The sequence below is a fragment of the Chelonia mydas genome, chromosome 1 (genome assembly GCF_015237465.2).
Source record: "Chelonia mydas isolate rCheMyd1 chromosome 1, rCheMyd1.pri.v2, whole genome shotgun sequence".
Taxonomy (NCBI): domain Eukaryota; kingdom Metazoa; phylum Chordata; order Testudines; family Cheloniidae; genus Chelonia; species Chelonia mydas.
This window is the reverse complement of record NC_057849.1, coordinates 206,369,697-206,512,637: the sequence shown is the minus strand read 5'-3', so window position 1 is coordinate 206,512,637 and position 142,941 is coordinate 206,369,697. Positions and strand designations below refer to the sequence as shown.

Here is a 142,941-nt window from a genome sequence, read left to right as displayed (position 1 = left end):
AAATAAACTCAAAACCTGTGTTTGTTGTACAGCCTGAAATGGATTATTTTGTTTTAAAGCTATGACTTTTTTAAATAGAAAAAACACCCTAATGGATATTTTTTATTTTATTTTAAAGTTTACTAGACAGTTTCATGTGTTTTATTAGAAAAGGTGTTTGCTTTACAGCACGGTCAAAACATGAGCGGGTAAAAATGCTCAAAAGGAAAAGGAAAGAGACAACTGAAAGAAAAATTCACAAGTATCAGTGACAGATGGATGGATGAAGCCGGATAAATATATTTTGCTTATTAGTCTGGTTAATTTATGAGGTTTTGTATTTTAAGTACATACATAGGTGTGGGTGAGAAAGCTGGCAAAGTTACGTTTTTGTAAAATGCTTTTTTTTCCCCCCCTGCCCCAATCAGGCATATGCAGCCCTTCTGACAAGGCTGTAGTGGGAGCTACAAGGACCCCTCCCCGAGAACCACCAAAGAACCAGGAATCTGCTTTGAGACCTTTAACAACGCAAAACAGCACAAGAGTGCAGATGAAGCATCAGCCCAGTCCAAACCTCATTTACATCACACCCAAGGACAAAACAAAATACTCTGGTAAAAAAACATCCATGCAAACACAACTCCAGTTCCTCAGCGGCCACTGCCACGCCACATTCACAAACCCGGAGCAGGCGCTCTAGGGGTTGTGAATAAAAAACCAAGGATTGAAAACACCTGCGATGCCAAGGTATTGCAACCATGCAAACACAACTCCAGTTCCTCAGCGGCCACCGCCGCACCAAGCCCTGAGAAAACTGTGAGCGAAAACGTCCACATTCGCAAACCCGGAGTAGGCACTCTAGGGGCTCTGAATGTGTGCAGAAACACACACATTCACAAACCCAGAGCAGGGCGCTCTAGGGGTTGTGAATAAAAAACTAAGGACTGACAAGCCATTCTCCCAAAACCATAAGCTTGCCACAGATCCCCCATATTCTAGTATTTGGGAAGAGTTTGATGCTTCATTCAGAAAACTGATGGACACTGTATCCTTGGGGGGTCTAAAACTACAGCATTCTAAAAAGATTTGGAAAAAATATGATGCTTTGTTCAGAAAACTGATGGACGCTGAATCTTCAGGGGGCCTAAAAGAAAGGGGGGCTGGAAAGGGTGGCTCTGATCAGGCATGACTACGTGTGGAAAGGGGTACCCTCAAGGGTGCACATCAGCTCATGTGTAAACAAAAGGGCGGACGGCGCTTGGGGGATAAACAGATGGCTGCCAATAAATTCCAGGCCAGGGTCACTGTAAAATTTTAAAAAGGGCTAAAGAGGTAATGAGGGAAAAAAAACAAAAAGAGATGCCCCCTACCAGAGGCTCTCAAACTGGCATGTCTGAAAATGGGGAGGTGAAATCAGACTCTGGTTTAGAAAATTCCCCAGAGGGCTCTCTAGACGGGGTCCTATCTACTCCCAATGACCCTCACGGAGGCGTCTCAGAGTCTGACTCTCAATTAGTATCTGATGTAGAAGATGCCATTGATGGTTCCGTAGAGGAACTCCCAAGTAACCCTGAAAATGCAGAGGTGTATATGGAGAGAGTGAGAAGTTGGCAACGTGAATTACCTAGATTTGGGGGGTCGGTGTATTGTGAGGAGTTTTGTTTTGTCCATCTTGAGCAAATAAATTCAGCTCAACAGGCTGTTGAAGCCATATACAGAGGGATACAGCTAGTTCTTGATGACGTTAATGGTAGGGTAGGCCCTGATGATTACGTACAGTTACGTTTAGAGAGCCGTCGTTTAACTAACCCTTTGTTTTCGGTCAGAAGAACTAGGGATTTCTTAAATCAGACCTCAAAGCTGCTTCAGAGCAATAGAGAATTGCATCTCGATGGTACGTTGCGCCTCGTTGTGACAGTTGTAAAAAATAGGGGTGGGGGCGCTCGAAGAGTTTTAAATTCTATCCTTAGTAGTCAGATTATCCATAAAAAGAGACAATGTTTAGTAGACCTGACTTACACCGGTACCAATCTATGTTTTGCGGGAGGGCTCTTGGCCGTCATGGCCGGTCATAAACCTACGGATGCGGAATTGTTAGCAGAGGCGAGAAAGTTGCACGAGAAACTGGGATGGTCAGATCAAAAAAAGGTTATGCTCAGTGACGTAGCAAAGTTTGAACAGCATTTAGGAGTTAACATACAAGTGGTGTTGTATGCAGTGAAAGGTGGCTGGGGTTTTTTAAAACGGGGGGCCCTGTGTACCCTAAGACTTATTTTATCCTGTTGCACGATGAACATTACTATGGGGTTCTGGATGTGAAAAAGTGTTCGGAGCAAAAAATTACTGTGAGTTTTGCCACACGGTGTACAGTCACGACCATTCTTGCAAGTATCTTTGCCTCCTCTGCTTGAGCACAACATGCTCTGACAACGTGGGGTGTGCAGCGGGGGTGTCCTAGATGTAAACTGTATTGTCGGTCCAAAGAGTGTTTAGACAGACATGTCAACTGTGCGTCAAAAAACCAAGTTGAATGCCTGTCTAAAACTTTGTGCGATAAGTGTCAGGCGTATGTGGACAAGCGGCACAGGTGTAAAGGGAGGCGCTGTAAGCAGTGTCAGGGTTTGATCGTTGGAGATGTAGACGTTCACCTCTGTTTTATGGGCAGCCTTAGAAAGCCCGAATCATCAGAAAAGTATATTTTTATGATTTTGAATGCATGCAGGAGACTGGGTTGCACACTCCCAATTACATTTTTGCGATGTCCCTAAAGCCGGAAAAATCCTCGGAATTTAAGGGTGACGAATGTCTTTCTATGCTTGTTAAGACCTTTATTGGCAAAGAGTTCCAGGACTACACGTTCCTAGCGTACAATTCCAAAGGTTATGATGTGTATTTCTGCCTTAGACAGTTACTGAAGGAAAAGATGTGCATAGAATTGATCGCTCAGGGTAGTAAATTAATTTGCATGGAAGTTAAGGCCCTTGGCATTCGTTTTTATAGACTCTTTAAACTTCTTGCCCATGAAGCTTAGGAAGCTCCCGCAGGCGATGGGGTTTGAAGGTTGCAAAGGGTATTTTCCACAATTTTTTTAACACTTTAGAAAATCAAAATTATGTGGGGCCTATGTCTGGTGTGGAGCACTACGGTGTAGAAAGCATGATGCCCAGTGAAAAAGCAGAGTTTCTCGACTGGTATCAAGACCACAGCTCTGAGACTTTTGACCTGCAGAAAGAGCTTGCGTATTGCTGCCAGCCGGATGTAAAAATTTTGAGACAGGCTTGTATCCTATACAGAAAAGAAATTATGAATGTGACAGAGAAGGTCGATCTAGTAGAGAGAGAACCCGGTAAATTCACCGAGATAAAACTGTGTATAGATCCATTCCGGTACATAATGCTGGCATCCGTCTGCATGGCTATGTACAGGTTTATGTCTTTGGAGCCTAATATGGTAGCTCTTCTCCCTCCAGACAACTATCACAGACAGAAAAAGAGATATTCGACACCATCTATCCAGTGGCTGTTGTATATCTCTCCAAAAAGAAAATATACAAATACGGCACGCTTTACAGGGTGGGGAACTACAGGTAGGCCCCTACTTTTTAGACGGCTATGCCAATATTGACGGGGTACACACAGCCTTTGAGTTTAATGGGTGTTTTTTTCATGGCTGTGTCGCCTGTCATTGTGAAAAAGCACAAAATCCTATGATGGGTACAACTTTTGGATTTCTTGATGTAAGCAGAGTCAGGATGGGCTCCACCCTGACATCTGGTGGTGAGGTGTGGCAAGTTGTGGAAAAGAACTTCAGGGGCTGATCTCAATTTGCATAGGCACACCCACCCAGCCTAGAAATGAGGCCATAACTGCCCAAATGGTCACTTTGGCTGTTGTGGGATCCCCAGTGTCTTTGTTATTGGGGAGGGAAGAGTAAATTGTTATTACCCTGATTATGGGAACTGTGCTTGGAACTGTACTTGGCCTTTTGTTATGATGAGGGACTCACCATCAACTGAGTAGCACTCGCTAGGTAAGGGACATGGGTTCCAAAACTCTGTGAAGGGAGAGAGACTTGAGACAGGTATTAGTACCTGGTGGTGTGGGCCCCTTTGTGAGAGCCTGAAGCACCAATTGCACCTCTGTCTCTCTCCACTGTGGAATGTCAGAGCTAATTTTGGGTCTATTAAGAGTCCTTGCTACAGGTACTGTGCTGCATTCACTTTGGCCTTATGGTGCACCAGCACTAAGGCTCCCACTACTATGAGCTGTGACCAGTAGTGGGGAGCTGGAAGAGCTAGAGTGCAGTGGTGCTGTTCGTGAGACGGTGAGCTGTGCAGAGTGGAGCCGGTCGTGAGACAGTGGTGTATTCGTGAGACGGCGAGCTGAGCAGAGCTGTTCGTGAGACAGCGGTGTGTTCGTGAAACGGCGAGCTGAGCAGAGCTGTTCGTGAGACGGCGAGCTGTGCAGAGCGGAGCCGGCTTGTGGTGGAGCAGAGCCGTTCATGAGACAGCATAGCAGAGCAGAGCCCTGTGGGGCAGTCAGCTTCAGGACACGTAAGGTGCTCCTTACCCCTTTCCCCCCACACACAGGCACATTTTACTCCCCAGGACTGGGGAGTAAAGCTCCGCAGATAAACTTTCGAACTCTGGGGCTGCCCTGACCGGGGACAGAGACTTTTGGGTCATTGGACTTTTGGGACTTTGGGTGATTTGGGGTTGCTGGACTCAAGAACCCAAGGGAAAGGGCATGCCCCAATTTGCTTTGGGTGGGTTTTTTTTTGCTCATGGGTTGTGTTATGAATCCTGTTGGTGGTGTTTCCCCAACATAATGTCCCATTGTTTCTCTCTGTTATTAAAAGGGTTTTTTTTGCTACACTCAGACTATGTGCTTGCGAGAGGGGAAGTATTGCCTCTTGGAGGCGCCCAGCGGGGGTGGTATATATTTGTCCCAGGTCACTGGGTGGGGGCTCGAGCCGGTTTGCATTGTGTTATTGGAATGGATCCCCTAGATACTGAACCCGGCCCTTGTTGCTGCCAACTCTGACGGGCAGAGAATTACATTTATTACAAGACGCAGCTCAAGACCGACAATCTAAAACAGCTTGGTTTTGTAGTGAGGACTCTTTGGGAGCACGAGTGGGTGATGATGAAAGAAACAGACAGGGAGCTTGAGAGCTTTTTAAACCGAGCCCAGTTACCCCAGCCTCTCATGCCTAGGAATGCTCTTTTTGGGGGGAGGATGAACGCCATCCGTCTATATTATAAACCTAAGCCCGGCGAAGAAATCCACTATTATGATTTTACCAGCTTGTACCCTTTTGTAAACAAAACCAAAGACTTACCCTATTGGGCACCCCGATATAGTTTATGACAAATTTGGACCCCTTGCAAATTATTTTGGAATTGCAAAAGTTAAAGTGTACCCCCCCCCACGAGGCCTCTTTTTCCCATTGTTACCTATCAGAGTGGGCGGCAAGCTTATGTTCCCACTATGCCAAACCTACGTGAAAACCGAGCAGTGGGAGATGTGCACTCACACTGACGAGGAGCGGGCCATCCTGGGGACTTGGTGCATGGTGGAATTGAACGCAGCCATAGCGAAGGGGTACATGGTGGCTAAAATCTATGAAATCTGGCATTTTAATGAAAAATCTGATGAACTCTTTTCGGAGTACATAAAATTACACCTCCGCCAGAAACAAGAGGCTTCAGGGTATCCCAGCTGGTGCACAGACGAAGACAAACAAAATAAGTATGTTAACGATTTCTACCAGAAAGAAGGTGTGCTTTTACGCCGACACGAGATCAGGCTAAACCCCGCTAAACGCCAAATTGCTAAACTGTTTTTAAATTCTCTGTGGGGGTAAATTCGGCCAAAGAACCAACCTACCCAATACCAGCATCGTGAGAGACCCCGACGAACTCTTTCAGTACCTATTTTCCCCCAACTACGAGGTTTCATCCTGTGAGTTTATCGACAATGAAACAGCGTGCGTATCTTGGAAGCACGCAAAAGACCGTTATTCTGTCTCTGGCAATACCAATGTTTTCATAGCCTGTTTCACCACCGCTTATGCCCGCTTAAAACTATACAGCCTCCTAGATGGATTGCAAAAGCGGTGCCTGTACCACGACACTGACTCGGTGATATTTGTGAAAGTGAGGGGGCCTGGAATCCCCCTCTGGGGGATTATTTAGGGGACCTCACGAGCGAGATCCCACCAGATCAACACATCACCGAGTTTGTGTCGGCAGGTCCAAAAAACATACGGGTATAAACTGTCGGGAGGAAAGGCCTGTATGAAAGGTCAAAGGTATTACCCTGAATGTAGCAAACTGTGAAAAGATCAACTTTGACAGTTTGAAAGATCTAGTCCTGGACTATTGCACGGGTCTGTGAGAAAACCCCTCAAAAAAAGATAGAGGTGCAGCAACACTCTATTGTAAGAAACAAAAATCAGTGGCAAATAGAGACAAAAACCCTTAAAAAAAACACAGAAAGTCATTTACAACAAGAGGGTCCTAGGAGAAGGGTTTAAAACCCTGCCCTACGGCTTTTGAAAAGTGGATATGAGGTGGAAACACCCCTTTTCTGCAATTCTTGCAGGGCCTAGCAACTGCGGGAAAAGTTACTTTATAAAAAATGTATTGGATAATGCCAAACAAACATTGTCTGTTACGCCTGAGAATACTGTGTGGTGTTACAGTTGTTGGCAACCTCTGTATAAAGAACTGCTCTGTAAATACCCCTTTATCAATTTTGTGGAGGGTCTGCCTGATGCTTTTGACGATGACTGTTTGTTTCCTACCAATAAGTGAACATGATTATCATAGACGATCTGATGAACTCCGCTTGTAAAAGCGATGAAATCGAGAAAGCCAATCATAGAATCATAGAATATCAGGATTGGAAGGGACCTCAGGAGGTCATCTAGTCCAACCCCTGCTCAAAGCAGGACCAATCCCCAACCAAATCATCCCAGCCAGGGCTTTGTCAAGCCTGACCTTAAAAACTTCCAAGAAGGAGATTCCACCACCTCCCTAGGTAACGCATTCCAGTGTTTCACACACCCTCCTAGTGAAAAAGTTTTTCCTAATATCCAACCTAAACTCCCCCACTGCAACTTGAGACCATTACTCCTTGTCTGTCCTCTTTTACCACTGAGAATAGTCTAGAACCATCCTCTCTGGAACCACATCTCAGGTAGTTGAAAGCAGCTATCAAATCCCCCCTCATTCTTCTCTTCTGCAGACTAAACAATCCCAGTTCCCTCAGCCTCTCCTCATAAGTCATGTGTTCCAGACCCTGATCATTTTGTTGCCCTTCGCTGGACTCTCTCCAATTTATCCATATCCTTCTTGTAGTGTGGGGCCCAAAACTGGACACAGTACTCCAGATGAGGCCTTACCAATGTCGAATAGAGGGGGGAACGATCACATCCTCGATCTGCTCGCTATGCCCCTACTTATACATCCCAAAATGCCATTGGCCTTCTTGGCAACAAGGGCACACTGCTGACTCATATCCAGCTTCTCGTCCACTGTAACCCCTAGGTCCCTTTTCCGCAGAAACTGCTGCCTAGCCATTTGGTCCCTAGTCCTGTAGCTGTGCATTGGGTTCTTCCGTCCTAAGTGCAGGACCCTGCACTTATCCTTATTGAACCTCATCAGGTTTCTTTTGGCCCAATCCTCCAATTTGTCTAGGTCGCTCTGTATCCTATCCCTGCCCTCCAGCGTATCTACCACTCCTCCCAGTTTAGTATCATCCGCAAATTTGCTGAGAGTGCAATCCACACCATCCTCCAGATCATTTATGAAGATATTGAACAAAACCAGCCTTAGGACCGACCCTTGGGGCACTCCGCTAGATACCGGCTGCCAACTAGACACGCCTTTTACCAACTAGGGCCTTTACCAAGTACGTGCACCACAGGAACCTGAGGCATTATGTATATAGTTCAGAACGTATTTTGCCAGGGAAAAAAGAGTCGCACTATTAACCTAAACAACAAAGTACATGGTTCTGTTCAAAACCCCAGGGACAGATTACAAATTGCTACACTCGCTCGGCAAATGTACCCCGGCAAAGCTCAGTTCTTTCTAGAAGCTTTTAAGGATGCTACCAAAAGGCCTTATGGCTACCTGGTGGTGGATTAAATGCTTCCACACCAGAAGCTTATAGGCTAAGAACTGGTCTTTTCCCTCCAGACTGGCCAGCAGTTTATGCTTTAAAAAGAACAACAGCCCGGTATAAAAAGAGATGAATTATTGGCAGGCCCCTTTTTAACAGCCGGGGTTGCTGACTGAAAACATGTCTAGCTGCGTGAAAAGAAACCTGGGCCTTTTAAAATTACTTAGCAAATAATCCCCGCAGCAAAGGAGGGCTATACTGTGCTCGGCCTCTGACGATCTAGTAGCAGCCATCTCAGAAATAGCGCTCAACACCTTAAAAGGAAACGTACCTTTAACACAGAAGCAAGTGCGTGTGCTGAAAAAGAAACACACGCTTATAAAAACTTTGTGTAATAAAAGGGTTTCACTTAAAAGAAAGAAAGCGTCTGGTGAAGCAGTCTGGGGGGTTTATTCGGACCCCTGTTAAGTTTTGCTATCCCTCTGATAACAGGGCTTTTAACTAATCGATAATGGAGTATGCAGAAAAAAATTTACCTGGTGCCCAGCCGGCAGTTGGAGCAATTAAGCGCTCCCTCTCCGGCAGAGGAAAATATCAGAACGACCGCAACACGCTTACTGGATGCTGAAATGAAATTTGTTCTTCAAAGAAACTGACTTAGGTGAATATGAAAAGGCTAAACTTTACAGCACCGTGCTTCAAAGGTACCTAACGTACGTGAAGCAGAGCGATGTGGACAAAGGAAAAATAAGTCTGTTTCTACCAGAACAGGAACAGAGTGTGACTGCCAAACCCTCCGAAACACCAAAGACCTCAGACTCTGTTGCTCAGAGGTGTTGGATAACGTGAATAAGCGTTATAAGAAAAATGCATCAGTATTGCTAAATAAGCTGGGCCAAGATAAAAACATTTCTTCATGGACTGATAAAGGGTCTTTTGTGTACAAAGGCTCTGTGGTTAATGGTTCTAACATGCTCGACTTAGTCAGGGCCGTCACCCAGACGCGCTCTGTTCCTAGCAGACATGTACCTAAAGGATGGGATGTGTTTATGAATGCCATGGCGGAACTGAACATACCATCTTCTGTCATGGGCAACGCAACCAACAGAGATCTTTTGGAACGCCTCAAGGCCTCGGTCACCGACACCGGTGTGGACCAAGAAAACAGTGACCCCTTTTTTGCCATCTAAAAAACGAAAATTGGCTAAAAGAGCTGAATGGCTCAGTTTGTGATCTTTTTCACGTTCTATTTTTTTTTAAACTGGTAATGTTTTGCTTTAAATAAAACATTTCTGAATTGGGTCATTGTGTTTTGTTTTTTTAAAAAAAACCACGCCAAACATCGATTGTCTTTAAACCCCTCACGTGGGGTGCTTTACTGGGTAACATGACTATGAAAAGCGTTGCAAGATACGCATGTCTGGGCTTGTTGAAACATGCTTTGAGCAAGGCTAGGCATGGCCAAGTATTTAAATTTATTTTTTACAAAATTCATCACCATCCGGTCGTTTGCACTAAGTCATTAGAATACAATTTTAAAATCCGTTCAAAAGATAAACCCTTGCTACGATGGTGTAAGAAAAACACGCAGTGATAGCCGCAGGCGACGGAGCTGGGATCTTGTAATTGTCTGTTGTGAAACACAATGTCTGTGGCATTTTTGTTTAAAAATTTCATAATGCTTTTAGGAAAGAACACACTGTTTGGGGGATGCCCGTATGAGTCAAAAACTCTCCAAGGTTACGCTCCACCAGATACACGGCAAGCCAGTGTTCACCCGGTTGGTTGTGTGGATGCGTGTTGACCACCAAATCTAGGGGTCTCTGAGACAGCTTGCCGCCAGGGAGCCAATCGCAGGGAAACACATCTAAGAAATTCTTTTTCGTGTAAGGGTCCATTGATAAGACACGTGAGAGCTGCATGGTGTCCATGTTCACATGTAGTCAGACAGAACATTTCTCCTCTGATTTATCTCTATGACGTTGTCAAAAACCCCATACACGATCATATTGACGGTAATGGTTAAAGCTTCCCAAAACGAATTTCTGCTCTCAGGTTCCCGGTTTTTAATCAGGGAATAGTCATTGGCGCATTCCTGGTCGGGGGACAGGTCAAAGGCAAATGTGGTGTAACCCTGTGCAAACTCCTCATGGTCGATTAACAGAGAACGATCTTTCATGTGTTTACCGGCCGTCTGTACCAGATTCATGTATTCTCTCATGCAGCGTCCTGCCTCGAAGTCTGTTGCAGAGGCTTGGTCAGTATCTGCTCACCGTCCACATACAAGGCCACAAAATTAATATCGTAATGCTTAAAATGAAAGGGATTTTTAGCGTAACTTCCGCTAAAGGCATCGTTATCCACGAACCCTAGGACAAGCATTTGCTGTAACTGTCCCAAGAACAGGTTCTCCTGGTTACTGACCCTGCTGCCCGCAGGGATGCGAAATACTTTTCATTCCTACACGGTCCATGGGGTATTTGGCATTAGCGGTAAGCAGGGCCTCGGCGTGCCCCAGATGAACGCTCGGGGCCACCCATACTTCTTCACAAAAAGGGATGCTGATAGACTGCGCAGTTTAAAGCCTTCCGTTCCGCTGCCCATTAAACAGAAAGGATCTTTACTGAGCGTCAGTTTAATTTTCACATCCACTCCGTTCAACAATAGTTTTTCTTGAAAAACAGGTCGCTGTGTAGATGACCCAGAAGCTCTACTGTTCTGCTTTGAGCGGTCAGCTTTGCAAGCCTCACAAACCCTAGATTCTCGCCATCCAAGTCTGTGTCTTCCTGTTGTCTGGCAGTGTCTTTGTAAAAGAGGCCAGCGGAAAATTGCGTGGCGAGGGTGTCGTTGCTGTAATTGAGCACCGATTCTATAAAGGCCCTGTAAGGGTAACAGTTGTTGCTTTGGCTTACAAGGCAGTCTCCGAGCGTGACATCCAGCTGACTAAAAATAGAGGCCACTGGATAATTCACCAGGCCCACCTCCGTGTCCGCATCGAGTTCAGTTCCGTCTCCTTTTACAATCTTGCAACACAGGTACAACAATGTGTTGTTTAAATCCATATAATCTATGCCATTCCCTGCTAGAAAAAAGTCAATGGGGCAGACTCCGTAACGGCCGACAGAGGTGGCACCTCAATGTAGATGCTTTTCTCAATGCTGGTCTGCGTAGGGGCTATTTTGGAACAAGTCTAGTTCGGATTTGGTGCATTCTTCAGACCCGCAGTGAACGAAAGCCAGTTGATTAAAATATATCTCTCGTATCAGCCGGCGAGTGTTTCCTCTTTCGCCCAGGCTTCCTCTTGGACTTTCGCTTATGGCCGACCCTGCGGGTCAAAGCCCTTCTTTTAAAGGGTTTTGGGGGACCTGCGCGTCGTGGGTATGATGCATTTCTCTTTCTCTTCTTCCTCCTTTTAATGTACATCAGCCCCGATCCTTCCTGTGAAGCTGTGTTCCCCACCTTCTCCAGAACAGCGCAGGAGGCGTGACCTACCACATCTTTAGCTATGTTTTGAGCGGCGGTTTTTTACGTGGGGTTTAATAATCTCTAGCCCCCTCCTCAAAAGCGGTACGGCTTTTCGAAAGAGGCTACGGAATATTCCACCCACGCCTGCCCCATACATCATGGGGGCCCCATGATATCCGGGAAGGGCGTATCCCGCCTGGGCTTTGTAATAGTTTCTGTAGACGTTGGGGTCGCCATAATTTTTTAGGATCGCCATAATACTGTTTTGCTTTTTAGAAAACTCGCTCTCTCCGGGGGCGCAGGTGTAGCTTGATGATCACCTTGCCAAAGCGAAATGAGACGCTTTTGTTTCTGATCTGTCTTTATTTCAATGCTAATGGTGTCGATGTGGTGTTTACTGATAGGGACGTAATGAGGTTTATTGTAGGTGATGGTGACAAAACTCGTTGTTCCTTCCTTGGACGGGGACACAACGTAACAGGGGAACAGAAAAGTCCCCCACAAACTGATGTTCTATGATATCCATGTACAGATACAAGGAATTAAACCCCCTGTAATGTCTGCCGAGAAAGGGAATTTTTGGACGCTGTGTTTGGGGCCCAAGCCCAGAATGTTAGCTAGCTCCCCGCTGGTAGAAAACATATAAGTAAAAGCGGCGGATTTAAGTCTAATTTTTCTACCCACAGGGTCGTAGTTCATGACCATCTCAGGCGTCCAGGGTGATGAGCTATGATACTGTTCATATGATCCAGTAATTTGGCTATGGACGCGTAATAACCTCGTCATAGGATGAAACTCCATGCCATATCTCCAAAGGTGACTTCAAAAGGGGTGTCTTCCTTGATAGTGTTCCAGCTGTGCGGGTATTGTATTTCCACTAACCCCACCTCCCAGGCACCCCGGAGATCCAAGAGCTTAATTAAGCCGTATTGTAAAGTTCGAGCTGGTGTTTTGGGGAAAAACTGCAGAGCTGATGTTGCTGGGCAAAGTAATGTAAAACCCGCCGTCGCTCATCTTCTCTGTCTTTGCGGGGAGGAATAACTTCTGTTTGTTTGCGTCTAAATGTCACAGAGTTGAGAAGCTTTCACCCAGCTGTTAAACTTATCAGGCCACCCCAACCATTTTACCAGTAGTTGCTTTTTTTCTCCCTTTTCCTTTCTCCGCTAGAACTTTTTCAATGCTGTAAATCCTGTCTCGTTTGGGGTTTACTTTTTGTAATTCTTCAGGGTAAAAAGATCCAGTAACTGTCTCACCCTCGTAGTATTTTAATCGGTATACAGGTCTCTGACCCCTGGTTAAGGCTTCATCCACTATGAATATCTCATCGGTAAACATCTGTTCATAACCTTTTTCAAATACTCCTTTGGTTTTAGATAGTCTCACGTGGTCGCCTTTTCGAAAAGGAGCAACAACCAGTTTTATTTTAAAAACCATCTCCATAAACCATTTTTCCATACCTTCAGAGAATTTGAAGGGTTACATCAGCGGGTCTGGTACGTATAGTTCTGTGAAAGCTCCGGTTGTAACTCTTTATAAAGTCAGGTAACACATCGATGTAGCGAAAGGTGTTATTGGCTGTAAAATATCTCCACATCCTAGTTTTTTAAAGTTCTGTTAAATCGCTCCACCCCTGCTTTGACTTCAATTATTAGTAACAAAATGGTGACGCCGTGCCGCTTTAACAATCTGCTTAAGGGTTTGTTTAAAAATTCTTTCCCCCGATTGGTTTGTAATTTTTGAGGCACGCGCCCTTCGCTAAAAATAGCTTTAAAGGCCTTGGTTACCTCCCCACTCGTCTTGTCCCTTAGGCCTAAGGCCAGGCATATTTGGATAGAATGTCTACCACTGTTAAGATGTACTTAAAACTGCTGTTGTGTTTGGAGAACCGGTGCATATCCACCAAATCTGCTGCCATTGCGCATCCACATCCGAAACAATGGTCTTGTTTCTTTTAAAACGTATTCGAGGCTGGTTTGTGTAAAGTATAAGCATCCTGGTCTGAAAGCCAAGCTGTTACTTGTCTTCTATTTAAAATTTTACTATGCTTTTTGGCCACTTGAAAAACAGGGTTCACCCCACCAAAGCCCCAAACTTCCCTGGGGGTGTAATATATTTTCTTTAACAGAGCCACCTGTGGAGACATGACTGTTACTGGTACCATCTTTTACTACACAAGTGTGGGTGGGGGACAACATTCATATTAACACATTTAAATAAGTTTTATTAATCGCCTGGTTTAACGCAACCTTTTACAACCGCCTGTAAAAATGGACGCCATGACTCCTACATGAGGGTGTCTGTGCTGGTTCATTCTTCCATTTTGTCGTTTTCTCTTGAGATCTGCGTCTCAAACTTGAGCAAAAACAGCTGATGCATGATACATTTACTCCCACAGGGCTACCGATGTGTATGTTCTCAAAGGCCTCTAGAAAGGCATCATCGATCTGTCGAGAGATTTTTTCAAAAAAAAACAGCGTAAGCACCCCACTGCTTGGTTTTTGATTTACACAATCCCTGGTTCCTAGCCCCATTACACCCTCAACCTCGACCGTCACTTCTTAAACATTCATTTACCTGAGCCATGTCTTTTTCATTCACCTTGTCCGCCCACAGCTCCCCCAAGCCATGATCACCTTCCACCTCTAAGGGGGTGGACAACAAGAGACCATCACGCTCATCGCGGTGCCTCACAAGCAGCCGGGTTTCGGGGTCAGTTTCCAGTGTGTCCATCAACGGCTGGGCCAAAGGTCCTCCTCAGAACTCTCGCTGATGTAGCGCTTTCTTCACACAAGTCCAAAGGCCCTCCGGGCTAAAACAAAAGTCTGAAGTTCTCACAGGGATGGTGAAGGAGTCCCTGTTTCCACGATTTTCTAAAACACGTGCTCTTGGTAAAAGACAGCCTCTTCTGCCCGACGCTGGGACTTATGGGGTGATGGTGCTGCGCTCTGATTGGCAGAGGGGTCACACGCCCCTCTTCTGGGCAGTTCACCTCATCCCAGAACCTGCCCTATTTGGTCAAATCTGCTCTCGGGGCGGGCCTGATTGGTAGAGGTTGGTGGGAGGAGTTGTTAGAGGGGTCACACGAATCATTTCCGGACGGGTCACCCCTGCCCCGGAACTCATCCTGAATTCGTCAAATCTCCTCTTGGGGGAGGTCCTACAGGGGCGAAACCCCTGTTGATTGGTAGAGGGTTGGGGGCAGAGTCGTTAGAGGGGTCACAAGACCCACTTCCGGATGGGTCACCCCTGCCCTGGAACTCATCCTGATTGGTTAAATCTCCTCTCTGGGTGGTCCTACAGGGACGAAACCCATCCTGATTGGTAAAGGAAGTGGGAGGAGTTGTTAGAGGGGTCACATGACACACCTTGCTTCCGGTCATGTGGCAGCCTTGACCCTGGGAAGTAATACCCCCATGGGACGGACTTCCGGTGAAGGGGGGCAGGGGTCAAGGGGTGGGGCTAAGGGGCGGGGTTGGGGGGTCACATGACACACCTTGCTTCCAGTCATGTGTCAGCTTGACCCAGAAGTAATACCCCAGATGGGGGCAGGACTTCCGGTCAAGGGATGGGGTTAGGGTTTGATTGATGGTAGGGCCCCCTTGAGCTGGGGCGGGGCTAAGGGGTCAAGGGGCGGGGTCAACGGGGTCGGGTTATGGTTTTGATTGACTGTAGGGCCCCTTATACTACTGGTGGTTGAGCATTCCGAGTCTGGTAGCATGATCTGATGCAGTCAAAGATCCACTTGGAGAGTCGTTGCTAGATATAGCATCACCCTTTGATCTCTCAGTAGAGGAGACAAATAGCCTAGGGGATTATGAAATGGCTTAGTTCTGTTAAGGACAGAAATGTAATTGCCCTTCGGACATGGAGGGTATGTAATGCCGCTTCTTGTGGAGTCTTATGAGGTTTGGGATAGATGTAGTTAAGGGTATTGGCTGGTTAAGGTGGAAGGTAGACCACCACCTAAGGGAGGAATTTGGGGTGGGGCCGCATTGTAACCTTGTCTTTAGAGAAATCGTGTAGGCAGGGTAGGCCATCAGGGTGCTTATTCACCGACCCTTGTCGCTGACATTATGGCGAACAAGAAAGCTACTTTCATAGACATGTGGAGCAGGGATGAGGTAGCTAGGGGCTCGAAGGGAGGTTTCATGAGACCTCGGAGAACTAGGTTGAGGTTCCAGGAGGGTGCTGGTGGATGAATCTCAGGGTAGAGATTTGCAAGCCCGTGAGGAAGCGTTTTATGGTGGGGTGGTCAAAAGGTGAATATCTGTCCAGCCGGTCATGGAAAGTGGTGAGGGCCATGAAGTGTACTCTGATAGAACTGAGTGAGAGCCCATCCTATTTAGTTTCAAAGGTAGTCTAAGACTACCTTTGAAGGTAGGAGGGTTGTGGTCTGGGGTGTCAAGCCTCTCTGGAAGCACCATACGGAGAAGCGTTTCCCTTTTGCAGGTAAGTCTTACGAGTGGCGTCCCCTTCTACTGTGCAGGAGGATGTGCTGGACCTGCTCCGAACAGGCTAATTCATGGGTTTGAAACCATGAAGGAATCACACTGTCAGATGGAGTTTTCTGCAGCTGCAGATGGAGAAGCTGACTGTTGTCCTGGGAGAACAGATTGGTCTGTTGGAGAGAGTCCTTGGAGGACGGATGGACATGCGCAAACAGGTAAGGGTACCATGTTTGTCTGGGCCAAGCTGGGGCAATAAGTATGACCCTGGCCTTGTGTGACATTATTGACATGAACTGGGATTGTATAGACAAAGTCCTGTAGTGGCACCAAATCTTATATAAAGAGGGTCAAATAAGGTGTCTAAGACAAGGTTATGGTTTTGCTGTTATGATTATGCTATCTGTATGCATGTATCATTTTTGTATTTATAGATTTAAGTATTGGCTCCATACTGTCTGTATTTCAGACTTGTGCTATGCTTCTGGTGACACCCCAGACAAGTTGGTGTCCAGCTCTGCCTAGCCTGCTGGATGGCCATTAAGGACCATCAGCTATACAATTGACCCACTGATAGAAGGCAGATACACCTTGTGACTCAGCAAGGCACATGCCTATGGACAGAACTCTGAGGTTTTTCCATGCCATGTGATGGACAGCTTGTCTTTGGGACAAAGAAAGCAGAGACCACATGGCCAGAGACTATAAAAAGCTGCTGCAGCTCCTCCATCTTGTCTTCAGTCCTGCTTCTTATGTATGAAGGGATTTTGCTATAAAAGGAAGCTCTCTACACAAAGGGCTGATGACCCATCCCAGCTAGTGGATGTACTCCAGAGACTTGATTTGAACCTGCAGTTTATTCCATCACTGCTACAAGCCTGAACCAAGAACTTTGCCATGACTGTATGTAATTGATTCCATTTAACCAATTCTTGCTCTCATCTATATCTTTTTCCTTTTATGAATAAACCTTTAGATTTTAGATTCTAAAGGGATTGGCAACAGCGTGATTTGTGGGTAAGATCTAACTTGTAAATTGACCTGGGTCTGGGCTTCGTCCCTTTGGGATCGAGAGAACCTTTTTTCTTTTACTGGGGTATTGGTTTTCATAAACCATTTGTCCCCATAACAAGTGGCACTGGTGGTGATACTGGGAAACTGGAGTGTCTAAGTGAAATGCTTGTGTGACCTGTGGTTAGCCAGTGGGGTAAAACCAAAGTCCTCTCTGTCTGGCTGGTTTGGTTTGCCTTAGAGGTGGAAAAACCCCAGCCTTGGGCTGTAATTGCCCTGCTTTAAGCAATTTGTCCTGCATTGGCACTCTCATTTGGGTCCCGCCAGAACCAGCATCATTACACCTTGTCCTCTCTGATCTTGCGTAGAACCCTGTGTATCAGTGGGATTGGTGGAAAAGCGTACATGAGGGATTTGTTCCACGGAATGAGGAACGCATCCCCTAGAGATGCAGTCCTGAGACCTGCTCTGGAGCAAACTAGATGGCATTTGCGGTTCTGAGATGTGGCAAACAGGTCTATCGCTGGGGTGCCCCAGTGGGAGAAGAGCTGTTGGACTATAGTGGGGATGCAATTCCCATTCGTATTCCTCAGAGAAGTGTCTGCTGAGTGTGTTGGCGGTAGTGTTGTGACATCCAGGCAGGTAGGAAGCGGTGATTTGTATGTGATGTTATATGCACCAGTTCCATAACCGGATGGCTTCTGTGCATAGGGAGTGCGATCGTGCTCCCCCTGCCTGTTGATGTAGAACTACATGCTATATTATCCGTCAGGACCCAAATGGATTTGTTCCTTATGATGGGAGAAAGTGAAGGCAGGCGTACCTGACTGCTCTGAGCTCTAGAATATTTATGTGCAGATGCGTCTCTGATAGGGACCAGTGGCACTGTGCTGTGTGCTCCCCCTAGGTGTGCTCCCCAACCTATGAGGGAAGTGTCCGTGGTGAGCATGAGAACTGGGGAGTGTGGACGGAAGGGGATGCCCGTGCATAGGATCTCTGGTTTTGTCCACCATTGTAGGGAGGCCAATACGTTCGCTGGAGGAGTAAGCGTCATGCAGAAGCTGTGTCTGCTGGGTTTGTAGTTGGAGTTGAGCAAACCCGGAAGGCATCTCATGTGCAGCCTGGCATATTTGACCACGAAGGTGGTGGCTGCCATGTGACCAAGAAGCTGTAGGCAGGTCCATGCCTATGTTCTGGGGCGAATGGAGAGCCTGCGTATGAGATGTGTAATAGTGAGGAATCTGTTGTATGGGAGTGAGGCTGTGGTCCAAATTGAGTCTAGGTGAGTGCCGATGAACTCTATCTGCTGTGTGGGTATCAAGGTGGATTTTTGGAAGTTTATTTGCAGGCCTAGACTGTGGAAGAGGGAGATGGTAAAACGCGTCGCTTTTAATGTCTCGTCATATGAGCCGCCTTTGATAAGGCAGTCATCTAAGTAGGGGAAAAGTATAATTCCGTGTTTGTGGAGGTGGGCCACAACTACGGCTATGATCTTGGAGAATACTCTTGGTGCTGTGGAGAGTCCGAATATACTGAAGCACTCTATATTGGAAGTGGCAATGTCCGAGTGTGAATGGCAGGAAGAGTCTGTGTGCTGGATGAATGGATATGTGAAAACAGGCATCTTGTAGGTTGAGGGCTCTGAACCAGGACCCTTGTTCCAGCGCAGGTATTATTGTGCCCAATGTGACCATCTTAAATTTCTGTACATGCACAAACTTGTTCAGTTGGCGTAGGTCCAGTATAGGCCTCCATCCCCTGCCTTTCTTTTGGGTGAAAAAGTAGTGGGAGTAGAACCCTTTTCCTCAATGTTGTGTTGGTACGGGTTCCACTGCACCTAACTGTAGAAGATGAGCCACTTCTATGCGAAGTAGGTGCTCGTGAGAGGGGTCCCTGAAGAGGGACGGGAAAGGGGGAAGTGTGGGCGAGCAGGATATGAAAGGGATGGAGTAACCTGCGTGAACTATTTCCAGGACACAGACATGGTGGAAAACCTGGAGGCGGTGGCCAAATGGGCAAATAGGCGGTGGAGTCAAGGGGGGGGTCGAGCAGACTCCAGACCAGCACTTCAAAATTGTTGTTTGTTTCCCAATGGATGGGAGGTAGCTGGTTGTGCATGTCTGTGCCTAGGAGGTCTGTTGCGATTTCTCGCAATATCATACGGTCTGGGCTGGGGCTGGTGATATTGTTGTGCGCAGGGCCTCTGATAAGGTTGATACCATTGTCTCCTGGGAAGGGACAGGTATTTGCCCAGTGTGCACAGGGTGGCCCTAGAGTCTTTCATAGTCGATTTTTAGAAAAAAGTTGATCTTTGTCAAAGGGAAGGTCTTTGACTTTAGTCTGCAGATCTTTGGGGATACCGGATGCAGACAGCCAGGAGGAGAGCAGTTGCCCGCCATGTCCTGGACACCAATTGACCTTTGACAAGGACTGACTTAAAGTCTGCTCTCCTGTCCTCTGGGATATCGGAGGCAAAATCAAAGCACTTGTTGTAGTTGTCCTAGTTATAGTTTGCGAGGAGGGTGGAATAATTTGCAATTTGCAATTCTAAATTGTAGAGTGGAGGACGAATAAACCTTGTGGCCCAGGAGGTCAAGGTGTTTGAGGTCCTTGTCTTGTGGAGTGGGCCGGTATTGTGGCTGTTTTGTTCTGTGCGTCGTTGCATCCACCACAATAGAGTTGGGCTGTGGGTGGAAAAATAAGAAATCTATGTCCTTAGCGGGAACATAATATTTATGTTCAGCCTTCTTGCATGTTGGTAGGATGGAGGCAGGGGTCTGCCAGAAGGTATCAGCTGGTTCTAGGAGGGCTTCGTTGATGGGTAGCATGATCTTTGAGGGCACAGAGGGTTGGAGGATTTTGAGGAGTCTGTATTGTGTCTCCTGGACTTCCTCCAAAGGGATGTCCTGGCTGAGTGCCACCCTCTTGAAAAGGTCCTGGAATTGCTTAATGTTGTCCACATTTTGCGGAGGCATGAGGGCTTCATCTGCGGCTGATGGAGAGGCAGGAGCTGGTAAATCTGGGAAGGGTTCATAGCCCACATCTTCAAGAGGGGGCTCAGGAGCTCTAGATCAGTGGTCACCAAAGTGGGGTGTGCAGCAGGAGGAGTGCCGCCGAAGAAGCACTGCCGGCACAGCAGCAGCAGCGCTCCTGGACCTTTGATTCTTTGGCAGCAGCTCAGCTCTCCCAGCTCCATCTTCGGCAGCACACCAGCAGCAGCTCGGCTCTCCCAGCTCCATTTTCTTTGCTTCCCTAGAGCTGGCCCTGGGGGTGCGCGACCCAAAAAGTTTGGAGACCACTGCTCTAGATGTTGATGGAGCTGGAGATAGAGGCGCAGAGCGGGTTTGTGGTCTGGTGGAAGGGGCACAAGGAGGAGTGGTGGCAGGAGCCGACCAAGAGTACCACTGAGCCCAGGGCACAGGGTAGGAAAAGTGGGGCCCCGCCCATGCGGGGACAAAGTAGGGAAACTGAGGCTGGTTCTTGTGTGATGCTGTGCCTTGAGGCACATATGGCTCCGGTGGAGGAGGAGAATCAGGCGGGGAGAACTCCGCCTGCTGCTGCATATTGTTCTTGCTGTCATTGAAGGTAGCCAGGTCGGGTGGCGAGAGCGGTTGTTCAAACAGTTAGCGCTCTGTGTCGAGGAGCGGAGAGTCAGGCTCAGGGGCCACGGAGATATCATCCTGATGCAGAAATTGTTGCTGGTCCCTGGGCTGCGGCGCTGAAGAGCGCTGAGTGTGAGCAGCAGCCTGCAGCGACTTTTGTTTAGCTTTAGCAGGAGCCGCAGGACATTTGTAGGCGCCCTGCAGGGGTTCCACGTCTGCTGCGGGGGTAATGAGCAGGCTCGGTACCGATGTTCTTGTTGGCACCAGGATGGAATGTGCTCCTGGCACCGGGTCCATCGTGGTGCCGGCGGGACTGGTGCCGAGGAGAGCTTCTTTGCTGCGGGAAGTTCATGTCCTGCTTTTGCACCCTGCATGAACCACGGCTGAGGTGCTGGGGCGGTCAGAGGTGCCTGCTCTTGGTGCTGTCAACACTGAGGGTAAAGATCTTGCAGGAGGACACTTTACCCTTTCGAAGGTCTTCTGCGTGGAGACATTGGGGCTTCCTGTCTCTTCGCCTGAGAGGGTGAAGCCGTGCTCCCGGTTGGTTCCGACTGGCACGGGGAGCGTGAGGGAAGAGAGTTTTACTGCCCATCTCCAAAGGGCAGCTGCAGAGCTTTTTCCATTCGGATCATTTTTAGCGCAAGTCTCTGTCATGACGAGCCCTAGTTTTCAAGTTGGTGCAGTGGAGACACTTGGCAGGGACGTGTGTCTCGCCGAGGCATTTCACACAAAGTGAGTGCCCATCGGACCGTGGCATAGGATCCTTGCAGCAGCCGCATTTCTTAAAGCCCGGGGATCTCAGCATCATGGAAGTAGGATTGCCCTGGGGGAAGTTTCAAAGGGAGACGAACGTGAAAGAAAAGGTTTTTTTGTTTTAAACTAACGACTATTCTGAAGGAAGGGAGAGAACAGGGATATATCTAGCTAACTATTTCTATTTCTTTCTACTTATTTCCTTCAATGACCAGGGAGGTTAGCACTGCCCCTAGTCCCATCTTCAGCTGAGGACGGTTGAGAAGGAACGGAGGGGGATGTGGGGTGCGCGCACCCGCTTAGGCAGACTTTAACAATGGGTGCATGTGTCCCAACCAGGCACTGCTACCGAAGATCTCCGATCAACGGTGCCGGGACACACCATCACCTGGAGTGGAGCACCCATAGAGACAGCACTTGAAGAAGTAAACTTCTGTTTCACCAAACTGGCTAACAACAAGGTCATAAAAGCAGTTTCCTTAGGCATTCCAGTTCTATGTCACCACCAAAAACACTGGATTTAGAGATGAGTGGTTCTTTAAAATCAGTTTCTTCAAATAAAATGTTCTTCTGATCCCAAAGACCAGCACACACCCAGGTCAATGTATAACTTAGATCTTACCCAAATCACGCTGATGCCCATCCTTAGTATCTAAAATCTAAAAAGTTTATTTATAAAAAGAATGAAAGGTGAGAGTTAAAATTGGTTAAAGGAATTAAATACATACAACAAATGCAAAGTTCTTGGAGTGATGGAGTAAACTGCTGGCTTAAATCAAAGTGTCTGGCTGCTTCCAAATAATTGGAAGGTCCTCAGTCCATTGGTTTAAATGCTCCCATTAGTATAGTCCCATTAGTATAAGGTTTGGGGCAGGAAAGAGGCTGGAGCAGGATAGAGGCAAAATGGAGGTGTTTCCAGGGCCTTTTATATCTTCTGCCACATGGAGAGAATCCCACTGTTCTTAATGTGGAAATGTACAGTAACAAGATGGTGGTTGGAGTCACATGGACAAGTTACATGTCCGATTTTGCGTAGTCATTGCAAGAAACCATTATCTATACTTCAGACAGCATGTTTGCAGGACAGTCCATTCAGTGTAAATGGGTGTCTTCCATGGTCCATTGTGAGTTAAGTGTCCTTTTTGATGGGCCACTCAATTTGAAATAGTCCCTCAAAGATGTGCTGGCTAACTACCTTGTGGGTGTTACCCCAGGAGCAAACATATTTGAAATACAGATATGGAGCCAATGCTCATAACTTCAAATACAAAAATGATGCATGCACACAAATAGCATAATCATATTCAGCAAATCATAACCTTTTCAGACATCTTACATGCCATGTTTTGTACAAGATTTGTTGCAAATATATTGTAATGGTTGCAACAATGATCTATGTGGTCATATTTTAATCAGATAACATCACACCATGTTTGTGGTCCTGCTCCAGAAATGGCTGTCAGCAGAGAGGGTTCCACAACTTAGCAGTATAGAATCTCTTTTCCTGGTTGTCTAATCTGGGTTCCCACACCTGGGCGCCTGGACCTTTAGAAACTCTGTAGTGAAACCTTGATGTCTTAAGAGCCTATGTAGTAGTCCTTAAACCTGTGCACCAACCTAAGATCATGAGTTCAAGTGCTTTTTATTGGCAGAATTCTGAGAACAGTTGGTGTACGCATTCTTATTCCAGGTGGAGGGGCTGTTTTTGTATGTTTTTCACCAAGTAAAGGTAGTATTATTGTTCTTATTCAGTGGTGTGCAAACTACAGCCCGGGGGCCACATCCGGCCCTTGAGCTCCCGCTGGGAAGTGGGGTCCGGGGCTTGCCCTGCTGTGGCGCTCCAGCTGGGGAGCATGGTCGGGATCTTGCCCCACTCCACATGGGCTCCCGGAAGCAGCGGCATGTCCCCCTCGGCTCCTATGCATAGGGGCAGCCAGAAGGCTCCACACGCTGCCCCTGCCCCAAGCGCTGCCTCCACAGCTCCCATTGGCCGGGAACTGCAAATAATGGGAGCAGGGAGGGGCGACGACCTGTGGGGCAGGGCAGCACGCAGAGCCACCTGGCCGCACCTTCATGAGGAGCCAGAGGGGGGGCACGCCGCTGTTTCTGGGAGCTGCTTGAGGTAAGCGCCGCCTGGAGCCTGCCCCCCTGAACTCCTCCCACACTCCAACCCCCTGCCCCAGCCCTGATTCTCCTCCTGCCCTCTGAACCCTTCGGTCCCAGCCTGGAGCACCCTCCTGCACCTCCAACCCCTCGTCAGCCCCACCCCCGAGCCCGCACCCACCAGCAGGAGCCCTTCTGCCTCCAAACCCCCAATTTCATGAGCATTTATGGCCCACCAATACAATTTTCCATACCCAGATGTGGCCCTCGCGCCAAAAAGGTTGCCCACCCCATTCTTATTAGTGAACCATTTTAAATGTTGAGCAGAGCTTTTTGTTTAAGAGCTGAAATTCAAATACTCTCTAAATTCTACACACTTATTCAGATTGTTTTGAAAATTGCTTTGCTCACCAGGGTTAGGTGCAGAGTTAGTGATGCAAATTTGAAGTCAATCGGTCCAGGGAGGGTCCTGAGATTCAGGTCTCCAAAAAGAAACTGCTTTTAATAATCAAATTGCTTTAAAAACCCACATGCATAAGGAATTGTCTTGAAGCATGTGCATCACAACAGGGGTGAGGCAAACTTTGTGGTGCATGTGTAATGTCATTTGGTCAAGGTTTCAGAGAATCACAGGACTGGAAGGGGACTTCAAGAGGTATTCTAGTCAGTCCCCTGCACTCATAGGCAGGACTAACTGTTATCCAGACCATCCCTGACAGGTACTTGTCTAACCTGCTCTTAAAAATCTACAATGACAGAGATTCCACAACCTCCCTAAGTGATTTATTCCAGTGCTTAACCACCATGACAGTTAGGAATTTGTTCCTAATGTCCAGCCTAAACCTCCCTTGCTGCAATTTAAGCCCATTGCTTCTTGTCCTATCATCAGAGGTTAAAGAGAACCAATTTTCTCCCTCCTCCATTTAATAACCTTTATATACTTGAAAACTGTTATGTCCCCCCTCAGTCTTCTCTTCTCCAGCCTAAACAAACCCAATTTTCTCAATCTTCCCTCACAGGTCATGTTTTCTAGACCTTTAATCTTTTTTGTTGCTCTTCTCTGGACTTTCTCTGAAATGTGGCATCCAGAATTGGACACACTACTCCATTTGAGGCCGAATCAGTATGGAGTAGCGCAGAAGAGTTACTTCTTGCATCTTGCTTACAACACTCCTGCTAATACATCCCAGAATGATTTTCCCTTTTTTTGCAACAGTGTTACACTGTTGACTCATATTTAGCTGTGATCCACTATGACCCCCTAAGATCCCTTTCTGCAGTACTCCTTCCTAGACAGTCATTTACCATTTTGTACGTGTGCAACTGATTGTTCCTTCCTAAGTGGAGGACTTTGCATTTGTACTTATTGAATTCCATCCTATTTACTTCAGACCATTGCTCCAGTTTCTTATATATCCCCAGATTGAGATGCTTTTCAATTTTCACATTCTTATAACTCTTTTGCACAGAGCAAAGGAAAAGTGTGGCTCTGGACCCTCATAAAATTTATATCACTGGACGGCCTGGAGCTCAGCTATTCAGTGGTACCAAGCTCAAGTTTGGAAACCCAGTATTTCAATATTTTTTTGCACTACAAATGATTTAGCACCTCTTCCCAGTTCTACAGACAACTCCCAAACTCCTTTATGTATGACACATCAAGGAGTTGGCTATGCAAGGTAATTCACCGGCATAGCTATTCTGGAATCCATGTGGATAGTCTATTCTGAAATAAAAGTGATTTGGGGAAGTGGAGTAGTTATTCCAGAATAAAATCATATTCTTCCAGAATAGTGTCCCCACACAAGGGAGTTATTCTTGGATAGTTAATTTATACTGTAAGAGCTTCAATGGAATAGTTTATTTCAGAAAAGCTATATCAGTCAATTTTCCCCCATTCCCCCTACTGTGCATTACTGTAGACAAGGCCTCAGTAATGCACTTGCCTGGTGGTTTAGGGGAGCAGGCATCCCAAGTCTAAGGACCAGGAATTTGAATTATTTTCTTGGGAGATTTCTGTGCTATGCCTCATGTTTGGTATTCAGGGCGACCAAGGAGTTCTTCTGGGAATGTGATGTGGGTGGGTACAATTTTGAGAAAGTTTGGCACCCCACAAGGTTACCCTTAATGCCACCTACTTGTCTGCCAGAGTCCCTTCCTGCAACAATTTGGTACATAGTATTGTGACCAGAACATCTGGTACAGTGGTGTGGGGCTAGGCTGATATGGACTTGACTTATTGCTATACTGAAAATGACACAGGAGAGGCTAGTGCATGAGTCCCAGGAAGGACAAATCAGTTCTGTGCTAGGGCAGATTCACTGAACTGCTGGACAGCACTAGGCATGACAGACTGGGTCTGAGCAAACATGCTGCGTGCATCCAACAAGCATACCGCAGTGTGGGGGAGTGGAGAGGTGAACACCCATTGAGATGAATGGGGTAGTTCACTCCTCTTAGGGTACGCTTGCCTGCAGAGATGGCCAGAGTGATTAGCACCTGGTTAGCCTGTCCTGGGTATGAGAAGCCACACTGCAAATCCCTACCTGAATTACTGCATCCTGACTGGTGCTGCACTCACTTGCGTGGGACAAGGGACATAATAGCCCAAGGCTCTTTGTGTTGAGATGCTCTCAGAGGTGCCGACTCCATGAGTGCTCCAGGGCTGGAGCACCCATGGGGAAAAAATTGGTGAGTGCTCTGCACCCACCGGCAGCCAAGCTCCCTGCCCTGCCTCCCCCACCCCAGCTCACCTCTGCCTCTGAGCACGCCACATCCGCACTTCTTCTTCCAGAGCTTGCTGCCGCGAAACAGCTGTTTCACAGCTTAACAAGCTGTAGGAGGAGGTGGGGAGGAGGCGGGGCCAGGGTGGGGATTTGGGGAAGAAGTCCAATAGGGGCAGGGAGAGGGCAGAGTTGGGGCGGGGATTTTGGGGGTGGTTGGAATGGGGTCAGTGCAGGGGTGGAGTCAGGGCAGGGCCAGGGTGGAGTCGAGCACCCACCGGCGCCAGGAAAAGTTGGCACCTATGTATGCTCTATGACTCCTTCCCCGTTAATTGGAGGCTGATTTGTTTGTCCTTAGGAAGAATTAGATTCAAGTCAGTTAACCTGTGTATTCTCACTGCAATGTGGGTGGGTTCCAGCCCAAATTAAATCAGAGTCCGGGCACTAATTCCAACCCCAGCTAAAGCAGCGAGCTCAGACTTAAAGCACCTCCAAATCTGTGAAAAAGGTTTTTGGTATAGGGCAGTAGAGGATTAAAACCAGGGTAAGAGCCCAGCTTAACTTGTCAGCATAGATATACCCTCAGAGAAGGTGTTGGTGAATTCTTCATCACTTATCTTGAAATCACAAGATGGGATGGCTTTCTAAAAGATTATTGGGGAGCCGCATTGCTACAGTTTTAAGCTTACAAGTCATGTAACCATTTGAAAGAGGACTTTTCTAAGTACTGTAAAATTGACACATTGAATCAGATTACAAGGGTGCAGGATAAGGCTAGCTGTCCTAATTTGGGGACATCTGAGAAAAGGGTTCCTGTAATACAGCCCCCCCCGCCCCAACTGTGTTTACAAAAATCACCTGGTTCTTCTAACTTTTTTTGTACACAACTCTGGCTCAAGCTGTATCTCTAATCCTTTTTCTCAAAACTGATAAATCCCCAGCAGGTGCGATCTCAGCTAGTGCATGGTCCCTGTTGCTCCTTTGGGGAAGTAACGTTGAAAAAGTTATTGAGGATTAACTTGGGAGCTTCAGGTTGGCTTGAGCTAAATTGGCATGCAGTTTGTGCAGCAAGACGTGGGTTGAGTGGAAGTCAGAAGGTTTGTACAGAGATTGTTTTCATACTAACTGGGGGGCATAAGGTGATGTGCTGTGGCTGTTGAATCTGAACTACATCCAGGTACTATGACTTCAGGCTTTCAAAGAATGTGTTCTGTACATGTTCCTTGCTGCCTGCCTGTCTTCTGCAGGGGCTCCTAGTGGAAGATTTGCTCCAAGACCAACATTTTTGGTTTAAGAGAAATATTTCGAAGTGCTCTACTGCACATATGCATATTTTACTTGGGAAGTATTGTCATTAACAACAAGGAAGAAGGAACTGGTTAGGGTAAAGTAATCATGACTCATCTTCTGAACAAGGGAACTCAGTGTGATCAAAAGGATGCAAGTTGGTGGGTCATTTGGTCAAGGAGTTCCTGATACAGAGACCTCCACTTCAATGAGCTGCTCATATTTTCAGACTCTTATAGCTTCCTTTGGTGCAGCACTAGGGTACACGAAGGGAAACAGGTGATGGAAAGGTGAGGGAATGGATGAGCTTTGCCCCCTTTCCATGCTAGAGTACAGCCATAGTGCAGGGCCAGCATACTCCTTTTAGCAAAAAGGATCAAAATCCCACAACTGAGAAAATATGCTTTAGCCAAACGTAAGTTATTTGACTAACTAGAGGGGTAACTGGGTAAAATCCTATGGCCTGTGATCTACAGGTCAGACTAGATGATCCAAGGGTCCCCGCTGGCCTTGGAATCTATAAATCATCCACACACAACAATCAAAATCCAGTTTGATGATGACTGGTTAGATGAAGAACTGAGTTTCTTAGTTCTTTCCTAAGATCTCACCAAATAAGAGATCATCTTCAAAAGGGACCTTTGCTCCCTGAGAGCTCAGAAGTGCTGACAGAGCAAAACTGTGGGAGGAAAGGGGGAAGCAGTTGAGTACCTTCCCCTGCAGTGACCAGTGAAGGAACCCAGCCCTGCTCTCCACACCAGGCTCACCCTTCCCCTTGCTGCTGCTGCTTCTAGGGGGAAAGGGGAGGTCAGAACAGTGCAGGTGGGATCATGTGTGGGTGGGGGGGTTCAGTGCCCCCCCCCATCCATATCTCCCTGTTTCTGTCCCTCTTCAAAACATGCTCCCCCTGACTCCATGTTAATCCCTGCATCCTCTGTCTGGCTCCCCAAACTTTGGGGAGGAAGGCTGAGCCAGGAGGACCAGGTTGTGCTGAACACGCAGAGATGGGAGACTAGGATACGATGCTGGGGCAGTGACAAGACTAATGTGCACCCAGTACTTTCTACAGCTGGATTACTCATTACTAGGGAGCCAGAAGCAGTGGAGGGGGAGAGCAGAGTTGTGGTACACAGGGTGCTGACAAATTAAGCAAACTAAAACCAAAGGAAATTCACTGCTGTACAACTTCATTAATGCAGAGTTAAGATTGCCTGCTTATGTCTCGCACACTTCCAAAACATGGAGTTCGGCTACACTCAAACCTCTGAAAGCCAGGAAACCCACAATCTTAACTGTGCTGTCCTTGTTGCATGTTGGGGCATCCTTCAATGCACATACTACCACACTGTCCTAGTTTTCTGTAAAGGCATTTTGAGAACAGAGCATGTGGCACTGTAGGAAAACGTCTAACATCTTCTGTTTGCTAAGGCAAAGCTCAGGTTTAGGCCAGGCAGAGCAAAGAGGAGCTACCTACCCCTGGCCTACACTCAAACATTGAGCCTATTCCACACAAACCACCCAAGACTTGATAAAAGTTACCAGCTCTTCACCCTTATCCCAAGGACTCCTGAGACATTGCCTTCACTTTCCCCTGTCTAAGGCCTGGAGACCACAGTCATGTAGGCCATCAGGCCACTGACAATCCCCATGGCAAGTAGGTCCCTGCACATCACTGCTGACAACCCTGCAGAACTCAGTGCTGAAATGAGAAATACCTGACCTCTCAAGCCTCATGTAGCACCTCTCCTCATATCACAGTGACAGCTTCTGCCAATTGTGCTCCAACTAATCCCTCTGTTATTCAATATGGCTACACCTGGCACAGTAAAGTCAGTTTGTGTACATACAGCTAAATGCTGGAGTTCAGGCCATTAGAACACAACATAAACAATGGCACCTTCTCATAGTCCTTCATGGCTGTTTATTATGATACAGGCACGCACGCACACGCACACACCCTTTCTGAAATATTCCCAGTGGCTATTGCCAGCTCTGGCGGCGGGGATAGATATCAGGGACGGTTGCGGAGATGAAGAGTTAAGGTACACACTATTTCCTGGTTTTCAAAGGTACTTAATGACTCGACTAGACATTCGGGAAGGACATATGAGACTGCTGGGAAACTTCAACTGTATGTTAAAGTTCGGTGCAGTTAATATGGTTTTAGCTCCACCAGAAGTTACCGACTTGATGCAGGAATCGCATGCAGAAATTCCTATTTCTTGTTATGCAGGTGAGAATAAATTACTAATCTATTAATCCTTCCCTGTTTCCAAGGTCAGTCTATGGCATCCATGAAAGAGAATGTTCTCTTCCTCATCCTCAGTTATATCTGCAGAAACAGGAGCACTGCTGATTTTACAGCATGGATGAGTGTGACTCACACACCCTGCTGAATAAGTGCACTGCACCCTCAGCTGGGGAACGAGAGGCAAGGGCCTCTCTGACACCCTATCTCCACCGCATATCCCCCAAGGCTTTCTAGCCTCTCTCCTTTTCTTGCACTGGATGGAAAACAAATTCCAGCTGGGTCCCTTGACCACCTCCTATTGGCAGAAATGGGGTCTCTCCACTACCATTGGCTGCTTTGGGATTTCAGGCATCCGCATCAAACTTCCCCCAACATCGTGAGACAACACCTCAGGAGGAAAAGTTTATATAGATATGTGCACAGATCTACCTTTTATTGTTTTTTTTATATATATTTTGTATTTTATATATAAGATTTATATTTTTAAACAATCCCCCACAAAAACACCGATCCCCACCCAGCAAAACAAAGAACAAAATCAGGATGGCAGCTAAACTTTGGAGCAAAATTGTTTCCAGGATCCCACAGAGCCAAAATGCTGCTGAGCACCAGTGCAAGTTCCTTCCAGGCTTCCATGATATTCTGGCGCTAAGGTGACTGAAACGGAGTTAGTCCTATGGCTCTTTAAATTTACCTGTCAAAGGACAGGGCAAGAGAGACGAGAAACAGAAGAGCTGAGGTGGTAAGAGATGGCAATGGAGGAGTGGGAGCGATTGCTAGGGGATGGAGGAGAGAGAGATGCACAGAGCAGATGGGAAAGAACAACGTGCAGAAGAACTAGCTGGACAGACAGATGCTGGGGGATGAGCAGAGAAGTGTCACACTCAGGACACCTGCTTTTAACCCTGCTTTCTCCCTCTCACCCTCCCAGGAGTTCAGAGATCCAGCTAGTTTGATTTAGACCAGATCTTTGCGCTGCCCCGGAGCCTGCAGAGAAAGAAACAAAGTCTCAGAACGGAGCAAGAGGCCCATGGACTCACCCCCACCTCCTTGCCCAAGGCACATGAGAAGAAGTGGCTGTGATTCTCAGCTGGGATGGGTGCCACCACAAAGGAGGTGTATTGCCTCAAATCGAGAATCTCAGAGATTCACTTCCGGATGACTGGGGTGCAGAGCTCCGCTGGCACTAAGCCTGCCATAGTATGCGTGTGAAGGAAGAGTTATCGCCCTGAAACAAAGGCCCCAGAGACTCCCCCCCCAAATAACATGGAGAGGGGGTCATGCTCAGCTGCGGCTGCTCCTCACCCTTTGGCCTTATAAGCTTTCTTGCTGGCCTGGCGCTGGTTGGTGCCAGGAGCTGGCTCCCTGAGCTCTGTCAGATGCTGCTCTGGATCCTGGGATGTGGCTGCTGCAGCTGCTGCTGTCGTCACTTTAATTGTCTTCTTCAGATTTGCCACCTGCCAGGGTTGGAAAGCAAGAACAAAGGACATTCTCAAGGAAAAAGCCATGTTAACTAGAGTTAAGTTTGCAATACAGGTCAATCTAAAGAGAAATATATAGCATCCCTTGAGAGCTTTGTATTATGGGGTGGCGTCTCGCTGCACAATGACCCTCCTCAGGCCTGAACTTCCAGAGGTCCTGATGAAGTGTAAGACTATGTTTTAGTCACTGGTATTTTTAGTAAAAAAGTCACGGACAGATCACAGGCAGTAAACAAAATTCATGGCCTGTGACCTGTCCATAACTTTACTATATACCCAGGACTAAAACTTGGGGGGTGGGGGTGAGGGGGGGTGCCCAGGGGCACCGTGGGAGGGCGGCCCAGGTGCTAGGAGGTGGGTGGCAGCGAGTGGACCAGGACCCCCGCTGGCCAATGGGAGCTGCGGGGGCAGTGCCTGCAGGAGGAGGTAGCACGCAGAGCTGCCTGGCCACTCCTCCACCTAGCAGTAGAGTGAGGGGGATGTCGCTGCTTCCAGGAAGCCCAGCAGGTAAGCGCCACCCAGAGCCTGCCTCACCCTGTCCTGTGCCCCAACCCCCTGCCTCCTCCCACACCCAAACTCTGCTACTGCTTGGGTGGGGTGGGGAAACGGGGAAGGATGCAGTGGCCTGAGACTGCCCCAGCAGCGGCCGATGTGACTGCCTGAGCTGCCCCCTGAGCCAGGCACACTGGCCACTGCAGAAGTCACGGAGGTCACAGAAACCGTGACTTCCATGACAAACTTGCAGCCTTAATGAAGCGGTATGGCAGATCAGGGCTGGCTCAGATATGGAATATAAGGCCTTTCATCTGTGAGGCACTGACTCCAATCCAGCCCCAGATCAGGGGAACTGTCTGTTCTGCATCGGCACACTCACCTCACTCTCTATCTGCTGCTTTAGGCCCAGCTGTTGCTCTTTGTGTTGGTTGGCTCGGCTAACCTGCTCCTCAATCCCTGATAGGACAACCTCACAGCCCAGGCACCTGTGGAGGAGAGACCAAGCTGAGCAGGCTGGACAGTTGCACACAAAGGCACTGCAGTGGGGAAATAGGGGGCGGCACAGGTACTCTGCCCCCATGTAACTACACCTTGGGGGCGTCAACAAGTGTCTAGGAAGAGATGAATGCATCCAATAAGGAAGGGCATAGGAGCAGTAAGCCCCCGGTAAGGAAAACTGGAGGGAGGAAGGCAGGCTGCAGTGGGAATGATGGCAGGGCTAGAAGGGTTGACAGAATCATTGAAGGGATGTGGGGAGCTCAGGGTTGGAGGGCAGATTTAGCCCAGTAAATTTCAAAATAAACTGGGAGGAACCTCTTGTCACCAACAGGGGCTTTGAGAAGGTTACAGCCCCCCTGCGCTCTTCCAGCAGCACACAGGAGAACCTAGAAGATTCTCCCCCATATCTGGAGAGGTCTCCTCACTACCTGCGGAAATCAGGGGATTTTGTGGGCTGCCTGAGGCTGGGGTTGTCAGAATTCCTGCAGCATGTGGGCAATTAGGGGTGTTGCAGTGACTCCAGGGGTTTGAAATCTCTTCACTCCTGCAACATCGGGAGGTGTGAGCATCTCATCTGTAACATGTGCGGGGGTTAGAAGATGTTTCCTCATCACTCCTTCAGTGTGTCAGGGTGTGCACCTGCTCACCACTCTGACATCATGCAGAGGGCTTAGGAGAGGCTCATCACCACTCCTATAGTCAGGGGGGATAGAGGGGGCTGGCCTTGGGGGCTTCCTCCTCACCACTCCTGCAATGTGCGGGTGATGGTGCTTAGCTCCTCCCTGCGGATGTCTCGCCCGATGCTGTAATCGACCTCAAGACGCTGATTACGCTGGTCCAGGCTCCCACGCAGCACGTCTGCATACACGGCCTCAATCACCAAGTCCTCCAGCTGCCGCACATTCTTCAGCTGCAACTGTTCCAGGAGCACTGCATAGGGGATGCACTGTGGGGAAAGCACAGGTAGTTAGTATGGGGTGATCCCAACAGGAAGGGGTGTGTATGGGGGAACGAAGCCATTACCTTGATCTTGGCAGCCAGAGTGACCACTGACAGGTGCCTCAGCTTGTTCTTCTGAGCCTTGCTCAATGGAGGGAGGTTTCCAGCTTCGGCTGCTCTCAGGGAAAAGAGCATGATGTTAGAGCTGGAGATGTCCCATCTCACCCTGGCCCAAGGTCCTTTGCCCGACATCCATTCCTCAAAGCTTCTAATGTACCCTTTTCTTGGGAAGGCATCTCCTAAAGCGCTCACACCCCTCAGCATGGAGGAAGTGTTCTTGAGCTCCTTCCCCTTGCCTTAGTCCTGCTCCTTACTCCTCTGGTGATCCCTAAATAATCCCCTCTCCTCCACAAGGTCCACACCCCAAACCACCGCAGATGGTTCTCATAACCACCCCACACACACCCCCGCCGCTCCTCACCTCACCACAGCCAGGAAGTCAAATGCAAGAATTGAACTCTTGGAATCTCTGCCTAGAACTCAACCCTGTGTTATTTGTATTCCAGTAGCATCTAGAACCCCAAACAAGATCAGGCTCGCATTGTGCGAGCCACTACACACAAACATAGTAAGAGACAGTTCCTGTCACAATGAACTTCCAGTCTAGATAGACAAGATAAATAAAGAGTAGGAAGGGACACAACACTGGAAGAGTGACTTGCCTGAGGTCACACAGCAAGTCCAGTAGCACAGCCTAGAACAGAATCCCAATCTTCAGAGTTCTAGGCCAATGCTCTATCTACCAGCCCATGGTGCCTGCAGGACCCCTTCTGCCCTCTGAGCATTTCTGTAACTCTTTGAGCTCCCTCCAATATGTCACTATCTTTCTGGGATTGAAGGGTCCAGTACTGAGGAGTATCCTATGTGGGGTCTCCCCAGAGCTGTAGAGAGAAAAACTATTCCCTCCCTGCTCTGGAATGTGAGGTCTCTGCATATGCATACCCAAAATTGCCCTGACCTGTTTTGCGTTTCTAGCCCACCTGAAGCCCCTGTGCTATTTGCTCCCCCTTTTCCTCTTAGTCTCCAGTCAAGAAGTCTGGCAGCTCCAGTCAAAAAGTCCGGTTGGTGGCGTTGGCAGGCTCCCAGGAAGTGACCAGCATGTCCCTCTGGCTCGTAGAGGGAGGGTGGCCATAGGTGCTCCGTGCGCTGCCTCAGCCCTGAGCGCCAGCTCCGCAGCTCCCACTGGCTGGGAACTATGCCCAAAGGAGCTGTGGGGATGGCACTGAGGGGCGGGGACAGCACGCAGAGGCCCCCCGGCCACCTCTCCCCATAGGAGCCGGAGTGACATGTTGCCGCTTGCTGGGAGCCACCTGAGCAGCCTGCATGCCAAACCTCCTCCTGCACCTCAGTTCCCTGCCCCAGCCTGGAACTCCCTCCCACACCAAAACTCCCTCCCAGAGGCCACATCCCACATCCCCTCCCGCACTCCAACCCCCTGCCCCAGCCCAGAGCTAACTCCTATACCCCAAGGCTCTCAGCCCCAGCTCAGAGCCCCCTCCTGCACCCCAAACCGCTCATCCCCAGCCCCACCCCTGAGCCCACACCCCCTCCTGCACCCCAACCCCCTGAGCCAGCCCAGTGAAAATGAGCAAGTGAGCAAGGGTGGGGGAGAGCAAGTGACGGAGGTGGGGGATGGAATGAAGGGGGTGGGTCCTCAAAGAAGGGGCAGGGGTGTAAAGTTTTCTGCAATTAGAAAGCTGGCAATCCTATCCACCTTTCCTGCTTCCTAGGAGACAACTGCAGGTGTTGGCCCACATCCTGGAGCACTAGGCTATGGGGGTTATAAGAGAATGACAGACGTACACAAATAATCAGCATACGTCCCGTATGCGAAGAGGGTGAGCAGACGGAAGACGGAGGAGAACTCGTTTTCAGCCAGCTGCAGGGGAGAAAAAGCACTCAATACAAACAGCATGAAACTTTGCACACTACAACCTAACCCCTATCCCCAGTTCCAGGGCACAGTGGGGCACGTCTAACACAACTCCCATTTCCCTGCTTTTTTCCCACCCAACAGGCCCCAAGTGTTTTTCAATCTAGGTAACGGTGACTGATTCAGCTACCCACCAAAACACAGCTGCACGAGGGGTGGAATAGCAGATGCTTAACATGCTCCACAGCCCCAAGCACAGAGTTTAGGGAAACTAAACAAACCCCACTGAAGTGGCAGGAGCAGATTTCGGGAAGCAGCTAGGGGTGCTGGAACCATTTGCACCGGTAGGGTGCTGAGAGCTATTGAACCAAACCCTGTGTAGGATGGAAACCACTTTCAGCCAGGAGTTCGGCAGGTCCCCCAGCATCCCTAGCTCCAGCACCTATGGCAGCAGGCTGAGCTGCAGTTTCCCGGGATAACACCAGGGATTCTGACCAACCAGCGGCTCACAGTTGTGCTGGGCTGGCAAGAAGCGACCTGACCCAGCTCCGCCTGCACCACTCGAGCCCTGGGGGCCCTCCTCCCGCAGGGCAGCGCACCATGCCCTCGCCAGCCCATGCAGCACAGCCCCCGCAGAGCCCGCCGGGCCGGCGCTCACCTCTCGGACGTTGGGCAGATCCAGCAGCTCCCCGAAGACGTAGATGCCGGGCGCCTCCAGCACCTGGTGGATGAGGCTGACCAGGGCCGCCCCGCGAGCCGACCGGGCCAGCAACAGGAGCTGCTCCTGGCTCTGCCCGTCACCTTCACCTCGGCTGCCATGCCGCCCGGCCCCGGCCCCACCAGCGCTGTGGGGACAAGCGGGGCAGGGGAGGAGAAAGGGCCGGGGCAGGGCCTTAGCTCGGGGCGGGAGGGCTCGGGACAGAGCAGACGCTCCCAGGCCCCCGCGCTGCACGGCCCGGCCCCTGCGCCGCCTGTGGGCCCGCCCCCGGGCTGCAGAGCAGCGCGTGAGCACCACCCCAGTCGGGCTCCTACCTGCCGGCGAGGAGCTCAGGCCTCCCCGCACCTAGGGCTGTTTTTCTCCTCTAGGGTAACTCCCCCTCCCAAGAGAGGCCACGTCCCGGGTTTCTGACGTCATAGAGCCCCAAGCCACGCCCACAACACATTTCTCTTCTCCCTCCCCCCTGCATTGGTTCTGTCCACTGGGGGAGAGGAGGAATCGGTTCCCTCTCTGGTCCCGCCTCCACCGCTCTGCCATTGGTCGAGTGTCTGTGGCTGGTTGAGTGACACTGGTGCTGTACGGCCGCTGTGGGATGGTGCTCCAGCCCGCGGAAGCAGCGCGAGGAGAGACGCGAAGCGCAGTGTGAGCTCAGAACCCCTGTTGCAGGGACACGTTCCGCCACCCAAAAAGGCTGACGTGCAGGGAGAGCTTTGGCTCTGACAGTCCCCAAAGCGCCGCTGTAGAACGCTACAGAGTAACAAAATGGAGGGAAATGTATATGATCTTAGAGCACCTGATTCCTCCAGGACTCAGACAAAACACTGCTGTACCCAGAGGTGCTGGAACTAGGGGTGTTGGCTTGAAGTGGTTTCCATCCTGTACAGGGTTTACAGTTTGGTTCAATGGTTCTCAGCACCTGCACTAGCACCTACATTGAACCAGAGCTGGAGGGCATAGCCTGGGACGGGTGACAATATGACCACATGGAAGCTGAGGAAAGGCCTCACATGTGAATGTGGGGAGCCTAGACAAACATTTAAATGCTGCCTAATGCAGTGCCCTCTGTCAACAGCCTGTACTCCTGAGGAACTATTTGAGATAAGTGATAACACCAGCTCTGGGCTGTGGTTTGGGGAGCGAATAGCTATGATGATGATGGCATTAGCTTACTTTCTATATTATTGGTATCAGGAAAAACTTCTATAGACAAGGCTGCTTCTCAGGTAGAAAACACCAGGACATCAGGGATGATCCTGAGCCCACAAACTGGCCAGCTGGCAGTGTTTACTGAGCACCTTACTGATTTCCCAGGCCACCTACTTCAAAAAAGGGACGATCCTGTGAAAACCTGGGCAGGTGGCAACCTTACCCACAGAGCCAAGATCTTTAATCTAAACTAAACCAATGTAATGAACCCCCATTCACCAAAACTCCTCTCCCGAACAACAGAGACAGATATCAACCCACTCCCAGAGTAGGAAAATAGAACTCAGGCATCCTGACACCTAGTCATGGAGTCATAAGGTTAGGGCCAGAAGGGCCCATCAGATCATCTTCTGTATATCACGAGGTCACCAACACCACCCAGCACCTGCAGCTAAACTAAATAACCAAAATTAGACAAAAATATTACAGCCCACAGGAGAACAGACTTTTTTGCCACAGGCAGAGATTAGGAGGGTGTGGGACCAGGGTGCACAACTGCCTGGTTCCCCTGCAGTGTCAGGGAAATGATTAAATGGGACATGCCCAGGTAATTCTGGCAAGTGACCTGCACACAGGGCCGTCTTTAGGCATACGCAGAATATGCAGCTGCGTAGGGCACCACGTAATTTGGGGCACCAAATTTCATGGTGCCCTAGGCAGCTGCATACTGCATATACAGCGCTGGCTCCAGCGACCAGCCTCATCCCCCAGCCAGCCCCCCTGCTCCGCACCCGCCCAAGTCCCCATTCGACCTCTTCCTCCAAGCCCCCTCCCCCGAGCGATGCAGCCGGCTGGATTAGCGGGTACTGGAACCGGTAGGAGGGGTCAGACCCCGCCCCTGCACTCGGCGGCGGGTGGCAGGAAGCAGAGCGACCCGGTTCCAGCCCGCACCGCTGTGCCAGGTCCCAGTCGCATTGCTCCGCTTCCCGCCGCCGGTGAGTGTGGGGGCGGGTCTCTGACCCCTTCCTCCAAGCTCCCTCCTCTAGCGACAGGGGTGAGAGCTGGGGGAGCGAAGCAGGCTGGGTCTGGGTCCCTCTGCTTCCCGCTGCCACCGGTGAGTGGGGGCCGGGTCCAACTCTTGCTGCTAGCGCTAGGCCCCCCTCTAATCCCCCGCGCTGCCCTGGGCCTCCCTGCCCCCCCCCCCCCAACTCCTGCTGCCGGTGCCCTGCAGCCCTTAAACGCAGCCTCCCCGCCCCGCGGAGGGGACGGCCCCCCAGCAGAGCGGCTGGTCCGTCCACGGGGGGGTGCAGGTGCTGGGGCTGCGGTAGGGCACCACCGTTGGTAGGGACAGCCCTGCCTGAACTGCACACACGCCACAGAAGAAGGCAAAAACAAAAAACCCCAAGGTCACTGCCAATCTGACCTGGGGGAAAATTCCTTCCTGTGTAAGGCTGAGGTCTTTTCCTGCAGCCATATTAGGAGAGCAGTAGCCATGAGCCAAGAAGCAGAAAGTCACATCCTCACATTCCATCTAAATTACATTAAAACAATGTAATATTGGGCTGTTAAGAAGGCGGTCCTGTCCTAACAGCAACCACCATCATCAAATAAAGAAACAGATCTTAAGAAGAAAAGGAGTACTTGGTGGTGCCTTAGAGACTAACAAATTTTTTTGAGCATAAGCTTTCGTGAGCTACAGCTCAGTTCGTCGGATATAGCTCACGAAATCTTATGCTCAAATAAATTTGTTAGTCTCTAAGGTGCCACAAGTACTCCTTTTCTTTCTGCGGATACAGATTAACACGGCTGCTACTCTGAAACAGATCTTAAGAAGGTTAATTCTATGATTCTAAGGAAAACTTTGATAGCATTCTGTGGCAAGAAATCACTTATCATAGAATATCAGGGTTGGAAGGGACCTCAGGAGGTCATCTGGTCCAACCCCCTGCTCAAAGCAGGACCAATCCCCAACTAAATCATCATCAACAGTGGTGGTTGCAAAATCCCTACTTCTTTATTGTTTTGTCTTTATGGTCCCCACTTCTCTATTGTCTGTATGATCTCTGTCTGGTTCTTTGATTGTTTCTTTCTGTTACATAACTAATTTTGCTAGGTATAAATCAACTATGGCGGTGGGGTATGATTGGTTAAAGAATTGTTTTACAATATGTTAGGATTGTTTAGAAATTTGTTTAGTAATATTTAATAAAATGATTGGTTAAGGTATAGCTAAGCAGGACTCAAGTTTCACTGTATAAACTGAGGTCCAAAAGGAAGTTCTTTGGAACCAACTCCAGGGCACAGCCCCAGGATCAGAGCTGCCAGACCTCAACACCCTGCCAATCACACTATGCAGAAGCTGGATTCCCCGGATGACCTGATCCTGACTGGCCAGCAGGAAAAGTTCATCCGCCTTATTGGGAGTGGTGAGCATTGTATGCTTAGCATGTGTGTTCTGCTTTGGTGACTGTTAAATAAATAGAGCTTAAGGATATTCCTGTGTAAGGCTCTTTCACTGGTAAAAGACCCCGTATACTCGTAGAGCCCTAAGTCCGCAGGGAATTGGTGTTATACCCTGAACCCATGGAGGGGTAGATCCCGGAGCCCATGGAGGGGTAAAGTTGGGTGCCTTATACCGGGAGCCCTAGGAATTGGGAAAAGGTTAGGGTGCCTAAATTAACTGGGTTATGCCTTGAGACCACGGAAGGGTAAAGGTGGGTGCCCTAGAGTGTGTGTAACAGAGAATTTTGTGCGGGTAACACCTGACCCCACAATATGATGATCATTTAGACCCTGAGCATGTGAGGAAGAACCAGGGAATCAAGCATTTGAGAGAGAGAATGCTTGGTACCACTCAAAGGCCCTGACCACCTGGCAAATGTCCCATCTTAGCCATGACTATCCCTGATGCTTTGGAAGAAGGAGATTAAAAAAAAATCCCTCCCAGAAAACATGAGGGAGGGGGAATCTCTTCCTGACCCTGCCAGCAGCCAGTTAAAATTCTGAAGCAGGAGTTTTAGGGCGATAAGAGAGAAACCAGACGTGAGCCCCAGGGCTGTTGAGACTCCTTCCCTCCCCCCATTACAAGCAACGCCATCATATGATCACATTCTTAATTTGTCCATCTCTCTCTTAAACTAATTAAGTTGTTTGCCCCTAAAACTCCTGTTGGGAGGCTACATTTGTAACGGTTAGACCCCTCCATCCACAAGGTCATAGAATTGTAGAATACCAGGATTGGAAAGGACCTCAGAAGATCATCTAGTTCAACCCCCTGCTCAAAGCAGGACCAATCCCCAATTTTTGCCCCCAGATCCCTAAATGGCCTCTTCAAGGATTGAACTTGCAACCCTGGGTTTAGCAGGCCAATGCTCAAACCACTGAGCTATCCCTCTCATAACATCAGGAACACATTACTGGCTCCCAGTCATAGGTATAACTATTTAGGTTTAGGTTTGGTTTATAAAAGCCATAGTGTGAACACAGTTACACTGGTATAAAGATGATTTATATCTGTAATAGTTATTTCCCTTTTTGTATAGTATAAAGCAACTCTATACTAAGGGTATGTCTACACTGCCCTCATTACAGCAAGGCAGCGCTATGACGTGGGGAGTGTAGACACGCTTTATCGCTGGGGGACAGCTCTCCTGTGATAAAAAAACCCTCACGCCGAACAAATCACTGTCTATACTGGTGCTTTTCAGCACTAAAACTTTGTCGCTTGGGGGGTGTTTTTTCACACCCCTGAACGACTAAAGTTTTAGCGCTGAAAGTGGCAATGTAGACACAGCCTAATGTAACTGCATGCACAGTAAAGGGCTTGTACAACTTTAGCAATACTGGTACGTAGTTAAATTGGTACAACTTTCTAATGTTGAAAGGCCCAAGTTCCCTCTGATCTCGCTCACTAGATCCTACTCCCTATAGTAAAATATATTTACTTGCAGTATATTATTCAGCCACTAGATGTCTCTGTGTGCTGTGTACAGTTCCAGAAAGGGAGCAGCTCTGGTAAATAAGGGAGACAAAGTTGGGACTCAAATTAATATACAAGCCCGTTTGTGTCTGTAGTTGTTTTCTTTACAAAATACCTCCTTTTGAAGAAGGATTGTGATATATATATATCATATATATATATTATGATACACCCTGCCCACAGGTGGGAACGGAACTCACTTGGAGCTCCTCACCCCCAGGGAATGCCTACACTAGATTTTTACATCAAATTAATTGATTGCCAGTTATATTGAGGTAATTAACACATTTGTAAGGGCTAATCTGGACACTCTACAAAATGTACGTTTCAAGGACAAAAATATTTGCAGTTTAATTTAGGATATGGGCAAAAATAGTGTGTTTCTATTGTGTTAGCTCAATTGAGTTAGCTTAACATGATTAACATGTTGCATCCGGTGAAGTGAGCAGTAGCTCATGAAAGCTTACGCTCAAATAAATTGGTTAGTCTCTAAGGTGCCACTAGGACTCCTTTTCTTTTTGCGAATACAGAATAACACGGCTGCTACTCTGAAACTTAACATGATTAGAAAGCCCAGTTAAGGGTATATCTTCACTAGGCCATGTCTGTGATAGAAAAAAGGTGTGTTTTTACAATGAACAAGCTAATGGACATAGCTATCTCACTGTAAACTCCTAATGTAGACAAGGCAAGTGGGTGAGGCTCTTTTGACCATCACACTGGACTCATGCTGGGCCAGTTTATTGGGGAAAGGCTGTGAATCTGTGGTACTGGAGTTAACAGTTTCCTGACACTCTCCCCACAGTAGTGTGGAATATAGAGGGAACAGGGTTTCTAGGAAGACAGAAAGGGATGGGGAGAGCTGTCAGTGGTCAGATTACAAGGCAGAATTAACAAAAGATCTCTGTCTCTTATCTCTGTTTCTGTATTTGGGCCTAATTCACCATTGCTTTACATCTTGTGCAGTCCCTTCCACCAACACAAAGTGAATACATAGCGGGTATAGAATGTAGGATTTGCAGCATTTTATAACTCTCTCCCCTACCCCATCTCCTGCTCCTTCCATCTCAGGTTTTATCTCTCTATTGATCCGTTTCTCTCACACTCTCTGATATGCTTGCTGCCTTTCATTATTAGTCAGATAAAGCCAGGAAGCTCCATCATCCTAGCTACGTGATCCTGTCTCTATCCTAGCTCTGCATCTCTACCCCTCACCCATCTCATCTGCTATATTGTACTGCTGCCTTTCTGCTTCGATTTCATGCAGCTGTGGGCCTAAAACAAGGATAAGGCCTGTGGAAGTCTCCTGTGTAATCCAGACTCTGAGATGCCCTCGAGCTGAGGTTCCCACTGTCTCCCCAAAAACACTCATTCTAATCTCTCACAAAAACTCTCCCATAACCTCACCATAGCACAGTAAAGCATAGCCTTCCTCTACCTTTAGGCCCTAATCTAGTGTGGTCAAGTTTTGTGATATTTGGTGTTTTTCTTAAAGCCCCAGCTCCTGGAGCGGTGAGAAATTCAGCTTTCATTTTCTGAAAAAGTAAGTTTCTACCCTCATGGCTACTGAGGAAAGCTGGAAATATGATTCCAGTGTAATCTAAAACTGGAAGGCAAAGAAAAGGAATCCAAAATTTATTATTTTAAAAAATCGCTCATATTATAGGTCATATTCTAGGCCAATCTCATTATTTTGGGTCCTGACTCATGATTTTTGAATGCTGGGGGCTGACAAATGCTTCCAGCCCTAGCTCTAAAACCCATCCCCTCACTGTGCCCTAACCATAGCCCCCCACCCAGGAAACCCCACTCCCCCTCCCCCTAACTTCATCCTGTCTTATGCTAAACCCATTAGGGCGTATCTATATTATTACAACGTGTTACTCTGTTTGAATGCAGTTGTGAAGAAATGAGATAGCTGGCATGGTATTCATCATGATTTGCCTTGCTCCATACTGACTGGTCACAGTATCATGTAATTCTTCACAATTGTATTCAAGCATGGAAGTATTCATAGATTCATACATTTTAAGGCCAGAGAAGACCATTATGATCATTCATTCTGACCTCCTTTATATCATAGGCTATCGAATTTCAGCTAGTTGCCCCTGTGTTAAGCCCAATAATTTGTATATTACTAAAGCATATCTTCCATGCAGGCATCCACTCCTGATATGAATACTCCAAGAGATAGAAAATCCACCACTTCCCTTAGTAGTTGTTCCACCCTCATTGTTAAACATGTGTGCCTTATTTCTAATTTGAATTTGTCTGGCTTCAGCTTCCAGCCATTGGTTCTTGTTATGTCTTTCTCTGTATATTGAAGATCCCTTTAGTACCCAGTATTTTCTCCCATGAAGGTACTTATACATTGTAATCAAGTCATCTCTCAGTCTTCTTTTAGATCAGCTAAACAGATGGAGCTCTTTAAGTCTCTCACTGTAAGGAATTTGTTCCAGTTTTCAAATAATTTGTGTGGCTCTCCTCTGCACATTCTCCAATTTTCCAACATCCTTTTAAAGATGTGGACACTAGAACTGGATGCAGAATTCAGATATTGGTCCCATCAGTGCTGTAATCAGCTGTAAAATCAGCTTCCTGTTTCTACACCCCTGTTTATACATCCAAGGATCACAGTCATCCTTTTCGCCACAGTGGGAGTTCATATTGTTTACCCAGTATGACCCCTAAATCCTTTTCAGAGTCAGTGCTTACCAGGATACAGTCCCTCATTCTTTAGGTGTAGCCCAGCATTCCTTTTTCCTCGATATATAACTTTGCATTTGCCTGTATTAAAACACATATTGTTTGAATGGGCCCAGTTTACCAACCAATCCAGATCACTCTTTATGACTGCCCTGGTCTCATCACTGTTCACCCCTCTGCTAATCTTTGTATCACATGCAAAGTTTATCAAGAGCGATTGAATATTTACTTCCAGATCATTGATGAAAATGTTGAATAGTTGTGCATTTAGTACTGCTCCATGCAGAACAACACTAGAGACACTCCCATTTGATGATGAATCCCCATTGCCGCTACTTTTGGGGGAATGGTAAGTAATGAAGTGACAAGTCACTGATACAGAGTGATCTGGATGACTTGGTAAACTGGGGGCAAGCAAACAATATGTGTTTTAATATGGCTAAATGTAAATGTATACATCTAGGAACAAAGAATGTAGGCCATACTTATATGATAGGGGACTCTATCCTGGGAAGTAGTGACTCTGAAAAAGACCTCAGGGTCATGGTGGATAATTAGCTGAACATGAGCTGCCAGGGTGACGCTGTCCAAAAGGATTAATGTGCTCTTGGGGTTCATAAACAGAGGAATCCTGAGTAGGAGTAGAGACGTTATTTTACCTCTTTATTTGGCACTGGTGCAACTGCTGCTGGAATACTGTGTCCAATTCTGATGTCCACAATTCAAGAAGGATGTTGATAAGAGAGGGTGCAGAGAAGAGCCACAAAAATGATTAAAGGATTAGAAAACATGCCTTCTAATGATAGACTCAAGGAGTTCAATCTAGTTAGCTTAACAAAGAAATGGTTAAAGGGTGACTTGATTACAGTCTATAAGCACCTACATGGGGAACAAATCTTTAACAATAGGCTCTTCAATCTAGAAGAGACAGGTATAACATGATGATGGCTAGAAGCTGAAGCTAGAAAAATTCAGAATAGAAATAAGGAGTAAAATTTTAACAGTTAGACCAACCATTGAAACAACTTATCAAGAATCATGTGGATTCTTCATCCCTAACAATTTTTATTCAAGATTGGTTGTTTGTCTAAAAGATCTGCTCTAGGAATTATTTTGGGGAAGTTCTATGGGCTGTGTTCTACAGGAGGTCAGACTAGATCAGGGGTGGGCAAATTATGACCCCTGAGCTGGATCCAGGCCGTCAGGGCTTTGGATCCGGCCCATGGGAATTGCCACCCGCATGGCGTTGTGGGGCCCGCGCCACTCCCAGAAGCAGCTGGCACCATGTCCCTGTGGCCCCTGGAGGAGGGGGCCAGAGGGCTCTGTGCGCTGCCCTTGCCTGCAGGCACCGCCCCCTGCAACTCCCATTGGCCGGGAACAGGGTACCGTGGCCAATGGGAGGTTCGCGGGAGGTACCCACAGGCGAGGGCAGCGTGCGGAGCCCTCTGCTCCCCCTCCCCCAGGGGCCGCAGGGACGTGGTGCTGGCTGATTCTCAGAGTGGCCTGGGGCCAGGGCAAGCAGGGAGCCTGCCCTGGCCCCGGTGCGTGCCGCTGACACCCTGGAGCCGCTCCAGGTAAGCTGGCACCTGCACCTCAAACCCCTTGTGTACCCTGCACCCCAACTCCCTGCCCTGAGCCCCCGGCTTCACCTCGCACTCCTGCCTGTACCCCAACCCCCTGCCCTGAGCCCCCTCACACACCCCTCCCTGCACCCCAACCCTCTGCCTTGAGCCCCCCATGCACTCCTCCGTGCACCCGAGTCCTTAGCTCCCTCCCGCACTCCCATTCTGCACCCCAACCCCCTTCCCTGAGCCCCCGCGTACACTCCACACCCCTCCTCTGCCCCAACCCCTTTCCCTGAGCCCCTTCCTGCACATTGCACCCCCCCAACACCCCACACTCCCTCCCGCACCCCAACCCCTGCCCTGCCCTACATTCATGGCCCTGCATGCAATTTCCCACCCAGAATGTGGGCCCTCGGGCCAAAAAGTTTGCCCAGCCCTGGATGAGCTGATCACAATCATCCCTTCTCGCCTTGGAATCTATGAATATAGTGTATAGTGCCAATTTTTTAACCAGAATGTCATGAAATACTAAGTCAAACACCTTACAAAACTCCAAGTCTATTACATCTACACAGTTACCTTTGTCAACCAAACCTATAATCTTATCAAACACTGAAATCAGGTTAGTTTGATAAGACCTATTCTTCATAAACCATGTTGACTGGCATTCATTATATTCCTATCTTTTCATTTTTTATCAGTTGAATCCTGTACCAGATTTTCCATTATTTTATCCAGGATTGATGTCAGGCTAACTAGCCTTTGCTTATTCAGGTCATCTTGCTTGCCCTTCCTGAGTACTGGCACAACATTAGCACTGTTCCAGTCATATGGAATTTTGCCAGTATTATTTATCAAACATTAACATCAGCGGGCCAGAGATCTCCTCAGCTAACTCTTTTAGGACTCTTGGGTGCAAGTTATCTGGGTGCTAATTTTAAAATGTTTATCCCTGGTAGATGCTGTTTAACATCCTCCTTAGTTACTAATGGACTGGAAAGCAGTTAATCTATTCCTCAATTGATATGAGTACATCATCCTGCTCCTTTCCAAATACAAAATAGATTTAGAAGTATTTATTAACACTTCTGCATTTTCTGCATCATTATTAACAGTTTTACCATCTCCAGCTAGAAATGTGTCTATATCACTGCTAGGGTTTTGGTTTTGGTTTGTGTTTTTATTGGGAGGGGGGAGGGAGTGGTTAGGATATATAATTGCCATAACAGATAAGGCATGAGCCTGACCTCACAGTACCACTATCACCCTAATCAATACCTTAAGCTCACTCTGATCCTTTAACCTTTACACTACCCTAAGTTTAACCCCTTCCAAATAATACCCTGTGTATAATGTCACCCTATCTGCCTCCTCTAAACCCTTAGTCCTTAATACCTCATCCCAACCCCTTCATCCAAACTTTACAGTAACAAGCCTCTTCACCAATCTCACCCTAATCCCTTACTCCATTGTCACTATAACCTTCTCACCCTAATCACACCACAACCCCCTCACCCAAAGCACTCCCTAACCTCACTGTGACCTGCCCATCCTACCCCTTTAAAATAAAAGGTCCCTTAACCAATGCCCCAGTGCCCATCCCCTAAATTCGTCATAACCCCTTCAGGCTAATCTCACCCAGATATCAGCCTAGCACCCTCCCGTCCTTTCCGCCTACCCCCTTCATCTGTCTATCTCTCTCCTTTTCTTAACACCCTTGCATTATCTTCACCTCAGGCATGTGTGTGGGGGGGGGGAGGGGGGGGGGGGGGGACGACTTGCTCTGTATCTCCCATTTCTCTGACTTCTTCCTCCTGTGTTTTTGCTCTTGGGGAGATTTTCAGGCTTTGCATCATTTGGATCTTCGCCCTTTAACTGACCTTTTTCCTGATTGAATTTTCTCCTCTCTTTTGTGCTTCCCAATTATAATAAATGCATTCACCAGAATTTGAAAAGGTCAGCAGGAGCCTGAGTGGCTAGTTTAGCCCCTTCTGGAGGCTCATACCCCTTAGTTAACTCGTAGGTCAGGAAAAGGGAAGGAGGGAGTGGGAGAGAGGGAGAAAGCCAGGAGAAGACTGCATGCTAACATGCACAGGATTAAGATGTCTGATTTTGGGAGAAGTGGTGGCACCATGTACCCCACCCACAGTGGGGTGTCCCTGGTCCTCTATATATCGCTGGCTGCATAAAGTGAGTGTGGTGAGGATTAGCAGAGTGAGGTTTCTACAAATCATTTGCACAAGTCCCAGGAGGGCTAGAGGTGAAAAGGCTGGAGAATGGGAGAGCAGGCTGGATAATACCCCCACATAAAATCATGGGGAGGGAGGAGAGGTGAGGGGTTCTGAGGCACACATACATAGACCTCTCTCCAGATACACACACGCTAAAATTCTCCCAATGCAAACACAAATCCTGACCTCCCCACCACAACATACACACTGACATCCCTCCACACACACAAGATCTCACCATCAACCTCACGCACAACCACACATGCATGCTGATGCCCCCAGACACACATACACTCAACTGATTCTCTAGACACAAGAAACACACACTGACTCTCCTAGACAGGCATGTGAAAACACACACAAGAAGCACACACTGACCACATATTTCAGAGTAACAGCCATGTTAGTCTGTATTTGCAAAAAGAAAAGGAGTACTTGTGGCACCTTAGAGACTAACCAATTTATTTGAGCATAAGCTTTCGTGATGGGATGAAGTGAGCTGTAACTGACCACATATACACACATGAAATAGACATACGGACACCCTCAAACAACTGACTATGATTTATTGGCATGACAATCTATAGAAGTGTTGACAAAGTGTAATAGACACAGTCTCCTCATATATCTGTTAAAGGTGGGTATAGTCTATTCCAGGCTTCACACGGTTCTTGAGGTTTGATCCTGTGTGTCCATTTGTCATCAATGTCCATTCCTAATGCAATGGCAGGTTGCTATATAGTATATACCTTTTCTGTCTCTCTCCCAAGGTCAGGAACAGTCTTTCCTCATCCATTGGGAGATGAGAATTTGAGGAAATGGCTTTCTTGTTCCCTCATATTTCAGAGTCTGGAATGGAAAATGTCTTTCTGTCTCTCCTCTGTCAACTGTTGGTTGCACAGTTGCTCCCCTCTGGATTTAGACTATGCATTGTGTTTAATAGTTTGTGGTGAAGGGAATATTTGCATGTTGACCCCATCCGCAACCCCTCAGACACACACCCCTAACCCCTCTAGCCTCAAACACACACTCAGAGATTTACTCAAAACAAGCACAGCTATTCCCATTCAGAAACAGCCAGGAATGGATCCAAATAACAAATGGACATAGGGAATCAAACACCAAACACAGGGTGAAGTCCTTTTCTAGGCAAATCATACTCCCCTCTGATGGACACCTGTCTCAATACATTTTGGCAACACTTGTATAGCTTGTCATGCCAACAAAGTATTTAAAGTACGATTAAATTGGCACACACAAACACATTCTCATACACTGAAACGTAAACATTTCCACAGACATCCCCAAATACACACAGCAACACATCCAAATACATTGACACACAGAGCGTGGACACTGATGTGCTCCCCCAAACACATACACTGACACACAGTACATCTGTCACCCAGACACCCTGCCATGCACAAACTCCCCCAGGCATGCAAACAGTTCAGTTCACTACTTTAGAAGGATAACAACAGTTGCCTAAGTTTGATCTAGAGGATCACAAATAAATTCTGAAGATCTGAAGTTTGGGGCAAGGGGAGTCTAGTGGGGATATTAGAGAGATGGAGATCCCAGTGGCATCAGGAGAGATCTGAAGTGGGCGTCTGGTAGAGGAAGAGGGTATGGGAAAGGGGCAGTCCTGTTCTGGTGGGGCACTATGCTGAGTGTTGGGTGGGGGGGGGTCTCAAAAGAAGGACTGCTGCATAGAGGGGGGATCCAGGGTTTTAGAGGCGATTTTGGGGAAAGGGGAGGGTTCCAGGGGTGACTCTTGGGAGGGTAATCACTGGGTAATTTCTGCGTGAGACAAGGATCAGAAGATTCCAGAGAAGGGGAATATCCTGGAGGTGGGATATTCTGCGTGGGTGTTGGGGGTCTTCTGGGAGAGAGGAGATTACACAGGTGAGGTTACAGGATTGGGAAGGGGGAGGAGATTTTGGAAGGTTTATGGGGGAGGGGGCTCGAGGGGGCAGGGGTGATGGGGAGGGAGTTTGAGGAAGAAGTGAGTCTAGCGGGAAGATTGTGGAGAGGGGCTTTCCAAGGGGGGTGTTCTGCATCACTCCTCCCAAGGACAGACCTTTCTGGCGTCTGACTTCACTGGGTAGCGCTCAAGCCAGAAGTGACGGGTCCCTTGGAGACACCTCTCTCCATAGCAACGTAATCGCTTCCCGTTAAGATCCTAACAATAAGCAGGCAGATGAGCGGGGGAAACAGACAGACAGACAGACTGAGCCGGGGGCGGGGAGGGGAGGGGAGGGGACGGGTCTTGCTGCAGGGAGCAGGAGGGCTCAGCTGCTGGGGGCCAGGTCTGTTGGGGGGCACAAGGCGGGGGGTGGATGGGGTGTGCGGAGGAGAGGGGAGGCTCAGCGGCGGGGGCTCGGGGGCACTGGCGGCTGGCCCCGGAGCAGGGGCTGGGGGGGAGCGCTGCGGGGCGGGAAAGGGAGAGCTCCGGGGCTGGGCGGCGGCGGGCAGAGGCAGGACCGAGGCTCTCAGGCGGGGTTAAGGCTCCAGTCGCTCTGAAGCTCTGGGCTGTCCGCGGGGCCCCAGCCTCGGCTCTCCCGCCTCAGGCTACCCGCCCCCAGCTCTGCCTGCACAGCCAGCCGGGGCTGCGTCTGCTCGGCGGGCGAGCCGGCAGCCAGGGGGTTAAAGGCAGCCAGGGAGGAGAGACAGAGGCAGGACGGAGCTGGCCCAGCCCTCGGCAGCTGTTTATTTCAAGACAGTCTCTCGGTCTCCTGCAGCCAGGGCTCAGCCCCGCCGAGCCGCCCGCCCGGCCATGCGAGGCACCGGCCGCAGCCGACTTAGCCGGGCGCCCCCAGCCCCGGGCTCCCCCGCTCCGGCTGGCCCTCGGGCGTCTGCCCGCAAGGTGAGTTTGTTCCCTGCCTCCGGGCGCCGCGGACGGTCCCGGGGATGCGGCTGGATGGGCGGGGCTGGGGAGGGGGGCGCATCCTTCCCCACGTCCTTCCTCCCCTGCCCGCCTGGCCTCTCGGGGTCCCTGGCCGCTCCCCGCCTCGAGCCGCAGCTGTCTTCCGCGAGCACCCCTCACCTGGCTCCGGGGCGGATGCCTCTCGCCCTGTCCAATACTCCCAGCCCTGCGGCCCCAGGAGACCTGTTGTGCTGGAGCTGGCGCTGGAGGAAGCGTGCAGGGGAGACTGGAGAGCCGAGGATTTGGACTTAGGGGACTGTGAGGGAAATTGGAGAGGCAGAGAATCAACATACTTGTTACACATGCGGGGGAATCCTCACAACACGGCCCCTGGGTGCCCGGAATCCGCACCCGCAGAGCGCTACCACAGGGGGTCACACTCGCAGTTCCCAAATGCAGATCTACGCCCAGTGTACAAGCACTGACTTCACACCTCTGGGCCGAAGCACAAGGAAATCCATCCCCGAAAGGCACACCCGGAATCGTTCCCCCAGACAGTGGGGACCTGGGATTCACGTGCCCAGTATCTGAGCACACTGGGATCTATGCCCTAGGACACTTGCATTGGGATTCCCATTGCCAGTCACCGAACACTTCAGGATCCTCACCCCAGTGCATTAACATTGGGTTAACACTCCCAGCACCTCAGCACCATGGGACCAACAGGGTGGGGTATTAGCACAGGATTCACAATTTCAGCCAGCACAGCATCCACAGACATTCATTACCCTGGATTCAAATTCTCAGCATCCAAACACAGCTACATCCCACAGGATGTGGGATCCCATTTCCCAGCCCCGAGCACAGTGACAATGGGTTAGCCCAAGTGAATTAGTACCATGATTTCAACATCCCCAGGACACTAGCATTTGCAATTCACACTCCCAGCCTCCTAACCCCACCCAAGTGCAGCAGAATCCACACCTTAGGGCAAATGCTTCCTGCCCCAGTTCTCTAACGCTGGGATTCACACTTCCTGCCCTAAAAACCAGAGCAAGTCATACCTTGAGCCACTAGCACCAGGATTTGCGCTCCTACTGCTCACGTATGGTGGGATTGGCACCCTGGCACATTAGCCCTGAGATTCACAATGCCCAGGCTTAGTGGAGTCTGCTGCTAAACACTGCCACTGGGATTCACAGTCCCAGACCCCAGTCTATCCAGGTTCTTATACAGATGGCTGCCACCACAGTATGTGAACACTTCTCAGTGACAGACATGATTTCACTCTCTTCCTTGCCGAGTGGTGAGTGGGTCATGCTCAGTCTTGTTTCGGCTTTTTAAATTATCATAAAGAGTAGGAATTTGGTGTGGGTTAGGCTGAGCAAAGAGGGAGTTTGCCTTTAGCTCTCAATGAGGTGGAGTTAATGGGGAATGTTGTTTTATCTGGTAGTGAGGTCCATAGTCTTGGCCCAGCTCCTATGAATGTTCTGTTCCTCATAATCATGAGCCACCCCCTTCCCCCAGGTTGACAATTTCATTATTCCAGTGGAAGGTATTTGTCATGTGAGGCCATCATCGCAGAGGGAGAGGTGATTGAGTGCTCATGTCACTGGGGTCAGTCCCATGGAGGGCTTTGAATATCAGGATGGAGACCCTGAATTGGCTCTGTGTTCAATGGGGGCCCTGCGTGGGGTGCAGGGTGATGCATTCCAGAAAAATATGTTGCTGAACAAACAGGCTGATGCATTCTGAATTAGCCAAAGCGCTCTGAAGGTAAAGTGCTTCATTCCTATATAGAGTATTGCAAAAGTCTTATTTAGATGTTACAAATATACAGATCACTATGGCCAGAGCCAAGTCAGATAGAATTAGGTGCAATCTTTAGATCGTCCCTGGCTACCTTCTTCCCACTAGTATGACCTGTCTTGTACGTATTCAGCTTTAGCCAGTTGCTCATTATTTAGATGTTGTTCACTGCAAGACATCAAGAAAACTGTGAGATTTATAGTTTCCAAGGCCTCAAGGGACCATTGTGATCATCTCATCTGACCTCCTGTATAGCACAGACCATAGAATTTCATCAATTTTATTTCCTTCATCAAGCCCATAACTTCTGGATGAGCTACAGCATATCTTTTAGAAATATATCCATTTAAAGACAATCCACCACAGTCCGAGGTAAATTGTTCTATCATGGGATCCTTATTGTTAAAAATTTGCACCTTATTTAAATTTGTCTCACTTCAACTTCCAGCAGTTGGACAGTGCAGATAACAGCTGATGCAGAGTTGGCTATTATCTGCTTATTGCTGGCACCTCAGCCCTTGCAGTCTCCCTAGTTCTCTCTACAGTTTTATATTGAATAGGATGGCAGAAAGAATTGAGTGTTCTTGGCTCCTACCTATGAGAGGCATTGGCATGGATCAACAGTTGTCAATAATGAGTTTTTGAATTCCAACTGAATGCAACAGGATCTGCAGTTCAGGACACTAGCAGTGGGAGTCATATACACAGCATCCAAGTGGAGCATCATCTCGGGTTCAGCCTACTAACACAGGAATGCATGCTTCCAGCCTGTGAGTGCAGCAGACTGCCCAGGGCATTAGTTCTGAGAGGCATATTGCCAGTCCCTTGGCTCAGTGGGATCCATGCTTTGTGGCATAAGCACCAAGATTCACGCTCCTAGTTTCCAAGAACTGTGGGATCTCTGACACAGGAAACCAGAACCAGTGAGTGAATGCAGCTAGCTACACAACCCAGAGTAACAGCACTGGGATTCACATTCCCAGCCTCCAAGCACAATGAGATCTGCTCCTAGTTAGTACATTAGCCTCAGTATTTAGAGTCTAAGTCTGGGTGCATAGTGCGTGTAATGCTGCCTGCAGTGACTCAAGAGCGTGGTACCAACCTCAGGGCAGAGTTTTAGGAACCTGGGCACAAACTCCAAATCAGTTGTGAGTTCTACCCTTAGATTTCAGCAACCAAGTGTCAAGTGGAAACCCCTCAGGTACTTTAACAGCCTCCTCATGGAGTCACAGACAGTCCCCTTGGGTACTCTGATCTCTCTTGCCACCTAAGTGAGCCTACCTCTGTGATAGATGGTCTCTTACACCAAGAATCACAGTAGTATTCAAGCTACTCTCAGTCCCAAAGGACCAGTTACTTACCCCAGGTCAGTTGCACGTTAGATCTCCCACCAAAAACATTATTTGGAGCCAATCTTACAATAAACTATATACAGATTTATTAAAATAGGAAAAGGAAATTAAAGAGTTATTTACAAGGATAAAGCATGTAAACATAGATACACAAATGAGTTACAGTCTTAAATTTCATCAGGTAATAGAAGCTTCTGTAATAAGCAAACTCTATATGTTGGTTAGGGCTAACCCAGGTTAAGCAGCTGGAGATCTCTTGCTTATGCTTAGAAACACCTCCCCACACCCTCCCAAGTCCAAGCTGCATAGAGATCCCAAGTTCCTTTTGTTTGGGGTTTTTATTCTGCTCCTGCCCTATCCTCTGAGTTGCAAACTTAGCTGATGGAAGGAGTCCACTTGATTGACTCTTCTTCACAGGGAGAACGGCAGAACAGTAAAAGTCTTTTATGCTTTTGTTGATGGTACACAGGGAAATTCCAGTCTCAACATCCCATCAATGGACTTTTCCTTTTGGGGAGGCTGTAACACCCTTGTGTTGAAGATCAGCACCTTACACTAATTGATGTCTCTCTCCTGTCTGGGGATTTACACAGTTCAGAGGTTCACAATACAAGTGCTCAAATATTGCCTTACAACATGGGTAGGGCCCTACCAAATTCCTGGCCATGAAAAATGTGTCATGGACCGTGAAATCTGGTCTTTTGTGTGCTTTTACCTTATACAATACAGATTTCACAGGGAAGACCAGCGTTTCTCAAATTGGGGGCCCTGACCCAAAAGAGAGTTGCAAGGGGGTTGCAAGGTTATTTTAGGGGGGGTCGTGGTATTGCCACCCTTACTTCTGCACTGCCTTGAGAGCTGGGTGACCAGAGAGTGGTGGCTGTGGCCAGGTGCCCAGCTCGGAAGGCAACACCCTGCCAGCAGCAGTGCAGAAGTAAGGCTGGCAATACCATACCATGCCACCCTTATTTCTGTGCTGCTGCTGGCAGGGGCTCTGCTTTCAGAGCTGGGCTCCCAGCAAGCAGACGCTGCTCTCCAACTGCCCAGCTCTGAAGGCATCACCACCACCACCAGCAGCGCAGAAGTAAGGACAACAGTACTGCAACCCTCCCCACTTCCCCTCCCCCCCCCCCCCACCAAAATAAGCATGCGAAAACTCCCCCACACCCACCACTCCTTTTTGGGTCAGGATGCCTACAATTACAACACCATGAAATTTCAGATTTAAGAAGCAGAAATCAAGAAATTTATGATTTTTTAAAAATCCTATGACTGTGAAATTGACCAAAATGGACTGTGAATTTGCTAGGGGCCTAAATATGGGATACAGATGTTGTGAGATTAATGCACGCAGCAACTCACAAGCATTCAATAGAGACTAAACGCATCCTTATAATTCTAATACAGTCAAACCTCGCAATAATGCGAATTCGGATATAACGCGATCATAAGTTGGCTCCCCTTTAAGGCCGTAATACTGTTTGCATTTTACCGGAATACTTTTTTTACGACATTTTTAAATAAACCGTGTTCTTCCGGTCTTATAAGATAAAGTGACTCGTGGCCATTGCAGGCCCACTGCACTTAGTTCTCGGGTTGTACATGTGTATGGTGTTTGCCTATGAACTTGTTATTAGTTTCCTATATTTTTTTAAAAAAATATTTTACCATTATGGATACGCCATTCGCAAATGCAAGTCATTTTCTGCCCAAGAGAAATTGTACGCCCTGGATCAACTAAAGAAGGGCAAACAACAAACTCAGCTTGCTAGAGATCTGGGAATTAGCGAGTCCACTCTGCGAGTGTGGAAAAAAGAAGAAAAGCTCTGTAGCCTACCCTGCATTCTTGAAGAGGAAACTGGTTTACAGTGTAAAAAGGTCAAGTTTGCTAATGACGAAAGCCTAGATTCAGCCTTGTACCAATGGTTTGTCCAGGCTTGCTCAGAAGGAGTTCCCGTTTCTGGCCCTATTCTGAAAGCTCAAGAGAGAAATTCAATCGCCTTATCAATGGAAATGAATCCAAATTTAAGGCGAGTAATAGCTGGCTGGACAGATTTAAGAAAAGGCACATTATAAGCCAAGTTCTTGTGTCGGGGAAATCCATTCAGCTGATAAAGAGGCTGCTGATTCCTACCCAGTTGAGCTTAAAATGTTGCTGGAGGAAGGTTGCTACACAGCCGATCAAGTTTACAACTGCGATGAGACTGGTTTATACTTTAAAATGTTACCCAATCGCACCCTCGCAACCAGGACTGATAGTCACAAATGAGAAGGCTTTAAGCAGAGGAAGGACCGAGTCACTCTCTTTATGGCTGCCAGACTTGTTGACGCAAAACAAGTCAGATCTCTGATGATCGGAAAAGCGAGGTCTCCCAGATGTTTTCATCATGTTAATAGGAAGGCCCTTCCCTTTGAATATACCAACAGCAAGAATGCATGGATGAATAGCTCCATATTTGAAGACTGGTTCCATAAAACTTTCGTGCCAGCCATTTGGGCTCCTTTGCAAAAACTCAAGCAAGAGGAAAAAGCTCTCCTCCTGCTGGATAATTGCCCTGCTCACCCCACAAGGAAAATCTTGTCAGTTGTGATGGCAAGATTAAAATCTCATCTCCCGAAGAACTCTACGTCAGAAATCCAGCCACTGGACTAAGGCATCATATCTGTATTTAAGCAAAACTATCATAGTGAAATGATTAAGCGGATGGTAGCGGATAACACCTCCTCCACCGACACATCACTGGCGTAACTCAACTTGAAAGAAGTCTGTCACCTCGGCGGGAAAGCCTGGGATGCTATCTCTGCACGTTGCATTGAATGATGCTGGATAAAGGGTCTTGGTCCAGTTTTTCTGTCATCTACACACGATGATGGTAATGACAACGAGCTTGAATTTACAAGATTCATTGAAGACAACGTACGTTTAGCCCAAGAAGCACTCAGAGAATATGAGCACAGTCATCATGATATCCTCAACTGGTTTTCAGCAGATGACATCTGCCCCATATATGAACACATCTCAGATGACGAAATTGTTGCAAACGTCAGTGGGAAGAATGAAGCTGCACCATCAGAGCCCGAAACCAGTGGCGCTAATGACAATGACAAGGATGGTGGCACCTCAACTCCTCCACCAAAAGTGTCCAAGGTAGTAAAGCACCTAGAAGCCAGTTTGAGGTGCTGGAAACTCAAGACGTGGACAGCGTCAAAATCCTCCAACTCAGAAGCATTCTTGACTTTGCTAGAAGCCAACAGCAAATAAACAGACCACACTAGATAGCTTTTTTTAAGAAGTGATGAAATTTAAAATTGACTTTGCACTCTGTGCAATGATTAGTATAGTCGATTTCACATGTTTCTTTCATGTACATGTAATTAAATTATTACTTTTGTGTTTAAAACACGCTGGGATAACCATGGTTTTTAACAAGACTTAAACTGACTGGCTTGAAATGGTAAATTTTTGTAACCCCGCTAAAAAGCGACCCCACATTTATTGCTATCAAATTTTTTGGACCCCAATTATCGCATTATAGCGGGGTTTCACTGTAGTTATTTTAACAATATTAACACACAGGTGAGCCAGACTGATTCCAGTTGTGTGTTTGTCGGTCTTCAGTTGAGACAAGGGGACCGTGGCATAAACTAGAACCTGGTCTGCCAGCATCAGAGTGGAATCACCACCCAAGGGCACCAGAACTCCTGCTTCTAGCCTCTGAGTAAAGCTGGATTCAGACTCCCAGCTCCTGAGCACAGGAAGATCTGCACCTGCAGGTACAAGCCTGGGATTCACACTTCCAGCTGCCAGAGGCATTGGCATCCACACCCCCAGGACATTAGGGCTGGATTTCACACTCTCATGCACACAGGTACTGTGCTGCAGGGTGCTAGCACCAGGATTTGCATTCCCAGATCTTTAACACAGCCTGAGGCACTGACACAAATTCACACTCACAGCCCCTAAGCACAGCAGGATCTGCATTACAGGGCATTAGGACTGGGATTCATGCCACCTGCACCTAAACTCCCAAGTGCTGGGATTCCACTCCCAACATCCCCTCCCAAGTATAGGTGGAACGAAGCTTCAGTTCAGTAGCACAGAGATTTACACTCCCATCCTCCATGTAGGATTCCCACCCCCAGGACAATAGCAGCCAGATTCCTACTCCCAGCCATTGAGTGCAGAAAGATCTGCACCACAGAGCACTACCTCGGGAATTCACATTCCCAGCCCCTAAGCACAGCAGGATCCTTATCCTGGGGCCCTAATGTCTAGTGCAGTCTGGGCAGGTGGGAAGCTGCACCACAGAGCACTATTGTTAGGATTCACACACCAACCTTCTGAGCCTGGTGGGATCCACACCCCAGGACACTAGCGCTGGGTTTCACACTGTCATTCCCAAAATACAAAGGGGTCCATGCCCTGGGGCAGTAGCATAAGGATTTGCTGCCAGTCTCTCAAGCATGTTTAATCTTCTAGGGCAACATGATAATAATCCAGATAACCTAGGTCCTGCTAGGAATCCTTTGGGCTCTGCGGGAACCTCACCCCATCAGGTGTCTTTGGGCTGAGCTGCATTTGAACATCTTCCATGCAAGTTCTAGGTCTCACTCTATCCATCACAGCTTGGGAGTAATGTAACCCCTGCATCAATGGGATGCAGGGGCAAGAGTGGCTACTGATCTCCCCCCATTTTCATATCCAGGGGAACCCCAGGTTCTCTTCACAGGGTGATCCTGTCACGTGTGGGAGCGGGAGAGGTTGCATTAGCAGATGGATGAGGTTTTTCCCCCTCTGTGAACCTTGTTTAAACATTTAGCAGAAGAGACCTAAAAATATCCCCACTTAACACGTCAGGGAGGACATCTCCCTTGCCCCACAGTTGGTGTGACACTCGCTACCTACCAATAGGAAGGGACTTTCATTTAAAAGGGTGTGTGTGGGGGGGGGATTGTTTTTAATTAATGACATGACAGGGGGAGACTAAACAGGAGGGGATGGGAAAAACCTCCGAAGGGCTCTGTGGAGCTTGGGAGTGGAGGTTGTGCAACAGGTTGGCCCTTGAGTCAGCCCTGGCAGGACATTCTCCATGCTCAGTGATTCATGAGTTTCACCCAGACATATGCACACACAGGCTGTTTTTCACCCCTCCACTGGGTACCAAGACAGAGCAGCAGGAGCTATCAATGGGTTCCCCGCACATACACGTCCTCATTGACCCTGGGGCTAATATTATGTAGCTACCACAAAGAAATTTTCAGAATATTCATATTGATTTTCTGTGTAAAGGTTTTGCTTTATAACGGACTCCCAGTGTCAGGCACCTCCTCACCCCCACATCTCGGAAAAGAGTCTGGGACTCCACTGGGCACTGCTTAGAGGGAGGGGCCTGAGAGATGGAGTATCTCCAGGGCATGAAGGGTAGCAACACCATGCCTCTTAGTGCCATGCTAGAATGTAGGGAGAATAGGTCTGGCCAGACTATAAATCCAATCAACAAAGTCCGTCCTTAGTTTACTATTATCTATGCTAGGTAACAATATTTTAATAGAGAAAGTGGGAAAGAGTGGCAGAAAGGAGAGAGAGAGAGAGTGAGAGAGAGAGACCTGGAACAGATGGTATGGAAAAGCTAATTTCATGTTAGCCAATGGGAATGTAAATATTAAATATTTGGTAGGCACATTTTTGCTCTTAAATTCTTTAGCAGGCCTGGACTTTTGCAGATTATTCATTCTCACTTTCATAACTTTCTTTATCACTGTTGTTTTTTCCCATTTTCTCTTTCTTTCTGTGACACACAATGGAAGAGTCTCTCTTTTTTTTTTTAAATAAATGGATTACTCACTCCACACTATAAACAAACATAGGAATGAAGATTCCAACTTGTTCTAGTGACAAGCAAACAAAGATACTGAATTCCTCTCTTGACCTTCAGACACAGCAGTCCCCCGGGAAACTGTGTGTGGTTTGTGTGCGCATATGCATGAGTGTTTGTGTGACTAAGTGTGTGGTAAGGAGGGTGTGCCTATGTGAGTCTGCAGCTTGTGTGTATATTCAAGATGGGTATCTGTGGACTGAGGGGCCTCAGCAGAGCTGTTTGTTGGGGCCCAGGCCATGAATAGCCAGGGATGATTGAAGGCTGCACATCAGTACTGAGGGACACCAGGAGTGGTGGAGATGATGTGCACTGGACTTCCTTTTTTTGTCTCTTAGTGAAGAATATGAGACGAGGTGGTTGCTGAGTGAAGAAACTGTTGCATCTGCTATGGAGTCAGGTACCTGGTAAGTTCACAACTTTCAAAGTTAACTGATAATCTAGAAGGCACAACACAGAATGGGAAAGGAGCACTAGCTAACTCCCCACTTAGCCGGTGCTCCTTGCAAGAGCCACCGTAGGAAGGGGGATAGGAATGCTGGCTGTGATGGGAGCTCTCAGCTACTCCTGTCCTGGCATCTCCCAGCAGGAGGTACTCTTCTGATAACTCTCTCTCCCCACAGTGTAATGCTCCCACTAGTTTCCTGCCTCCACTCGCTGCAGCTCTGGACCGTCCTGCTTCTGGCCTTAGCAGTCTCTTCACATGGCGTCTGGTCTCTTCGCTCCCGGAGTCCCCTTGCTCCCCGGCCACTCTGTGCCCGTCGCAGTCCCTCAGCTGCCAGGCCTGTTTGCATTTGGGACAAGATCTCACCATCAGAGAGAGACTCTCGCTTCATCACACTGCGCCAGCGATCTCTGACACCACGGGATGGGGAGCTGCGTCATGTGATGCGGCTGAGGCGCCAGGCCCCAGGGGCCCGGCCTGCCACCCCCTCTGGGTTTGAGGAAGGGCTACCTTCATCCCAGTACCCCTGGGCCATTGTATGGGGCCCCACAGTGTCAGATGAGGATGGAGGTGATCCCAACTCAGCCAATCCAGGCTTCCCACCTCTGGGTTACACCTTTGTTTCACCACACGGGATGGCAACGGCACAACCCAACTCCCACTCGCTGCTGCACAATGCGGGGCTCAACCTGCGGGAGACCCCTGCCACGCTGAGGCCCTTCTTGTTTGCGCCCCGGGGGGAAGGTAAATCTGCTCTACATCTTTCACCCTGTTCCTTATGGCACCCCCTGCTGTGAAAGGCCAGGAGTGCACTCTTGGGTGGGAGGGGAGGGACTCCCCACACCAAGCCCTCCTGCCCCTTTCCCTGCAGTGCCTTTGGCTGGGTGTCAGATGTGGCTCTCACACACTTGCTCTATTTCTCTCAGGTGTGGATCCTCAGCTGTATGTTACTATCACAATCTCCATCATTATTGTCCTAGTTGCCACCGGGATAATATTCAAGTTCTGGTGAGTGGGGTTTAAGGGTGTGGATGTCTTCCTGCTTGGGCATCTGCAAGGCTGCTCTGGGAGTGAGTGGACTCCACTCGTTCTGGGGGCTCATAGGGCCAGAGACACTGCTTGGACTTGGTGGGGTGGACTTGGAAGGGGCTTTGGGGACAAGGATCTCACTGTGCTCAGGGTGCTGGGTGTATCAGAGGCTTAGGGGCACAGACCCCACTGTTCTCAAGTTTCTGGGTACCTTAGGGGTTGAGGCCTCCCCTAGTTTCAGTGACCCTCTCTCATTGCAGCTGGGACCGTAGTCAGAAGCGTCGTCGTCACTCTGGCCAGCAGAGTGGGGTGCGGCAGCAGGAGAGTCAGCAGCCACTCACAGACCTGTCGCCCACCACAGTCAGCATCCTCGGACCCTATGGAGACACAGTGGTCCCGACACCTGAGACGGAGGAGCCCAGGCAGGTCCAGGAGGGTGTAGAGAAACTGGGGGGCCAGGGGAAGAGCAGGACCTTCCAGCTCAACCGGTGAGTGACAGAAAGGATAGTGAGATGGGGGTAGGAACTGGGGAAGAGAGAGAGGATGAAAAGAATGCTGGAACAAGAAGAAACAGACAGAGGGAGGGAGAGAATGAAATTCTCTGATGAATGTCTTTGAAGCCCAGGGCAAAGCGGGATTGTTTAGTGTGGGAACCAAGTGGGGAAAAGAGTGAATCTGGGGAAAGGAGCTCAGGAGCTGTCCTCCAGTGCTGAGGGGTCTGTGAGCCCGGGTTGTCCTCTCTCTAAGGGAAGGCCCTGTGGCTTGAGATGCTAGGAACTAGGAGCCTTGGGGAGAGGGTAGGGATGGGGAGCAGTCCTAGCCAGGAAGGGAGAGGCATCTTCCATCTCTGATTTTTATTTCATTCCCTTTTTTCCCCCAGGATTCCACTGGTAAACCTGTGAGAGCAGCAGAGCTGGCTTCCACAACCCCTCTTGTCACGTCCAGGGAGTGTTCTGTTGCCTCTGCTACACCAGAAACAAGTTGCTTGTGCCACAACTTTCCACCACCATCATTAACTTAACCATCCCAGGATGTGCTTGGGCAATGGACAGACTGGGCCTCACTGGTCCCATGCTGGGGGAGAGAAAGCATGGGGATAACCCACAAGATGGGGTGACAAGGGAGCGGGGGGTGCAAGAGCAGTTGGTGTTGTGAAATCTAAACCCCCTGACCCTCACCCAACATACACAATGCACTTTGATCTCTGAGAATAACCCACCAGTGCATGCCTAACATGGGGGTACGGGAGGTGGAGAGGCAAGGTCCTACCCCCAGTCCCAGTCTGTTTGTTCCTTCCTGTGTCGTGTGCTTTGAAGTGTCTTCCGAATAGCTGGAGCTCCATGGTTGCAGAATTCCCAGCCTTAGGCAGGGATTCCGATGGGGTGGGGGGGTGTCTTCTGCTAAGGCCTTGACCTCTCCTAAGGGACCCAGGTACTGGCAGCAGCTACTGGTGGGTGTTGGGAAGACCTCACTCAGCACCTGCCCCCCCCCTTCCATGGGGGAACCTTGCATCTCCCTCTGTAAGTCCTGTCTCTTTGTTTTCTCTTTCTCCCAATGCTCCTCCTTCTCTCTGTCTCTTCCTCTATAACCTGGAAATCATCATCTTTTCTCTCTCACTGGGAAAGGCTGCAGAATAGTTTCCATACTCGCCCTGCTTCCAGGCACTCAGATCTTTTAGACCCCAGCTGTCAGGGTTCCCTCCTCACTCTGAACTACAGGATACAGATGTGGGGACACTCATGAAAGACCCCCTAAGCTTATTTCTACCAGCTTAGGTTAAAACTTCCCCAAGGCACAAATCTCTATTTGTCCTTGGACTGAGGTATGCTTCCACCACCAAGTGATTTAGACAAAGAATCAGGGAAAGGACCACTTGGAGTTCCTATTCCCCCAAAATATCCCCCCAAGCCTACACCCTCCTTTCCTGGGGAGGCTTGAAAAATAAACAAGGTGAGCACAAACCAGACCCTTGGGTTTGTAGGACACTAAAAACCCAATCAGATTCTTAAAAAACAAAACTTTATTATACAGAAAAAAGAGTAAAAGAAGCATCTCTGTAAAATTAGGATGGAAGGTAATTTTACAGGATAATCAGATTCAAAACACAGAGGATTTCCCTCTAAGCAAAACTTAAGTTACAAAAAAACAGGGATAAACCTCCCTGCAGCACAGGGAAAATTCACAAGCTAAAACAAAAGATAAACTAATGCATTTCCTTGCTTTGCTTACAATTTTTGTAATCTAGATGCTTAGTTCAAGTAGGGCTTTGGGAGATGTATTTTCCCTGTCCTCATTCCTTGCTGACCCAGAGAGAACCAACAAAGAGAACAAAGCAAAAACCATCCCCCACAGATTTGAAAGTATCTTCTCCCCTTATTGGTCTTTTTGGTCAGGTGCCAACCAGGTTACCTGAGCTTCTTAACACTTTACAGGTAAGGAGGGATTTTATGATACCCTTAGCTGTATGTTTATGACATGCCCCGCAAATCATAGACCGTGCTGGACAGCCTGCTTCACACTGACTGTGATTTCTTCCTGGAGCTCTAGGAGAAAACAGAATAAATAAGACACATACACCTTTAGATATACTACTGATTACATAAAAATTCACAATATTTTTCACATTTCAAGGATGATTTTAACCAGTTGATTCTGGGAAACTTTCACAGGAGAGTGCATCAGCCACTTTGTTAGAAGTTCCTGAAATGTGTTGTATTTCAAACTCAAAATCTTGAAGAGCTAAACTCCACTGAAGAAGTTTTTTGTTATTGTCCTTGACGATACAAAGCCACTGTAGCGCAGCATGGTCGGTTTGCAGGTGGAAACACCGTCCCCAAACGTATGGGCATAGCTTCTCCAGAGCGTAGACAATGGCGTAACATTCCTTTTCGCTGATTGACCAGTGGCTTTCCCTCTCAGACAGTTTTTTTTGCTGAGAAATACAACAGGATGGAATTCTTGATCCGGTCCTTCCTGCATTAAAACTGCTCCTACACCACGCTCGGATGCATCTATAGTGACCAGGAAAGGTTTGTCAAAGTCTGGAGCCCTTAGCACAGGGTCAGAGATGAGTGTCGCTTTAAGCTGGTGAAAGGCGTTCTGAGACACTTCAGTCCACTGAACTGCATCTGGCTGTTTCTTTTTGGTTAAATCTGTCAGTGGGGCGGCAATTTGGCTGTAGTGTGGTACAAATCGCCTGTAATATCCAGCCAAGCCTAAGAAGGATTGGATCTGTTTCTTTGACTTTGGGACAGGCCACTTTTGGATAGCATTCACTTTAGCCTGTAGGGGGTTGATAGTTCCTTGACCCACCTGGTGTCCAAGGTAAGTCACTCTGTTTAGGCCTATTTGATGCTTTTTAGCCTTAACGTTTAGTCCTGCCTGCCTTATGCAGACTTTTTGCAGATGCTCCAGGTGTTCTGCCCATGAATCAGAAAAGATGGCCACATAGTCAAGGTAGGCGACTGCAGATTCTCCTAATCCTGCTAGGAGACTATCTACAAGCTTCTGGAAAGTAGCAGGTGCATTTCGCAGCCCAAAAGGGAGCATATTAAAATTCATACAGCCCTACATGGGTGATGAAGGCTGACCTTTCCTTGGCGGATTCATCCAGTGGTACTTGCCAGTACCCCTTGGTTAAGTCTAAGGTAGAGATGAACTGGGCCCGCCCCAGTTTCTCCAATAGCTCATCTTTGAGTGGCATTGGATAGTTGTCTGGGTGAGTTACAGCATTTAGCTTATAGTAGTCCACGCAAAAACGTATCTCCCCATCTGGTTTGGGAACTAGAACCACTGGAGACGACCATGCACTGTTAGAGGGGTGGATTACACCCATTTGTAGCATGTTCTGGATCTCCGTTCTATAGCAGTTTTGGCTTGAGGAGACACCTGGTAAGGTTGGGCTCTAATTGGGTGAGCATTACCTGTGTCAATGGAGTGGTATGCCCTTTCGGTTGATCCTGGGGTGGCTAAGATCATCGGTGTGAAGCTAGTGCACAGCTCCTTGATCTGCTGTCGCTGCATACAACCAAGGGTCATGGAGTGGTTCACCTCTTCCACACCACTGTCACTTTTTCCTTCGTAGTAGACCCCTTCGGGCCACTCAGCGTCATCTCATCCATGGGCTGTAAACTGACAAACCTTTAATTCCCTGGAATAAAAGGGCTTTAGAGAATTAAAATGGTATGCTTTAGGCTTTTGGTTTGAGGTGGGGAATGCTATGAGATAGTTAACAGCACCCAAGCGCTCTTGGACCGTGAATGGCCCTTCCTATGACGCTTCCATCTTATGGGTCTTGAGAGCCTTCAAGACCATAACCTCGTCCCCTACTTTGAAGGAACGCTCTCTGGCATGGTTATCATACCAGGCTTTTTGCTCTTCCTGAGCATCTTTTACGTTTTCTCTAGCAAGGGCTAAAGAGGTTCAGAGGGTATTTTGTAGGTTGGTTACAAAGTCCAGAATGTTAGTTCCTGGAGAAGGTATAAACCCCTCCCATTGCTGCTTCACCAACTGTAATGGCCCCTTAACCTCACGGCCATACACAAGTTCAAATGGTGAAAACATAAACTGGGGCGTGGTACAGCTCGGTAGGCAAAGAGCAACTGCTGCAACACTAGGTCCAATCATTGGAGTGCTCATTTATGAATTTACGTATCATGCCCCCCAAAGTTCCATTAAATTTCTCCACCACGCCATTTGTTTGATGGTGGTAAGGGGTGGCAACCAAGTAGTTCACCCCATGAGCTTTCCACAGGCTTTTCATGGTCCCTGCCAGGAAATTAGTTTCTGAATCCATAAGGATGTCGGAGGGCCAACCTACCCTGGCAAAAATGTCTGTTAATGCCTGGCACACACTTTTAGCCCTGGTGTTGCTTAGAGCTACCGCTTCCGGCCATCGGGTGGCAAAATCCATGAAAGCCAGTATGTACTGCTTTCCTCTGGGTGTCTTTTTTGGAAAAGGACCCAGAATATCCACAGCTACTCACTGAAAGGGAACCTCAAGGATGGGGAGTGGCTGAAGAGGGGCTTTGACCTGGTCTTGAGGTTTTCCCACTCTTTGGCATACCTCACAAGACGGGACATAGGTCGAAACATCCTTGCCCACTCCCTCCCAGTGGAAGGACTTCCTCAAACGGTCTTTGGTTCTGTTCACCCCAGGATGGCCACTAGGATGATCGTGGGCTAAGCTAAAGAGCTTTACCCGGTACTTAGTTGGAACTACCAGCTGTCTCTTTCTACAACAAACCGGGATTGATTAGAAGAGCTGAGAGGCAGTTTGGTCTCCTCTCCAAGGTGATGTTTTCAGAAAGCTTGAGGCAAAATCCTCTAGCCATTTTGTAGTTCAGGACGTATGAAAAACAATCCTGAGCAAGGTAACTGCCCTGCATACAATCCTGAGCAAGTCTTTTATAGGGCTACTGCAAAAGCTGATGAAGCATAACGCATGGAGATGGCTGGCTGGACAGAACTCTTACTGGGAACTGGGGCTTTGGCTAGGTGTTTGGTGGGGAAGTGGCTTGGATTTAACAAAGATCTGATGATGGTTTCAGCTGAGCCTTCTATCAGGACCCAAGCAGCCCAAATGGGGTGAGGAAAGGGCAGCGGAGGCAGTGAGGGATTGATGCCATGGGACAGGCAAAGAGGGGACCCACCCTGTCCATGTTGCAAAAGGGAGCAGTTCAGAGGCCACACATGGGAATGTTTTGAGGGTGCTATATACCATTCAGTTACTCCTGGACTGCTCCCAGTCCACCAGACAGCACTTGTGAGAGACAGAAAGAAGGACAGACAGAGGTGGGATATTCACAGACAATTAGGATGGGGCCAAATGCCTAGGACACAACGGTTATGTTGTCACTGCCAGAAAAGGTGTGTTTGTACAATCCTAGTGGAGACAAAGCTCTGAGTCTCTGCCATGATGGAGCTAGTTGAGGTCAACTATTGACCTCATCTACCTATCTTGCAGTAATAAGTGCCTGTGCCTTGTCCCCACTAGGATTTTACAGTGAGCTAGCCAACATGAGATAGTCATCTCAGCGTAAAGAAACCACTTTGTTTGTGAAGACATAGCCAAAGAGCAAAGACTCCACAGCACAGAGACCTTCAGTAGATAAACCACAGGAGCAAGAAAAGCCCTGGTCCTGCCCAATAGCCCAGCTGTGCAAAGCAATTCACTGGATCTTAGTAGCAGAACGTCATCATTTCAAGCTTTGCCACCACTAAATTGATTTGTGTTTCAAATGTTAAATTCTCCAGGGTTACTTGGGTCCCACAAGAAACGCCATTGTCTCCCTTTATTCTCTTCTTAATGCCTGTCCAGATAGAACCACCTCTACCTGGTGGAGGGGGAAAGAGACCAAATGGTTTGATGTATTTTCTATTTAATTCACTGACAAGGCTATTGATAGGGACATGAAAAAGTTACCTGTAATTACCTTTATAAAACACAACAAACAAACAATAGACATTTGGAAATGCTGATGTTTAAGTAAAATTACAGGCTTATTTTTTTAAAAACTAGATTGATTTATAACTACGAACTGTTTCGTTATCTAGGATCCATTTTAAACTGTGTCTATAACAGGAAATTTGTGGTAGTTTAATCACATCAGTTTACAATGTAATCACTTCAACTGGTTTAACTCTTGCTTAAATTGGTTTGTCTTGTGTTGGTAAATTACCAAATTAAGCTAAACTCATTTAAATGAGGTTTAAACTGATTTAAGCACATCTACATTAGAGATTTTTCACTAGTTTAACTAGATGTTTTTAAAAACAATTTAATTAAATCAGTGCAACTTTTCTAGTATAGATGAGGCTTAAATTTAGGTTCTCAGATCTTCATTCCATTCACCTGATGAGCTAGGGATGACTGTTCTGCCTTTCCATTTGCAGCAAGAAACAACATAAAAATGTTTGTGGCACATGCAGCTAGTTCAGTGCATGCTGATTGTTTTAGGGAATTTACACGCTCTGCTGGCAAGAGGTGTGTTAGTAGCTCTGAGTGAAATGTTTTTGGCAAATAGTAATTTCAGCAAAAATTAATTTTTTCAGAGCATGTAAATGATTTGCAAATTCAGTTTGAATTTAATTTTGGCTGAAAAAAGTCAAAGTTTTAATCATTTTGAAATGTTTTGTTTTGACTTTTCAAAATGGCATTCCATTCCATTGGTTTCAGTCTGATTCAAACTGAATATTTTTTCTGGTTTGGCCTCCCAAACTGAAAAATCTGGTTTTTGCTCACTTTTGTTTGTAAGCTCTGCAAGCTTGTCTGCAAGCTCTCAGTATATTCGCAAAAAGAAAAGGAGTACTTGTGGCACCTTAGCGACTAACTAAAAAATCAGTAAATGCGGAAGAGAAGTCTCCTGTAGCAACATTACCTCGAATATATTGGACATGTAAAATGTTTTCTTAGTCCAATTTTTCTAACTAAATATTAAGCTAATATGCTACCATTAGCATCATTCATTATCTCACCTGAAACATACAGGATGTGCTATACAATCTGCTGCATTTTCTGACTTTACAATCAAAAAATGTCTTACTAAAACTTCTTGCGTTGGGTAAATAATCTCACTAAGCCTGATTCATCCCTGCCTGGAGCCTTAGGAAGTAATCATTTTCAGCTGTGTACAGTGAGGCTGAAACACTCCCACATCAAATTGTCTACTTGTTCATGCCCAATTTGCACAGGTGTCAGTGACAACACAAGGTACAAGGCCAGGAGAACCAGGCCTTCTGTCTCTCCTTTTCTCTCTGGATCTAGCAGTTTCCCCCTTCCCCACAGATGAGTTGAGTCCTGCAGTAGGAAGTCCTGACTGGACACCTGGGCTAAGCTCCAGATCCCCTAGCACACCCCAGTCAATGTTTCCTTGCAGCCTCAGCCCTGCCTCAGGCAGGAGGGGTCAGAGAGATAGCAACAGGCCACCGTCTTTCACTGCCTGCCAGTCCCCACTTCCTTGGCCTGCTGTTTTTCTTACCCACCTTTTCCCCTCTTCCCACTCTCACTTCATGCTCCTGCCCCACGCATCTCTTCCCTCCTGCTGTTTCAGTCTCCCCCTTCTTTTCTTGTTCTCTCTCTCTCCTGCTCTGTCTTGTTCTGTTTCTTCCCACACCCATTTCTCTCTGTTCTTCCCTTTGTGCCTCCCCCCTTGACTTGCTCTCTCCCTCCCCCACCCCTGTGCGCTGTGATATATATTTTTGTAGGATTCTCTTTTCCTTGTGGTGAAATATTCAGTTCTTGTGGGATGTAAGTTTCAACATTTTTAAATAAATTTACAAAATACTGAAAACAAAACTGCTGCTGTGTACGGTGTCATGTCAGGGAGCCCAAGATGGCCATCACCCAGGGAGCCTGGGATGGGGGCATCACACATACAATCCTCTGTCCTGGGCCATAGAGGAGGCAGAATTCAACCCCATTCAATCCTGGGCTTCAGCCCTCTCTTCTAACACACAAGCATTGCTCCCTGCTCTTGTGGGACCCCCTGCCTTCCATGCAAAGTGTCCTCTCTCTGCCACAGGATGCAGGCTCCAGGTTCAGACCCAGGGTGGTGGTTTTGCCTGTTTACATGCAATTTCCAAGCTACAGTCATGGACTCTTCATTGCATGATGATTTCTGATTGAAGCAGAGTGGCAGTAAGAGGAGAGACAGAAACGCTGAAAGAATGGGAGGAAGATGGAGATATGCTGGGAGCAGAAAACTCGCTTGCTCCGTTCCCCTCAGCTGCCTCCGCGATTTCTATTTACAGCATTGCTGCCTCCCCTCCTGGCCACGCTGCTGCTGTTGCTGGTTTCTAGGGCTGCTCTGTAATTAAGCATCCTTGTATCCTTTTACTCCCGCACTTTATTAACTCTGGCAGTGATCACTGGAGGAGTGGCAGAAGCATGTGGGGGAAGGGGAAGGCTGCAAACTACAGCAACATATTGTGGCAGATTTAGGTGGTTAGGTTCCCTGGCTACTGTCCTAGGGCCTCTACCCACTGGAGATAGGACCCAGGCCCCCAGTTACTGTCCTGGGGCCCCTTCCTGTTGGGGATGGGATACAGCCCCCCCCCCCTCCCCCAGTTACTGTCCCAGGGCCCCTTCTCACTGGGGATGGGACACAACCCCCACCATTACTGTCCTGGGGCGCTGTCCGACTGGGGATGGACCTAGGCCATTCAGGGGCCTCCATCTGCTGGAGATGGGAACCTGGATCCCCCAGTTACTGTCGCCACGGCCCCTTCCTGCTGCAGATAAGACCCAGGCTCCCCAGTTACTGTCCCACAGCCTTAACCCACTGGAGATAGGACTCAGGCTGCCCTAGTTACTTTCCCAAGGTTCTACCCACTGGAGATAGTAACTGGGGAACTTGTGTCCTGTCCCGAGTCCTCTACCTGTTCGAGATGGAATGTTAGCTTCGGAGCCCACTCCTGCCCTAAGGTTCTGTATGCTGGTTTAGGAGCAGAAGTTTACTCACTCCATGACTCTTCAGCCTCTCTCTCAAATCCCTTTCCCTCTAATCAAATACATATTAAGAGCCGGGAGCTGGGGATGCCTGAGGGGGTCCCATTGAAGATGTTCTAGATTCTCTCTCTCTCCTGAAAGAGCCTCCCAAACTCAACTGTAAGTCAGGATGGCTGAAAAAAAAAATTCAGCTGCCACCATCACTGCTTCAGCTCTGCCTTCTCGGGCATCAGATGATTTTTTCCCTGCTGTCCTCTCAGCTGGAGCTAACCTGCAGGGACTTGGTGAAATATTCCTCTACTCCATTAGGGCCTGTTCTCCACAAAAAACAATGTTCCTGGTGCTGCCCTTTCGGCACCCTGCCTCATTCACCGGCTTATGGCTGTTCCCTCATGAGTCCTTGCCATACCCCATCTGCGTTCCTGCTTCCCCACACCTCAATTCCTACTCCACCTCCTCTCCCACTCCCTTTCTTCTTCCAACTAGGAACTAGAAGAGGAAACATCTTAAAGTTAGAGGAAAAAAAGGGAAGAAATAATTCTGAACATTGCATGTAAAAAGCACACCCCAAAATCCAACCCCCAAACCTCTGCTAAATCGATAAGAAGCTAAACATGCACAGGGTGTGTTAGGATGGTATCAGAATGGGTCAGCTCATGGTAGCTCAGGCAGCCAGTACTTTCTGTGCTGGGTGCTTTTTATGCCTCACAATCTGAACTTCAATTTACAATGATACAAATATTTTCCAGAAGTGGCCACTGATCTGGGTGGCTCAACATGGGGCCTGGTTTTCAGAGATGAGCAGTTTCAGCTCCCACTGACTTCAGCGTGGGATATGGGTGTTTCTAAAACTCCCCCAAACAGGGACACCCAGGAGTGAAAGTAACTTAAAGGACTTAATGGTACGCTGGAGTCCTGGGAGTGGGGAGTGGCCTCAACCAGAAGAGGCGTGGCCTCATCTGGAAGAGGCAGGGCCTTTAAATCAAGATTTAAAGGCCCCGGAGCTGTGGCTGGGAGCCCCAGGGCCTTTAAATCACCCCAGAACTACCAGATGCAGAGGCGGCTGAGAGCCCCAGGGCTCAGGAGTGAATTAAAGGGCCCGGGGCTCCGGCCACCATGGAGCTACCCCGGCAGCAGGGCTTGGGCAGTGCTTTAAAGGCCCCAGGCTCCCCGCAGTGGCAGGAGCACCGGGCCCTTTAAATCCCAGCCCAAGCCCAGCTGCCAGAGCCCCAGGGTAACGGCGGCAGGGCTCCGCCGGTGATTTAAAGGGCCCGGTGCACCTGCCACTGTGGTGAGCCCCGGGGCCTTTAAAGTGCTGCCCGAGCCCCGCTGCCAGAGCTCTGGTGGTGGCTTTAAAGGGCCTGAGGCTCCCCGCAGTGGCCAGAGCCTTTAAATCACCGCCGGGGAAGCTGGTCCAGTCTGGCACAGTGTATCATACCAGCTTACTTTCACCTCTGGGGACACCCCATTTGGACTGACTCTAGCCCTAAGTTGCAAAGAAAAGCTTCAGCGTGTAACTAAGTCTGCAGAAAACCTGAGGTTATGGCTTCACAGCAGAGTTCACTTGAGTGTCTGGACTTACTTTACTTCTCTCAAGTTAGCCTACCTCAAGCAACAACTGCCAGACCATGAAATAACACTTCACTACTGAGTCCACAATGGCGCTGCAATTGCTCATGGTTGGCACTAAAAGGTAAGTCAACACTGTCATGGCTTTGCTGCTCTAGTACCTGCGATAGCTATGTTATAGCCCATGATTGCAGTGTAGACATCTGAGGCACATCCCATGTTCATTAACAGTCACGTAATAAGCAGAGTCACACTATTAATTCTTTCACTGTGGAAGAAGGCACTGGAAAACTAGTGATACATGCCTGCATCCACATTGCAGCCTGGGTATGTTAGCAGCTGACAAACTTGGCTCACGTGAGCTTTAGCCTAAATCCGCCTGGCCAGCCAACTTGAGTTCAAAGCACCACCACACTTGAGTTTTTGTGTGCAGACTGGAGTCAAGTTTAGGGTTGCCAACCCTCCAGGAGTGTGTTGGAGTCTCCAGGAATTAAAGATTAATCTTTAATTAAAACTGTCATGTGATGAAACCTTGAGGAATAGTCAAGTTAGGGGCAATACACAAATTATAACTCAGGTTGGTAAACTTTGCAGTGAACATGAGCCCTAAAACAAGCCTTTGTAGTATCTCAAATAATAGAACTTGCGTAGGTACCATCATTCCATTTCCAATCTGGTCCTTGAGGGCAGGACTGCATCTGCTCAGTGGCTGCTCAGTGTGAAGCTGGAAGGCTGTACAGAGTTTGGGTTTTCTCTCACTTTTTTTGCTTCTCTTATCTAAAGTGCTAGTGTCTCTGCTGCCAAAACCAGGAATGGAACGAATCTGCCAGCTTAGTCCTACCTACCAGCAGCCAAACCTGACGAACCCAGCTATGGCTAATTAAAAGTCAAAGATGCAGGAATTCCTAACAAGCAGAGCCTGAAGAAACATAGGACTTTGGGGATAAATAAAGCCTAAGAGCTGGTGTGACACATGGCTAGAAAGGGTTAAACATCCTGAAAAATAAATAACCCACAGAAGACGTGTGGCGGGGTGGGGGGGGGGGAGGAGGGGAGATAATGTTTGTGTTTTTGTGTATTTACATATGTATGAATAGGATGGACAATGTAATCAACCATCCCTGTCTATGCTGTATTCTGATAATTCTATCCTATCCCTATCTCCCCCATGAGCTCCTGCCTCAGTCCCCTCCACCTCCCCATCCTTCTTCAGTTCCTGTCCCATCCATCCATCTGCTCCAATTCCTCCTCCCCCTAGCTCTTGCTCCTATGCACCCTCCCCTTCAAGTTCCTATCTCATATACCCCCCCTTGCCCTCTTGGCTCCTGCCTCTGCTCTTGTCCTCTCAGCTCCCACCCCTGCCCCTGCTCTATGTGAGTCAGACTGTTCATTCGTCTTCACCATGCTGCTTGGATGCCAGCAGCGGGATCACTTAGAGCACAGAAGAGACATCATCCCACTTCTCAGTTGTAGTGCCCAGTCCCACCCCAGCCCACATCAACAATTGCAAGGAAGGTCTTGGGCCTGAGCATGCTCAGTCATTCTGTGGGAATGATGCACATTCAGTCCAGTGAACAGGTAGGAACTGTGAGGAGATAGAGCATGCTCAGTGTAGTAGACAGAGTCTTCATTTAGTTGCCAAACTCCAACAAGCTTCTAGTGAACATGTGTTAACTGTGATTTTTATCACAGACTTACAGCTTCATCAAATTTGGGTAGATTTTTATGGGAATAGCAAAAGGCACATTCCTGACACCATAACAACCTTCTGCCAAATTTCAGATAGCTTCCCCAAAGCATGGGGGCTCTAGAGCTTCTCAACAAAACAATTGTAAGAATTTTTGAAGATGAGCAAAGCAACATATTTTTGGCTAACTTCCTTCCAGAAGCAGGTGAACTGTTATAACTGAAACTTTCTAAAAAATTCAGCCTGGGGCAGATACATGGCATGGAAAATTTCATCCTGATCGGTTAAATTTTAATCAACGTTATAAGCAACAGAAAACAGAGTATTGGCCAACCTTAATATGAGGCAGGGCTACCAGCTCCATCTATAATAAATTATGAAAACTCCCTGTAATGATGACCAGCTGTGATCGGGGTCCTAGTGGGGGGCCAGCTGTGGTCACTCAATTAGGGTGAACTGCAAAGAATGGGACAGTCAAAAACCCCCAAAGCTGGTGGATATTCCAATACTTATGCTGGCTTGGTAAATCTAAAACAGCCTCTTTATTACCTTACTGGTTACTCAGAAGTCCAAACACAGTTCCCTTAAAGTGATCCAGCCTCAGGCCTCCATCCAGGTACCCACATCAAGTATGATTTCTGAAAATCTTATTTCATCATATAAAAGAAAAGGTTCTCCCAATCCCAAAGGATCGGACACATTACCTCCCAGGTTAATGAATGTTTCAGATCTTACCCAAATACACACTACAGCCAATTCTTATTAACTAAACTAAAATATATTAAAAACCAAAAGAGAGTATGGTTAAAAGAGCAATATACATACAGACATGAGTTCAATTCGTTGAGGTTCAGATTCATAGCAGAGATACCAAGATTTGTAGTTCCAAAGAGTTCCTTTAGAATCCAGTTCATAGGTCATGGTCCAATGTGAAAATATCATATTCAGGGTGTACCAGCATAATTCCCAGGAAATATTTTTCCAAATGGGAACAAAACTATATTTTGAAAATATCAAAATCTTCCATGAAACAGCATGACCTTTCCCTGCCCAGATGGCCTCACCACTATGCTTTACACTGATTAGCAGGCTCAGCAGAGAGGCCAAGAACTGCATGGACCATGGAGGCTGAACTACCCCTGCTACTCCTGGAGGAAGTCACCGCAGATCATGGCTGAGATAGGCTGGCAAGGGGGGAGGGGGCAAAGGGGGGAGGGGAAAGCTTCCCCAGCTGCTATCCTGTAGATAAACAGAGGGGTTCATTCACCAAAGTGTATGAGTACTAAACCCCAATAACTTTTTAAAGCCACAGTTTATGGTTATATGCAAATTAGTTTTAAATAGACAAATTATCTCAGTAAAATATTTTGCATAAAATATCACACACGGAGCTGCACAAAACTTGGCAGTTATATGAGCAAAACACAATTAAAGCATAGTCAGTTTGGATACACTGAATCATTTGTGCCAGAGCAATCTGTATAATTCTTACATACATACAAAAAAACCCTACAGTAAAAGCATTGGAGTTGCAAAGTCAAACCCTGGAAAGTTAGAAACTGCCAGAATTAAGATTGCCTGTACAACTTTAATTTGGCCCCTCTTGTGCGTATGCATTAGGACAGCCTTTGCTCACGTGTTGTTTTGTCCATAGGACTCCTGCCTCAGTCAGTGCACAGGATGGAAAGTGCTCAGGGAATGAGGCAGCAGTTCAATATTTCTTTTATCCTCCTCCTTGAATGTGGCCCCAGGTTTATTTTACTGCAGACCCTCCTAAACCTGCACTGATTACAGAATTGACTTTCCCATGGGCATTTCTATAATATCTAAGAGCTTCACAACGTTCATGAATTCATCTTCCCAACACCCAGTGTGGTACGGAGGCAATATCCCCATTTTACACATAGAGAATGGACGCCACAGTTGTCAAGGTCATGTTAATTATGAGTGCCCAAGCAGAGATGCCTAGGGTCTGAATATTTTTAGAGATCTTAGCATTTTATATGTACAGAGTACACCTCCCATTGACTTCAAACTCAACTGTGAGTTCTCAGCATTTCTGCAAATCAGCCCCCAGGTGTCTCAAGTTGGATACCTGGAAAGTGAAGGACAGTTAGTTAAAAAAAAAAAAAAAAGGCAACTGACAAAAAAAATTCCAGCCTTTGGCAACATTGACACCCACATGGTTCAGCAGCAGCTCTGGAACCTTTAAAGTAACTGCATAGACCTCTGCCACTTGAGCTAACTGAGTGACTGGTAGCAATAGAAGGCTCTTATCTTCTGCAGCCAGTAGAGGTGGCTGAGACACTTTGACAGTGGGCAGCATGACTATTTGCTGATAGTAGAGAAATGCTGGGACACAGGAAGCCTAGCTTCTGAAGAAAAGTGTTTAATGATTATAAACTAGGGCTGTCAAGCAATTAAAAAAATAATTGCAATTAATCGCACTGTTAAATGATAACAGAATACCATTTATTTGAATATTTTGGATGTTTTCTACATTTTCAAATATATTGATTTCAATTACAAAACAGAATACAAAGTGTACAGTGCTCACTTTATATTTATGTTTGATTACAAGTATTTGCACTGTAAAAAAAACAGAAAAAATAGTATTTTTCAATTCACCTAATACAAGTACTGTAGTGAAATCTCTATCATGAAAGTTGAACTTACAAATATAGAATTATGTGGAAAAAAAAACTGCATTCAAAAATAAAGCAAACAATGTAAAATTTTAGAGCCTGCAAGTCCACTCAGTCCTACTTCTTGTTTAGCCAATCGCTCAGACATACAAGTCTGTTTACAGTTGCAGGAGACAATACTGCCTGCTTCTTGTTTACAATGTCACTTGAAAGTAAGAACAGGCGTTCACATGGTACTGTTGTAGCCGGTGTCACAAGATATTTACGTGCCAGATATGCTAAAGATTCATATGTCCCTTCATGCTTCAACCACCATTCCAGAGGACATGCGTCCATGCTGATGACGGGTTCTGCTCAATAACGATACAAAGCAGTGCAGACTGACGCATGTTCATTTTCATCTTCTGAGTCAGATGCCACTAGCAGAAGGTTGATTTTCTTTCTTGGTGGTTCGGGCTCTGTAGTTTCCGCATCAGAGTGTTGCTCTTTTAAGATTTCTGAAAGCATGCTCCACACCTCATCCCTCTCAGATTTTGGAAGGCACTTCAGATTCTTAAGCCTTGGGTTGAGTGCTGTAGCTATCTTTAGAAATCTCACACTGGTGCCTTCTTTGCGTTTTGTGAAATCTGCAGTGAAAGTGTTCTTAAAATGAACAACACGTGCTGGGTCTTCATCCGAGACTTCTATAACATGAAATATGTGTCAGAATGCAGGTAAAACAGAGCAGGGGACATACAGTTCTCCCCCAAGGAGTTCAGTCACAAATTGAATTAACGCATTATTTTTTTAACAAGCATCATCAGCATGGAAGCATGTCTTCTGGAATGGTGGCCGAAGCATGAAGGGGCATATGAACGTTTAGCATATCTGGCACGTAAATACCTTGCAATGTCGGCTACAAAAGTGCCATGCAGATGCCTGTTCTCACTTGCTGGTGACATTGTAAATAAGAAGAGGGCAGCATTATCTCCTGCAAATGTAAACAAACTTGTTTGTCTTAGCCCGGGTCTACACTAGGAGTTGAGGTCGAATTTAGCAGCGTTAAATCGATTTAACCCTGCACCCGTCCACACGACTAAGCCCTTTTTTCCGACTTAAAGGGCTCTTAAAATCGATTTCTTTACTCCACCCCCGACAAGGGGATTAGCGCTGAAATCGGCCTTGCCGGGTCGAATTTGGGGTACTGTGGATGCAATTAGACGGTATTGGCCTCCGGGAGCTATCCCAGAGTGCTCCATTGCGACTGCGCTGGACAGCGCTCTCAACTCAGATGCATTGGCCAGGTAGACAGGAAAAGGCCCGCAAACTGTTGAATTTCATTTCCTGTTTGGCCAGCGTGGCAAGCTGCAGGTGAGTGCAGAGCTCATCAGCAGAGGTGACCATGATGGAGTCCCAGAATCGCAAAAGAGCTCCAGCATGGACTGAACGGGAGGTACGGGTTCTGATCGCTGCTTGGGGAGAGGAATCCGTGCTATCAGAACTCCTTTCCAGTTTTCGAAATGCCACAACGTTTGTCAAAATCTCCCAGGGCATGAAGGACAGAGGCCATAACAGGGACCTGAAGCAGTGCCGCGTGAAACTGAAGGAGCTGAGGCAAGCCTACCAGAAAACCAGAGAGGCAAACGGCCGCTCCGGGTCAGAGCCCCAAACATGCCGCTTCTATGATGAGCTGCATGTCCATTTTAGGGGGTTCAGCCACCACTACCCCAACCGTGTTGTTTGACTCCTTCAATGGAGATGGAGGCAACATGGAAGCAGATTTTGGGGATGAGGAAGATGATGATGAGGTTGTAGATAGCTCACAGCACGCAAGCGGAGAAACCGGTTTTCCCGACAGCCAGGAACTGTTTCTCACCCTGGACCAGGAGCCAGTACCCCCCGAACCTACCCAAGGCTGCCTTCCGGACTTGCCAGGCGGAGAAGGGACCTCTGGTGAGTGTACCTTTTTAAATAGTATACATGGTTTAAAAGCAAGCGTGTTTAATGATTAATTTGCCCTGGCAAATTTCCTCCATACGCTGCAATGCTTTGTTCTGCAATGATTCTCGACTACGTGCTACTGGCCTGGAGGATTTCCGCTCCATCCCCAGACACGTTAACAGACTTTTCCAGTAGATGTACTGGCCGCGAATGCCAGGGACATCTCCATAAAGCTCTCCTGGATGTACTCCCAAAGCCTTTGCAAAAGGTTTCTGGGGAGGGCAGCCTTATTCCATCCACCATGGTAGGACACTTTACCATGCCCGGCCGCAGCAGACGTCCTCTGGGAGATAGTCAAACACCACTCCCTGGTGGACGTCTGGCGCGACCACCACCCAGATGACATTTCCACGTTCACCTTTGTCCGGGTGGAGGCCCATCGGTCGCGCCACTCCCGGTTGGACCATATTTATTTATCACGTTTCCACCTTTCACGAGCCCACTCCTCCAGCATCCGGCCGGACCCATTTTCTGACCATGATTTAGCCACCGTGACGGCCTCCCTCTGCGCGGAGAGGCCGGGGCCGGCCTATTGGCATTTCAACAACAGCTTGTTGGAGGATGTGGGCTTCGTGACGTCCTTCCGGGAGTTCTGGCTGGCCTGGCGAGGGCAGTGGCATGCCTTTCCCTTGGCGCGGCGGTGGTGGGACCTGGGGAAGGTGCGCGCCCGGCTCTTCTGCCGTGAGTACACCCGGGGCACCAGCTGACGGAGGGATGCGGCGATAGAGCATTTGGAACGGGAGGTCTTAGAGCTGGAGAGGCATCTGGCCGCCGACCCCGAGGATCCGCCCCTCTGTGGAGCGTGCCGGGAGAAGAGGGAGGAGCTCCGGGCCCTCGAGGACCATCGGGCCCGGGGTGCCTTTGTTCGATCCCGCATCCGCCTCCTTCGGGAGATGGATCGCGGCTCCCGCTTCTTCTACGCCCTGGAGAAAAGGAGGGGGGCCAAGAAACACGTCACCTGCCTTCTGGCAGAAGCCAGCACCCCCGTCACGGATCCGGTGGAGATGTGCGGGAGGGCAAGAGCCTTCTACGCAAGCCTTTTCTCCCCAGATCCGGCCGATCCTAACGCTTGCAGAGTGCTCTAGGAGGAGCTCCCTACGGTCAGCACAGGCGACCGAGACCCGGCTCAAACTGCCTCTCACTCTGGCCGAGTTCTCGGAAGCCCTCCGTCGCATGCCCACCAATAAATCTCCGGGCATGGACGGGCTGACTGTGGAGTTCTACCGCGTGTTCTGGGACGTCCTCGGCCCAGACCTAGTCACCGTCTGGGCTGAGTCTTTGCATAGCGGGGTCCTCCCTCTTCCGTGCAGGTGAGCCGTGCTCGCCTTATTACCGAAGAAGGGGTACCTCCGCGATTTACAAAACTGGTGTCCCGTCTTGCTCCTCAGCACGGACTACAAAGTTGTGGCAAAAGCAATCTCGCTGCGGCTAAGGTCCGTGCTGGCGGACGTGGTCCACCCAGACCAGACCTACACAGTCCCGGACCACCGCATTTTTGATAACCTATATCTGGTCCGGGACCTTTTGGAACTCGGGTGTAGGGACGGTCTGTCGTTCGCCCTCCTGTCCTTGGATCAGGAGAAGGCGTTCTACAGGGTGGATCATGGGTATCTCCTGAGCACTCTGCAAGCGTTTGGCTTCAGACCCCAGTTTGTGGGTTTTCTCTGGGCGCTGTATGCCTCTGCAGAGTGTCTGGTCAGGCTCAACTGGACCCTAACCGAACCAGTCAGCTTCGGGCGAGGAGTACGGCAGGGGTGCCCCCTCTCGGGCCAGCTGTACACTCTGGCAATCGAGCCCTTCCTCTGTCTCCTCCAAAGGAGGTTGACAGGATTGGTGCTGCGGGAGCCGGAGCTGTGGCTGGTCCTGTCGGCGTACGCTGATGACGTGCTCCTCGTGGTCCAGGGCCCGGGCGACTTGGCGCGGGTGGAGGCTTGCCAGGCCATCTATTCGGCAGCCTCCTCCGCCCAAGTCAGCTGGGTCAAGAGCTCTGGCCTGGTGGTCGGGGATGGCTGGCAGGCGAGCTCCCTCCTACCCGCGCTTCAGGCCATCTGGTGGAGCGCAGGTCCGCTGCTCTATCTCGGCGTTTACCTTTCTGCCACGCATCCCTCTCTGCCAGAGAAATGGCACAATTTAGAGGGCGGGGTGACAGAGCAGCTCCAGAAATGGACAGGACTACTCCAGTGCCTCTCCCTTCGAGGGAGAGCGCTGGTGCTTAATCAGCTAGTCCTGTCCATGCTCTGGTACCGGCTCAACAGCCAAGCAGCTGGGCTTCAGAAGCCAAGCAGCTGGGTGGTGGCACCTCCTGCTCAGGCTCAAGGATTGGTGGGGTGGGGAGGGGGCTCTCAGCGATGCCGGGCGCAGACTCTATGGTGGGTTTAGCAGCCACGGCATCAGGAGGTGGACTATCTTCTGTAGGGCCCCCGCCCGGGAAGGAGGTTGATTGCTCCACACCAACGAGGGGTGCCCCTGCTGACTCGGGTCCCGGCCGCATGGCACTGGCCGTCGCCTCAACAGGCTCGGCAGCCGTCAGTGGGGTGCCTTCTGCGGCTGGGTTGATGGAGGAGTCCAGGGGCTCCTCAGAGGTGGGAGCAGAAGCAACGGTTAGGGGGAGGGAGCATGGGGAAAGGGGGGCCGGAGTGAGGTCGCCCAGATCGAGGCCCGCTGGCAAAGGGTCATCCTCCCCCGGGTGACCAGGGTCAGACCCAGGGCCTTGATCTCCTCATATATGGAGGGGAGATCGCTTTCCGCCACCCTGGGGTTCTCTCCGCCGGCACCCGAAGCGACAGTTGCCTCGGGGCTCACAGGGGCTTCAGATGGTACCAGGGCAGGAGGGGCTCCTTCGGGGGCCTCGGAGAGGAGGGACTCCCATGGAGGGGAGATACTAACTTCCAGTGCTGCCACGTCTTCCCCAGCCGGCACTGGTGGATGGAATACACCCGTGGGCAAAGCGGAAGGCTCGGCATCGGTGGTGCCCTTCCTGGTCTTCCGGGGGCCCTCCGCATCGGATGGGAGGAGCGGAGCTCGAGCCTTGGTAGTGGTGGTAGTGGTGGTGTCCACAGCAGCAACGGCTGGGGCTGGGGTCCCTCACTCCCCCCGTCTGGGGAGCGGGCTTGCAGGCCCCCCCCGAAGGGGCTGCAGTTGGAGCAGTAGCAGCACCCGAGGGTGGGGGGTCCAGCAGCCGGCCAGCAACCAAGTAGCAGAGAAGAGCGGTGGTGTCTGGCCCAGCCAGGGGAGCAGCTGGATCAGCAGTAGCAGCAGGGAGAGCCCAGGGCCTAACAGCAGCAGTAGCAGCTGCAGGAGCAGCAGCCCTCTCCCTCCTTCTCCCTCCAGGCCAGAGGGCTACAGGAGAGCGTTCCTATTGGGATCCGGGAAGTGGGCGGGCGAAGCCCGCACACTGCTAAAGGATCCCCCCCACCCAGCCTAAGAGGGGGATCCACAGGACCTGGACACCAAATAAATCCAGGGGACAACTAATGAAATAACAGGGAAATAACAGGGACTGCAGAGCCATTGGCCATTATCTTTGAAAACTCATGGCGATTGGGGGAGGTCCCGGACGACTGGAAAAAGGCTAATGTAGTGCCCATCTTTAAAAAAGGGAAGAAGGAGGATCCTGGGAACTACAGGCCAGTCAGACTCACCTCAGTCCCTGGAAAAATCATGGAGCAGGTCCTCAAGGAATCAATTCTGAAGCACTTAGAGGAGAGGAAAGTGATCAGGAACAGTCAGCATGGATTCACCAAGGGCAAGTCATGCCTGACTAATCTAATTGCCTTCTATGACGAGATAACTGGCTCTGTGGATGAAGGGAAAGCAGTGGACTGTTGTTCCTTGACTTTAGCAAAGCTTTTTACATGGTCTCCCACAGTATTCTTGCCAGCAAGTTAAAGAAGTATGGGCTGGATGAACGGACTATAAGGTGGATAGAAAGCTGGCTAGATTCTCGGGCTCAACGGGTAGTGATCAATGGCTCCATGTCTAGTTGGCAGCTGGTGTCAAGTGGAGTGCCCCAGGGGTCGGTCCTGGGGCCGGTTTTGTTCAATATCTTCATAAATGATCTGGAGGATGGTGTGGATTGCACCCTCAGCAAGTTTGCAGATGACACTAAACTGGGAGGAGTGGTAGATATGCTGGAAGGTAGGGATAGGATACAGAGGGACCTAGACAAATTGGAGGATTGGGCCAAAAGAAATCTAAGGAGGTTCAACAAGGACAAGTGCAGAGTCCTGCACTTAGGATGGAAGAATCCAATGCACCGCTACAGACTAGGGACCGAATGGCTCGGCAGCAGTTCTGCAGAAAAGGACCTAGGGGTTACAGTGGACGAGAAGTGGGATATAAGTCAACAGCGTGCCCTTGGTGCCAGGAAGGCCAATGGCATTTTGGGATGTATAAGTAGGGGCATAGAGAGCAGATCGAGGGATGTGATCGTTCCCCTCTATTCGACATTGGTGAGGCCTCATCTGGAGTACTGTATCCAGTTTTGGGCCCCACACTACAAGAAGGATGTGGAAAAATTGGAAAGAGTCCAGCGGAGGGCAACACAAATAATTAGGGGACTGGAACACATGACTTATGAGGAGAGGCTGAGGGAACTCGGGATGTTTAGTCTTCAGAAGAGAAGAGTGAGGCGGGATTTGATAGTTGCTTTCAACTACCTGAAAGGGGGTTCCAAAGAGGATAGCTCTAGACTGTTCTCAGTGGTAGCAGATGACAGAACAAGGAGTAATGGTCTCAAGTTGCAGTGGGGGAGATTTAGGTTGGATATTAGGAAAAACTTTTTCACTAGAAGGGTGGTGAAACACTGGAATGCGTTACCTAGGGAGGTGGTGGAATCCCCTTCCTTGGACGTTTTTAAGGTCAGGCTTGACAAAGCCCTGGCTGGGATGATTTAGTCGGGGATCGGTCCTGCTTTGAGCAGGGGGTTGGACTAGATGACCTCCTGAGGTCCCTTCCAACCCTGATATTCTATGATACTATGAGGAGTGTGGTCAAAGGGTCAAACGAAGGGAACCGGACGGGGACACCGAGCAGAGAACCCCGGACAGCGCCCACTGCTCCTCAAAGGCGTCAAGGGAGTCAGTGGACACCACCCAGAGGAACTCTGCCCAGACACGTGAACGGACCGAGGATCGGAAATAGGCCCCACAGTCACAGGAGACTCCATTGGCCAACCTCCTCACTCTGGTTTTATAGATGGCCATTTTAGCTAGGGCCAGGAGGAGGTTGACCAAGAGATCCCGTGACTTTGTGGGGCCATGGATAGGGAGTGCATAAATAAGAAGGTGCGAGGAAAAGTGCAACCAAAAAAGTAATAAAATATTGGTGAGGAGTCGGAATAGAGGCTGCAGCCTGGCATACTCCAGATATACGTGTGCCTGGGTTTCCCTCACACCGCAAAAGGGGCAGGTGTCTGGGATAGGGGTGAACCGCGCCAAGTACATGCCCGTGCTCATGGCTCCGTGAAGGAGCCGCCAACTGATATCCCCGGTGGGCCTCAGGACCAAGATGGAATATAGGCTGGCCCACCGGGGCTCCTCACCCTCCAAAGGTGGCAGGAGGTCCCACCATTTTGTATCGGGGCGGGACACGAGGATGAGGGCGTGTGGGGTGTGGAGCATGAGTGTGTATAGATGTTTCCTTGGCTCGGCCGCAAGGATTCAGGGGCTGGGGAGGGGGTTCTCACCAATGCTGGGTGCAGGCTCTATGGTGGGTTTGGGAGCCATGGCATCAAGAGGTGGACTGTCTTCTGTAGGGCCCCCGCTCAGGAAGGAGGTCAATTGCTCCACCCAACGAGGGGTGCCCCGGTGGCTCAGGTTCCGGCCATGTGGCACTGGCTGTCGCCTCAGCTGGGTTGATGGAAGAGTCCAGGGGCTCCTCGGAGGCGGGAGTGGAAGGAACAGTTAGGGGGAGGGAGCCTGGGGAAAGGGGGGCCGGAGTGAGATCGCCCAGATCAAGGCCCGCTGGCAGAGGGTCGTCCTCCACCTGGGTGACCGGGGTCAGACCCAGGGCCTCGATCTCCTCGTAAATGGAGGGGAGATCACCTTCCACCCCCATCCTCCTCACTCTGGTTTTATAGATGGCCATTTAGGCCAGGGCCAGGAGGCAGCCGGGTCCTGGATGCCCCTCCTTGCCGGGCCAAGGGGCAGTCCCTCCGGACGTGCCCCATCGCCCGGCAGAGGTAGCACCAGGCCTCCCCTGTGGAATAATGCACCCGGTTATGGGCCCCCTGGTAGGGGATGAGGAATGACCCCTCGACAGCCTCTCCATCACGCGCCGGCAGCGGCAGTTGAAGCTGCACCTGCCAGCGGAACGAGAGGACGTGACGGAGGGCGGGGTCTTTGCAGCCCAACAGGAGAGGGCTCACAACGGAGATGGGTTTCCCCAGGGTGGAGAGAGCGGGTAATAGGGCAAAACTGGGAAGAAAGGGAGGGACAGAGGTCAGGACCAGATGAACGCCCAGGTCCTCTAGCGGCTCTCGGGGGATGAACACCGCCCCCCCCACCCCCCCGCCAGGCCCCTCTCCACCACCTCCTGGGCTGTGGCCTCCAATGCTAAGAAGAAGACGACCTTTTCATACATTTTGGAGGCCGCCACAATGGCCATGGGCCCCACCACCCTTGCCAACGCCCGCACATAGGTTTGTATGTGGGGCGAGGCAGGCACCAGGAGGCAACGGACGCTGTGCTTCCTGGTCAAGGTCAGGAAGGGGTCCTGGCCACTATAGATGGTAGCAGAGGTGGTGGGTGGGAGAGATGACATAGCGGCAGGTGGGGGGGCTGCCGCCACCTGGCCGTATGCCCTGGGGGCCGGGGGAAGAGCACCCGCAGAGCTGGTAGAGGGAACAGCGGGGAGGGACGCCATGGCAGTGGGGGCAGCCCCTGCCATGGAAGCCTTGGTCTTTTTTGCGGGGCCCTGTCATAAAAATAAAGGGAAGGGTAACCACCTTTCTGTATACAGTGCTATAAAATCCCTCCTGACCAGAGGCTAAACCCTTTCACCTGTAAAGGGTTAAGAAGCTAAGATAACCTTGCTGGCACCTGACTCAAAATGATCAATGAGGAGACAAGATACTTTTAAATCTGGAGGGGGGGAAACAAAGGGTCTGTCTGTCTGGGTGATGCTTTTGCCAGGAACAGATCAGGAATGCAGTCTCAGAAACTCTGTTAAGTTAGTAAGTAATCTAGCTAGAAATGCGTTAGATTTCCTTTTGTTTAATGGCTAGTAAAATATGCTATCCTGAATGGAATGTATATTCCTATTTTTGTGTCTTTTTGTAACTTAAGGTTTTGCCTAGAGGGATTCTCTATGTTTTGAATCTGATTACCCTGTAAGGTATTTACCATCCTGATTTTACAGAGGTGATCCTTTTATCTTTTCTTTCATTAAAATTCTTCTTTTAAGAACCTGATTGATTTTTCATTGTTCTTAAGATCCAAGAGTTTGGGTCTGTGTTCACCTGTACAAATTGGTGAGGATTTTTATCGAGCCTTCCCCAGGAAAGGGGGTGTAGGGCTTGGGGGGATATTTTGTGGGAAGACGTCTCCAAGTGGGCTCCTTCCCTGTTCTTTGTTTAACACGCTTAAACATGCCCTCAGAGAAATGGCTGCACTGGCCATCACAGACTCCGCCCCCCCCCACCAAACTACTGGAACAGAAGTGTCCAGGCAGCAACTGCAAGGATCACTTAGCAGCGAGCGTCAGGGGATCCAGCCAGTCTCCCCGGTCGTAGTCCAGGAGGTCTCCGACTCTTGTGACTTCTGCCAGGACCAACCTCTGGCGCACTGAGGGGGACTCCGCCACCTGCACGCGAAGCTGGGGGTTGTGCAGCAGGGGCTCCATGAGGAGATCTACCCCCTCAGTGGCCGCCACGGACCTGGTCATTGAAAGCAGTTTCCAGGTCCGGAGGAGGTCCTGGTAGAAGACCGGCAGCATGGAGAGATCTCGCGGAAGACCTCTCGGATGAAGATAAAGGAGCTGCCGGTCATATCAGAGCCCTTGGAAGTGGCGCAGGAAGGTGTGTGCCATATACACCACGCCAGACTACCTGCACCATAAAGGAGCCTCTGCAGGGCCTGGAGGTGGAAGACATGGACCTGAGTATGCAGACATTTCAGGCCCTGCCCTTCTTCCTCCAGGGGTAGATGGGGAACCCCTACAGGGACCCAGCGCAGTTCTGACCAAAAGAACTCCAGAATCGATGTCCGGAGGTTGGCCAGGAAACCCGGGGCCGGGACCAGGGTGTTGAGTCAGTACCAGAGCATGGACAGGACTAGCTGATTAAGCACCAGCGCTCTCTCTCGAAGGGAGAGGCACTGGAGTAGTCCTGTCCATTTCCGGAGCCGCTCTGTCACCCTGCCCTCTAAATCATGCCAGTTCTCCAGTGGAGAGGGATGCGTGGCAGAAAGGTAAACGTCAAGCTAGTGCTGCGGACCCGTGCTCCACCAGATGGCCTGAAGCGCGGGTGGGAGGGAGCTCGCCTGCCAGCCATCCCTGACCACCAGGCTAGAGCTCTTGACCCAGTTAACCCGGGCGGAGGAGGCTGCCGAATAGATGGCCTGGCAAGCCTCCACCCGCGCCAAGTCACCCGGGTCCTGGACCACGAGGAGCACGTTGTCAGCGTACACCGACAGGACCAGCCGCAGCTCCGGCTCCCACAGCACCAACTCCATCGACCTCCCTGCGGAGGAGACAGAGGAAGGGCTCGATCGCCAGAGCATACAGCTGGCCCGAAAGGGGGCACCCCTGCCGAACTCCTCGCCCGAAGCTGACCAGTTCGGTCAGGGTCCAGTTGAGCCTGACCAGACACTCTGCAGAGGCGTACAACACCCGGAGAAAACCCACAAACTGGGGTCCGAAGCCCAACGCTCACAGGGTGCTCAGGAGATACCTGTGATCCACCCTGTCGAATGCCTTCTCCTGATCCAAGGACAGGAGGGCGAACGACAGACCATCCCTACACCCGAGTTCCAAAAGGTCCCGGACCACATATAGGTTGTCAAAGGTGCTGCGGCCTGGGACAGTGTAGGTCTGGACTGGGTGGACCACGTCCGCCAGCATGGACCCTAGCCGCAGTGAGATTGCTTTTGCCATGACTTTGTAGTCCGTGCTGAGGAGCGAGACGGGACGCCAATTTTGTAAATTGCGGAGGTCTCCCTTCTTTGGCAATAAGGCAAGAGGGATGTGTGGCGGATGTGGCGAGCTGGAGCTGCGGCTGGTCCTGTTGGCGTATGCCGACGATGTGCTCCTCGTGGTCCAGGACCCGGGCGACTTGGCATGGGTGCAGGCTCGGCAGGCCATCTATTTGGCAGCCTCCTCCGCCTGGGTCAACTAGGTCAAGAGCTCTGGCCTGGTGGTCGGGGACGGCTGGCAGGCGAGCTCGCTCCCACCCGTACTTCAGGCCATCCGGTGGAGTGCGGGTCCGCTGCTCTATCTCGGCATTTACCTTTCTGCCATGCTCTGATATGACCGACAGCTCCTTTATCTCCATCCAAGAGGTCTTCCGCCAGACCTCTCCAGGCTGCTGGTCTTCTACCAGGACCTCCTCCAGACCTGGAAACTGCTTTCAATGACCAGGTCTGTGGCGGCCACCGAGGGGGCAGATCTCCTTGCGGAGCCCCTGCTACACAACCCCCAGTTCCGCGTGCAGGTGGCGGAGTCCCCCTCGGTGCACCAGAGGTTGGTCCTGGCAGAAGTCACAAGAGTCGGAGACCTCCTGGACTATGACTGGGGAGACTGGCTGGATCCCCTGACGCTCGCTCAGCGCATGGGGCTCTCCAGACCTCATACTCCCTGGCGCGTACTTCAGGAGGTGAGGGCCGCTTTGCTGCCCAGTGCTCGGGTTTACCTCGACCGGGTCCTGCATGAGGGCACGCCCCGCCCACCCTCCACCCCAGGCCCACCGGACCTTTTCATTGGGCCTCTGCCCCAAGGATCCAACCGACGGCCTCCCCCCCTTCACCATGAGCTGGCTGCACGAGCTGCAGCCGGTCTGCTTCCAGACTGCGCCAAGGAAACATGTATACACGCTCGTGCTCCACACCCTTCACGTCCTCACCCTCATGTCCTGCCCCAACACAAAATAGCGGGACCTCCTGCCACCTCTAGAGGGTGAGGAGCCCCGGTGGGCTAGCCTATACTCCACCCTGGTCCTGAGGCCTGCCAGGGATATCAGTTGGCGGCTCCTTCATGGGGCCATGAGCACGGGCTTGTATTTGGCGCGGTTGACCCCTATCCCAGACACCTGGCCCTTTTGCGGTGTGAGGGAAACGCTGGCACACATTTACTTAGAGTGTGCCAGGTTGCAGCCCCTATTCCGGCTTGTCATAAATATAAAGGGAAGGGTAACCACCTTTCTGTATACAGTGCGATAAAATCCCTCCTGGCCAGAGGCAAAACCCTTTCACCTGTAAAGAGTTAAGAAGCTAAGGTAAGCTAGCTGGAACCTGGCCAAAAATGACCAATGAGAGGACAAGATACTTTCAAATCTGGAGTGGGGGGGAACAAAGGGTCTGTCTGTCTGGGTGATGCTTTTGCCGGGAACAGATCAGGAATGCAGCCTCAGAACTTCTGTTAAGTTAGTAAGTAATCTAGCTAGAAATGCGTTAGATTTCCTTTTGTTTAATGGCTGGTAAAATAAGCTGTGCTGGATGGAATGTATATTCCTGTTTTTGTGTCTTTTTGTAACTTAAGGTTTTGCCTAGAGGGATTCTCTGTTTTGAATCTTATTAACTTGTAAGGTATTTACCATCCTGATTTTACAGAGGTGATTTTTTTTACCTTTTCTTTAATTAAAATTCTTCTTTTAAGAACCTGATTGATTTTTCATTGTTCTTAAGATCCAAGGGTTTGGATCTGTGTTCACCTGTACAAATTGGTGAGGATTCTTATCAAGCCTTCCCCAGGAAAGGGGTTGTAGGGCTTGGGGGGATATTTTGTGGGAAGATGTCTCCAAGTGGGCTCTTTCCCTGTTCTTTGTTTAAAACGCTTGGTGGTGGCAGCATAGGGTTCAAGGAGAAGGCAAAGTTTGTACCTTGGGAAAGTTTTAACCTAAGCTGGTAAGAATAAGCTTTGGGGGTCTTTCATGCAGGTCCCCACACCTGTACCCTACAGTTCAGAGTGGGGAAGGAACCTTTACATGGCTCCTCTTAGACATTCTGTTAAGGTTTTGGTTGCACTTTTCCCCTCACCTTCTTATTTATGCACTCTCTATCCATGGTCCCACAAAGTCACGGGACATCCTGGTCAACCTCCTCCTGGCCCTGGCTAAAATGGCCATCTATAAAACCAGGGTGAGGAGGTTGGCCAATGGAGTCTCCTGTGACTGTGGGGCCTATTTCTGATCCTCTGTCCGTTCATGTGTCTGGGCAGAGTTCCTCTGGGCGGCTTCCACTGACTCCCTTGACGCCTTTGAGGAGCAGTGGGCGCTGTCCGGGGTTCTCTGCTCAGTGTCCCCGTCTGGTTCTCTTCATTTGACCCTTTGACCACACTCCTGTCCCTGTTATTTCATTAGTTGTCCCCCGTACTCATTTGGTTTCCAGGTCCTGTGGATCCCCCTCTTAGGCTGGGGGGGGGATCCTTTAGCAGTGTGCGGGCTTTGCCCGCCCACTTCCCGGATCCCAATAGGAACACTCTCCTGTAGCCCTCTGGCCTGACCCTGTCACAATAGTTAAGACCCAGGCAGACTGCAAAGTACTACAAAAGGATCTCTCAAAACTGGGTGACTGGGTAACAAAATGGCAGATGAAATTTAATGTTGATAAATGCAAAGTAATGCAGATTGGAAAGCATAATCCCAACTATATATATAAAATGATGGGGTCTAAATTAGCTGTTACCACTCAAGAAAGAGATCTTGGAGTCATTGTGGATAGTTCTCTGTAAACATCCACTTAATGTGCAGCAGCAGTCAAAAAGGTGAACAGAATGCTGAGAATAATTAAGAAAGGGATAGATAATAGAACAGAAAACATCATGGTGCCTCTCTATAAATCCATGGTATGCCTAGTCTTGAATACTGTGTGCAGATGTTGTCGCCTCCTCTCAAAAAAGATATATTGGAATTGAAAAAGGTTCAGAAAAGGGCAACAAAAATGATTAGGGGTATGGAACGGCTTCCATATGAGGAGAGATTAATAAGACTGGGACTTTTCAGTTTGGAAAAGAGATGGCTAAGGGGAGATATGATTGAGGTCTATAAAATCATCACTGGTGTAGAGAAAGTAGATAAAGAAGTGTTGTTTACTACTTCTCGTAACACAAGAACTAGGGCTCACCAAATGAAATTATTAGGCAGTAGGTTTAAAAGAAATAGAAGGAAGTATTTCTTCACACAACGCACAGTCAACCTGTGGAATTCCTTGCCAGAGGATGTTGTGAAGGCCAAGACTATAACAGGGTTCAAAAAAAAACTAGATAAATTCATGGAGGATAGGTCCTTCAACAGCTATTAGGCAGGATGGGCAGGGATGGTGTCCATAGCCTCTTGTTTGCCGGAAGCTGGGAATGGACGACGGGGATGGATCACTTGATGATTACCTGTTCTGTTCATTCCCTATGGGGCACCTGGCACTGGCCACTGTCGGAAGACAGGATACTGGGCTAGATGGAACTTTGGTCTGACCCAGTAGGACCATTCTTATATGGTAGCCATGTTGATCCCAGCATATTAGAGAGACACAGTGGGGGAGGTAATATATTTTATTGGACAAGCTTTTGAGCTTGTCTCTCTCACCAATAGAAGTGTGTCCAATAAAAGATATTATTTTCTCCCTCCTTCTCCAGCAGGAAATGAAGCAGAAAGCCCTGCTAATGCAAATATAAAATTTAAGTCAATGTCCATAGCAACCCATGACACATTCCTTGGCCTACAAATTTCAATATATAAAAAGCATATCAGTGTTACAGGTTGCAATCTGAATCATGAGCACCGCAGCTAGTCATCCTCTGCTATCATGGTAACCCAGTTCTTTGCTTCTCTTCAGCTGAGAAGCAGGTATTCTAGAGAAAGACATTTAGAGGTTCAAGAAGGTTAGCACGTGAAGGACAATGCAAGCAGAGCAATAAATCTAAATATAAACCAGTTGATGATACCAGAAAGGAAAGAATATGAGCTGTTTCCACACACTGGGAAGAAAGACAGAAAAGATATGCTGCACAGGTATCTGCTATACACTACCAAAGGAAGTAATCAAATGATTGGAAAAGCTAAATCAGCTACATAGGATGGCGAGAAAAATAATCTTTGCTGAGAAATGTGATAGTTAGAATAGAATACTGGCTTTAGGACACTTTCTAATATTGTCTCATAAAAGTAGATTAAATATTAGGGCAAGAATGAACAGCTTGCTTCGCTAAACAGCTTGCTACTATGTTGACGTGCAGTTTAAGCAAATTTCTTCATCTCAGCCTGCAATACAAGTACCACTAAAAGAACAGGAGGACTTGTGGCACCTTAGAGACTAACAAATTTATTTGAGCATAAGCTTTCATGAGCTACAGCTCACTTCATCAGATGCATACTGTGGAAACTGCAGAAGACATTAATGTCTTCTGCAGTTTCCACAGTATGCATCCGTCTTCTGCAGTTTCCACATATGCATCCGATGAAGTGAGCTGTAGCTCACGAAAGCTTATGCTCAAATAAATTGGTTAGTCTCTAAGGTGCCACAAGTACTCCTTTTCTTTTTGCGAATACAGACTAACATGGCTGTTACTCTGAAAAAAGTACCACTAGCCAACTCATGGCCCAGCAGACACAATGCATTGACATGCTTGGCTAGATAGCTAAATCTTTGTTTGCATTAAGACAGAACCTAGAGGCCAATCAAGAACAGAGCCCCATCGTGCTGGGCACTGTTACAGAGTTACAGAGCATCTGCCCTGAAGAGCTCACAATCTAAGTGTTGTAGATAGGACAGTGTGTCTAGGAATACAACATGCAGTCAGAGTGAACGATGTGATGGTTTGTGTTAGCACCATGATTTTGATTTTTTAGGGGGAGGGAATTAGCTAAGCAGAAAGACAACGGGAGAGAAAAAGGAGGCGACCTTAGAGGAGAGGGGTGGCTGAGGAAGAGACAGTGAGGCAGGGTGTGGAAGTCGAAGCCAGTCACCACAGTGGAGAACTATAGAATCATAGAAGATTAGGGTTGGAAGAGACCTCAAGAGGTCAACTAGTCCAATCCCCTGCTCAAAGCTAAATCATCCTAGTCAGGGCTTTGTCAAGCTGGGCCTAGAAAAACCTCTAAAGATGGAGATTCCACCACCTCCCTAGGTAACCCATTCCTGTGCTTCACCACCCTCCTAGTGAAATAGTTTTTCCTAATATCCAATCTAGACCTCCCCCACTGCAACTTGAGACCATTGCTTCTTGTTCTGTCGTCTGCCACCACTGAGAACAACCTAGCTTCATCCTCTTTGGAACCCCCCTTCAGGTAGTTGAAGGCTGCTATCAAATCCCCCCTCACTCTTCTCTTCTCCAGACTAAACAACCCCAGTTCTCTCAGCCTCTCCTCCTAAATCATGTGCCCCCGCCCCCTAATCATTTTTGTTGCCCTCCACTGGACTCTCTCCAATTTGTCCACATCCTTTCTGTAGAAGGGGGCCAAAACTGGACGCAATACTCTAGATGTGGCCTCACCAGTGCCGAATAGAGGGAAATAATCACTTCCCTCGATCTGCTGGCAATGCATCCAGAGTCAAAGCTGTAAAAACTGCCTCATGATGTCATCAGTGTCAGACAGCGACTGTTGTGGCTGCTCCTTTGTTTGTTGCCAGCTGAGTCTCTGGGAGGCTGTGCTCAGAAGTTCCATCCTTCAAGTCCACACAATAGGGTGAGGCCACAGAGTCTGGCACCCAGTGTGTGTGTGTTTGTGGTGCATGTCACCAGCCTCGTTCTGGGGCCTTGCAGAGATAACCTTGCTTGGTCTTATCTCTCTCTCCCCCCTCCAATGCCAGTTTACCTGCTGCAGCACCTTTTGTTTGCTGTTGGCTTTGTTTTCTTGCAGTGAAATGCTCCTGTCTTTAAACCTTCCTATTCTGCAGAACGTGTGCCTTTTTATTCTCCCCCTCATTTGCCAGCTTGGATCCAACCACATAGCACAAGCTAGACAGCGTTCATACTGGTACTGGTAGTCTATGCACTGGGGGAGGGCGGGGGGTGGGAGAGAAAAGGGAATTGTGGGGGAAACTGCTGGGCTGGGGACCTGTTACTTGTGCTGTGTAGTCAGGAGGAAGAATGCCAAAGGGAGGACGGTAACATGGCAGAGCATGTGGAGAGCTAGACATTTTTGCCTTAAAGTGAAGCGGTATCTGCTCCTGTACAAACACATACAGCAGCATCTATAAGAACCTGGAAGTTTCTTCCCCAACCCAGCCATATCCAATCCCAGAGACGCATTTGCATAACATGAAGGGACTTAGTGGGTTCTGATGGTCTGTTGCATGTGGATGTCTCCAACTCCTAAAGTAGCTCACTCACCACCTCCAGTGGTGAGCCTACAGCCATCTCAGGCCCTATGAAGGAATCTGGCAATTTTAGCCACACCTCTCCCAGCTCTCAAAGGCCACCACTGCCTTCCTTCTTCACCTTCACAATACCAGATGCTTTGTCGCTCTCCAACAGCATATCTAGCTGGATAGATGGGAAGTTGTCAAGGCTGATTCCTCACTCTGACACTTCGAATGCAGAAGGTGGGGGCCCACAAGGATTCTAAAAATTAATACTGGTCACTCCAGGCTTATATTAAACTCCCAAGGTCACAGTTTCTCTCTGACCTTGGATGGGTAGATGCTGCCACCACCCAAGTTCAGAAAAACCCCTTTTGGAACCCAGGAAGGCGCACTTGGGAATTCCTTCCGATGGGGTACCCTCAAGCCCTTTCACCCCCCTCCGGGGAAGAGCTGAGAAAGAAAACCAAGGAAATTAGCTGTTGTCACCAGCTAATTAAACAACATATGTACAAACCTTTTAGGACACAAAAATCCAATCCTGTTCTTAAAAAAAGGTAAATTTTATTAAAAACAAAAAAGAAATAAAATACATTTGGAACTTAGGCTTTTGGCTAAATTTAAAAAAAAAACCATTACAAGGATTAAGCACCAAGAATAGCTCTCTTGAGGTTCAGTTTAAAGGTTACAAGCAAAACAAAAGCACCTGGGATTAGCATTTTTTCAGCAAAGCCCTAAACCTGTAAGTCTTTCATCTCTTGCTATGTTATCTTTGACAGATACCAGGCAATGCCTTCCACCTGAACATAAGAATGGCCACACTGGGTCACACCAATGGTCAATGTAGCCCAGTATCCTTGCTTCCGACAGTGGCCCATGCCAGATATTTCAGAGGAAATGAACAGAACAGGGCAATTTATCAAGTGAACTATCCCCTGTCGTCTAGTCCCAGCTTCTAGAAGTCAGAGGCTTAGGGATGCCTAAAGAATGGGACTAATAGCCATTGATGGACCTGTCCTTTGTGAACTTTTCTAATTCTGTTTTGAACCCAGTTATACTTCTGGCCTGCACAACGTCCCCTGGCAAGGAGTTCCATAGGCTGATTGTGTGTTGTGTGATGTACTTCCTTATGTTTGTTTTAAACTTTCTATGAATTCCATTGGGTGACCCCTGGTTTTTGTGTTATATTAAGGGTTAAATAAAACTTCCTTATTCACTTTCTCCACATCATTCATGATTTTATAGACCTCTATCATATTCCCCCCTTAGTCATCTCTTTTCTAAATTGAACAGTGCCAGTCTTTTTAATCTCTCCTCATATGGAGCCGTTCCATACTCCTAATCATTTTTGTTGCCCTTTCCTGTACCTTTTCCAGTTCCAGTATATCTTTTTTGAGATCCACAATGACTCCAAGATCTCTTTCTTGAGTGGTAACAGCTAATTTAGACTGCATCAATTAAGCTGTGTAGTGCTACCACCTCAGTTTATATGGCAAAGAAGGCTTTAATGTCAGGGGCTAGCTGGCAGCCAATGTGCTCTTATGACTTGTGTTCCCTCTAAGCTGTGCACTGGGGCAGCTGCCCAGGACTGACTGAAGTGTTGTGCAGTTGATTCACAGAGCCACTCACATCCAGTCAGCAGTGTGTATTCAGGTGCCCCTCCCTGCGCTACTTCACCTTGCTCCTGCCCTCTGCCTTGGAACCCCTGCTGCTCCTGGGACACTCCTGCTGGCTGTGCAGAGCTGGGGGGGAGGGGGAGTGCACTGATGTCAGCGTGTCCCCCCCCCGTACCCCCCTGCTCCTGAACGTCAGCAGGGGAGATGGGACAGCCTGGCTCAGGAGGACTCTGAGCAGGACAGGGTCTGAGGTCTGAACGCTGGGCCAGTGGGTGCCTTTACCTTAAAGAGACAGCACACTGTCTCTCAGAGACTTCCCCAGCACACACAATGTGTCTCTCTGTCTGTCTGTCTGCGTGTGTGTCTCTCTCTCTCTCTCTCTCTCTCACACACACACACACACAGTCTTTCACACTCACCTCCCAACACATACTTGTGTTATTGTTCTTTGTTGTTACTTCTTGGTACTTCCTACAATGCACATATTTTCTCTGTAATTTTATTCTTTCAAAGTGTATTATTTTAGTGTTTTGACTGGTCTATGCATTTCATAATTTTTATTTCTCTCTTACACTTAAATTTAATTCTTTGATTAGTGAGTTCTCAAATGCCTAACCTGTCCTGGTTGGAGTAATTATCCCTATAGTAACTTTTAAAAAATATATATCTAGGTTTTTTGTTTCTACTGGTGGCGCACATCCGCACATACCTCGGTGCACATAACAAAATTTATTCCGCACATAGATGGAAAAAATTAGAGGGAACATTGCTTATGACTGTCAAAGAATTGTATAGATCTGAGACTGGATCAAAGATCAATCATCAGAAGAAAATGGTCACAGCTTGCAACTTGGGCTCACCAGGCTATTTATACAGGTAGCTTCTAGCCAATGCTTGTGCAGTTGAATGCAGAAAAGAAATCAGACAGGACCCCTGAACGCTCACTGCTGAGTACTGTAGAATGTGCTAACATGACAGTTATCTCCATCCACACTGACACTCAAATGATTGAAGTGTTACAACATAGATTCAGATTTTTAACCAGTAAAAACCACATAGCACAACTGACAGCCATAAGCATAAGAACATAAGAATGGCCCTACTGGGTCAGCCCAAAGGTCCATCTAGCCCAGTATCCTGTCTTCTGACAGTGGCCAGTGCCAGGTGCCCCAGAGGGAATGAACAGAACAGTTAATCCTCAAGTGATCCACCCCCTGTTGCTCATTCCCAGCTTCTGGCAAACAGAGGCTAGGGACACCATTCCTGCCCAATAGTCATTGATAGACCTATCTTCCATGAATTTATCTAGTTCTTTTTTGAACCCTGTTATGGTCTTGGCCTTCACAACATCCTCTGGCAAGGAGTTCCACAGGGTGACTGTGCACTGTGTGAAGAAATACTTCCTTTTATTTGTTTTAAACCTGCTGCCTGTTAATTTCATTTGCTGACCCCTAGTTCTTGTGTTATGAGAAGTAGTAAACAACACTTCCTTATCTATATACTCCACACCAGTCATGATTTTATAGACCTCAATCATATCTCCCCTTAGCAATCTCTTTTCCAAGCTGAAAAGTCCCAGTTTATTAATCTCTCCTCACATGGAAGCCGTTCCATACCCCTAATAATTTTTGTTGCCCTTTTCTGATCCTTTTCCAATTCCAATATATCTTTTTTGAGATGGGGCAACAACATCTGCACACAGTATTCAAGATGTGGGCGTACCATGTTCCTCAGACGTTCTTGTCAACTGCTGGAAATGGCCCACCTTAATTATCACTACAAAAGGTTTTTCCCCTCCCGCTCTCCTGCTGGTATTACCTCACTTTACCTGATCACTCTTGTTACAGTGTGTATGGTAACACCCATTGTTTCATATTCTCTGTGTATATAAATCTCCCCACTGTATTTTCCACTGAATACATCCGATGAAGTGAGCTGTAGCTCATGAAAGCTTATGCTCAAATAAATGTGTTAGTCTCTAAGGTGCCACAAGTCCTTTTCTTTTTGCGGATACAGACTAACATGGCTGCTACTCTGAAACATGGATTTATAGAGAGGCACCATGATGTTTTCTGTTCTATTATCTATCCCTTTCTTAATTATTCTCAGCATTCTGTTCGCTTTTTTGACTGCCGCTGCACGTAAGTGGATGTTTTCAGAGAACTATCCATAATGACTCCAAGATCTCTTTCTTGAATGGTAACAGCCAATTTAGACCCCGTCATTTTATATGTATAGTTGGGATTATGCTTTCCAATGTGCAATATTTTGCATTTATCAACATTAAATTTCATGTGCCATTTTGTTGCCCAGTCACCCAGTTTTGAGAGATCCTTTTGTAGCTCTTTGCAGTGTGCCTGGGTCTTAACTATATTTAGTAATTTTGTATCATCTGCAAATTTTGCCACCTCACTGTTTACCCCTTTTTCCAGATCATTTATGAATATGTTGAATAGGACTGGTCCCAGAAAAGACTTCTGGAGGACACCACTATTTACCTCTCTCCATTCTGAAAACTGACCATTTATACCTACCCTTTGTTTCCTATCTTTTAACCAGTTATCAGACCTTGAGAGCACCTTCCCTCTTATCCTGTGGCAGCTTACTTCGTGTAAGAGCCTTTGGTGAGGGACCTTGTCAAAGTCTTTTTGAAAATCTAAGTACACTACATCCACTGGATCCCCTTGGTCCACATGCTTGTTGACCCCCTCAAAGAATTCCAGTAGATTGGTGAGGCATGATTTCCCTTTACTAGAACCATGTTGACTCTTCCTCAACAAATTATGTCCAGCTATATGTCTGACAATATTGTTCTTTATTATAGCTTCAACCAGTTTGCCTGGTACTGAAGTCAGGCTTACAGGACTGTAATTGCTGGGATCACCTCTGGAGCCCTTTTTAAAAATTGGTGTCATATTAGCTATCCTCCAGTCATCTGGTACAGAAGCTGATTTAAATGATAGGTTACAGACTACAGTTAGTAGTTCTGCATTTTCACATTTGAGAACCTTCAGAACTCTTGGGTGAATACCATCTGGTCCTGGTGATTTATTGCTGTATAATTTATCAGTTTGTCCCAAAACCTCCTCTAATGATACCTCAGTCTGGGACAGTTCCTCAGACCTAAAAAGAATGGCTCAGGTTTGGGAATCTCCCTAACATCCTCAGCCGTGACGACAGATGCAAAGAATACATTTAGCCTCGATCATCCAGTGGCTCCACTGGTTGTTTAGCAGGCTTCCTACTTCTGAAAATTGCTATTACTTTTGAGTCTTTGGCTAACCGTTCCTCAAATTATTTTTTGGCCTTCCTAATTGTATTTTTACACTTCATTTACCAGCGTTTATGCTCCTTTCTATTTTCCTCACTAGGATTTAACTTTCACTTTTTAAAAGATACCTTTTTGCCTCTCACTGCTTCTTTTACTTTGTTGTTTAGCCACGGTGGCTCTTTTTTGGTTCTCTTTTACTATGTTTTTTAATTTGGGGTATATATTTAAGTTGAGCCTCTATTATGGTGTCTTTAAAAAGTTTCCACACAGCTTGCAGAGATTTCATTTATGTAGTTCCCCCTTCTGAAATTAAATGCTACAGTGTTGGGCCACTGTGGTGTTTTTGCTGCCACATAAGACTGTGGGCTTAGGCATGTAGATGTGGGATGCATTACACCTGTACGACAGAGAAAAACAACAAACTTCTATCATGTATAGAATCATAGAATATCAGGGTTGGAAGGGACCTCAGGAGGTCATCTAGTCTAACCCCCTGCTCAAAGCAGGACCAATCCCCGACTAAATCATCCCAGCCAGGGCTTTATCAAGCCTGACCTTAAAAACCTCTAAGGAAGGAGATTCCATCACCTCCCTAGGTAACCCAATTCCAGTGCTTCACCACCTCCTAGTGAAAAAGTTTTTCCTAATATCCAACCTAAACCGCCCCCACTGCAACTTGAGACCATTACTCCTTGTTCTGTCATCTGCTACCACTGAGAACAGTCTAGATCCATCCTCTTTGGAACCCCCTTTCAGGTAGTTGAAAGCAGCTATCAAATCCCCCCTCGTTTGTCTCTTCTGCAGAGTAAACAATCTGCAGTTCCCAGTTCTTAGACATCTTAACTGAGTGCTCAGCAACCTTATTGCGGGACAGTATTGAGAAGGAGCTCTTGATGTAGGAAAAAAAATACCAATGGGTACAATGCACAGACAACACTTGAGCAGCAACTCCATTTCTCGCTCTCTTACAACCCAAGCAGTCGGGATCTCACTGTACTCCCTAGGGTGCCTCCTGCAGGGAAAGGGTGAGATTACTTCTGCAGTCTTCAGTAGGATACATCATGAGCAGGGAATTGTTGATGTATTTAAATAAAGGGAATTGACAGCCTAATCAGTTTGGTAATTAATGTCCTTGTTAATTTGGGTTGTTTGAATTGCCTCATGAATATTCATGAATCCTGTAATTTATTTCTATATTTGACAGTTCAACCCTGAAGGTGACATTTCTCCCTCTGTGCCAGGGCCCACCAACTGAGTTAGGATCTTAGGGGGCACAAATCTTATCTCTGTGCAGAGGGGCTTGAGCCAGGTACTCCTGCCTACCCTCCTTACTGTGCTTCAGGCCAGACACACATCCCCCGCCCCTGCTATACCAGACTGGGGACTCTCCCCTCCCCTGCCAAGGAAGGGACGAAATTGAAAGTCAGTTGCAGGGGGCGGGCTGTCACAAGCTGAGCAGCTGGATTTCCCTATGAAAATGCTTTGTGCCAGACAAATTCGTTTTTTTAAATGCTGACTAAAGGATTGGGGAGGAAAATAGCTAATTCTGGTTTATTCTATACCAGTTTTTATACCGCTCTCATCACTCCTGAGCACCTTCCAGTAGTGCACTAAGGGACGTGACTAACATCTGTCACGTTTGATTCATTCTCTCTCATGCTCTCCCCAGGGGGAGAGGAAACAAAAGAAACATTAGAATAAGTTTCCCTTTATTACTCCAGAGTATGACACATCTTTTCTGAGCCAGCTCTTGACCATTGTTTCCAGGGCTTTGTTGACCCTCCTTGAAACTCCTACCTGTACTGTCTCTTTCCCTTGCTCTACAAGTGTATAAGTGGGCTGTATAAATAGGGGCATTGCCAGCAGATCGGGGGACGTGATCATTCCCCTCTATTCGACATTAGCCTGAAGAAGGGCTAACCAAAGGTACTATACTCCAGTCAGACTTGCTGGGGAAATCAGTGAGGTGCAGAGGGACTGCAAACATAAACCCACTGGTCTGCTAGGAGAGAGACAGTGGAAGTGGAAGCTTGGACATATGACCAGGGAGGAATATAAAAAAATTGCTCAGGCACGCAGGAGTGAAATCAGAAAGGCCAAATCGCAATTGGAGTTGCAACTAGCAAGAGATGTTAAGAGTAACAAGAAGAGTTTCTACAGGTATGTTAACAACAGGAAGGTCAGGGAAAGTGTGGGCCCCTTACTGAATGAGGGAGGCAACCTAGTGACAGAGGATGTGAAAAAAGCTAATGTACTCAATGCTTTTTTTGCCTCTGTCTTCATGAACAAGGTCAGCTCCCAGACTACTGCACTGGGCAGCACAGTATGGGGAGGAGGTGACCAGCCCTCTGTGGAGAAAGAAGTGGTTGAGGACTACTTAGAAAAGCTGGACAAGCAAAAGTCCATGGGGCCAGATGCGCTGCATCAGAGGGTGCTAAAGGAGTTGACAGATGTGATTGCAGAGCCATGGGCCATTATCTCTGAAAACTCATGGCAATCGGGGGAAGTCCCAGACGACTGGAAAAAGGCTAATGTAGTGCCCATCTTTAAAAAAGGGAAGGAGGAGGATCCGGGGAACTACAGGCCAGTCAGTCTCACCTCAGTCCCTGGAAAAATCATGGAGCAGGTCCTCAAGGAATCAATTCTGAAGCACTTAGAGGAGAGGAAAGTGATCAGGAACAGTCAGCATGCATTCACCAAGGTCAAGTCATGCCTGACTAATCTAATTGCCTTCTATGACAAGATAACTGGCTCTGTGGATGAGAGGAACGCAGTGGACGTTTGTGATGGGTTGGATCACAGAAACCCCCTTAGGGCTGCCAACTGATGTGCCAAGACTACTTCTGCCCCTGCTTTCCCTGCCAACTTGGGACTCCAGAGCCCTGCCTGGTTGTGCCAGACATGCTTGCCCACCACAAACACTGACCCAGTTCTGAACCACATCCCACAAACTGCAAGCTTAACTGAAAGCAGCTTAAGAAGTGTTCCTGTCTTTAACACTCAGATGCCCAACTCCCAATGAGGTCCAAACCCCAAATAATTCTGTTTTACCCTGTATAAAGCTTATTGTATAAAGAAATTGTTCACCCTCTATAACACTGATAGAGAGATATGTTACATGGCATGTGTAGCATAAAACATATTCTGGTTATGTCATATACACATTCATAAGCATATTGCCATAAAACAGGGGTCTCAAACTCAAATGACCACGACGGCCACCTGAGGACTAGTACATTGGCCCGAGGGCCGCATCAGTGATCTCCCCGGCTGCCTCGGCCCCGACCCCACTCCACCCCTTCCCTGAGGCCCTGCCCCTGCCCCACCTCTTCCAACCCCTTCCCCAAAATCCCCACCCCAACTCTTCCCCCTCCCTGCCCCCAGGGGGTGCAGGATGCAGCAGGAGGCTCAGGGTGCAGGAGGGGTGCAGGGTGCAGCAGGGGGCTCAGGGCAGGGGGTTGGGGTGCAAGAGGGGTGCTGGGTGCGGCAGGGAGTTCAGCTGCAGGAGGGGTGCGGGCTCCGTCCTGGCACGCACCAGCACGATCTGGGAAGCGGCCAGAACCTGGGGGGGGGGGGGGGGGGGCGCTACAGGGGTCTGTGTGTTGCCCTGGCTGTGCCTCCAGGTACCGCCCCCGCAGCTCCCATTGGCTGGGAGCGGGGAACAGTGGCCAATGGGAGCTTTGGGGGAGGTACCTGGAGGCGCGGCCAGGGCAACACACAGACCCCTGTGCTCTCCCTCCCCCAGGTCCCGGCAGCTTCCCGGAGCGAGACAGGGGCAGGGCAAGCAGGTGGGGAGCCTGCCCTGCCCCCGATGTGCACCAGGCTGGGCCGGAGCTGTTCTAGGTATACGCTGGGGGGGCCGCAGGGAGCTGGCGGGCCACAGAAAATAACCCCGCGGGCCACGTGTTTGAGACCCCTGCCATAAAGCATTATGGGGTGCAATGTCACAGTGTTATTCCTTGACTTTAGCAAAGCTTTTGTTACGGTCTCTCACAGTACTCTTGCCAGCAAGTTAAAGAAGTATGGGCTGGATGAATGGAGTATAACAGGGATCGGCAACCTTGGGCATGCAGCCCACCAGGGTAAGCCCCCTGGCGGGCCAGGACGGTTTGTTTACCTGCAGCATCCACAAGTTGGGCCGATTGTAGCTCCCACTGGCTGCGGTTCACTGCTCCAGGCCAATGGGGGCTGCGGGAAACAGCACGGACCGAGGGATGTGCTGGCCGCCGCTTCCCGCAGCCCCCATTGGCCTGGAACAGCGAACCGCAGCCAGTAAGAGATGCGATCGGCCGAATGTGTGGACGCAGCAGGTAAACAAACCAGACCAGCCCACCGTGGGCTTACCCTGGCTGGCCGTATGCCAAAGGTTGCCGATCCCTGGACTATAAGGTGGATAGAAAGCTGGCTAGATCATCAGGCTTAATGGATCGTGATCAATGGCTCCATGTCTAGTTGGCAGCTGGTATCAAGCGGAGTGCCCCAAGGGTCGGTCCTGGGGTCGGTTTTGTTCAATATCTTCATTAATGATCTGGAGGATGGTGTGGATTGCACTCTCAGCAAGTTTGCAGATGACACTAAACTGGGAGGAGCGGTAGATACACTGGAGAGTAGAGATAGGATACAGAGGGACCTAGACAAATTAGAGGATGGGGCCAAAAGAAATCTGGTGAGGTTCAACAAGGACAAGTGCAGAGTCCTGCACTTAGGACGGAAGAATCCATGCAATGCTACAGACTAGGGACCGAGGGGCTAGGCAGCAGTTCTGCAGAAAAGGACCTAGGGGTTACAGTGGACGAGAAGCTGGATAGGAGTCAACAATGTGTCCTTGTTGCCAAAAAGGCTAACAGAATTTTGGGCTGTATAAGTAGGAGCATTGCCAGCAGATCGAGGGATGTGATCATTCCCCTCTATTCGGCATTGGTGAGGCCTCATCTGGAATACTGTGTCCAGTTTGGGGCCCCATACTTCAAGAAGGATGTGGAAAAATTGGAAAGAATCCAGTGGAGGACGATAAACCCTCTGCACCTCACTGATTTCCCCAGCAAGTCTGACTGGAGTATAGCACCTGTGGTTAGCCCTTCTTCAAGTGCCACGACGTTTACCAGTTACCAACCAGACCTCACAAAGGAAGATACATTTATTCTTAAAGGTAAAAGCATGGCAGAGAAAACATAAAAATCAATAAATGCATACTAAGAGCTTACCAGAGGTTACTCACCAGCAGTCTGATAGGGCTCTAGCAATCCAAAGTTCTTCCAGCCCTTCCACAAGTGTTGGAGCCCTTGAAGTCCTGCCTGTTTGCTGAATCAAAAGAAAGCCTTATGTCAGTTCAAGCTCATCTTTTTATACCGGGGTGGCCAAACTTACTGACCCTCTGTGCTGCATATGACAGTCTTCAGAAGTTAGAGAGCCAGGGGGTGCCTGCCAGGGTCTTGGGGCTTCAGCCCTGCTGGGAGGCGCCTGCTAGGGTCTGAGACTTCAGCCTCGCGAAGGGCTGGTGGGATTAGGGGCTTTTGCTGTGCAGGGTGTGTGTGTCTTGGGGCTTCTGTCCAGTGGGGTGGGGGTCTCGGTGCTTCAGCAGGTGCCTGCTTGGGCTCAGGGCTTCAGCCCCACTCCTGCTGAAGCGCCGAGCCCTGGCAGGTCATCACATAGAGATAAGCTCCGAGACGCCCCTACACCCTGCTGGGCAGAAGCCAGAGGCCATGCGCGAGGGGGACACATGGGTCATGTGCCCCCCCACCCCAATATTTACCACATTTGCTGGTCCCATTCAGTCACATGGTGCCACCGGACCCCCTTCCTGCACTGCAGCTGCTGGAGCCAGCAAGCTAGGAGCTGTGGCTATGGGTAGAGGCAGCATCAAATAGCTGGGAGAACCACTGCTTTTGCTGCTGACTCTCCACACAGAGCTAACAGCTGGGAGCTGCAGGAAGGGTGTGTGCGCCTGGGGGGGAGGGAAGGGAGGGGAGGGGGCATGACTCAAGCTGTTGGGGGAGGGGGCCTAAACCTTTAAATTGTGCCCCCCCCCTTTCAGCAGACACCAGCCGTCTCCAAGCCCCTAGCCATACCACTCTGCCTCAGAGCAGGAGCCCCAAGCTCCCCACAACAGTCTGGTAGGCAGAGAATGGGGCAGGGGTGGCTCCATGAGCCACCGTTTGGCCACTCATATTTTTACCCCCCCGTTTTTAGTTCCTGGAGGAGCTGTCCCTATGGAGTAGAACACAATCATACAGAGAACTTCCATGAACATAATACAGTGGTTATGACAGGTTTGGCCACAGAGACCCCCCTTGGGACCGTCACCAGACATGCTGAAATGACCTCTGAGCCTGTTTTTACTGTCAGCTTAGGACTCCAGAGCCCTGACTTGTTGAGCCAGAGTCACTAGCCTGCTGCAACACAGACCCAGGTCTGGTCCCAAAGCTGCAGACTTTAACCAAAAACTGCTCAGCAGGTCACTTACCTCCAGCACTCAGCTCCCAATGGGATCCAAACCCCAAATAAAGCAGTTTTACTCTGTATAAAGCTTATACAGGGTAAACTCATAAACTCTCCATTCTCTATAACACTGACAGAGAGATATGCACAGCTGTTTGCTCGCCTAGGTACTTATCACTTACTCTGGGTTAATTAATAAACAAAAGTGATTTTATTAAATACAAAAAGTAGGATTTAAGTGATTTCAAGTAATAATAGACAGAACAAAGTAAGTTACCAAGCAAAATAAAACAAAACACGCCAGTCGAAGCCTAATACATGAAAAGACTGTTTACAGGTAAATCTCACCCTCAGAGATGTTCCAATGAGCTTCTTTCATAGACTAGACTCCTTCCTAGTCTGGGCCCAATCCTTTCCCCGGCCCAGTCCTTGCTAGTTCCAGCAGGCATCTTAGGTGAAAAGCAGGGTCTTTTTCAGGACTAGGATCCTCTTTGTTCTCTTCCACCCACTTTTATAGCTTTGGCACAAGGCAGGAATCTTTTGTCTCTCTGGATTCCCACCCCTCCTTCTAAATAGAAAAGCACCAGGTCTAAGATGGATTCCATCATTCTTCCTGGGCTGGCTCACAGGAACACAGGAAGGCTTGCAGGTAAACAGAGCCATTTACAACCAATTGTTCTAGTCAGTGGGAGCCATCAAGATTCTAACCCACCATTAATGGCCCACACTTTGCATAATTACAAGAGGACCTCAGTTATACTTTATATTTCTATTTTCAGATACAAGAATGATACATACAAATAGGATGAACGCACTCAGTAGATTATAACCTTTGTAATGATATCTTACAAAAGACCTTTTGCATAATGCATATTCCAGTTATATCATATTTACACCCATAAGCATATTTCCATAAAACATTATGGAGTGCAAGGTCACAGTGGTCTGCAGGGATTTGGCCTGGGATTGCAATATCTGCCATAGCCCCCACACTGGCTCCATACAGAGTCTTGCCTGTGCAGCACAGAAAGCCCTCGGGCCCCAAACTCCCTGCGTGCCCAGACAACCAACAGAAGAGGACCTGTGCAGGCAGCGAAGAGGCGAGGGGAGTGAGGATGGTCCCCAACCCTCAGTCCAGCCCTCTGGCCTGTACACAGCGCCTGGGCCCACCTCGGGGGAGTGTGTGGTGGGGGTGGGGTTGTCGCGCCAGAAGTGCCAGACCCTCAGCCAAGCCACTGGAGGAGTCCCCGCAGGCCCTACAGAAGCTGCAGGGCCGAGACTGGGGGCACGTCTGCACCAGCTACTTGGCTCGCAGCCTCCCCCAGGGCCCTTCCCTCCGGCGGGACACACAGCCCAGCCCAGCCCACGCTGCTCCCCGCCCCGCCGGGCTCCGCATGGGGCCGCTCTCGCGGGCCGGGAGGTAGCGGGACCACGCCCTGGGGCAGGGCAGCGGGAAACGCTGTCAATCAACCAACACCACTATTCATGAGCCTCCGGAATCCGCCGCAGAGACAGCCGCCCAGAGCGGAAATGACGCAAAGGACTAGGAACTCGACTTATTTCCGCTTCTGAAAGGGGAGCATCATCCGCTGTCAAAAAACGTTACTTCAGCCCTTACTTCCGGCCTGGAGTCCCCCCTTCGCCGACCTCGTTCACTACTTCCGGCAGGAAAATCCCAGCTCCTCCCCAAAGGTTGCGGTTCGTTCTGATTTGCAATAGGTGATTCCCGCCCTTCCGCGGTTGCCGCTACTGCCGGTCCCGTGCGGTGCGGGCGCTGCCCACGATTAGCACTTCCGGTTTGTAAATCCATTCATTCATTTCCGCCTGCACTGCAACCGTGCCTGTTTATGACGTCAGTTCCGTCCTTCCTAGACCCCCCCGGACGTGCCCAAACATGCCCCGCCTCCTGAACCGGAAGTGATTTTCCGCACCCCTTTCCGGTGAGGAGGTTGATGCCGCTGCTGGAGCCGGGGTCGGGGTCGTAGCTGGGGGGTGGTGTCCGGTAATCGGTGGTGGGCGAGACTAAGAGAGACCCGGGGCAATGGTACTTCCGGGGTAGAATGACCCGGAAGCGGAAGCGGGGAGGCTTGATTGGGTGTCGGTGCAGAGTGCCGCCAGTCTCTGGGCTCCGACGCGCGGGGATTGAGATTCCGGACAGGGTTGGCCCCTCCCTCGGGCTCGGCGCCTTCCGTGTGTGCGGGGAGCGGGCTGGGGGCTCCCCCTGGGGCGGACACTCCCCGCGTGGGCGGGGCTGCCCCCGGCCCCCTGTGGGATGTGTGCGCGCGGGGGGGTCCCCGTTTCCCTGTGGCCGGGCCCCCGCGCTGGCTGCGGGGCGCGTCTCTCTGCTCCCCCCAGCCCCGACATGCAGGCCCCCGAGCCCTGGTTTCGCCAGCGCGTCTAGTAACGCTGGTAGTTTGTTCGCAGAAACAGCCCTGGAAGGAGGAGAAATGCAAGAGGAGGGAGAGTGGTAAGAAACTTCCAGGAAAATCCGGCCAGCTGCGGGCATGACTCAGTACTTGCTGTCCCCTCCCTGCCCCAGTTCTGTAGGGTGGCCCTGGCGCCCAGCTCTGGGATCTTGGGCCTTTCTTCTTCTGGGAATTAGTTCCTGTACAGGGACTGACTTGTTCAAAGGGTTGGGGAATAAGCTATAGGGTGCTTCATCTCTAGGGCATCAGGTCCTGTCTAGCTTCAAGGTATGGGGGAGGGACCTCTAGTGTACAAGTAGGGCTGGTTGGGGAAGGGGAATCCAGGTGTTTTTTCTCCAGTATAGTTAGGTTATTGATGGCATGGAACCAAATGTGGCTTTTCAGATTGTTACACAGAGTTCCTTAATTCTTCTTTCTCAGAGCTCTGTGACAATGCTTTTGCATCTCATCAAATACCCTGTGTTCAATGTGTGTTCTTCAGCATGAATTGTTTCCAGCATCACTTGGGCCTAAAACTTCCCCACAATGAAATCAGATCTTGTACAGATATAATGGTTACCAGTCTCAAGTGTCATCCTCAGGGTTTTTTATTATTATTATTATTATTATTATTTATTATTTATTATAAAGTTGAAAATGGAACATCACAATAAATAAATTAACTGAGTGAAAGTAAGGAAAATTGCATTTAAAGCCTACTTTCTCTATTCTTGCATCTTTAGCCTTAATTATATCCCCTTTTACGCACCACTTCTCCAGTCTAAGTCCTTGCTACACTTTTCATGTATGCGCCAGTGATTCAATGTGGCAACTCCGTGAAATGTAAGCCTGGCCTTTGAAATATGTGAATCAGTGAGAGCCATAGTGGTGATACCTTGTCCCTCATGATAAGCAGTAATTGAATTCTCTTGTTTAATTGTTTGTTCGGTGCATGTAAATTTGGCCTGTACATGGAAGGTATTGTTTCTGGTTTATATCAGGAGGGTACGTTGACATCTGTCTGATACTAGACTGGTGAATGGGAAGAAGGTCCCATCTGTGGCCTGTTTGTGGAAGCTGAGATGATGAAGGCACTTCAGTGGGAACATGCTGTGGTACAGGGTTGAAGCTCCATCGCGTATGTGATAGTGATAGAGCAATTGGAAAGGTTACATGTTCTGGTAAAGTAAGTGTAAGCTGTGTTAAGGGGGTGGGATGTTGAATAGGGATTCATATTTCCAAAAGGGTTATTAGACTACAGTGGGTGGCTAGCTATGGGTAGGAGGAGAGAAGTCTGTTGGAGGAACTTTATCTTTAAATGTCCTCACTTTGAAGGTTTGGCATGCCACTGAAATTGCATGAAATCATCTGTTGTGACAACTTTGTCAAGCTTTCATCTTTTAAACTGGATTTTTCCAAACCTAATCTCTCCCCATATGTGAAGGGTTTTGGGGGTTAGCCATTTTTGAGAACCAGTACAGTGGAAAATATACTTTAGCCTTTATAAATAAAATTGTGACTATATAATGACTAATAATGGACTAGGTGGGGGTAGGAAGTTATTGATTCCATCAACACTGGTTTCAATTTGAGTTTGAAAACTGAATTTCTTTTAACTATCTTCCAATTTTCTAAATGGAAGAAGGCTGTATGTTATGTTTGTGTGTGTGTGTGTCAAAATCAGGATTTTACTTAATGTTCTGAGCCCTTGTCTTCTACACCTAAAACTTTACATGTGAAATGCTGGAAATCTAGCACCACCGTCAGCTTTGTTTGCATAGTGCAGAAAAACCTCAATATTGTGTTGTACGAACCCAATTTCATTTTGGTTTTAAGATTCTGTCTGGGCAAATAGTGAAGGTACTTAAATCTTGTGGGGTTTTTTAAAATGCCTTGGGAAACTATAGAAATGCCATAGGAAGCACTCAGAAGTCACAAAAATGCATTAATTGCCCCCTCATATACTTGCATTATGATTATGTTCTGTCATATAATTAGACTCTAATGTACACAGGCCCCTGCTTCAGCCAGTGCATGGGCTGAGTTGTGTTAAAGAAATGAAGATGAGATGGCTTCTGTAGCTCCCTCGTGTTCTGGACCAGGTTATGATTGATTGAATTACTTTGGATTTACACTATTGTCAATCAAAGTCTATTAATTAACAGTGAATTTATATTGGAGTAGCTAAGAACAAAATTTGGCCTTTAAGTATACTAGTTGGACAGTAGGTAGTGAATGAGGCAAGGGTGGGTTCACTAAACAGAAAGGAAGTAATTCATTTAAAAAAATTACAAGTAATTGGGTTTATTTAAAATTCTTTGATTTTTGGCTGATATATAGGAATTGTAGTGTGTACAGTGTTCATCTTCATTTTGGTTTTATTACACTTTTAAAAAATGTCTTATCTCTACATCATTCATTGCACACTGCTCAGCAACCTGTCTATTGAATGAGATGGGGCCTAAAGAAAAATAATATATGGTCATGTAATTAAAGACTAGGAGTACTTGTGGCACCTTAGAGACTAACCAATTTATTTGAGCATGAGCTTTTGTGAGCTACAGCTCACTGTATTTCATAACTGATGTAGAAATGTAGCAAGTTGAGGCTGCACAAATAACCTTACCCTAGGCACTTTCTAACTATGAGCACCTCACTTTTCAAACTTAATGTTATCCAAACGTAGTTTTTATTGAATGGAATTTAATTATCACTTTCAACATATATTTGAGTGAATAGTCTAAGCCTTCACGCTACAGTTTTTGTATATGAATGTCCTTAGTTTTTAAATAGTCATTTAATGCTAGCTGAGCATATTATCTCAGGGAGTGGATTTTGTCTCTTCCAATTGCTGTGCTCATAGAGGTGAAGCTCCTCCAGTCTGGAGAGGGCTGCCATTTGGTCTCTGGCCTGGTCTACACTGGTTTAAGTGTAGACCAGGCCAGAGACCAAAAGCATTTCTATAGTTTCCCAAGGCAGTATAGCTACATTGGTCAAGGGTGTGAAAAATCAATACCCCTGACAGACATAGCTAAGCTGACCTAACCCTCAGTGAAGATGCAGTTCTGGCAGTGGAAGAATGTTTCTGTTGACGTAGCTACCATTGTTAGGAGAGGTTGTTTTCCTACACCAATGGAAAACCCCTTTCTGTTAATGTAAGCTGCATCTACACTACGGGGTTATGCTGGCATAGCTGTGCTGAGGTAGCTAGGATGCTATAGTCTCTGCAGTGTAGACATAGCCTCAGGTTGGCTTGAGAGCTGGGGTTGGGCAGCAGTGACTTGAGGGGTGGTGTTGGTGGTATATGATTGTGTGCCCAAAACATGGCTGAAGGGTGGTACTAAAAGGGGGTGGCATAGTGAGTCACTCCTTCACCCCTTTCGGAAGGAGGGGAATGTGGAAATCAGGACGCCTGGGTTCTCTTCCCAAGGGAGGGTAGTGGAGTCTGCTTGGACTCAGGATCCTGAGGTTCTTTTTTAGGCTTTCCCATGGGAGTGGGGTCCAGTGGGTTAGAGCAGTAGGAAACAGGAAATGGGAGTCCTGGATTTTATCTCTTGATCATCTGTTGGCTCACTATGTTATCTTGAGCTAGTCTGTTTCCCTCTCTCTCTTTCCCCCTATGTAACACTATGCTAACATTCTTCTGCTATCTGTGGATGTGGGGTAGTTAGTGCCTGACATTATGTTAGGATGGGGGGGCGGGTGCAGGCAGGATCTGGAATTCACAATATTTGGAATTCACAATATGCAATATTGTGAGAATTTGTTTCCACCTGTGAGGGTCATGGCTGCAGAAGCAAAACCCACCCACCCCTTCCCCACAGGGGAAATTAGTCATCTTTGGGGTGAGGGAACTGTAAGTTTGAAGCTTCAGTCAGGAGGTAATTGAGAGGACCCGAGTCCTGGGTGAGTAGTGAGCAGCAGCCTCTTTTCCTTGCTGGTGGAGACGGTCTTGGCAGAAAGATCAGAAGAGGGGCCGCGTTGCTTAGTATAAAAAGGGAGATCCCACAGGGGTTACTGTATTAGGCTGAGCCAGTTCCTTATCACAGTCTCTCTGGGTTTTTAATGTTTTCCTTGTGCATGTGTTTCTCTTTCCCTTTCCTTGTCTTCCCCCCTCTGCCCAGCTAGGATGGAAGAATCTCATTTCAACTCCTCCCCGTACTTCTGGCCAGCAGCGCCCACAGTCTCGGGACAGGTAAGAGCCTCTGTCTTCCACTATGGTCTGTTTGGTTCTGCTCCCTGTTGGGACCAGAGTGCTCCTGACCCGATTCCTACAGTGCCTACTGCTGGGAGGTGTCAGTTCTGGGGTATTCTAAAAGAACTCTTTCACACACATGTAGATCGAGAATACCATGTTCATTAACAAGATGAAGGAGCAGCTATTGCCCCCAGAAAAGGGCTGCAGCCTGGCTCCCCCCCACTACCCCACCCTGCTGACGGTACCCACCTCTGTGGCCCTACCCACCGGCATCTCCATGGATTCAGACACCAAGTCGGAGCAGCTGACCCCACACAGCCAAGCCCCCGTGACCCAGAACATCACCGTGGTCCCAGTGCAGTCTGCCGGGCTCATGACAGCAGGTAGGGGGTACCATGGGGTTGTGGAAGAATAGAATGGTAATCTCAGCATCTGGAGGGAATGAAGTGCGTAGGGTTCTGGATGTTTTCCTTTTGGGGCTGTAGGTTGATTCAGGTCTTGGACAGTAGATGGCATGCGGGGTTCTGGACATACCTCTCTTCATTGTACCCAGTGTACTTTGGTGTTTCTCCTCTCCAGGTGTTGCTGAGCATTTGACTTCCAATATCGGACAGTGGGATGGAATAGGGAGGATTGCTACTGTTCCGTGTGGATCAGGGTTAAAAATGGATTTTGAGGCCCCACTTCATTGGGGTGGGGGATCTGAAACGTGAATGGACCCTGCCCCTGATATCTGGAGGGGCTGATATCTGATCTCTTTCCCCTTTCTTTCCCTGCAGGTCCTGGCCTGGTGATCACCTCCCACTCGGGTTCCCTGGTGACCACAGCCTCCTCTGCCCAAACCTTCCCCATCTCAGCCCCAATGATTGTCTCTGCGCTACCCCCTGGCTCCCAGGCTGCCCTCCAGGTGGTGCCTGACCTGTCGAAGAAGGTGATAACCTCTCTCTCTGAAGGTGGGGGTGGGGGAGTTGCCCCTAAACCTCCCCGGGGCCGGAAGAAGAAGCGACTGCAGGAGTCGGGGCTGCCAGAGATGAGCGATCCCTTTGTGCTGTCAAACGAGGATGATGAGGACCAGCACAAGGATGGCAAGACGTACAGGTGGGGAGTGGGACTCAACCATGGCTGTTTCACTGTGCGGGGTGGGGGAAGCGGAGGTTTGTGCTTTCTCCCTGGGAAGTCCCAGTGTGCAGATACTTTCAGCTGCAGAAAGAGTTGATTTCATCTTTTCTCTTTTAACAAATCAGGCAAATTAAAAAATGCAGATCAGTCTGATTTTAAGGATTGCTGCAGTGTCAGGAAGTTGAGATTGAAAGTTGACATTTGACAGCAATGCTTCTGGAGCAGCTGGTTAACGAGAGTCTAATCAGTTTAAACCTCACCAATAATGTCACCGCTCTGCAGTGTGTCGGCGGTACTGCAGGGTGTAGTACCACTTGCTGCAGCTAGGAGCTGTAGTACACCTGCTTGTCACTGGGGTGGGACTTTTGCCTCTGCAGTACATAGACCCCAGACAGCAGAGGAAGGAGGCAGTGAGCAAGGAATAGACTTCTGTGAGGTAATTTCAGGTCACATGCTCCCTGATGGCTCTGCACCTACTCTTCCACCCCAGCAAAAGGTTGAGGGATTTCTGAGCTAGGGGTTGGAGTGTTTCTGAGACTGGTGGTGGGTGACAGATAAGGGCAGGGAGGAGAGTTATGAGCCCAGAGATGCGTTTTCTGAGCTCGGGAGGGGTATGTCTTTTATGTTTATGAGGGAGTGGTGGGAGAGGGGACTGGTTCTGAGCTGTGGAGAGGATAAGTAGGAAGAGGAGAGGGACTCAGTCTGAGGGAGGGTAGAGTGCAGTGTTTCTGAAAAGGTGAACATTGAATGTTGTTTAGGAAGCCTGGTGTGTTTCTGAGCTGAGTGGGTTGGGTTGACGGGTGAATGGGAGGGTGAATAGTGGTAAGTAGGGAGAGTTTGGGAGAGCTGAAGAGGTCATAAGGCTAAATATTTTCTCCCACCCTGCCCTTTACAGCAGTGTCCCAGTTCTGCATTTGGAGTGGGAGAGGGAAGTGGTGGTGGTGGGAGGAGGGCTCTTTTCCACAATTCCTTACTAACCTTCTTTAATCCCTTAACAAAACCTGTCCTTTGGGCTTCTGTGGATAGTTTTTGTACTGATATAACTCAATTTGTGTTACACAGCTATTTCAGTACAAGCACCTTTTGCTGTAGAACTATGTCCAAGCTGGGGCTTGTATCACTTTAATTATACTGATATGTTAAATTGGTACAAAAACTTGATATGAAGCCAGCCCTTTGATCAGTGTCCTAGTTTTTCACTTTGAAAATATGATCAACCTGCAGGAGGTCTTGCGGAGTTTGCTACTTGCAGCTCCACCATTTATTTTGGGCATCGACCACAACTCTATGTGACTCAAGCATCATGCATTCTGGGTTGCTAGTTAAGTTGCTGAACATGTATTTATAAAGGATGCACTTGGCAGTGAACACTAGAATTAAAGGTACACTGGGACTTTAATTATAGCCCCATTTGCTAGTAAGTCTGAAAAATGCCTCTAAGCAGGTAGAATGACTCTGCAAAAACCTCTGCAAAGTTTGGGCTTTTCCCTCGTGGGCCAGTGTTTGGAACAAAGGAAAATGAGTTCATAACCAGGTACCAGTAACCAGACTGAACCCTACAATGGGCAGATTTCTATGGGTGTGGAACCTGCCTCCTCCCCCATGTCCCGAACAGCTCTTCCTCGAGCACTTGTGCAAGGGGAGAGGGAAACGGAGGTGAGGTTCGCCGGTGATCAGGTAGTAGCTCTGCCCCCTTTGCAGTCTCTTTGCTGCCATCTTCCATGCTTACTCTCAGCCCAAAGGTAGATTTATTTATTTATTTATTTTGAAATGTTAAGCAAAAACTTATCTTCTATTTGAGCTGTGGAAGAGAAGGAAAAAATGTAACTTTTCCCTGTGTAAAAATCACATATAGTGAAAACATGGCCAAACTTTTCAAGCTGGAACTTTCCAAGTGGCTCATTCATTGAGGACTCCTGGGTTCTGTTCCTTGCTCTAGTGGGGTTTCTATAGTGCTCATTGCTATAGTATCAAAGTGTTTATTATGTAAATTACCTCTGCCTGATGAGGTTCCTAGTGGTCTCCATGAAGTCTCTACTCTTTCCCTTTCCTGGTTGGAGGAAGCTTTGCTTGGGGTGTGGATGTACATGTGTGGTGGTGTTTTCATAAAAACACTGATTCTGGTAGAAATGTTTCATTGTTGAGAGTCTGGCCAGGTCCTCTGAAGAGGATTAAACTAGATCAGTCTGCTATCTAGGAGCTCATTCTATAACTGCAACCCCCTGCTCTGAAGTGGCTTAATGTTTGGCTTCCATGTGTTTTTTCCTAGCTTTTGTGAGATGTGTTGCTGTGCAGGTTGTTGATAATACCTAGCTTCTAACTCACTGAAGAAGATAGAGACTAAGCCCTGAAGTGGCAACTGAAATAGGCTGGAGCCTGTGGAGGAAACATAGCTTAGAGGTGATGTACTCACAGCACATCAGCCCACGGAGGAGTGGACAGTCTTCACCCAGCAAGTTACAATAACTCGGTCTGGAGATGATGAATGTGTGAGGCTCCACAGTGTCTAAATCGTCCTTTGGGAGGAAAGGGAGGAGTTTTCAGTAAGCTGAGGGTAGAAGGATCATCTTGGTATTGGCACTAACTGCTCATCTAGGGTTAGCGATGAGTCCAACAGAACCCTGAGGGTTTGCATTCTGCTGCTGGAGGATGCCTGCCGAGACAGAGGACAGTATCTAAACCAGTTCTTTGAAATTTCTTCCTTTCTGAATAGCGTCACTTCAGTCTTGCCTGAGTGCAGTGTCAGCCAACTGTTACTTCAGCTCTGTGCTGATTTCTCAGCATTGTGAAATCCTTGTGATGTGATGGCTGTGTTTGTGGGAGATGAGCTGGATAGCTGGTTGTGGAGTTCAGTGGAGCATGTTGCTTCTCACCACATCTTTACGTGGTCTGTCGTAGATGTTAAAGGGGAGGGAGGACAGCATAGATCCTTGTGGCTACTGGGGAAAGAGGAGCTGTTGTCCATGACTACTTGGGGGCCTGTTGGAGTGGAATTACAAGAGCCATTGTAAAGCTGTACTTTGTGTTCTAGCTGTGTTATGTACGCAGTCAACAGCACCTTGTGGTCAATTGTTGAAGTTAGCGGGGAGGCCAAGAGGTAGCTGTGCCTTCTTTCCATTGTCGTGAGGAGGTGATTATTTGGTGCCTCTAGGGGTTTCTCATGCTGTTCCCTAGTCTGCATAGCAAAACATCCAGGATGTGGGTGTCTTGGTTATCACAACTTTGTTTAGGAATGAGAGGTTTGAAACTGGATAGTAGATGAATTTCTGTACCCAGGATTGGCTTTTTTGATCAGAGAGAAATTACTATGTTTTTCAGGGAGATTGAGGGGTTCACTTTTCTGAAGGAGGCGGTAATGATTTCTGTTAGGAAGGACATCTTATATTCATTCATGGGCTTTCATTATACTGGGATGTGGATCTGTTCACAGATGGTGGCTGAAATGTTTCTCTGAGCTTCTGAGTTTCCTGGCATGTGATATGGCACAGCTCTGGCAGCACTGGGAGGCAGTTACTGCTGTCTGGTCCAGTTTAGTTCTCTGCCTTGGCAAACCCTTCTTCTATGTGGCTCATTTTTCCTCTAAAATAAAATGAAAGCTCTTTGCATGTGGTGTTTGGTTCTGATGTCTGGATTGTGCAGACCAGGATGATTAGCCAGTTCACTATATGGAATAGCTTTGCTGATTGTGATTTTTTTGAAGATGGGAGAAAAGAGTGGGGGACAAAAAAGCCTTCCCACTGCTGCCTGCCTTGGGCTCCTGTACCTCCTACTGCCATTTCACTGGTTCCCCAGTTCCCCTACCTTCCATTGCTCTTGGATCAACAGCTTTCTCAGGGCTGTGGGAGATGGGCAACTGGAAAACAGGAGATGTGCTGGGAAAACTGAGTGAGGAGCACAGAGAAATGGGGGCACAGGAGCAGATTGACTTTGGGGGATGGAGGGAGAGTTGTGAGTGGTTAGGGGAGCCCAGGGTCCAGGAAAAAGGAGAGGGCAGGGCAGAGGAGCCACGGGCTCAGGTACAATAGTCATACAGGACTTCATGCTTGCCCGCTTCTCTGTGCCACCTCGAACCCCAAGTTCCATTTATTCTGTCCGCACCCCGAGACTTTTACTTGTTTGTTCAGAGGGTCTAGAGTCACAACCCAATGAACTTCCTTTGGCTGGTTGTCACAGAACTCCTCATCTGGCTACCCATGCATGTTCATCAGAAATGGAGCTCTGCTTGATAAAGGACTTTCTCTGTCAGTTCTCCTCTCTTCCAGTGTTGGGATGAGGACAATTGGGGAGCATCAGAAAGGCTGGAGAGACAGGAAATCCTGGGGCCTGGAACTTGCTGTCAGCTAAAAATACAAGGAAATGATAAACTTTGTTTAAAAACCAGTTAGTTTCTCAACTGATGTTTACTCAAATGCAATCCACAGAATCATGGAAACGATTTCAATCCTAGTTTGGTGCGGACACTCTCATAAGAACATAAGAATGGCCATACTGAGTCAGACCAATGGTCCAACTAGCCCAGTATCCTGTCCTCCGACAGTGGCCAATGTCAGATGCTTCAGAGGAATGAACAGAACAGGGCAATTTATTGATTGATCCATCCCCTGTTGTTCAGTCCCAGCTTCTGGCAGTCAGAGGTTTAGGGACACCCAGAGCATTGGATTATATTCCTGACCATCTTTTTTTATAACCGTTGAGAGACCTATTCTCCGTGAATTTATCTAGTTCTTTTTTGAACCCCATTACAGTTTTTGTCTTCACAACATCCCCTGGCAATGAGTTCCACATTGGTGTGTTGATGGATTGTGTGTTGTGTGAAGAAGTGCTTCCTTTTGTTTGTTTTAAACCTGTTGCCTATTAATTTCATTGAGTGACCCCTGGCTCTTATGTTATATGAAGAGGTAAATAGCACTTCCTTATTCAATTACTCCACACCATTCATGATTTTATAGACATCTAGCATATCCCCACTTAGTCATCTCTTTTCTAAGCTGAGAAATCCTAGTCTTTTTAATTTTTTGTCATGGAAGGTGTTTTATACCCCTAATCATTTTTGTTGCCCTTCTCTGTCCTTTTTGCAATTCCAGTGTATCTTATTTGAGATGGGGCAACCAGAACTGCATGCAGTTTTCAAAGTGCGGGTGTGCCATGGATTTATTTAGTGTCATTATTATATTTTCTGTCTTATCTATCTCTTTCCTTATGGTTCCTAACATTGTTAGCTTTTTTTGACAACCGCTGCACACTGAGCAGATGTTTTCAGAGAATTATCCAGAATGTCTCCAAGATCTCTTTTTTTGAGTGATAAGTTAATTTAGATCCCATCATTTTGTATGTATAGTAGGAATTTTGTTTTCCATTGTGCATTACTTTGCATTTATCAACACTGAATTTCATCTGCCAATTTCAAGTAGCCCAGTCACCCAGTTTTGTGAGATCCCTTTGTAACTTTTCCAGTCTGCTTTGGACTTAACTATCTTGAGTAATTTTGTATCATCTGCAAATTTTGCCACCTCTCTCTCTACCCCTTTTTCCAGATCATTTATGAATATGTTGAATAGTACTGATCCCAGTACAGATCCCTGGGGGTACCGCTGTTTACCTCTCTCCATTCTGAAAACTGACCATTTGTTCCTACCATTTGTTTCCTGTCTTTTAACCAGTTACTGATCCAGGAGAGTACCTTCCCTTTTATCCCATGACTACTTACTTTGCTTAATAGCCTTTGGTGAGAGTCCTTGTCAAAGGCTTTCTGAAAGTCCAGGTATACTATATCCACTGGATCACCTTTGTCCACATGTTTTTTGACCCTCTCAAAGAATTCTAATAGATTTGTGAGGCATGATTTCCCTTTACAAAAGCCATGTTGACTCTTCTCCAACAAATCATGTTCAGCTATGTGTCTGAAAATTCTGTTCTTTACTATAGTTTCAACCAATATGCCTGGTAATGAAGTTAGGCTTACTGGCCTGTAATTGCCAGGATCCCCTCTTTAGCCTTTTTTAAAATTTGGTGTCACGTTAACTCTCCTCCAGTCAAGTAGTACAAAAGGTGATTTAAATGACATACCACAGTTAGTAGTTGTGCAGTTTCATATATGAGTTCCTTCCAAACTCTTGGGTGAATACCATCTGGTCCTGGTGACTTATTATTGTTTAGTTTATCAGTTTGTTCCAAAACCTCCTCTATTGACACCTGAATCTGGGATAGTTCCTCAGGTCTGGTCTACACTACAGACTTGTACTGATATAACTATCCACATCCCTGAGTGACACAGTTATACCAACCTAGCCCCCTGTGTAGACAGCGCTATGTCAGCAGGAGAGTTCTCTTGGAATGGAACCCAAAATTCCTGAGTCTCACCATTCCTCTGCTGTCAGCAAATACCTGTGAAACCCACTGGCAGAATCTCTCATCCCCCGTTAGTGCTAGTCCTTACAGGGGATGACCTCCTGCTCTTGCTCTCAGTTACTCCATTAGTTCAAGTAGCAGAGGTCTGTGCAGTCGATCTAATGACCCAAATAGATGTCAACAGTATGACAGAGTGGAATTCTTGTGGTTTTTTTCAGTTTGCTTTTTAAGAAACCAAGGAAATTTTTATACATACGCACACGCACATTAGGGTTGCAAAGTCAAGACTAGAATATTAAGAAATGCACAGGCAACCTTAATTCTGACAACCGTAGTGTAGAGAAGTTCCCTTTTGTCTGTAGGACCCCGTCTCGTTTGTTGCGAAAGTTGGAAGATCTCTAGTGAATGAGACGGGACTGCTGGAAGAAAGAAGATGGTCTTATGGTTAAGGCAATTGAATACTGCCCTAGAGTACTGGATTCTATCCTTGCCGCACCACAGAGTTCCATCAAGTTGCACCAAACCTTTCCCAGGTGGTGACTAATTGTGTGTTCCTCATTTTCTGAGTGCCAAATGTGAGACCCTGGGGTCTGATTTGCAGAAGAACTGAGCATTCCTAGCTGCAACTGAGATCAGTGGAAGCTGTGCATTGAATATACATAATGCTAAGTATTCTGTAGAAATCAGGCCCGTGACATTTCAGTTTGGTGCCCCTTAATTAGTGGAGACTTTTGATCTTTACCTCTGTGCCTCAGCTCCATAGAATGGGGATAATACCTCACCTGAGAGCAGTGTTGTGAAAATATATTCATTAATGTGTGAAGCACTTAGATACTATCGTGATGAGCGTCATGGAAAAGCCTATGAGGAAATTAATAATTCTGTTTTAAGAGCAGGATTTTAATAGTGTGCAGTAAAGGGCCACACATTAAACAATGAGGACAAAACAGAATGGTGATCACTGTTCACTCTCTACCTTGAATGAGGTAGCTGTCCTGTGGAAATATGTGGCAATGGAATTGAAGACTTTATCATAATGCATTTGCACAAGGGGGGCAAATTAAGATTAATACAACCTAAAGCCAGAAGGAACCATTATAATCATCTAGTCTGATCTCCTGTATAACACAGGCCATAGAAGTTCCTCAAAATAATTGCTAGAGCAGATCTTTTACAAAAAACATCCAATCTGGATTTAAAAATTATAAGTGATGGAGAATCCATCATGACCCTTGGTAACTTGTTCCAGAGGTTAATTACCCTGACTATTATAAATTTACTTCTTATTTCCAGTCTGAATTTGTCTAGTTTCAACTTCTAGCTATTGGCTCATGTTATATACTTTTCTCTGCTAAATTGAAGTTCATTATTAAATATTTGGTCCCCATGTGGGTACTTATAACCAAGTCACTCCATAGCCTTCTTTTTGTTAAACTAACTAGGTTGAGCTTCTTGAATCTATCACTAGAAGGCTGGTTTTCTAATCCTTTAATCATTCTTGTGGCTCTTCTTTGAACCCTCCCAAATTTATTATCATCCTTGAATTGTAGACACCAGAACTGCACACAATATTCAAACAGTGGTTACATCAATTCCAAATACAGGGGTAAAATAATCTGTCTACTTCTACTTGAGATTCCCCATTTATGCATCCAAGGATGGCATTAGCTTCTTTTGGCCACAGTGCTGCACTGGGAGCTCGTGTTCCGCTGATTAGCCACCATGATCCTCAAATCTTTTCCAGAGTCACTGTTTCCCAGGACAGTGTAAGTAGGGCCTACATTCTGTGTTCCTAGCTGTATATATTTACATTTAGCCATAGGAAAACTCAGTGTTTGATTGCGCCCAGTTTACCAAGTGATCCAGATTGCTCTGTATCAGTGACTTGTCCTCTTCGTCATTTACCACTCCGCCAATGTATATGCATCATTTGCAAACTTTATCAGTGATGACTTTGTTTTCTTCTAAGTCATTGATAAAAATATTAAATAGCATAGGGCCAGGAACTGATCCTTGTGGGACCCCACTAGAAGTCTACCGGTTTGATGATGATTCCCTGTTTGCAGTTACTTTTTCAGACCTATCATTTAACCAAGTTTAATCCATTTAATGTGTGCCATGCTGGTTTTATACTGTTTAGTTTCTTTAATCAAAATGCCATGTGGTGCCAAGTCCATTATGTATCAATGCTGTTATTTCTATCAATCAAACTTGTTGCACAGGCATCCTTTAATTCTGACATTTTCTACCTTTCAAGTGCTTGACTTTCTAGTCTCTCTTCTTTAAACATATTTTTTTGTATGTAATTAGTGTACTGGTTAATGTCTAGTTCCACATCAGCAGTAGGTTAATGAGTCGTTATTGCCTCTGCCTGAAGAGAGGTATCTAGCTTCCCGGTACTGAAAGCCCCAACTTGGTATTGCATGACATTCTGATTAAAAATCTAGTATAATACCATAACAATAGAGTACACATTAAATGGATAAAGAATTGGTGAACTGATGGATTTCAAAAACAGTGGTCAGTGGGGAATCCTTATCTAATAGAGCTCTTTCTAGTGGTGTTCTGCAGGGATCAGATCTAGGTTCAGAACTATTCAATATTTTCATCAATGATCTGGAAAGTAAATATAAAATTATTGCTGATAAAATTTACAGATGACACAGATTGGTGGAGTGGTAGATAATGAGGACATTGCAGTCATACAGAACAATCTGGATCACTTGGTAAGCTGGGCCCATTCAAATAAAATGGATTTTAGTAGACCCAAATGCCAAGTTATACATCTAGGAATCAAAAATGCAGGCCATACCTACAGAATGGAGGACTGTATCACCGAAAGCAGTGACTTTCTAAAGGATTGTGTCATGGACAAATGACTTAACAGGAGCTCCCAATGCAAAAGTGTGGCCCTGATCCTTGTATGTATGAGCAGGAGTAGGGAGGTGGTTTTACTTCTGTCTATGGCATTGGCGAGACTGATCCTGGAATAGTGCATCCATTTCTGGCATCTACACTTTGAAAGGGGTGTTTGGAGGAACGCCACAAAAATTACTTGAGGGATGGAAAAAAATGTCTTATGGTGAGAGACTTAAAGAGCTCAATCTGTTTAGCTTAACCAAAATAAAATGTAGAGGTAATTTGATCATTATGGGAGAATAGACTGGGCATTAAAGATCTCTTAAATCTATGAGAAGAAACTGAATTTGTTTGGCACAGTTTTCGAACAGTGGGGGTGATCTAATAGTCCCTCCTGGCCTTAAAAGTGTGTGAACTTCCACCTGAGTGCAGGAAAGCCAGGCTGCTTCCCACGGTTTTCTGCATCCTAAAAACCCTAGCTGCCAAAGCCCTACAGATTCTGCTGCTGACATCTATGTGATGTCCATACAAAAAGCTGCAGAATGTTAGAAAATCAGGGTCTTTGCCATGTAATTTAGGTGCATGCACCTTATAGGTAAGAGGCCTCTCCCAGAGCTTTCCCATGCAATCCAGAAATGTGAAATTGACATATTCATAAGGTTCACGGTCTCAGGCTGGGTTCTGAATAACAGTCCTGAGCTGACAAGAGTGATGATTAATTTCATTTGATTGTACTGCTACTTAGCAAATCTCTGAATAGCAGCAGTGACCAGAACCAGTTGTCTGGAGTCTCAGGAAAGTGACACTACATTAGTAACTTGAGTCACATATGTAAGATCAGATGGTGATTGAGGCAGTTTTTATACAGAACTCTGGTGCTAGGTTGACAGGCACAACACGTAATTATTTAAAAAGTTAAATATCTGAGAGCTTAAATTCTGCAGTCATGGGGCCTCCTCATTCACCACTTACAAACAAGTTGAATTATTGAGGCTAGTAGATTTCTGTGATTAGCATTGATGTATTGCTGTAAGCTGATGTTGACTGCTGAAGTTGGAGGCTTCATCTGAGGACTTTCAGAATCCTACAGCCTCCTTAACTAAGCTAGATATGTTACCTCACATTCTCCTGACGTTGTGTAGCAGGATGTATCTAGTTGGACCAGGATGATATACCTATTTTAAGGTATCTGTATCCCCAGGGAGTCCAACCAAATGCAAACAGAAAAGTGTTAATGTGTTTGAAGTTTTCAGTAACTGATGTGACTGCTCAGTAGTGAGAAGCCAGCATAGGTGTTGGGCAGGTCACTGGTGTGTTTACAGAAAGCAGGCAATGTTGCTGTCTTGTGAGGAAGGTGATGTAGGGTATTGTCTGGTCTTGTCAAGTCACTCGGGTGATAAGAGGACTGGATAAGGGATGGGTAGGTGGGTGAAGGTGGCACATACAGATTTGATAGTATGAAGATTAGTAGGTTGAACAGTGTAATTAAGAACACAGATACTATACATGCCCTGCCACGTGCAGGCATAAAATTGAGTCTTCAGTTTGAATGACAGGTGGCTTGGGAGACCGTTAAAGTTGCTTAAGCTACTTTGATTTTTGCATTTCCCCTCTTTCCAATTTTGTTCTTAGAGTAACCTCCAAATTGTCTGGCTTTCAGATGTTGTTTTTAATCTGCAGTGCTCTTTTGTCCTCCTCATAAAGTACTATTATGTATATGAAACCTTGACTTAAGCTCTTCTTTTGTCTGCTGGACCATACCATAAAGCCCATACCAGACCCAGAGGGACATCTGGAATCATGTAAAAACTGGATTTAATAACTAAATAGAATACATCATATGGTTAAGCACTTAAATCAAAATCCTTGCATATCTGTATTACAATAGGTCATTATTACCTGGTTGTGTTTCTGCAGGCCTCTTGCCTCATACAGTTAAACAGTGCGTGAGGCAAAGGAACTGTTAATTGAACAGTGAGGAGGCAAAAGTACTGTCTCTGGGCACCAGATGAAGCAGGGGTCTCGTGGATATAAATGTGATAGTGTCACAATCACCCAGATTTATGGGGACACAGTTAAGATTGCACATCCATCCTTAACTTTGGCATTTCCGAGTTGTGAGTGCTTCTGTGTAGTTTTTTACTTTCCAAGGTTATTTTTAAAGAAATAATTTTAAATTTTTAAAGAAAATATATTTCAAATGAAATTGTTGACAAATACATGGTGGTAATGCACACCGGAAGGAGTAATTTGAACTCCTTTGACATGCTGGGAACTATATTAACTCTAACCAATCAGGAAAAAATCCTGGGCTCTACTGAGAATAAATTTTCATTGAAACTTTACAGTGTGCAGCACCAGTTAAGAAAAACAAAACTGTTGGAACACACATACAGTGGGATGAGAAATAATTCTGGGAATATTATGAAGTCATTGTATAAATGACTTCACATGCAATTTCTGGGCCTCCCTCTCAAGAAGCATATACCAAAATAGTGGTGATTCAGAGAGATGGAGTGAAAATGATTAGAGGCTTGGGGAGATTGGGACTGTTCAGTTGAGAGAACAGATGAGTGAGAAGAATACATACTAATGAATGGAGGAGACAAAAGGTTGGTTAAGATGCCCTTATTAAACATTTCTCATAATACAAGGGCAAGGAGACCTTCAATGAAACTGAGAGGCAGCAAATTCAAAAATTATAAAGGAAATTATTTTCTTACCTAAAGTAACTTTGAATTTTCTCATTATCCATATAAATAACCTATTTTGAATCCAGCTAAGCTCTTGGTCTCAATAGGAAAAGTTCCACTGATTGATTAATTGTGTGTGTATATAACCAATACAAATTTCTTTTAAAGGTAGATAAATCCTCTTGCTTCAGACATAAACCAAACCACTGTTTGGAATTTGGAAGAAACTTCCCCCTTGGGCAAGTTATTCCATAATTGTCCACTCGGTGGCTGCTTGCATCTCCTTCTGAAGCATCTGGTACTGGTGGCTGTTGGCTACAGGACACTGGTTTAGGTGGACCATTGGTCTTATGCATTGACAAATCCTGTTCCCGTGTAATATGAAGCTGTCTGGAATATGGATCACTGCCTTCTTGTAGAATTCCCCAAATCTTTTAGTACAATCTAGAATTACATACGAAATTGTTACACCCCCATGTGTGATACTATTAGAATAGTGGGAAACGGTTGTTTACAAAAACACCCAGGAATTATTTTAAATATAGCATGGATGAAATACTATCTTTAAATGGTTATAACTGCTAAATGCAGACAGATTTTCACCCAAACACCAAAAGGTCATGTGACCTAAGGATTATCTCTTACCTCAGCATCAAGTTTCTACCCCCCCCTTCTACTCAAGTGCCAGAAAGGCTTGTTAAATAAATCACATTTTTTTTAAAATGATTTTATTCTGAAAATATGGCAAAATCATTTTTGGTCTGACTTTAAAAAACAAAACAAAAAAAACTCTCTTGGGTAGATCGACCTGGAGAATTTCTGGCTTTAAGGTGAGCATTTGACAAAGTTATAAATAATGGAAAAACTAAAGGAGATCCCTTCAGCAACCTTTACTGGAGGTGTTGCAACATACTCTGACTATAAGAGCTATGATGGTCCAGGTCCATGACCAGGAGTTTTGGCAGCTCCACTGCTGACTTGCTGTGTAATTTTGGGCAAGTCACTTCATTCAACTCTGAGTGCCTCAGTTTCTGTATGATGAGGATGATACTAATCTTTCTGTAAAGCTTTCCTAGATTTATAGATGAAAAGCCACTGTACAAGAACTAAAAGCCAACTCCTTTAAGGTCCTGGGCCTTGGTGAGGAAAGCAGAACAAACTAAATGAATTTCTAGGCCACACTGCTCTGATGAACAATATTTGGTGCAAAAATATTTGTGAAAACTTTTCCTAAAGTAAAAAACATCCTATTTCTTAAACTAATTAACTCTTTACAATGTCCGCACAAACTTGCCTTCTAGCCAAGGGTCACATATACAAAATTTCCAGTTGATCAGTTTCATTTTGTCTGAGTGGTAGAGACTCTTATAATGGAAAAAGAGTTTTTTCCAGTGATTGCACATGTGCATCCCGTTCTTGGTGTCTGTGCACACAGCACATGGCCATCAGAAACTTTTTTTTACCGATAGGGCAGCTCAAGCACCTACTGCTGCCACACATTAGTGTGTGCATGTATAAAGGGCAGAACTACCCCTATCCTCCCTCAATTCCTTCTTGCTGCCCTTGACAGTTGTTGGAGCCCCTGTTCATTGCCAGAATGGCTTTCTCTGTGCCCTGGTCCCTGGGCTTCAAGCAGTGAGCGACCTGTACAGTAGTTGTCTTAAGTGCCTGGGCGAAGCATACATGAAAGAACAGGAATTCAAACCTAGAATGAAAAAGTTTAGGGAGGTGGCATTCAGACCACCATCAGAGCTGCCCAGTCCAGTTTGGTGCTGAGTGCTGCAGCTTCAGTGAGAAGCGAGCCTGCAGCATTGACAGAGTCCTGGCACTGATCTCCTTCATACATGCTGAAGAAGAAATAAGTCTTCCAAAGAGGCTCTGACCAGGAGAAGATCTCCACCCTCTAAGTCTGGTAAGAGAACAAGTTGAATGGAGTGCATCTGATATCTATGCACTCCCCGTCCAAGTCAGTGCCTAAGCCTTTGAGCCCATCATCAACTTCAGCGGCACCACAGCAAGGTACAATCTCCATGCTGGCTACCCCGGAGGCATTTACTGTGGCAAAGAATTTGCTCTGCCTCTTGGTGCTGATGCTGCTGATGGTGCAGGAGTTGGATCTCCCAGCACCGTTGTCCTGTCTGGTACCAGCACGAACAGTGAAACTTGCGAGACTACACCAGCTGCCTAATTCCTAGACAGTCAGCCCAGTAGTACCGTCTAAGGGGAAGCCAGCAATGATGGTGACACTTCACCCATCACCAGATTCTCAGTGCTGGTCCCCAGCACCAGCTGGAGCAGCCCCTCCATGGTCAGAGGAAGGGGAAACTTTGTCATCAGATTCAGAGGTTGGATCTTACATCTCACAACCCCAGAGCAGAACCCACCAGTCCCCTCTGAGATCCTCTCTCTCTGCCTACCATTGTGACCCCATGATTGGAGCTACCATGGAAATCATGTCAGGAGGTCACTGGGATCCAGCCCCATATCAGTGGCCTTTTTGGAACCTCTGGGATTTCCCCCCTAGCTTCTAGATCCCCCCCTCATCATGCCTACTCCTTGCCCTCATCTACGTAGGTGGTGTCCTTGCACTGAGCTGCTCCATTTTCAGTGTCCAGTACCAGGCCTGGTACTGAGCATCAAGAAGAGGCACTGGAAGCAGAGGAACAGCCTGTGGAAGAAATTCAGCCCCCTCCAGTGTTGGCTTCCTTCTCGTGCTCTTTAAACGAGGCAGGTTCCTCGGAGGCAACTTCACCCCCTCCTGGTGACTTTCAAGCTTATTGGGAATCATTAGAGGGTGGCTTCAGACTTTGGGCATTCATGTTTGAGAAAGTCAGGGAGTCCTCACATCTGACATTTTATTAGGGACAGGTCCCTCTAGAGTAGCACTGCTAGTTAATGAGGCAATACTAGCGCCTATGAAGTCTCTGTGGCAGACCCTTCATTGCCTCCCACCTCAAAGCAGGCAGAGTGAAAGTCCTATGTGCCTTTCCAAGGCTTTGAATGTCTTTACTCCCACCCACCTTCAGGGACATTAGTCGTTACAGCAGCTAATGAGTGTGTGTAATAGGGCATCTGGCTGTGTCCTATTGTCCCTCTTCCCCCAAAATCAAAGGACACTAAGAGACTGGACTTTTTTGGAGGAAGATTTATTCAACTGGGGCATTGCAGATTTAAATTGCCAACCAACAAGCTCTGCTGGGGTGGTATGATTTTAATTTCTGGGGCTTCATGGAGAGGTTCAAAGAACTGCTTCCTGAGAATGCTAGGCAGGAATTCTCTTCCTTGGTGAATGAGGGCAGGCTTTTAGTGAGAACACTGCTGCACGCTGGACTGGACGCAGCATTCTCAGCATCTAGAACCATGGCTTCTGTGGTTACCATGAGGGAGATCCTTTTTGGTTACAGTCTTCTGGTCTTCCCAGCAAAGTCCAGAATACTATTCAAGACTTGCCTTTTGAGAATCTTTCTCTGTTCTCAGACCAGGTGGACAGCAAGCTCCATGGGTTGAAGGACCACCTTAAAGTTCCTAGGTTTGTACACTCCTTCTCCAGTCAAAAAGCACTGTCGACTTTAGCACACACACCTCTGGTAGGACCTATCAAGAAAAGAAGTCCAGGGGTCATAGGTGCAGGTCTCCCCTTCCTGCTGCTTTGGCTCCAGCTCCAGGCCCTTCAAGACATCCAGAAAGTGCCAAACAGTCATTTTGGTGGACCAGTCAAGGTCACTATACCAGTCTCCATCTCTCCAGACCCAAATTTCCCCACTTTTGCAAACACTCTGTCCCACTTCCTTGGTGCTTGGTCCCAAATTACTTCGGACCAGTGTGTCTTGAGCGCTGTGGAGGTGGTCTGTACCTTCCAGCTTGTTTCAATCCCTCTGTCCCCGTTCCCCTTCAGGGACCGCTCTCACAAGGAACTCTTCCAGGAGGTACAATCTCTCCTTCCATGGGGGCCTTGGAGGACTTCTACAGTGTCTCAGAGGGGTGGGGTTTTAGTCCCTCTCTTTGCTTTTGGGATTAGAAAAGGGATGGGGGAGCAGGTTCTCAGACCAATTTTAGTTCTGTGTCTACTTAACAAATTATTTAAAGTGATGGTGTTGCATGGTTACCTTAGCTTCTGTTACCCCCACAATTCAGGGAGGAGATTGGTATGCTACCCTCAACTTTAAGGATATCTGCTTTCATATGGCAGTCAACCAAGCTCACAGGAAGTACCTCAGATTTCTGGTAAATCAAAATCATTACCAGTTCACCATACTACCATATGGCCTGTCACCACCTCCCTGAGTCTTACAAAAGTTACGGCAGTAGTAGCTGCGTTCCTCAGAAAATCGGGAGTTCATTTACCCTTACCTAGACAACTGACTTGTCAAGGGCTGATCCAGACTGCAGGTACAGTGCAGTGTATAGCTCATCCAGTCACTATTCAGTGCTCTGGGACTGCTAGTCAATGCCAACAAGTATCTCCTCTCCCTAGTCCAGAGGATACAGTTTTATAGGAGCTGTACTGGACTCTACTCAAGACAGAGCTTTTCTTCCAGATTAAAGGTTTCAGGCAATTTGATCAATTGTTATAGACATGGAAGCTCACCCAGTCACAAGAGCATGAAACCATTTGAAGCTCCTGAGGCGTATGCCCTCCTGCATTTACGTGGTTCAATACGCCAAACTGCACCCTAGAATTCTACAGGGTGGGCTGACGTCAGTCTTTTTCCTGAGCTGTCATCTAGACTCAGTGGTGAGGGTGCCTTTCTATGTCCTCACCTCCCTAGATTGGTGGATAAGTTCCCTTTGCTGGCCCACAACACATATACCCTTGGCTGGGGAGGCCCATCAGGGTTCTCTACAGACTCAGGGTTTATGGTCCCCAGAGGACTTACCTTTACACATCAGCATCAGAGAGCTGAAAGCTGTCAGACCGGCATACCAAGTGTTTCTGCTACCGATCAAAGGAAACAGCCTGTTAGTCCTCACAGACAACACAGCGACAATGTTCTACCTCAACATCCAGGGAGGAGTCCTCTGTTCTCTACTCTGTCAAGAGGCAGCTCTGCTTTAGGAGCTCTGCATTGCCAACTCGATAGATATAGAAGCTTCTTGCCTCCTGGGGGGGCCAAAATAATTTAGCAGACTGCCTAAGTTAATGATTTACAAGTTACCACAAGTGGTCTCTTCATCCAGATATGGCCAGATACATCTTCCATCACGGTGGGTTTCTCTTGCTAGGCATATTTGCGTCAAGAACCAACAGAAAGAGTCAGCAGTTCTGTTCCCTGCAGTTCCCAGACAGACATGTTTTTGTAGCACTGTTCAGGCAAGCTTCTCTGTGCTTTTCCGCCAATCCTGCGTATTCACATGGTATTTATTAAAGATAAGACAAGACGGGACGAGGCAAGAGTCTAACTTCTATCCCCTGTGTGGGACTCCCAACACTGGTTCTCCACTCGCCTGGCATTGTCTGTGAATCCTCCAATCTCGCTTCCACTACACTTGGACCTAATCTCCCAAGATCACGGTTGCCTATTCCACCTGAGCCTACAATCCATTCATTTAACTGTATGGATGCTCCTGGCTAGATATTAGAGAGCAGTCTTGCTTGAAAGAGATTTAAGAGATCCTGCTAAATAGTAGGTGGCGTTTTACAAGAGCTACTTACCTTTCTAAGTGGAGACTTTTTTGCATCTTGTCTCACCAGTATGTGATATCACTGTCCTGTTCTTTGGTTCAACATATTCTGGACTACTCATTGTACCTGAAACACCAGCTGTTGGCTGTTAGTTTGATCAAAGTACACATGGCAGCTGTTTCAGCCTTCGACCCGAAGGTGGATAATTGCTGTATTTTCTTTAATGACGTGTCCATAAGGTTTTTGAAAGGCCTAAATCAAATGATATCCTCAGGTGCAAGACCATGTTCCTGTGTGCGATCTAAACTTAGTGTTATCAAGACTTATTGGTCCCTTGTTTGAGCATTTGGCTACTTGCTCTCTGCTGCATCTATCAACAAAGGCGGCATTTTCGGTTGCTGTCACCTTGGCCTGACGAGTAGGACAGCTGTGTTGCCTTTATGTCTCTGCCTCTCTATACTATATCCTTTAAGGACAAGGTTTACCTGTGTCCTCATTGAGGTTCATCCCAAAGATAGTGTCATCCTTCCATATCAACTAGCCAATTTATGTGCCTGCATTTTACCTGAAGCCACATTGGAGCAGGGAAGAGGAGTGTTTATATACCCTGTATGTCAGGAGAACCCTGGCAGACAAACTTGATGGCTTTTTTTATAGCATTACAAAATTAGTTGCTAAAGGGAATGCAGTGAATGGTGTCGTAGTATGAAATCTAAACAGCAATATTGATTGATTTTTTTTTAAAGACCTAAAGGGACTGTTATGATCGTAGAGTCAGACCTCCTGCATCAAATCCAATAATTTATGTTTAAACTGGAACAGGTCTGTTAGAAAGATATCTAGGGATGGATTTTCTAAAGGGTGCTAAGCACACCTAAAAATCTGTCCTCCAGTCGTGACTTAGACTCCAAATGATGGAGTATCGACCACATGCTTTAGTAAGTTGTTTCAATGGTAAAATACCCTTGCTGTTGAAAATTTGTCTTATTTCCAGTTTGAATTTTTCTGACTTCTGCTTCCAGCCATGGGATCTCATTATGCCCTTGTCTGCTACATTAAAGGGTCCTCTACTATTGGATATTTTCTCCCCCATGTAGATACTTAGAGACAGTGATCAAATCACCTCTTTGCCTAAGCTTTGAAACAAGCTAATACATTGGACCCCTTCAGTCTCTCAGGCAAACAGGTTTTCCAAACTGTGAATCATTCTTGGAGGCCTTCTCTGAGCCCTGTCCAGTTTTTTCAACATCATTTTTGAAGTGTGGATACCATGATATGACATGATATTCCAGTAACAGTCTCACCAGTGCTGTATGGAGGTAATATTTACTCTTACCCAGTATTCAGCACATCTGTCTGATAACTTGTGCAGCTTCTGGTCACATTAGCCCTCCTAGCCACAGCATTGCATTGGGAGCTTGTGTTCAACTGGATGTTCTTTTCAGCATCTCTGCTCTCAAGGATGTGATCAGCCGTCCTGAAAATATGAGGTAAAAATTCACCCAAAATTTCACATGCTGTATGTAAGTCCAGGGTTGAAACTCTTTGGAAGTTTGGGGGTAAATTGGATAAAACATTTAGGGTAATAAATGAGCTTTTGGTTCTTGGAAATCATTCTAATGCTTCTTTTGGATCCTCACATCTTCAAAACAGCTTAATGTTGACATTCAAAACATCTTCCACGCTGTTGGTCCTGGAGAGCACTGATGCCTATGATTGTCTGAGGAGATACTTAACTTTACTTGAAAAGATAATGGTGCACTCAGATAGCATGTGAGTTAGATAGCCGAGTGCGGTGTCAGTGCATTATTTGGATGTGTGCATTATTTGGATGCATACATTATACTAGGATCCGGGGGAAAAGGTTGGATGAGAAGCAGGGGAAGGTGAATGTGGGAATGACTGAAAAAAGGAGTTAATGAATGGTGGGGGAGGAAGGAACTCTGAGCAGTGGTAGGTATCTGCACCAGGGAGGTGGGATTCCAGCAACTGGACTTGGAACAAGGGCATGGCTGGATAGGGTCTGTGGAGGTGTCAGGTAAGTGTTGGATAAATATATTTCTGCATTGCATATACTAATCAAATTGATGCATATTTCATAACTGTCACATAGCCCCAATGTGAATAGCCATGGTGGGTGTGTGTGGGTGTGTGTGTGGGGGGGGGAGGGTAGACACAAACACATGGAGGGGAAGGCATCTCTTTGGGGAGAGGGAAAAGCCACATCTGAATTTAAGGGGATGTCTGAGAAGAGTGGGTTCCAATTCCTGCTGACTCCCAGTATCTACTGGGACTCCTGTCACCGAGCAATTCTTAAACATTTTTAAATACTTAAGGAAATTCCCAGACCAAAAAAAAAAAAGTCATCAATCTGGAGTGAAAGTTGGAATAATCTTTTGGATTAGTCAAAAATCCTTTAGGCGGCCTTTTAATTTTCTCAAACATTAGCCTGGAAGTTCCAAGTGCACATTCCGTGGGCATGTTTCATTTTGCTAAAAACCCCACAAAATATTGAAAAGTCTGCAAATGAATAGTTAAGGCCACAACAAACATAACTCTGCCCATGTATTGGCAGCCCGAAGAGTAGCCAGAGACTTAGACAGCCTTACCTTTTCATTGCAGCAGCAATCAATAAAACTTTTAGACACTATTAGACAAATGGCTTCTTGGAGCCATGTGCAGTCCTTGGGAAAAAAACCTTTTTTTTATCAATTACTGATAAATAGCAGAGAGAGGTCAATCATTTCCCCCTGTTTAAAGAGCCCGTGTGGCACCAGATATACATCTGAGCATAGCGCTAATGTGTCCAAACTCCTAGAGCAATATAATGAAATATGGCAAGGCTATGGAAACAATATAAGTGTTGAGGTGATGAAGCATCATGTTTGGTATTCAGGGCACATGTGAAACCAGTTATAAAAGCATTCTCTGTACTTCTCATTTTCAACGTACTCAACTGTACAAGTACAGTATCTTCTCCAAAGAGGGAGCGGAGTTACGGTGGTGGCGATCTTAACTGCTTTTGCAGATGTGCCAGCACTTGCTGGTCAGCTTTTATTGTGAAGTGGAACCTTAACCTGGAAATCCCAGGTTTTCTGTCCTTTTTTCACCCCCGAACAAATAAATGATTGATGAACAAAGTTTTTTGTCTGGGAATTTTTATTTCTACTCCCATCATACCTATCTGCTTATGCCCTTTCTAGGGTGCTGTCTTGTCTCCCATTTCTCATCTCTTCACCAAGCTAAGTGGATTTAGCTCTGACTCCCTCAAGAACTTGACCAGCCTGGTCCCTGGAGTGTGTCTGTGGCTCTTCTCTGATCTCCCCAAACCTGTCTCTCTCTTTCTGAGATTGAGGGGCCCACAGCTGAGCATAGTCTCCCAGGTGGGGTCTCCCCAGAGACACAGAGGGATTACCCCTGCCTTCTCTGGGACATTAAGCCTCTGCTAGTGAGGACTCCACCCTGTTAATTTTGGTACATGTTGGGGCCTGCCCCATATGACACTCTCTCTTCCCCTCATCCCGGTCCCAGGTGCCGGATGTGTTCGCTGACGTTCTATTCCAAGTCGGAGATGCAGATCCACTCCAAGTCTCATACGGAGACAAAGCCACACAAGTGTCCTCACTGCTCCAAGAGCTTCGCCAACAGCTCCTACCTGGCCCAGCACATTCGCATCCACTCAGGGGCCAAGCCCTACACGTGCAGCTACTGCCAGAAGGCCTTCCGCCAGCTCTCCCACCTGCAGCAGCACACACGGTAAGGGTGGAGAAGGCTGGGGCCTTGTGCACTGCATGTTGCCGTCATCCCAGCATGCTGCAAATACACTAGGCTGGGCAGTCACTGTTTCTCATAGGCTGGGTACCTCCTCCACACACCAGATCTGTAGTGGTGCTCCCAAACATATGGGACCTGTTGCCATAGTGAAGGCCAGGACAGCCTGTTCTTAGGGGCATCTGAAGAGAGGTGATACTTCCTGTGAACCCTAGCCTGACGTTATCAGTGGGAGTCTTGAGTAGGTATAGGGCTGTCCACTTCCCCCTCACCCCCAACATAGCTCTACCTGTACCACCACCTGTCTTGCTACCCCTCTGCTATTCCAGTCCTGGGCTTCGCACACACAGTTCTGCCAATGCCCCTCAGTCGAGACTGTCCAGCTCCTCTCTCTGGCCCCCTGGTGCAGACAGGCCTTGGTTTTGTACACCCTGGGGGCATGTGGATTCAGTCCACGTCTGGAGTTCCTACGTGTAGCCAGGTAGCGTGGTGCTGTCCCACCCCCTTCGTGCCCTCCTTCCATCCACACTAGCCAGATGGTGGTCGTGTCCAACTGCTGCTGCTCCTCCTCCTCTTCGGCAGGATCCACTCCAAGCTTCACACAGCGATTGTCAAGCCGCACAAGTGTCCTCACTGCTCCAAGAGCTTCGCCAACACGTCCTACCTGGCCCAGCACCTCCGCATCCACTCGGGGGCCAAGCCCTACAGCTGCCGCTACTGCCAGAAGGCCTTCCGCCAGCTCTCCCACCTGCAGCAGCACACACGGTAAGGGCCACAAGAGGCTGGGGCCTGGCCCTGGCCCGGCCCGGCCCCCCCACCGCCGGCATGCACCTGTGGAGTACGCGCGCCGAGCATGCGGGGGGCGGGCAGGGGATGCGGCAGGCTGCACCCCCCAGGAGGACGCGGCCCACCAGAGAGAGGATGGAGTGGAGGCTGCGCAGGAGACACTGACCACGTCAGGGCAGAGGTGGGCACATTCTGGCCTTGGGGGATCCTTGGTCTTGCACCGTGGGGGGCACAGAGAGAGAGACATTGGTCATGAGGGATCCCAGCCTGGCACTGCGGGGGTTGGGCACTGAGACTGAGTGTGTGGAAGCTTTCCCTGGCATTGCAGGGGGCACAGAGACACAGATATCACCTTGAGAGGTAGAGATTGTGTGCACCCTGAGCAGGAGCGCGTCTCTTGGCACTTTGTGGGGCAGAGATGCACCTTAGTCATGTGGATGCCTATGCTGGGGACAGAGAACCTGGACATGCAGCCACTTCTCCTGGCACTGCTACAGATACCAAGCTGGCCTGTCACTTCTGTCCTTGTCATCCTCTGTACCCAGTCTGATCCTAGATAATCTCCCCCGTTTCTCTTCTAGCTGGGCATAGGAGCAGAGCAGGGCCCCCTTGGCTCAGTGAGGTTAGAATAGTGTCTATGGGTAGCATCGCACCCATCCCTGCTTGAGTGGCTGTGGGATCTTGTCAGGGCATCAGGCCATGGGGATCCATTTCGACTTCCTGTTCACTGCTTCCCATTTGTGCTCTTCCTCCCTGACAGCATCCACACTGGGGACCGACCCTACAAATGTGCCCACCCAGGCTGTGAAAAGGCTTTCACCCAGCTCTCCAACCTGCAGGTAAGGGGGTGAGCTCACCCCAAGCCCCAGTGGAGGGAGCACACAGGGCTGCAGGGGAGGAGAGCAGAGAAATCCAGGGAGGCTGCTCCAGGTGTGGTGGAGTTGCAGCAGAGGAGACTTGCAGCATTGCCACCCCCAAAAAAACAATTCAAGCCCATAATATTTCGAGATTTTGAAAAATGTTGGGTTCTTTTCACTTGCTGTCTGGCTTTTGAGGTCACATGTTCAACCTTTTCTTTCCTATGATACTCCAGAGCTGGGGATCTCAGGAAATCACCAGATATCATGAAACTTGTGGTAAAGTCACAAGAGCTGGTAGCGCTGCCCTTGCCCCCATGGTGTGGAGGGAAAAGAGAAGAGCTGGGGGACCAGAGGGATCAGAGATGTCACTGGTCGTGGGCTAGACTGTTGGCTTCATTAGTGCCATAGAAGAGGGGGTGAGCAGCATGTTAAGGGAGGTCGTAGGCGACGCTAAATGTGGAGGAGCTATAAACAGCAAGAGGGCAAGGAATAAAAGGGCTGTGGAAGAGTTGTTTGGTATATAGGGCTAAAGTGAGTCGGGAGCGGTGAGAGCCTAGGAGAGCAATGTAGGATGTAAGAAAGGAGTTGAGAGGAAGGGGATGGGAGTAGGGAAGGACAGAGGAGAAGGGGAAGGGTGGAGCCTGTTGAGGATTGGGAGATTCCCCTCTTCACATACTGCCAGTGAACCAGCAGGAGGGAGACTGGGATGGTGGGGGACAAGAACTGAGAGCTCCTCCCCAAGGAACGAGCCCAGAGCCCAATCACTTGGTTATACTGGGAACAAGGAGGCCTGTGGCCTGAGAGGGAGTAGGTCATGAGGGGGCATCTTCAGCTCTAACATCCAATTCCCCTCCCCCCATGCTCTCTCCCTCCTTCCTCCACCCCTCTGCAGTCCCACAGGCGGCAGCACAACAAAGACAAACCGTTCAAGTGCCACAATTGCCACCGCGCATACACAGATGCTGCCTCGCTGGAAGTTCACCTGGCTACGCACACAGTGAAGCATGCCAAGGTCTATACCTGCTCCATCTGCAGCCGGGCGTACACCTCAGTGAGTATCACTGAAGGCAGGGTAGGCATGGAAGTACTCCCCCGGTGGGCAGAGATTTAGTCCTCATCTCTGAGGAGGTGCTGGGTGGGAGAGGTCTCAAGATCTGTCCCCAGTGGATCACTGATGCCTGCTTTCCCAGGAGCTCGCTCTCACCCTGATTCCTCCCTTCCTCCCCTCCCCAGGAGACGTACCTGATGAAGCACATGCGGAAACACAACATCCCTGACCCACAGCAGCAAGTGGCGCAGGCCCAAGTTCAGGCCTCCCAGCAGCAGCACTTCCAGCCGCAGGGTGGTGGGGCAGTGGGGGGCCCTTCTGGAGACACTAACCCCCCCAACCCTCCATCCCATTGCTCCTTTGACCTGACCCCTTACAAGACTTCAGAGCACCACAAGAACATCTGCCTCACTGTCAGCACCAGCACCATCCAGGTGGAGCATCTCTCCAGCTCCTAAGAGAGACTTTGATCCAGGGAGCAAAAAACCTCTCGTGCATAGCCTGTGCCCAGGGGCAATGGCCTCTCCTTGTGCAACAGCCTCTGGCCTCTCCTTGTGCAACAGCCTCTCCTGGCAGTGTACCCTGTTAATGGCAGCCCCTGGAGTGATAGCCTGTCTCCACAGGCATCTTATGCAACCGCCTGCTCCAAAGAGGGGATACTCTCACCTGCAAGAGCCCCTTTCCAGTGCTGGGAGCCACCTCTCACACACAAGCCCCTGAGTTCACACTCAAAAGAAAGGCCTAATTTTTGCCTCTGTATAATTTTAAAATGTGGCTTGAAAGCAGGTGGAGGGGGCACCTTCTGGGCCACACGTGGTGGGATGGGATGGAAAGAGGCTGTTAGTGTGCAGAGGGGCTTGGATGCATGCTGGTAGCAGGGCATGGAAGGTTCTGACAGGGTTCACAGTGAGGGGTCTTTTTAGGATTTCCTTATGTGGCTAAAGGAAAACATTCATTCCCCTCTCCTACTTGGTGAAAGTGAGAAGGGGTGACTTCTCCAGCTCCAGGCTAGGATAATTCCCCTGGGTGAAAGGGAGAACTCTTGGGGACAGGGGAGGTGAGGCGTATTCCTTGGGCTTGACATTGCCTAAGCTGTTGGAGGATGTGGGAGGTCTGCAATTTCTCTTCTCCCCCACTGGAGAACACGGGCAGGGTCTGTGTGTGGTCCAGCTGCCCTGTCTGCCACCCAACTGTAGGGGAGAGAACCCCTCCCCCCCCCCCCCCCCCCGAAGATCCAGGGGAGTGAGTTCCAGGTCACTGCTGGGCCTGCCCTTTGTGGATAATGCAATAGTAGCTTAGTCTCCATCTCCCCCAAAAAGAGTCTGCGGGCAGCATCAGGAAACCAAAAAAGCAGTGGGAGGATAAGAGACTGCCACAATGCTTATTGCCCACCCCTCCCATGTCCCCTTCCCAGGAAGGAGAGGCAGGGGTTCTGACCCTCACCCTTCCTCCCCTCAGTTTCAGCAGTCTGTCTTCTGGTTCCCAAAGGAGGAGGCGGAACAGACCAGCCTCTTCAAGGAGCCAGCAGGAGGCAGGAAAAGGCTAATTCCTCCTGCTTGTGTCTCTCCGTGGGCATTCTTCCAGGCTCCCTCTTGCCAAGACGGGCTGGACTCACATGGTAATGGTGGCCTCTTTTAGAACCAGGACCAGATGGATTCCCTAGACGGTGGACAATTGAGGGAAGGGAACAGACACCCCCACAAGGAGAGACCAAACCAATGAGAAGGGGGAGCCGACAAGAATAAACTGAAAGCCCCTTGAATTTATTAAAAAAAATCTATTTCCTACCCCTGGCCCGCTCTGTTCTTGCTGTAACTGTTTCTATCTCTGTGTTTATAAAATGCATTATCCAGGCAAATTTTTATTTTCAATCTTTGTGGTGTTCCCCCCCCCCACTTCTCTTTTTGTCTTTGATTTTTTTTTTCAACATCCCCTTTTTTGGTCCATATGGTTTCTGGATTATCATGTAACTATCTGTCTGGCTTTTAATTGGATCATGAAGGCTGGCTCAGAAGAAAGAGAACAAGGAAGTCGGGGGAAAATTATTTATTGAGATTAAACCCCCAAACCCCAAGATCCTGTATAAACTACTGGGGGAGGGTGGGTGTTTTACAACAATGTATAGAAAGAAATTGGTGTAAAAGGCTTACTGGGGCATGGAGGTGCTGGTGTGAGCATGAGCATATTTTTGGCTCTACGCACAAGATAAGCGGGCGAGAATTGTGTGTTCCTTCATGTGTGCACCAGCACATCTATGTGAGCAGCTGTATAAATGTGCATCTCTGCCTCTGAGTGTGAACAGCTCTGACAGAGAGGAACATGCTCCTCCCTCTGTGTGCTGGGCATGAGTGGGCTGGAGTTGTGAGCATTATGTCCTTATGCTCCTATGCATGCATTGCTGCAAATGGCTGTGGGATTGTACCATCAAATTTTAGGTCGGAAGGAACCATTAGATCATCTAGTCTGATCTGTATATTGCAGACCATTAAATTTTACCCAGTTACCCCTCTGTGGAGTTCAATCACTTTTACGTTTGGCTAAAGCCTATCTTCCAGAGAGGCATCCATGCTTGATTTGAAGAGGTAGAGAATCCACCGCTTCTCTTGGTAGTTTGTTCCACTAGTTACCCTCACTGTTAAAAATTGTGCCTAATTTCTAACTTAAATTAGTCTAGCTTCAGGCTCTAGCCTGCGGTTCTTGTTATGCCTTTCTCTGCTAGATTAAAGACCCCCTTTAGTATCCAGTATTTTCTCCCTATGAAGATACTTTGACACTGAAATCAAGACACTTCTCAATCTTCTGTCTGGAGGATAAACAGATGGCGCTCTTTAGGCCTGTTACTGTAAAGCATTCTCCACAACCCTGAAATCATTTTTGTGGCTCTTCTCTATGCCCTGTCCAGTCTCTCCACATCCTTAAAATATAGACTCCAAAACTGGATGCAGTATTCTGATATCAGTCTGACTAATGCTGTGTACAGGGGTAAAATCACCTCCTTACTTCTGCTCAGTACTCCCCTGTTTATATATCCAAGGATCATATTGGTCCTTTTTGCATCACTGGGAGTTCCTTGTCTATTATGACACCTAAATCCCTTCCAGTGCCCCTGCTTTCCAGGATACAGGCTGTAGGTGTGAGCAATCATTCCTTGTTCCTAGATGTGTAATTTTGCATTTGGGTGTATTAAAACACATTTTGTTTGAATGGGCCCAGCTTACCAAGCAATTCAGATTGCTCTGTCAAACTGCGCTGTCCTCATTCTGCAAATCTTTGTGTCATCAACAAATTGTGCAAACAGTGATTTTTATATTTCCAGATCACTGCTGAAAATCTGGCCTAGTAGCAATCCCTGTGGAACCCCACTAGAAACACTTCCCTTCAGTGATAATTTCCCACTGCCAACTACTTTTTGAGATCTGTCAGCCAGTTTAACATGTGCTTTAGTGATGATATATAGTGATTTATTTTTAATCAGAATGTTCTTGTGCTGTACTAAGTCAAACACCTTACAAAAGTCTGTCTGATACATATATGCAGTTACCTTTCTGAACCACATTTTTAATCGCAACAAAGAATGAAATCAGATTTGCATGACAAAAGACCTGTTTTCCATGAAATCATCTTGACTGGCATTCATGATGTTTCCAACCTTTAATTCTTTATTAATAGAATCCTATTTTTAGTTTTTCCATCATTTTTCTTGGGATTGTTGTTAGGCTAACCATTCTGTAGTTATTTGGGTCAATCCTGTGACATTACCCAGGGTACAATCTGGACTGTTGAACAGCTGTGTCCCCTCAGTTCTCAAACCTGGGATGCCCTTTACACTGCTGTGAGAGCAACCACTCCTGGTCTGCTCACACACAGCCTCCAGCATGTAAATTACTTCCAGTTATAGTGTATGAGTGTTATGGCCAGCCACTCATTAATACACTTCGAGGCCACACTAGCAAATTCCCAGTCCCAGACTTCCCCCAGAAATGTGTGTCTTTTACTGCCCAGCCCTCTCCTGGACAACTCAAGCTTATATAAAGTCTGTCATTTATTAATAGGAAATGATATGCACAAATTCTGTCATCTCAAATGGAGTTTCCCAAACACTTGAATCCAAGCACACTGGTTTAGATAAGACAATAAAACAAGTTTATTAGCTACAGAAAGATTTTGTGATTACAGATAATGAGGCATAAAAGTCAGAACTGGGGTTACAAAGAAATAAAAGGTAAAATGCAACTAATACCCAACTTAACAAGCTAAATGAATTGAAAGCAAAAGTCTCTCACCACATGCTTCAGCAGTCTTACTGGCTGACTTCCTTTCAGACAGGATCCTTCCTCAGTCCAAAGCAGTTTCTTTGTTCCTCAGGTGTTGCAGCTGCCGTGGGTAGAGAGAAAGGGAGCATCTGTTCCCCATTCTGGTATCTTTTCCTATTCCTTGAGAATCATCTCTAGCTGGGATTCAGGAGACAGGAAGTCTGGGGATTGGAACCTCCAGCTGTTCCTTTGCCAAGATGTTAATTTCTCGCTTACACCCTTTTTCCTGCCAAAGAATGGCCACTCAACCAGGTGATAGTCCATTTGATTTCATTGATTCCTGACTGAGGCATCAGTTTGCCTTTTGTCTCTGAGGATCTGGTTTGTACCTGCTTCCCCAGATTTGGAATGTCTTAACATTATACAGGCAGTCCTCAGACTTACGACTCAGTTGGTTCCTGAAAATCTCGTCCTAAGTTGAAAACGTCGTAATGCGAATTTCCCATAAGAACAATGTCATATCAAGAGTCATAAAGGTGAAACTGACGTCTTAAATTTGAAACATAATGATAATTTATAAACATCATAAGTGCTGTTCATCGTAACTCAAACATCATAAAGTTGAGGACTGCCTGTACCGTAGAATCTTATAAAATGTTGCCACACATATTTTGCCTGGACAACAATGATCAGCAAATTATGAGTCTTCAATTGATACCTCACCAGGCGTGCTTTGTACAAAATTTATCATAGTCTTGTAAAAGGGGTGGACATAAGGGTACAGACTGTCACACATTCCCACTTCCCCTTCTTGAATATTGGCATGACATTGGCACTCTAATCTTCTAGAATTTCCCTGGTATTCTGAGAGTTATTAAAAATTAACGTTAATAAGGCAGAAATCTCAGCCAACCCTTTTAGGATTCTTATGTGCAAGTTATCCAGGTCTGCTGATCTAAAAATATTTATCCCTTTTAGATTATATTTAACATCCTCCTTAGTTACTAATCGATTGGAAAGTACTTAATTATCATCATTACATCATCCAGTTTCTTTCCAAATACAGAACAGGAATATTTATTGAACATTTATCCTTTCCTGCATCATTAACAATTTTGTCATCTCCATCTAGTAATGGACCCATGCCATTGCTTGGATTTATTTTGTTTCTCATATACTTTAAAATTGCCGCCTTGTTGTCTTTAGCTCTGTCAGCCATGGACTTTTCCTTGATGTTCTTAGCTTCCCTTATCAATTGTCTACATTTCATAACTTCTGATTTATATAAATTGCTATATATTCTCCCCTTTTCCATTTTTTACATCTATATTATTTCTAATTGCTGTCTTCACTTCACTGAACCAGGATGAGCTTTTACCCAAAGTTATCCTTTTTGAGATTGTGAAATTGTGGCTTTTTGGCCATCAAATAAATTCTTAAAGAACTTCCAATTTTCACTCACATTTTTCTGTCTGAATATTTCCTCCTAATCAGTTTCACTCATAGTTTTCCTCAGCTTTGGGAAATTAGCCCTTTTGAAGCACCAAGTTACATATTACTGGTTGGGACCAGTACTCTCTTTGCCCATATTGAATGTAATCAGGTAATGATTACTGGTCCCTAGGCAACTGCCAACTTCCAGTCCAATTATTTTCATCTTTATCCATCATAATGAGATCCAAAATGTTACCTCATGTTGGGTGTAATATCTTTTTTGTTAGAAAATTATAATCTATAATTTTTAGAAACTAATAATTTCTACGGACTAAATGAGTCCTCTAGCTAGTGTCTTGCAAATTGAAGTTCCCTGTGTCAACACAGTTTTTCTTTTTGTACATCAGATAGATGTTTAAGGAGTAACTCATCCTGTTTGGTTTGATTTGGTGTTCTGTAGCAGACCACCTTCGGCCTTGTCAGGATATTGAATCATATGCATTCAAAGTCAATTAATTTTTGTGAATTATGTACTCCTTTTCTGTGTACTAGGCATAAGGGGCTGTGAAATCATTCTGGCCCTCTATTGGGTCTGAGTATGAGCAGCTGCTAGAGAGGTGAGAAT

General features: G+C 47.8%; 3 protein-coding genes and 1 long non-coding RNA gene across 24 annotated transcripts; 2 read left to right on the top strand and 2 right to left on the bottom strand.

Moving 5' to 3' along the window:
* Window positions 1-30,145: 30,145 nt before the first annotated feature.
* COPS7A (COP9 signalosome subunit 7A) lies at window positions 30,146-36,514 on the bottom strand. The gene is given in 8 exon segments (XM_007061402.4): window positions 30,146-30,735; window positions 31,054-31,205; window positions 32,104-32,209; window positions 32,966-33,168; window positions 33,246-33,334; window positions 35,025-35,100; window positions 35,753-35,892; window positions 35,895-36,514. Coding segments are annotated over 8 exon segments (825 nt in total). The 5' UTR covers window positions 35,914-36,514; the 3' UTR covers window positions 30,146-30,695.
* A 1,335-nt stretch (window positions 36,515-37,849) lies between these two features.
* Window positions 37,850-67,326, top strand: LOC102946326 (PILR alpha associated neural protein). 11 transcript variants are annotated; one of them, XM_043539464.1, is made up of 8 exons: window positions 37,850-37,953; window positions 39,256-39,384; window positions 50,181-50,305; window positions 59,681-59,749; window positions 59,966-60,531; window positions 60,714-60,795; window positions 61,077-61,238; window positions 61,697-67,326. In XM_043539464.1, exons 4-8 carry the CDS (start codon window positions 59,733-59,735, stop codon window positions 61,716-61,718), a joined length of 849 nt encoding a protein of 282 aa, XP_043395399.1. In that variant the 5' UTR covers window positions 37,850-37,953; window positions 39,256-39,384; window positions 50,181-50,305; window positions 59,681-59,732; the 3' UTR covers window positions 61,719-67,326. The 11 variants fall into 11 exon arrangements, with proteins under 11 accessions (XP_043395399.1, XP_043395335.1, XP_037766717.1 ...); XM_043539400.1 differs by having other exon boundaries at window positions 37,875-38,072; XM_037910789.2 differs by having other exon boundaries at window positions 37,876-38,072; window positions 61,077-61,304.
* Window positions 62,822-106,810, bottom strand: LOC114019843. 2 transcript variants are annotated; one of them, XR_006288524.1, is made up of 3 exons: window positions 105,268-106,810; window positions 103,686-103,782; window positions 62,822-64,966 (listed from the first exon to the last, which is right to left on the bottom strand). It is a non-coding gene; the product is annotated as an uncharacterized LOC114019843 (long non-coding RNA). The 2 variants fall into 2 exon arrangements; XR_006288519.1 differs by having other exon boundaries at window positions 103,700-103,782; window positions 105,268-106,809.
* A 40-nt stretch (window positions 106,811-106,850) lies between these two features.
* On the top strand, window positions 106,851-139,132 carry ZNF384 (zinc finger protein 384). 10 transcript variants are annotated; one of them, XM_043538930.1, is made up of 10 exons: window positions 106,858-106,921; window positions 107,344-107,386; window positions 111,449-111,519; window positions 111,665-111,905; window positions 112,302-112,620; window positions 133,696-133,920; window positions 134,518-134,700; window positions 135,482-135,560; window positions 136,474-136,632; window positions 136,815-139,132. In XM_043538930.1, exons 3-10 carry the CDS (start codon window positions 111,454-111,456, stop codon window positions 137,085-137,087), a joined length of 1,545 nt encoding a protein of 514 aa, XP_043394865.1. In that variant the 5' UTR covers window positions 106,858-106,921; window positions 107,344-107,386; window positions 111,449-111,453; the 3' UTR covers window positions 137,088-139,132. The 10 variants fall into 10 exon arrangements, with proteins under 10 accessions (XP_043394893.1, XP_043394865.1, XP_043394753.1 ...); XM_043538818.1 differs by having other exon boundaries at window positions 106,877-106,963; XM_043538834.1 differs by lacking the exon at window positions 106,858-106,921 and adding an exon at window positions 108,326-108,462 and having other exon boundaries at window positions 106,930-107,386.
* The last annotated feature ends 3,809 nt before the right edge of the window (window positions 139,133-142,941 follow it).

Bases quoted from the DNA above. Each gene is read 5' to 3' on its own strand.
- LOC102946326 (XM_037910789.2), top strand. The intron at 60,796-61,076 runs GTGAGTGGGGTT...CTCTCATTGCAG, and splicing joins GGGATAATATTCAAGTTCTG to CTGGGACCGTAGTCAGAAGC. The intron at 61,305-61,696 runs GTGAGTGACAGA...TTTTTCCCCCAG, and splicing joins AGGACCTTCCAGCTCAACCG to GATTCCACTGGTAAACCTGT.
- ZNF384 (XM_027823822.3), top strand. From the start codon at position 106,980: ATGACCCGGAAGCGGAAGCGGGGAGGCTTGATTGGGTGTCGGTGCAGA. The intron at 111,520-111,664 runs GTAAGAGCCTCT...ACACACATGTAG, and splicing joins CGCCCACAGTCTCGGGACAG to ATCGAGAATACCATGTTCAT. The intron at 133,921-134,517 runs GTAAGGGTGGAG...CCTCTTCGGCAG, and splicing joins CACCTGCAGCAGCACACACG to GATCCACTCCAAGCTTCACA.